Here is a 142,795-nt window from a genome sequence, read left to right as displayed (position 1 = left end):
TCAGGTAGCATCTCCTCCTTACAAGATTTTTAGAAACATGAGGAACAAATATGCTTGTACAGTGTTTTGTTGTCTCTGAATGCAGAAGATACCAACACGGCTCAATGAGTTTTTACTTTATATGATAAGGTTGAATAAACATGCATCTATGAACTAGCATGAAGTTCTCACTGACTGCATACTTCCCATAGGGTTCAGCCTTAAACAGTAGGGACCTGAACAGCCATCTGGAGTGCTGGAGGGCAGGACAAGGCAGTGCAGTTTTCACACCATATCACCAAAACATATTTGGATGACATTCACCCTCTCTCAGCTTAACTCTCCTTCACATCTTGTTGCAGTGCTCTGTCTGTCCATCACTTAAACATTAAAGTGGAAGCATTTCAAGGCAAAGACACAGTTAGTTTAATTTTGCAGCCAACTGATTCATTTTCTCCCATAAAATCAACAACCAAATTCTGCCCTTTTCAAGACATTTACAGAATCATGTGTCTGTGCTATAATGCACCGAATATACTGTAAGCGAAACGCGCATCGCATGGGTTGGTTGATGTGCTAATGCTGCTGACGTGATAATTTGTCTGATCTATTTTCAGTGGCCCATCCTCTCCACGCAGCCACCCACACATGCTGCAGGGCAAAAGGCACTCATAAAGGATTTTGGCGTTATTATTTTACGGCGCAGGTCCGAGGATGTGAATATTCACTGCTAAAGAGATACAGATACATGAAAGTATATCCACATTTTGGAGCAACTGATAGTGTAAAGAGGAGCTGTTTATTGGAATAATGAAAAACCTACTGAATTATGACTAAATAAGATCTGTGTTTTTTTTGTTGTTGTTTGTTTTTTAATGGCTTACCATTGCATATAAGTATGCAAAAAAAAGAAAAAAGATCCTTAAATTAAAATGCCATTTCAAAGGACAAAAAGTGGGTAAATTATCGTGCCCATAAGGCATCAGCAGCTTATGCCCGCATCTCTGTCATTGATTTCACCATTGTACATGCATCACAGGTGTCGACACTCGTGCTTCTCCTGTTATGCTCATGACTTTTGTGTTTGTTCCTTTATCTTGGGAAGAGGAGTGAAACCTTGGCAGAATGCAAATGAGCCTGTTGTCACTTGAACAACAGGAATGGGTGATTAAAGGGATATAAGAAAAGGGCAGGGGAGGAATACAAATGACTTACCCTTCCTCTAACATTAGAGTGAACTTATAATTTAAGTTTTATTGAACGAATGTGAAAAATACTACCTTTTCACTGCTAGTATAGGCTTCAGCTAAATGTTGTTGTTGGAGTTACACCTGACTCAGCGTGGCCACTGTTGCCCTGCAACCATGTTCTTTATTTTCACGGAGAGAAAAGAATCAAATAGTCAGGGAACTGGTTAATTTCCCTCCCTCCTAATTTGTCCACCTTTTCCCAACGACTGCACTCTCACACTCAGGGAGGAGTAGGCAAGGTGTCAACACATTGACGGAGATAGGACTGCACCACTGAAGATGGCAAAAGGGGGAGCTGAGAGACGAAGTTGAGTCATGTGAGCTGACGAGGCTCAGCAGCACAGAAACACCCCCAAGACACGGATAAGACATTGCCCATCGGTTTTCGTCAGCATGTCTAATTTGTGACCTGGCAACCTGGCTTTCCTGAGAATTGAGGTTAGGGCTGGTGCGCCACAGATGGTGAGTGTAAGCTCTCACAGTATTATCTAATGTACACACATAACCTCCATTCAACATTTTCTCACAAGCTGAAGAATAGCATTACATTGCACCGACCACTGTGGATGGGGAAACTGGTTGTATCTCACCTGTGAAATCCAAGTTTTTATATAAAACAAAGATCTGATAGGAGAGTTTTACTTCGAAACACATATGGTATGTGACTGCCCTCAGTCTCATGTTTCAGATAAGTCTCTATTCACAGAGTATTTAGCAACCATGCAACTAAGCCTGTATAAATGGTCTTAAAATGCTCAGTAAATCACAGCCTCGTGGTGGCTCATTACCCTTTCACTCTGTGCTCCACTTTAACAGCCTGTGAAATATTATGACTGCATCCAAAGGGCCTCACCACAGCTTCTCCCTTAACTATCCTCTCTTCCATGCAGAAATACAAAAATAATTCCCTTGGCTTAAGGTCAGCACATTTAAATGAGCGCTGTGATAATGGAAAGCCTCGGTGCACTATGAGAAAAAGTTTATACTGTGGCACTATTTATCAGAAATGAAATGCAAGGGTCTGGCTCAGTGATTCAGTGCCATCACTCTGAGAAGACTTGTGGTTATCCGTGAAGCTTTAAGGTGAGTTATAACAGGCCAGAATTCTGGCTAAAGCGGGAGGCAGGGGACATTGTGTCTTCTGTTGCATAATTTAAAGGTGTGATAACCAGCGTGTTTTTGAGTCACACGAGGCAGCCAGGGTAACCAACAGTGTGATAAGCTTTGTAAGGTGGAGGGTTATTGTGCTATTCTTCAGTGTCTCATTCACAACTGTACAGGAGAAAGCTAGTATAGGTGCTGGAGAGAGGGAGGAGCAGGAAGGGGGGGTGCGAAAAAATAAAAAGACAGAAAAGTGCTCACAGGGTGAGTAACCATCATATGATCAACGGTTGCCATGGAAACTGATCCCAGCAGCCAGCCCTTGGAAAGTGAGTCACATGAGTGAATTGAAGGAGACAGGAAGCATACTGTGCATACATGTTTGCAGTGCTGCGTGTGTTTTGGAGGTGTCTTGTGATGTATTCAGAGATAAAGCCTGGGTTAGTAACTAATGACACATTAGTATGTTTTGCAGTTGAGAATCAGCACTTTGATGGTGGAAATCTGAAAATCTGACACTCATATGACACAATGGGCTTGTGATAGCCAAGAAGATAAGTGGGTGGGGAAGCAAACTGTCACTCCTGCAGGTATCCTTCAGCAGCTGCCACATTAGTGGCACATTTTCTCTCTGAATTCTACCACCCCTCAAACAGCATCTGTGTCCCTATTAAACAAATTTCACCCTCCATGATCCACGTCCTTGTCATCATCTGGACAAACACGCCCGATGAAATACAACAAAGCAGGTCATTGCTGTCATGTCAGTCAATTTTAAGGGGAAAAAAACCCACTGAGGCAGATGAAAAATGTGCAGTATGTGCAGAAGGGCACAATAAATAGTCGACTATGGTAGGCCTACAAATCATCTACGCTGGAAAGACGACCATTAAATAGTACCATCGTTTCACATTTGTTTTTACCATAAGAAAGCTTAGTTAGATATTAATAATGATAATAATAATAGCAATAAGGCTAATAATAATTCGATAATTATGATGCATCTGGTTGATTATGTTAATATCCTGTGAACATTGCAGATGCTTGCTTTTTTTTGTGGGGGGGGGGGTTAAACTGTTGACGTACTCACGACCTGATGACTCAAACTTGCGTCAGACTTCGTCGTGACTTACCATAGTAATAATATCTTTATCCCACAACGCAGCAATAACCACGTGGAAACCAGATGTGCGAGCAAGTCTTTTAACGAGCACCGTTCAAGCGCAAAATTGAGATAAACGGTGGCGATAAACTGTGCACGTGCACAACTTCGTGTCACTTTACCAACCAGACTTGAGGCAGGCGCGGAGCTCCTGCGTCAGACTTCACGCACCATGCGCCCTATGTGACTGGAAGCTCTCCGTGATTTCGCATCTCTTTGCGCGTAGAGATGCTGCATGCGGACACTGTGCCTGAATGAAGATATTGTACATTCACGTAGGATTGATGCTGTCTTTCTGAGGCGTTGTAACCCGCTCCGCGCACTGCATAAAAGGTAAGGATACGTCAACATTTATGCAACCATTTTCAGCATTTGATCAGTTCAGATTGATGTTTCTTAAAAACAAAAACAAATAGTTCCGCATTGTCGAGAGGCGCTCCTGTGAGTGAAAGCGACTTGAAATCACCAGATGAGGAGCGATAGCTTTCAGATCATCACCTGACAAATGGTTATTTCACCGCAGCGTTGACGGTGAGCGTCGCTCATTAATCCTCCGAGTTTGACGCTATCGCGGCATGTGTGGCCAATTTTGTCTGAAATAGAACAGATCAGAGGCGGGCTGATCATCTGCTGACTTGTATTGATACAGTTTGCATCTATGCTTTGCTGTTAGGTGGTTGCTTTGACCTTGACAATGCATCAGAGGTTGTACTCACATAGGGAGTTAGTACTCTAGCACTGGCCTAACTGATGGCTGAATGGTCAGGCAGGTAGGTGCTGGTTCTCAACATTCAGGATCAGATCAAGTCAAAGGGAGGGAACATATTAATTTCCACTGGGTAGATCTGTCAGCATTTACGATGACTTGATTTTCTGACTGGAGATATATCTCAGTCAAAGATGTATGGAAGTGACAGTGTGTGATGGTTTGCTGACTGACAGTGTAATTGATACCACAACAGACCATCACCTGCAGCTTTGCCACACTCTGTTTTCCCCTTCAGCTCTGTCACAGCAGCTCCCTGTTATTTGCAGCCATCCTTCAGGGGATATCAAATCTGCCCATGTAAAATGGTGAGAGGCGAGATAGGCAACCACCGATGCTGCGAGGATGGGATTTCAATTTTGCAGGAAGAGCCTATTGCTTAGCAACCACACTAGATGAAAGTGGAACGCAGCTTTGTGGACAACCTGTGCTGCTTACGTCACAACATGTCTGTGGAGAGTTGAGGTTATGGTTCCACGATGACTTCTGCCTCCGATGAGGCTGCACTACACATCCTTTGAGTCTCCACATTATTTACAAGGGTCAAAAAATAAACAACCGCCTCACTCTCTACAGTTCAATTTTGTTTGCATGAATGTTGTGTCTTCACCAATTCTGTTTCAATTTATTTTATTTTTTTTAACATACACTTGCTCACAGTATCCTTAAAAATGAAGAGCTCATTCTCACCATTACCTTCAGATGGTAATTGACTACTGAGCCATGACCAGTAGCAGTTCTTAGACTGAATCTGAGGTCCTGCTGTCTCTGTCATGCCCCATCTGTGTCAGCACATACCATGAAACTCTTTGAGGGTTGCTGGCCTATTGCTACAGCTCTGAAAACTTTCACAGCACAGGATTAGGAGGCATCAGCGAGAAACATATCTGTCTTTTTTACCCTCACAGGCCACCATCAGTCACACCCATAAGTAGTGAGAGGGTCAGTTTGTTTGCAGGTATACCAACAATTTCATTAATTTTGAAAAAAGTAGGGATAAAAGATTGTGATCATTATTCCAAAGTTTTACCCTAAAGCTCTGAATCCCCCAAACTGCACCTCAGCCAAAAAAAAACAAACCAAAAACACATAAAAAGCATATTTATTGGCTAACATACACATCATTGTTTTACACCTCATGTACAGGATGTTTTGGCGATGACTCAGAACTGTGTAGTTGTAGACTGTTGTTGGAAATGTCATTGCAGTTCTAGGATCTGTGTCGATGTACCCAGCTTCCTGCTGCCATGTGTCGTGACTGCTGAGGAATTTGATGTGCGTGCTATTTCTCCCGCCTTTTGATGGGTTTTAGGGAGCAGTTCTTAAGAAGTCACTGAACACAAATCCCAGCTCTGATCCCAGTCAGGCTGCTTCTGTTTTCAATTTGCTGGCCTTGTCTTCAGATCAAACACCTGACTTCTGTTCTCTGCCCTTGAGCTGCCATAGTTAAAAGTCAGGTCTCACACATCCCACATAGCTGAACAAGGAGTTTCCCCTCAAAGTCTGGTTTCAGTCATTTTTCTACTCTTGTGGCATTTAAGCAGGATTGTCTGTGTCAGCCTTTGTTCAGCTGACCTTTAGTAATTAGTTCATGCACAGGAAATGCTTACTTTCTCACAGTATTTCCATGTCATGTTCAAACACCAGTCTTTGAGGGTCTCCATGCTTGAAGCTACAAATTTTCATTTTGCTTGAGCTAAATTAGGACCCAGCTGTCCACTGGGCTTCCCACTGTGTTTTATAGCAGAAAAATATTTCAGCTGTGCCATAGTAGATCAGTGGAGTACCTGTGTTATCAGTTAATGAATCTTAAATCCTCACGCATGCAGAAGAATATCATTTTTTTAACACAGTAGCTCTTAAGCTTGTTGTGGGATCTACATTGCTTTCGACATAATGCGCTGCACTTCTGCCAAGAAGTAAAATGTTAACACATCAGCGGAAAAAACGAGGTTCACACGCAGGTTCTCTTTTTATGAAAAAGCCAGTAAACTGAAGACCACAGCGGCATCATGCGAGTCTCATCACTGCAATCAATCAAAATGTAAGAACAACCCGGAGACAAGATATTGAAGCTCATGTTGAAGTCTGTGCTTAGAGGCTTGAGTTTAATTTTTGCGTTATCCCGACTCGAGACCGGCAGTCACACAAACAGAGTGCTCCCTGCTGTTCATGCTACTCACATGACTCAACTTTAGTATTATAGACTCTGCTCTATAATGGATTGTAACTCAATCTGTGAGGCTTATTTACTTTAATGAAGTGGTTGAGAGAAATACCATTCTGCTCTTAAGCGCTGCTTTTTTTGTCTAATGTTTAGAAATTCTCCAGCTGAAGCAAACTAAATAATACTAAATGGTTAAAGTCACTTGTAACAAGTCTGCCTCCTGATCTCCTTATTGTGTAGTGCCAAAACTGGCATTTATTACAAATTGATAGATTTTCTTCTTAATGGATTAACTAATTTGAGTGAAATACAAATATAATAACTTTAATTTCTCAATTTGAAATCCTACAGATATTCACACTTCACTTGCTGCTACAAGATCATTTTGGGTGTTTTCATATGATATTTGATTAAATGATATATCGACCCAGGGCTGCACGGTGGTGTGATGGCTAAAACCGTCGCCTCACAGCATGAGGGTTCCAGGTTGAACTCCTGGGTGGGGCCTTTCTGTGTGGAGTTTGCATGTTCTCCCCGTGTATGCGTCATTGTCATTGATTTCACCAAATGTGTCTGGATCGTTGTCGTCTGTCTGACTGAAAGTTTTGTCATTTCTGCCGATTTTGCGGAAGATATGTTGCAGTTTTTTTTTCTGAAAACAAGAAAAACATGCAATGTGAAGTGTGAAGAGTCCATTAACAGATATCTAATGTTTTTAAATGCATGTAGTTTCTTCCTTCTTTATTTTCTGCCAGCCGCGCTGATATTTAATGCCAAGCCATGTACTTCTTTCTAACCCTGACTGGGCATTTCTAACATTTCTAACATTTGACCAGATATCTTCTCTTCTATACCTAACCATGTGGCTTTGGATTATATGCGAACCAAAGAAAACATATTTTTGAAAGGGAAAAATGGCTGTGATAGGATCAAAGGTATAACAAGAGGAGGACATGTCTGTCACATGTCTGTTTTTAAGTGTATGTGTTAGACCCTCTTCCACCTCAGCCTCCCTGTCAAAGCAAAATGTGAAATAGTCATGCAAATGAATCTATTGATTAGTGTCAACAGACACAGTTTTTGCTATTTTTTGAAGAAAAACTCCAAAGACGCAGCATCAAAGCATGAAAGAAGTCAATGCTCAGTCAAACTGATTTTAATGCACCTAGATTTTTTTTTCTCGCCACCAATAGGTCTTGTTCATTTCTCTTCACAGATTGAAGAAAAGCACAAACATTTCTCACCGGCACCATCTCAGCTTCCACCTGATTGCCCTCCCGTCATTGGTTCTCCTCTTCTTGCCCCCATCAGCCTCCTCTCTGAAGGAGCCCCTGTGTCTCAGCAGCCATGCCAAAGAACACCAAGGTGACTCAGAGGGAGCACAGCAATGAGCCGGTCACCGAGTCAGTGGCTGACCTGCTGTCCCTGGAGCACCCCATGGACTATAAGAGCAGTCAGATGAGTATGGGTCTCAGTCCCGGATCTACTGCCCCGGTAAAGGCCCTGCTACCTTCCCCCGATCCAGATGCTGAAGACGGTCGGCCAGCGTGGAACAACAAGATGGAGTACATCCTGGCCCAGGTGGGCTTTTCTGTTGGTCTCGGTAACGTCTGGAGGTTTCCCTACCTATGTCAGAAGAACGGTGGAGGTAGGAGGATGAGTGTTAACACGCCTGGTTTATTTTAGTAGCTCAATGTCTGTCTGAACAAGTGTAGACCAGTGTGTTAGGTGTAGATATGCTTCCTCTGTTCAGCTGTCACTTCCTAATTGGGCCACCCACTGTGAACGATGTTTTCCCCCGGGGTGCTGAGTAATGTTAACTAGAAATGTTGTGTTGAGTCAAAGCTATAAATGTGATTTTGTTTATGTATGTATTTATGATTTTAATATCATCCCATTGTTTAATCATGCCTGAAAGATATTTGCTCGGGTTTTATTTGAAATATCTGAGCATATCTCAATATGCTCACTTTTTGAATTGCATCATAGTATCAAGATTTTCGGCTAATTAAGGTCTCGTTTCTCGAATTGCTTGGTCACTCTTTGTCATCTCTTACAAAAGACATAAGTGTGGGGAAGATATTACAAGATGCATAATAAATTAAATTCCTTTATCCAAAACAACCCACAACATGCATTGTCACTCAATTTGAGAAGGGTTCAAATATATTGTTTTGAAAAATGATGAAAGATTCTAAAAACTAAAAAAAATTCTCAAAGGACCACAAGCTTGTTGCATCAGAGGGCAAATATTAGTGGAAAGCAGTATTTCCAGTAGTTTGTATGGAGATCTTTCAAAGCCAGAGTCTTTTATGATCTGATGTTGTGGTTATTTGCTCTGAGCTTACTGAAATGTCTCACAACCTTAGACTGCAGGGTGGCCCCGGCCAGTGGCAGCAGCATCTCCATAATTCAATTTGGACTTTATTGGTTGTCTGTGTGTTTTTAAAAGTTAAATAGACAATATATATTGAAACTCCATACAGTAGTGTGAAACAATTTGCTGTGTAAATATAAACAAGTTTGGGAACATCCGTGGCACATACGCCTGCCAAATGCACACATTTCATCATTTTGTAGTTTAGAATGAACTCTTTTAAAGAGGAAGGTTCACAAGTCATCAAAGCCTGGTTGCTAGTCAGAATTGTATAATCAGGATAAAAGTAGGGCATTAAAGTGATAACACATTATGCACAGATAAGATCATTTTGATATACTGGTGTGTCTATAGGTTTTTTTTTTTTTTTTTTTTTTCAGATAAAGCCAGTAGGTACAACTTGAGACAGAAAACACTGTCTCAAGTTGTACGTAACAAACGACACCAGCCCAGTTACTCTTACCAAGTCAGAGCTGCATTCTCTTCAGCATTTCTCAGATTTAGTCTTCTTGTGCTGTAGCTACAGTGAGTGAGAGTGAATAAACATTCCCCTGGGCTTTCAGACATTGTTGGTTACCTTGTGTGGGTGGTGTGCATGAAAAAGATATTTAAAATGTGTAATAACAAAACTGAACACGTGTGCATTTGCACATTTTAATCCTGGTGTGAATATACTTTTGCCCAATAATGAGTGATTACACACTCATTATTGACCCACTGAATCTTGACCCAGTTGGAGCTGATGCATTGTCTTGTTTGTTCTTGTCTCAGAGATGTGGACAAACTATTTCTGTCACTTGTCAGTGCTTCTGTCTCCGTGTCTCTAGGCAAGTTAATGTTTACTTTACAGTCTTTTATTACAAAGACAAATACCGGGCTTACATACAGTACTTCAGCCACATAATCACCCTGCCTAAAAAATGACTATTTTACTTATTTAATTTGTTCATTTTTATTATATTTTTGTGTCTCCTGGTGAAACCTAACTGTTGTATGCAAACATTTGTCTTCACACATCAGTCTAGACAAGGTACGAATACATTTGAACTCTTCTAGATTGTACAGATTGTGATCAGTTTAGGCTTATGGACACAGTGGAGATAATAAATAAAGACAAAGTGAAGACTATCTTTTTATTGCTAGAAACAAACTACTTAAGTAAGAGAATGAATGAGCAATGGGAAAATACAACAACATCGAAGGACAAAAATGATTAAACAAGTCAGATGAGCACACAAACAAGCATGGCAGGGATTGGCTTGTATAACATTTTAAAACCTTGAGTCTGGCATTTGGCCATTGCTATCTTTTTTATTTGTTGCCAGAGGGGACCATTAGCCAGCCAGGAAGGTCAGTCAATTCACATTTAATGTGACCGTGACTGGGATACTAAGTGCTAACTTTTCTGGTCAAGACAAACTGGTTTTGAATGTATGGTGAAAACTTTTAAATGAACAATTTTGAGGGACACAGATGAGTTTTTAGGGGATTATTAGTTGCTGGAGTGGTACTTGTTGCAGACTTAGAACTTGGAGCTTATCCTCCTGGCAGTACAATACACTAAATAGTTAACTAGCTTCCGTTTTTATGCTACCATACAAACTGACATGGAGCATTTTGAATGCTGTATAAATTCGTTGCAGAGCCATGAATTGTTTTCCCTTCCTCTAACTGCACTCAGAAATGATAGATCACAACTTCATTATGGAATAATTTCATAGGACCCAGCACACTGATCAGAGGGAGTTAATCAATTGACACCATTTGTGGAAAAAAAAAATCTTAATGTTGTAGTACTTTACAAGAGAAGTTGGCACTTTTTCAGTCAAAGATTTTACCGGAAATCTTTTTTAGTTTGCCCTTTGCAACCCTCAAAAGTGAAATTTAATTATCTAGAATATACAGTCAGATGACTGCTTGAAAGTAGTTTTTATTTAATGATGCTCAATTTAACTGTAGCACTGTAGCATTGCTTTGTTTCGTGCGTATTGAAAACCAATGTGAGAACAACTTTGGTCACATATTTTCTTTGAAATGGGTAAATCAGCGCTACCAATCACACCCATACCACTGATTGTGAGGTTTATGATTGTATCGGTCCTTATGTGGTGTCTTCACAATCATATCATGAATACTGTGTGTTCCAGTGAGCTTCATGCTATTCACTGATTTCAACTTTTTTACTTTTCAAGCAGTTGTGTTTCATTCCAATTATGCAGGCATTTAATGGCTGTACATAATCTCAGTGTATTTCTCTGAGGTTTCAAAAAAGAATAGAAAACAAGAAAAACAAGAAAATAGAAAAATAATGGCGTCATCATTAATTCACCCTCTTTTAGTAGGTCAGAAGTACAACATTTGTCGTGTAAAACATTAGAGAAGCAGGTACCTTAACATTTTATCTCCTATCTAACAGATGTTATTTGCCTTCATTATTTGCATCTACTATTCAGAATTGACTGAAATTTAGCCTCAACACAATGTAACGTGATCCTGCCATTGTTTTCTTTTGTGTGCTGCTACCTTTATTAGTCACTGGTGATTTTATCAGAACTCTTATCGGGTCAATTGTGAATCATTCGTTTTAAGTCTGGAAACAGGCCCCTCTCTCTGTACTGTCACTGTTTCTCAGTATAAACACTTGGCTTTGAATGGTTCTGTCACCATGGTAGCCCCTCTTATTTTGACGTAAGCCGGTCTGGATGTGACTTGTTGCCTTCTGTTCTCCCGTTGTCCCTTCTGTGACCAAAAAAAGAGATGGTCATTTCAGATAAAACGAGAGTGGAAGTTCAAACTAAGGAAAGATCGGGAAAAAGAAAAGTGTGAAAAGTAAGATTGAGGAAAAGAGCGTGGAAACAGTGAAATCAGAGTGAAAACAACCTGATTGACTGAATGTTCCTTCTGCTGCTTCACAATGAGATTTTGTACTTCCCCACAGATGAATTTCAAACAAAGGCCGTTAAAGAACAAAAGTACCTGAAAATGTTGCAGTCATTTTTCTTGTTTCTGTCCCTTTGCGATTACAGGTGCCTACCTGGTGCCCTACTCTATTCTCCTCCTCCTCATTGGGATCCCCTTGTTTTTTCTGGAGCTGGCGGTGGGTCAAAGGATCCGGCGTGGCAGCATCGGGGTGTGGAACTACGTCTACCCACAGCTGGGGGGCATTGGGGTTTCCAGCCTGATGGTAAGTGAGTCACAACATTAACATTGCTGTAAGTTAGTCAATCACACTTTAAAATATTACTTAATCACATTGGGTTTATATGTTATTACCAATGTCTTAATTAATGGCCCCTGCTTCCAGGCTACAGCTGTCAGTGGTTCTGTAGTGTGTGCTTTAAGAACTAAAAGCTATCATCACTTTGCAAACATGCTCCCTTTGAGAACAGTAATATATTTCAGTGGAACTATTTTTGCTCATTTGTACTAAGAACAAGTGAAGCTGATGAGAATACTAGTGGTAGCGAGTTTTAGGTTCTGAACCACAATGTAATGGGAAATGATAAAAGATGGCACAAGAAAAGCAAAGCAATGAGAAATGTTATTCAAATTCATCCGCTCAGGAACATGAATACAGATACCAGCTTTTATGGCAATCCATGCAGTTTTGAAACATTTCAATTAAAGCCACAAATGTCCCCTTCATGGTGGCATCAGGAGGAAAAACAGAGCATCTTTCAAGTTCATATGCAGACATTCAGAATCGTCTTAAGATTCTGAATATATTGTGAAATATCATTACTATCCACAGATTAACACTTTTTATTTGTAGATAAAAATACTGATGACTTATATACTGTTACTACTAACCATCACATCATCTCTCATAACACCTCTAAGCTGAAGTAGTACATCTCTATTTTTTTTTATACACAGCGTGAACAAATGTGCAGATAACATGACTTGAGGATGACAGCTCTTATCATTTGAAAATAAATGATCTGTTTACTGTAATTTCTTGTTAAATTAACTTGAACCACCATAACCACAAACATTTCATTACTTAGCTGAAGGAGAAAAGCTGCTTCATCTGACACCTACTAACATGTAGTAGTTCTCTTTCTTTTCTGGTCAGAAGTGCAAGATTCAAAATGATCAATGTTTTCTAGGTTTTACTCCACTGAACTCTCTGCCTGCTCTTATTACCTCCCTTTGTTGCTTCAAAGCTGGCAACATGCAAAGACTAACGTTGATCTGTCTGTCCCCATCATCAACTGGAGTAGTGACCCATCATGTCGACATCCCATCAACATCACCAGCTTAAAACACAGTCAGTCAGCAGCTGAGTTGCTCAGACAGTGATCTATTGTGTCAGTCTTTATGTGCCAGTCATCCCCACACTGATTTAATCAATTTAATGTAAAGCTGGGGATGGAGAGTCCTGACCGCGGGCATTGAGGCGTGTGGCAGCTTGGATGTGGCAGAGGGAGATTCAGCAGCTATAAATACTTCCTCTTTGAGGACCACAGCCATGGCTGCTGAGAGCAAACAGCTCAATAATTCATCCTCACTCAGTCTTAAGCTGTGTGCCCCGACTCAAGAGGAGGCGTTCACCTCTCCAAGCTGCATGCTCTTCGCCCCCCGTGTTGCATTTGTGTAATTACTAAGCATTGCTGTTCTCTCTCATTTCTCCTCAGGTTTGTGGCTTTGTGGGGCTCTATTATAATGTGATTATTGGCTGGAGCATCTTCTATTTCGTCCAGTCTTTTCAGTATCCACTCCCTTGGGCTGAATGCCCCATCCGTATAAATGGAACCCAAGCCAGTGAGTCATCAACTCATTACACCGAACAACAGCAGACGATGCACAGCCGAATGTTAATGTATGGCAAATTATGAGTCTCCCTATAAATGCTGCTCACTTAGTCTAAGAAGATTGAAAAATACTGCAGATTTTGGTGCTTGAGGCTTTGTGGTCAAACAGCAGTGTCTCTGCAGGCTAACAGAGAAGTGTTTGTGCTTTTTCTATGGCTGGACCGGCCTTGCACCTCATCATACAGGACAGCTCTGTTGGAGAGCTTGTCGGATGGTATGACCCGGCCGACTGTCAGTACCTCGAATGGCTGGCAGCTGGTAGCTTGTGGCATGAGCACTTGCAGATTCTGGCCCAGTAAAAGGCATCAGCTTTCATTAACATAACAAGGCAGAACTGTCGAGTGTGTTTCTCATTTGAATTCATGCTGCGGAAAATCCAGTGGAATTTGACTTGGCTTTTTGTAAGGTTGAAAAGTGAAAGCTCATTTCAGTCTACTTTAAGTTACTGTCCTTTTGTACTTTGCGATGTATGTGTATGATTAGGTTTTTGATTAACACACACTTTAACAATCTCCGCCAAAGAACAGAAATGAATTAATATCAGTTCAACTTCCTGTTATCTTCAAAATGGGTAATTTTGTAACAAAATATCTTTTTTTTTTCTATTTTTACTCATTTTCCAAATCATTTGACAGCATTTTATGCTTTTGTTTCATATCTGCAGTTGAACAGTAGTTAAGAAATTTTAAATAAAGATGTTTAGGAATTCAGAATTCAGATTTTTTTTCATAGAATATAGAAGAACATGTGACTGCATTTTCTGATGTTTCACAAAGGTTTAAAAATAATACGTTTGGTGTAACTCATGCATGTTCCTTTGAACCTCTGTAGACTTAGGTAATGTAAACATATACTGAAACATTCACAAATGTGCTGTATTCTCAACATAACACTTACTTGTACTATATAAATGCATTACCAGTTAACAGTGGTAATCATTTGTATATTTCGGTAATTTCATTATTGGCATTTATGCTGACATCCCATCTTTTGCTGTTTGCGAGCACAATTCTCTGACAGAAGGTCAGAATTTTGGTTTTCGGTAATCAAATTTAACGTATGTTTTTGTGCTGACTTCAGCGTCAGACCGCCATCCACAGTTTTCTTCCTTTGCCTTGTTGCTGTTGTAGTTGTGGAGCCAGAGTGTGAGAAGAGCTCAGCCACCACCTACTTCTGGTACCGCCAGACTCTTAACATCACCAGCTCCATCGACGACACCGGCGGCCTGAACTGGAAGATGACCCTGTCACTGCTGGTGGCTTGGATCTTGGTCTGCCTGGCAGTCATCAAGGGCATCCAGTCCTCTGGGAAGGTACTGGGTGCTTGATGCTTCGCTGTGGGAGCTAAGCCTTTAATCTATAGATGTGAATTCTCAGAATTTTGGTCTACACAACAAAGAGTCAATATAAAGACAATTTATCCTTTCGATGAAAATGTTCCATTTCTGTTTTTTTAACCACTGATTCACTCCTATCAGTGCTGAGTCTATTGACCTTCCTTTTATACAAAGATGACATGCAAAACCTGCCATCAGCGTCAGTCTATTTTTGGATCCCAGCTGTGTTATGGAAGAGAGGGACATGCAGCGTTAATAAGCTTAAACTGAACCAAGACATAACTGGTTCAGGATGTAAATGGAAAAAATTCTCACTTTGGCAACAACTGCAACAACATCCTGTAATCTCGATCCAGAGAGTGAGTCATACAGCACACCACAGCACAACATCCAGCCCACTATCTTAACAGGACAATTCATAACACACAGCTGATTGCCAAGGTCTGACACGGTTATTTAAACACTAAAGTTAGTGATCTGGATATCATAGTCAGCAATGCAAAAATTCCCTGATCTGCTGTAGAAAAGGTTTTTGCCTTCAAGACTCATCTCTGCATTTGGTAAGACTTCACAGATTAGTTGTCGAGCAAACACAAAGCAGTGTGTTGGGACTGATCCAGCATGTACAAGTGTGGATGTGTGTTGGATTGCACTTCTCCCTCCATGTGTGAGGTCTTAGAAAGCGTAGCCATGGCAACACTGTGAAACGTACTCCACTTTGTCTCCCTCTCATAGGTGATGTACTTCAGCTCTCTCTTCCCATATGTGGTGCTTTTCTGTTTCCTGGTGAGAGGTTTGCTGCTGAAGGGAGCGGTGGACGGCATCGCTCACATGTTCACCCCAAAGGTGAGAGGTGATTTTCACAAGTGTGAAAGGAGAAAGGAAGGAGATGCACTAAAATGCAACGTCTCGGCTGGGTCATTGGGATTTGGCCACATTTTCAGAATAGATAGTTACAATAAGCACACTCCTCAGACAGTATAACTGACAAGTGACACAGGGACATTTTTGCCCATTCCCAAATGCTTTCCTTGGCCCTGATATTCAGCCCCACCCCTCCATTTGAAAGATGACTATTTTGTTTTTGGTAACAAGAAGTACTGGTCACCCAACCGTTCAATTGTAATGTTTGTGGCCATCTAGATGGCTACGTGACCACAACTCCTTTATCTCCAAAAGAAAAAAAGGTATCTTGCATTGGCAAAAAAGAATGGTCGGACCAAGATAAGAAAAACGGTATCGAGCCATAATCTGTGATGACCAATTCCAGCCTAACTCATTCAAATCCACTCACAGGAATAACGTCATTGATATCCACATTGCGGATTATGTCTCCCTCTTGTGGTGAATATATGTCCTCACAAATGTAGACAGAATAACGGCACAACAAACACAAAAAGAATACATTATTATGACACGCGTGATTATGCTGTAGGCATTATTTTGTCATTGGGTCAATCACACAAAACTTAGTGTAAGTGGCCATGTACATAAGGAAAAGAAAATTGTCTCCAAGAACAAGAATCAGTAGATTATGAGTTTTGACATTTTCACAGCAGTTTGTGAAAATAATTGTGCTGCATAAAAAAATTGATATAATCAGCTTCAATATTTCTCTCGTGGTGATGTACAGTCTGTTTTTATTATTTTTATTGTCTTGAAGAGAACATATAAGAAATAGTATTGTTGAGGTTTATCAGAAGATAAATTACTAATAAGTGAATGACTTTTTTCACTAATCTCATATTCTCCAGCTGGAAAAGATGTTGGAGCCGCAGGTGTGGAGAGAAGCAGCCACGCAGGTCTTTTTCGCACTCGGTCTGGGCTTTGGAGGTGTCATTGCTTTCTCCAGCTACAACAAGCGAGACAACAACTGCCACTTCGATGCAGCTCTGGTTTCCATAATCAACTTTGTCACCTCCATCTTGGCCACTTTAGTGGTGTTTGCTGTGCTGGGGTTCAAAGCCAATATCATGAACGAGAAGTGTGTTGTAGAGTGAGTATGTCTTACTATATCTAATGCAACCTGATCAGCCTCTTTTTATCATGTTATTCTCACTAACATGTCTCTTCTTCACATCTCTGATTGTTCAGGAATGCAGAGAAGATTCTGGGTTACCTCAACACAGACGTGCTGAGCAAAGAGCTCATCCCACCTCACATCAACTTCTCCCACCTGTCTACTCTGGACTACGCAGAAATGTACGGAGTCATAAAGACAGTGAAGGAGGATAGCTTTGACGAGCTGGGTCTGGACGCTTGTGTCCTGGAGGACGAACTCAACAAGGTCAGTGGAATAGACCTCAAAGACTGAGACAAGAATATAATAATGGATCTGTAGATATTGAAAAATGTGTTCAAATATCAGGAAGTTATTCATATGCATTTTGTAACTTTAATAACTTTAGCCCATTACTTTGGGGACTTTTTTTGTAGTGTAATCTACTGTCTGACCCAAAGTATATCTTTATGAGTTCAGAACCTCCATGGCTGCTCTATAATTTATGAAGCTCCAGATAGATGATTAGTGGGTGACTTTCCACACAAGATCATTCATTTCCAGGCGGCGCATTAGTTAGCATGGGCCATCAGTGACTTGTCTCCACCTCCTTCTTTTCATCTTTCAGGCAGTGCAAGGCACCGGTCTCGCGTTTATCGCCTTCACAGAGGCCATGACCCATTTCCCTGCCAGTCCCTGCTGGTCCGTCATGTTCTTCTTCATGTTGATCAACTTGGGCCTGGGAAGCATGATCGGCACCATGACTGGTATCACCACGCCCATTCTGGATGCTTTCAAGATCCGTAAGGAGATCCTGTGTGGTAAGTCCTGGTTCTAGTTATCGGGTCATGCACCTGTCAAAAACAGACTCTCTCAGATTTTAACTGGATGCTTCTTCTTCTCTCCATTAGTGGCTTGCTGTATCATAGCCTTCCTGTTAGGGTTGCTGTTTGTGCAGCGTTCAGGGAATTATTTTGTCACCATGTTTGATGACTACTCTGCTGGTTTGCCTCTCACTGTGGTGGTGATCCTGGAGAACATTTCTGTGGCCTGGATCTATGGCACTAAGAGGTAAATTAATTAGGAAAGGGGGCATCTTTGATAAAGTATGGTACATTGACTGATGGTGGCAGCTAAGTACTGCTATATCTGCTATGAATGTAGCATGTGGTAGATCTGGAGCAGAGTTCTGAATTTTAAGAACAGGCTCGATAACTTTTTTTGTAAAGAAGCTTTTATTCACTCATACTTAGATTTCCAAAGCTCATATTGCTTGATAGTGGGGAGATTCGCAAAGTTTGTGAAAACATTTGCCAAAACATCTCTAATCCAAAACTCTGGAGTCGAATGTTGCTCACTTTGGTCACATAGTGGAGCTGTTCCCTTCATTCGATAGTTAAGAAACCTGTGTTTTGAGACTTTGATAGATAAGCTCCTACCTTTACATATGTGTCAGAAGACTTTATGTTTCCATTCAAACCTATCAGCCTCCTGTAACTACCCCAGTATCTATATCTGTAAATCACTGTTATTCCAGATTGTGAAGCCAAGTCATCATAAATCTGCAGTGCATGCAGAATGTTTGCTGCAGCAGGTTTTGCACAAATCCTTTAAACTAGAGAATACTATTAAGAATAATTCAGCATTGCGGTCGTTCTGATAACATATTTTTTTGGCATTACAAATAAACCTTTCATGAATGGAGAATATTTTTCTAATATTTTCCTTCCTGCCTATTTTGTGCTAAACCTGTGTGTCCTGGAGGCTCTATTACCACTGCCCCTCTTCTGTAAATATCGACAGTAACAAATGAGGTCCAAAAGGGGCTTTGCAGCAGGTGCAGATTTGGGCTTTTATTCCTTGTCCTGTTATATATCAAACTGACTAACACAACCTTCTTTGTTCTAAACAGTAACCAACAACTACATTCTACTTTTTCTTTTTTTTTTCTCTTTGTTTTTTTTTTTGTACAGGTTCATGCAGGACCTGGAGGACATGCTTGGTTTCAGACCGTATTCCTTCTATTACTACATGTGGAGATATGTGTCACCCGCTGTTTTGGTGGTGCTCATTGTTGCCACAGTCATTGAGATGGCTGTCAGTCCCGCGGGATACAATGCCTGGGTGGAGGCGGAGGTCAGTTTCTCTTTGTAATGTTTCTTTGTGTGATACAGACCAGAGGAAAGAGTTAGGAAGAGGTTTTAAAAAAGGGTGAAACCATTACTAGACTTTCTTAATTGTTCCCTTATCTCTTCTTTTAATGTCTTCTCGTAACTAGTTGTTTATGAAAATGCTTGTTCAAACCTGCTTTAACTCCATGTCTTTGCTTACCTCTTCTCACTTTTTCCTACTTCTGTTTTTTGCCATTCTGTTGCTTCTGTCCTTTTAAAGGGCTCAGAGCGTTTCCACAGCTACCCTCCCTGGGCTTTAGCAATGGCCTACTCCCTCATTGTGGTTGCCATGCTGCCTTTACCCATCGTTTTCATCGTCCGCCACTTCAACTTGATTTCAGACGGCTCCAACAAGCTGTCCGTCTCCTACCGTAAAGGTATGATGAAGGACATATCCAACCTGGAGGAGCAGGATGAGCAGCGCTTCATCCTCAGCAAGAACCCCAGTGAGGCTCCCTCCCCCATGCCTGCCCACCGCGCCTATCTGGGGCCCGGCGGCACCCAAGAGATGACCAACACCAACTACGGCACCAGCACCAAGACGGGCTACCAGAACATCGGTTCCCCCGAGTCTGAGCTATGATGAGTTAAGCTCATTGATGCTCCCGTCCATATAACCTCCACCCAGCTTGAAGGTGGGGCGGGGTGACAGTGGGAAGTCAAGAGGGAGAGAAAATTCACTTACAGCATTCAGCACACTTTAACCCCAGAGCTAAATCCCTCTACCCCCCGCTTCTGCTCCAAAGCTCCTTTACCTGTGGTTCCTTCCTTCTTGCCTGTCATAGAGTCTGTGCTGGTGATGGCCAGTAAATTCTGGCTGTGAGGAAGGGATCATGGGAATGTAACAACCTTTTCAACATGGGCAGATACAGAGGGACAGAGATGAGAACAAAGAGAGAAATGGAGCATAGAAAGGTCCACTGTGGGCTTAGAATATCAGCTCTGGCTGAGGTTAAGGAGTGCGTAATGCTAATTTAATTTTTTTTGCATTGTACTGAACAATAATTCCATATGTTAACCAGTTTGTGCTTCTTCTGGTTTAATTTGAGAGGATTGTTAATTGAGGGAAAAGAATTGAAGGAGACTCGGAAAAAAAAACACTCACTCATCTGTATTTCTCAAAAGAAAATCAAAATGGTTACAAATGCATCCATAACAGTATGTAGTAAGTGATTATGATAGTGTTACCAGCACATTCTGTCTTTAAGTTTATTGTGCCTATTATGCATCAGCAATAACATTCAGTCACAATAGGGTTCTTCTAAAACTGTGGATCTCCTTCTATATCTATTTCCCCACTAATGTAGAATAATGTACATATATATTGTGCAATAGTTTGAGACATCAACGTAAGTCGAGCAGTAGTGGAAAACAGTTGGCAGCTTTGTTCCTCGTCATTCCACAAACACAGAAGCACAGTCGCCTGCCATCGTTAGAGCATCTCTGAGCCTTAACGCAGAGCAGCGCTTTTCTTTTAAACATTTCTCATCAACAAGAAAGGCTCTGGAGTAATTGCCACAGTGTGGTCTGCGCTGTTCCAGTTGCAGCGGACCAAGGCGAAGCTTTTCCATTTTAATCAATCGCTTTAATCAGGTGTTTTCATGAATGCCTTAGAAGGGAAGCGGCTGTGACACACAAGTAGAAATTAGCAGAGTGGCTCGTGTGTGATCAGTGGGCAGCTTCACACTTGTCTGTATCAGTGAAAGAGAGGCAGACAGAGAAGGAAACATGAGTTTGTCTTGTACATGCAGATGTGCATGTCATTTGGTTGTCTGTTGCTGAATAAGAGCTCCCGGTGACCCTGCCTGTTTAAAAATAGAGCTGTGTTACCCAGGGGAAGCCGTGGCAACGCACCATAGAAACAGATTCTCTTCTGATGTGGAGGAGGAGCAGGAGAGCGGACACCTTGCTTTGTCTGCTCCACCTGCACGGCTGTTGATGCCCTACAAAAAAACACTCACTGATGTTGCTACAGTGCACTGAATAAGTGGTTCACCGCCATTCAGCACTGTGGATCAATCATGCTTCATCCCAAACGGGATGATGTCCAGGTTTAATAGTAATACATTCCTCCAATTGTGACCACTTTGTAGAAGACATACCTTCATATGCACTACAAAATATACTTTAATGTCTTTTTGTGACCCAGAGTGTGAAAAAAACAACTTTTTTTCCATTTTCATCTATAATCTTGTATGACAGTGTGTGTTTGGGGGTATAATGTGGAAATATACCGTGAAATTGACGTTCGGAAAAAGTGGCGATACATGGTTTTGACCACTGAGTGTCTCTGCTGGCCAGCGGAGGAACCAGTGGCACACTCCTGATCCTGTGGCCCCTCCCTGAGACAGCACCAGTGCTGGAGACTGAACAAATTTAGCGTTAAGCACAGTCAGTCACAGTGTTCGGTGCCTGAACTGCATCTGTGTTGTCTGTTTGCCTTTGCGCTTATATCATTTCATTTCTATTTTTGTGTGAGACTATTACATAGATTGTTTGGACCAATGTTTTTGTTTCATTCACTTGAGCACTTTAATTAGATAAAGACCCTGGAGTTGTTTGTGAAGCACAAATTAAAACAAAAAACAAAAGAATTGTGGAGAATACGTATATTTACGGAACAAGGAATGAATGTCCTTGAATGGCACAAGACATAAGCATATCACAGCACAAATACTTGAGTTTATTTTATTCATTTTCGTTGTTTGATGTCTGTCGATGCAAATGTTAAAGCGATCACCATCTGGTATCGATATTTGGAATTTTTGCGCAGCTCTCTCACCTCTGATGATTTACGCCCCTCAGCTACATCTTAGTCCATTAAGTTTTATTTTACATACTGTGGGTGCAGGGCAATCCCTGGTGAATGTTGAGGCAGAATGTGGTCATTTAATTTCTTATATGGCTCCTGTTTCAGGTTACTTATCACATAACAGCTCCTACAATGGCTGAAACCTAAATAGTTCTACAAGAAACCCTCCAAATCATTTATTTCCCCAGTCATTTATGTACTGTTGATGTTATTTAACAAGTTCTCATGGACATTTGTGATATTGATAATATTACGGTTTTACAGGAAGCTGATGAATACGTCACTATAACCACAAAAGCACACAAAAAAAGGAAGTGATCTTCTTGGTTTCCATTTCAAATAGGTGTAGACATTACAAATCAGCCTGGAAATGTTCTTTTGAGTCTTCATTCTGTAGATTAGAATCATCAATGGGTAAAATTTAGCATGCAAAAGCTTGCAGATCATCGTGAAAACACGCATGCGTTACTGAATACAAATAACACATAACTTAAAATAAAGGCACCCTCCTGCATAAAAACTGAAGCTTTGGTTCAGAGTTACAGCACATTACCGTAAAGCACAGAACCTTAACCAAGACAGAGTTTTTATCTTTTAGTAAACGACGAATTTCCCAAGTCAGTGTGGGCAAACTAGGTGATGACACTTAAAGTTCATGGTAGTTAAGCTTTAAAGTCTGCATCCTACAAGAGGTGACTTGAAGGTAAACCTGACACTGAACTGTACTGCCAATAAAAATAATACATTTTAGCCACAGACCTCCCTTGACAAACTTAAGCAAATACTGATGAGAGCACAATCACACATTTTCCCTTGGATATGATAACTGAAGCATGTTAATCATGCCTTCCAACACTTCTGAGCCCTGTTTAAACTCTGCACAAGAAAATCTCTTCCCAGGTAGTGAAAAACAGTTTGTATTTGGTATTGATGAAAATGATAGAAAACAAAGAATTCAACTCCAGGGTCTCTTTGTCCTGTCCACGTGTTAGCTGTGTTGCAAGCAACTACTAGAGGTGATCTCAGTTTAATCACTGAGATAAACTTGACAAAAGTAGAGTAAAAGTGATTTTATTTAACTGTGCAAATAGTCTTTATGTGACCAGCCATAGTTATATTTATAGTATTTACGACAATGTACTTAATCTGTACATATTAATGTACATTCTGATAAATTCACACTGAGTATCTATAGTGAAAGTGACAGGGTGTATACTTGAGCTGTAAATAATAATTGTATATTTTCAGATATTTTTTGATTTTTGTACCGTCAGTACTGTCATTTTGGTGTCTGTTGGTTTCTGGTGTTTGTGTGTGGTTATTCTCAATAAAATAGGTGAGCGCCTGTGTGTGTGTGTGTGTGTGTGTATTTGTGTGTATGTGTGTGTCTATAAAGTATAGTACTTGTAGGTTGTTGTTGTTTCGTTGTGTGTTTTTCTCCTCTCTCAGTGTTGTGTGCTGCTGATCTAAACCAGTACATGAAATCCAATGTTGTTGCAGTAGACTGGGACCACTAATGTATAAGCAATCTCTTCTCTGTGTTTCTCACTGGAACTGTGATGGCTTCCAGCACAAAACTGGCAACACAATCAGGAAGAAAAGTTTGATCATAACAATAAGACAGATACTTTCCTTTTTGGATGAATCGAGTGAGGCATTGTACAAACACAATAGAGAGAAAAAGATTAAAATAACCACTTTTATTAAACTGACCAAGTCGTTTGTCTCATTTATTCTGATTTATTTGGCAGTTCCAAGTGTTTTGTCCATTTTCATTCTGGCGTTACACTACACATAAGTCTGAAATATATTTTAGTCAGACTTCAGTCCCAAATATAATTTAATTTGGCCTCTACAGATTTAAATTGAGCTATTGTATTTGTGAAGATCAAGAAAAACAAGATTACAGCCTTGTGTAGGTTAGCGATGTTATGACTGTGGGTTAGGGGTTAGAGTTTTTATATCACAAAATTAATTTAAAATGAAATTAAATGAAAAAATATTTTTTTATTTATCCCAAAGGGAAATTATAATGTTACAGAAATTATTTTAACAATCAATAATTCAATCTAAATATTATAAGATGCAGTGAAAATGATCATTAAAATAATCTAATCATTCAAATTTAATCTAATAAAGGGTCCTTATTTCTAAACAGGACATATAATCAGGGCTGAGCCTCATTACCTTGACATGTACAGTAGGTACTGAATATAATAGTTTAACGGATGGAGAGTTTCACTGGTGCACCTCTCCTTTCCCTATTACCTGGTGAAGTCATTTACAATCACTGCACACATACGCTTCCAGGTGGACAAAAAGGTTTTAACATGTCAGCTATAATTATACGTTTATTTAACTAACAAAACCCTTGTGGAGGGGCTGTATAACGGTCATGATCCGTGCTGACATGCTCCTATAACATTCACTGCTGCAGTGTCGTACCTGAACAAAGCTCCTAAACCCATGGCTACTCCCCAAGTGCTTTACCTGTGGCTGCCCACCACTATGGTGGTTATGGTTATCATTGACCCCTATGTCTATGTGTTTGTGTGTATTTGCTTATTGCTTCTGTTAGTGTTTGTTCATGGCTAACAGCTGCTTGAACTCATAGTTAAGTGTTTAAGTTAAATCGTTGGGGGCAAAAAATAAAACTTGAAGCTTTAAACAAATTCAAAGAAATTGTCAAAAATTCGGACGTAGAAATATCTGGCTGCAAATGTTTTGGCTCACCATAATTGTCCTGATTTGGCTGAAGAAGGCTGATGACCTTTTTTGTTGTTATTGTTATGTCCTTTAACTTTGATGTATATGTTTGTTGTTGTATCTGTGGTTTATCCATGCTGTTAAAATGTTTTACATGCATGTTGTAGGTAAATTATGGGTTCACTGTTGTGTAATAAGAGCTCATGGAGCTGGTGCCTTTCTTGCAGGACACTATCATGAAAGAGATTTTCAATCTCAAGAGTTCGATTTTCCTGGTTTAATAAAGGTTAAATAAACAATTGAATTTTCTTCTTGGTTGACGTACACTTTGATTGAATCCTGAAAAACTGACATTTGGTCGGCATCATATCTGCTAATCAGTCTACCTTTGATAATAGAATGATTGCTCTTTTAGCATTCGGGAACCAAGGATTAAATTTGTTCTTCATCATCCCAGACCAACTCTACAGCTCCAACACATTTTACTCATCTTCCTTTCTTTTTAACCTCTGCCCACAACTAAATCGATTGAATTGCTTGGCTCATTTCCAGTCTGGTAGGAAATGGATAGCCACAGTGGTTTCAAACATGTGCAGCTTGGTTGGCCAAGCCAACCATGAAGTGAAATATCCCAACACTGACACAAATTGGGCCTGCTGCCAAAGTAATGGCAGACTTACACCCGTAAATCCATCAGAAACTTGTTGTGTGTTGTAGAAGAAGACGGATCTTCAACCTTTTTTAGCTGAAATATCTATCAGCTGCCTATTCATAGAGACTCGCATTGTAAGTCACGTTCACAGAGACACATTTTGTGGTCTTTGTTTCCTTTTCCTTTTCTTAAACACATTCCTCCTGCTGAGTTTTACTTGCTTCTATGAGTCAACATATAGATTGTCTGCTGAATAGTGGTTCTGATAAAATACCACTTCATTCCTGCTGTCCATGCTGGAGCATGCACTTTGGATCCACATAAAGCTGGAGATGCTTTCGACGCTGTTGGTGATGCTATGCGGGTTTTGGACAAAGATTTCACGCGTAAATATCAAGCTGTTTCCCACCGACGCTGCGTCACACTTCCCGTATAGATTAACCGCAGCAGCCGAGAAGAAGGCCGTTTTTCAGCTCCATATCCTGTAAACAAACCATTTCCCACCACACTGTAACACACGAGATGCAGAAATAGGCAGCAGTGACTTGATATTGCAAATATAGAGAATGTATTATGGGAATACAGTCTGCAAGTTATTTGACAGATGTTTATCTCATAACAGCACATGCAGCCAAGAAGCTACTTCCTATTTTCCCACTACCCTGCCACCTAATCCAAGAAAAGATTTTGTTGCTGGACATTTTTCACACTTGGAGCGGCATTTTCCCAGCGTGCTGCTTTTGAGTGGGCAGAGATGCATCAGTCATATTCTCACATGGCTTTTTCAGCTGCTGTCTGCTTCCAAAGTGGAAGCTATTCACTTTTGCAGAACTTTAAAGGGGCTCTTTTTGGGGATACGTTGGGGACAGATTGCCTTTTAAGAGCCACTGCTAATGTCTAGTAGCTGGTGCTGCCAAAAGAGCAAAAAACTTAACAGAGCACAGAGACCAGTAGAAGTTGAGGAAAAGCACAGTAATTACTGCAAGACTCCTGGAACATGACCTTGACCACTACTTTCTCCCATAAAGAGACCACCTTCAAGAGCTAAGATACAAAATTACATAAAAAGAGCTAAAACGAGAGCAAATATTAGCATTGCATTCTTAACACTGGAGACAGCTCTTGGGCAGTAAAGAATCGAAATTTGATGCAGAACCTGCAACTCTTCCTCTGTTACGTAAAAGCCTTGTATCGTTAACTGTGTAGATGCAGGTTTTGTTGTGGGTATTACTTTTCTCAGCTAACTGTATCATGTCAGTGCTGCTGAGTCTCCTCTGAATTCCTGAAGAGGAACAGCAGTTAACGAGGACTTATTTTCTATACTGATAAGACAAAATCCAGAAGTTATGGTTACAGTAGCTGTGTTACTGTGACTTGCACGAGACAGGGATTCCATACAAGAAAATAATATTTTTCATTTGATGTGGTCCATGTTAAAGATTACTAAAGACTTGTGCATTTCTCCCAGCAAAACGTTTTTTTTTTAACATCACAAGATGACAAAACAGCAGGTTGAAGCGATGTACACAAGAGATATTAAACAGTGCAAATCTTTGAACGGTGAGATACGAATAAAAACTGCAACTAGCTCCGAAGCTGTTTTTAATGATTTTGTGCTCTGATGTGCACAGCTTGTGTGTTTTAAATGTATTTGCTTTGCTTTTATCTATAATGCTTTCGCTTTCTGCTTTTTATACTTTCACCTTGGAATTGACTTGTTTTTGCTGTAACTTCTTTCTGTAGGCTGGAGATCTTTAAACTTGTCCAATTCCCGTCCAATTCTATCTCATTTAGCCGACAGATACTGTCTGTTTTAGTCAAAGAAAATGACTGACCCATTTGAAATTTGTAAAACAAAAAAAAACAAAAAAAAACGATCAGAATTCATACAGCAGAGGCAGAGGATACCATATTCTTTTACTCCTTCTACACATCAAGGAATGGCACCAGCCCATTATGCAAAATGACCATCTTCAAGTCTCTCGTAAGATGTGTGAATGCTTGTAGTAAAAGTGACTTCAATTAGAGATGATAAGCTAAATCCTTCCAGCCCCTACACCTTTAGATTTCTGCCCTTCACATGTAAGTTCTGTCCTTAATGGTGACTGACTACACAGTAGATTTTGTGCCGCACTTTAAGCTAAACATCCCCAATTCCACTGGAATATCAATGGAATTCTCCTTTTATATAAAACCAAAGTGTTCAAAGTCAATAAATAAATTTCAGTTCAAGGACTGATGTATTTGGCTTAAAAGAACAATTAGAATACTAAATCTATGATGTATTCTTATCGCGCTTTACAGCATCACAGACAGCTGTTCACATTGAAGCCTGCTATTCTATTTCATTTCTGTATGCAGGAATGATTACGTGAGGTGGTGGGAGATATTAAGAGTAATCATTATCAGCTGGGGGACTATTTGGAAACAATGCAACACGTAAAGCCAGTGTCAAAGTCACTGTTAGCCGTTTCCGTGCCATTTGTTTTTTTCCTGTTGGATGAGCAACAAGTAGCGTACCAGGGTTCACACACTGCTGAGAGAGCTGCAGGTCGATTATCTGACGCAAAGAGAAGGGAAGCAGGAAGTAAGGTGACGACTTAAAGATACACCCGCATTTACAGTAACATATTGTCTCTTAAACAAAGTTAAACATGTAGGAAAGGACAATACCAAAAAAGAAACACTGATCTTCACGTTAAACTATAAAGTGATGTGGATCTACAGACACACGCGTCTGGTTTTACACATCAGGACATAATTAGAAAATGAGTTCTTAGTTCTTCCTTTTCTATAAAATTCTGTAAATGCAACCACAGATGAAAAATAACACTTAATACGTTGCACTGTGTCATCATTTATTTTACAAAAACTAAACTAAAATGCAAAAGCAGTAAGCTCATCTCATCTCTGCATTTTAGCCTCCTTGTCTCATGGTTCTCTGTCCTCCTGCTTGTGTTTTTAAAGAGAGTTACTCTGAAAGCAAGGACACCTCATTTTGACAAATGCCTCTCACCTTTCCTCATGTCTGTTCTTAACTCCTCTGCTTGTATCTCTAGCTGGAGGGACTTAAGGCACAAAAAAAGAAGAGCCAACTGGAGGAATCAAGTGTATGCAAAAAGGAAATGAGATAAAGGGAGTGTGTGAGAAAAACACTGTAACTGCTTCCATGGGAATTAAGAGGGTAAGTGGCAGCCAGGTGCTGCTAATCAAATGCACTTGATTAATTGATTATTAGCAAGTGTGAGAACCTCTATAAAAGAGAAAGAGAAGTTTTGTCAGTTTGCTGCTTTGAGCATTCAATTGTTTGTTAACACAATAACAAGCCTGAAAGACATCTGCAGTAATTTGTGAAGGATTATAAAGCCATTTCCAAACGATCTGAAGTCCATCATTCTCTAGTAGGAACGACAGCTTAGGTTGGAAAAGTTGCATCTAAACAAACCACAAGACTTCTGAAACAATGTCCTTTGAACAGACAAGAGCAGAGTGGAGATCTTTGGTCATAATGCACAGCAGTACATTTGGAGAAAACCAAACATAGCATATCAGCACAAACGCCTCATACAAACACCTTATAACAGTCAAGAACAACTTTCAGAATGCTGAAAGAGAAAAAAAATCAATGTGTTGCAATGCCATAGTCAAAGTCTAGACCACAAACGGATTGAAGTTCTGTGGTGGGAAAATAACAGAGTTGTGCCTGCAAACTTCGATTATCCGAAGAAACGAGTGTGAGCAAAAATTGCTCCACAATAAAGGGAGATGACTGATTCCTTTGAAAAACTAATAACGTCACACAGAAAAGGATTGCTCCAAGTTATTGCTACAAAAGGTGGTTCTCCAAACTATTCCTGGGATGTACTTTATATCTTCACACACTGTTTGTGCATTTTGAAGTTTTATTGAATAATAAAAAGGCACGGTGTAATATGTCTTCCATTATTCATTGGAGGTTGTATTTACCTTTTACAACCTTGTACAGACCAGAAGTTTTTACTTTTTTTTTTTATCTTTATATCCTTATACATAAAACCTTACAATGTGACTGTTGTCTTGGTGAATATAACGATCCCTCAAAGATCTCAAATAAAAAACTCAGGGCAAAGAACCACGGACATGAACAAATTTCTTCACACTGAGTCCATCGTGGACTTGGTGTACCTTGTCTTCCAGGATCCCAATTAGATGTTTGAGTCCTGGACCCCTACTGACAGCCAGCAACCTTTGATAACAGCAGCGTCATTATTATCTTTGAAAAGGAGGACCTTTCATGTTGCACTTGTTTCCAACTGGACCTCGAGCTGTACTAAAGGCAGACCAAAGGTCTCTGTACTGACAGTAAAGAACGAGGATTGTACTTTTAACATTGTCATTTTTTTACCAAAGCAGGGACAGAAACAGAAAACCTTCTCACCCCAAAGTATGTGCAAACAGAAGATATTTAAAGAAAACAACTACAGCGGAAACACCAGGTTACAGTTTTTTTTTTCTTATGTTCACATTAAATCTGTCTTCTGCTAAACCGAAGCGTCTCTGGTAAACAGGAAGATTTAAAAAAAAAAAACACACAACAGGAGGTGACGTGGGGAGAGCAAGAGTCACAGGATCCATCAGGGGTAAGACAAACAACCCTGCATCAATCATTTCTTATTGTGGAGGTTGGTTAGATTTGGAAAACAGTATTTTTGAAGCTGAAGAAGCTGGATTCAAGCAGTGATTGCAATTCAAAATTAAGATTGTTATTTTTACAACTCATTCACATAAAACAAATCTCCTAAAACTAAAGCGCATGTGATAAATTAAAACAAAAATGTAACAATACTCCTTGAATGCAGCGTCTTCCAGTCCAAGTCACTGGAATTAATATCTCATACAGAGAAAAACATTGAAGTTAACTGACCCCCCCTCAACCAAATAATAAATCAGAAATGTGAAAATGGAGAAAATGGATACTGCTGTCTATCAAGCATCTTAAAGGGAACATATTAGGGTTTTCCTTTTTCCCCCTGTCACATACTTAATATATACATATATGTTTTGTTAACCAACATCTCAGACTTCAGACTGCTCTGAATTGGTCTCCAGCATTCATTATCTCCTGACAAGATGAGATATGCCCTCCTGCTACCATTGTAACCTGTTTAATGATTGGTTTTGTTTAGCTAAACAGTTGGCATAATGGCCAGATCTGATGAGGAATTGCTGTGCCAAAACATGTTACATGGACATATTGAGCAAGATAAAGAATATAACCAGAGTGGATTATTCTAACAATATTGAGCAGGAATGGATTGAGACACCATTAATAACACTGTTGCTTTAGTTTGTATGCAGTGTCCCTACATGATAGCCTCAGTGGTGCAATGAACGCACACACGACTACAATTACTCAAAATGCAACACGGCCTGATGACAGCTTCATATTTCTTGTACTGTTGTTTGGCAGATATTTCCTGACAGTTTTCCACTCCAGCATTTTAGCAGCTTTACAAATCTATCGACGGAGGCCTCTACAAATAAAAACACATGAATAGTAAAGTCTAAAGTGGTTACTTTACAACAAATAACGAGCCCAATATCTACCAAACACAGATGACCCGCTGTATTATTCCAGATAGGATTTAGTTTTAATTTTCATATGGAGTTGAGCATTTACCAATATCAATAAAAGTATGCAACAGTGTAGGTAAGAGCCCAGAAGTGACATTGACCACTTTAGCAATGTCATTTTGGTGGCTACATAACAGCTATTGTAAGATAAACTGATTTTTAGTTTCCCTCTGTTTCGTTCATTCATTCTGGTTCACGGCAAGCACAGAATGAAGATATAAAGCTGATTAATGCGTCCACTTTGACAAAAACTACAACATTCTGTTCTATATCATCACCATAATGATGTTACTCACTAGTTTCAGAGGCAGAAATATTTGAAGCTTCATTTGAGCTAAAATTGCTTAAGTGGAGCTTCATTCAAACGTGTGAAATTGCATTTTATGGGAAAAAAAATGTGGTTTTATACACAAAAGTTAAAATGTATATGGTGAAAATTGAACATCTGTATGTAATATGTCTATGATTTTTGTAACTGGTCAACTGAGTCACTGGATAGTGAATATCCCACTGTATAATAAGGCAAGGTTGGGGATATTGTGTTTTCTTTTTTGTGGGTCTGCCGATGGTTGATGAGGCTGACGTATTGCATTGATCTTTGAAATTGATCGAAGCTTAAGCTGTAAAAGATCTTTATTGTTTGCTGTTTTTTCATGTCTACAGTAAATCTTATTGCTTATGCGGCCTCATAGAAGCTTTTTGTCTCATCAGACTGGCTGGAGTGAAAGGAAGGACAGGAACTCACCACATGTTAGGAAAAAAAAACAGATACGCTCTACACTGCCTGGAAAACCTTTCCGACATTTAACTCCCAAATGTTTGGGGGTTTGGAAATCTTTGGTCCATGCTGCACTCATATCTCAGTCCAACTGCACCAGAACTACTGTGGAAGCAGATCGAGACTCATCTGATCAAAGTATCTGAGGCTAACTCCACACTGCAGGCAACAGTGGCCTGAATCTGACTTTTTTTGCCCATTTGTGACCCGTATCTGATTTTTTTTAAGACAGTCTGAACGGAACAAATCACTTTTTTTTTTTTTTTAAATCAGACCCAGTCCACTTTCATATGTGGTCCTAAATCAGTCACATATCTGATATTTTTCAGAACAACCTCAGTCTGAATGCTCATTTTATGTCATTGAAGTGAGACGTCACAATTTTGCGTCGGAGGAGGTGGGATGCCACAAGATCATATGTAAACAATGGACAAAACAAGCACGGCAGACACCCTTGATGGAGCTAGTCAGTGGAAAGAAAGCAAGGTCTGATTACACAACAACTTCAGAATAGATACACACACGCTGACATGTGTAGCATCCATATTTACTTCTGTTAACACAAGACCGTAGAGTGTTCACACTGGGGTCTGATTGCAAATCAATCAATTTCAAATTATGATGTGAACACGCACAAAGATAGCAGACTGCTGCAAAAATATCTGAGATGAGCATTGAGACCTGCAGTGTGAGTGTTGCCTTGGACTGCTTGTTTAGTGCACTCCAAAATTCTGATGATAGCGTTTATACTTGTTCAAATGAAACACACAAACAAATAAATGGCATCAGACTCATTTTTAATTCAACTAGAGCTGTCAGGGGTGAACATACCCTCGGATATGCTCATGGTGTTTTTTGGGGTTTGATGCACCGGCCATGACAATATTCAATGGCAACAGCAAACAAAGTAGACAACATTCTAATGTGCTTCATCAGCAATAAGTGACAAGCTCCTCATAATTTGGCTGGAGTGGAAAGGAAAAGGTATAAGACTGAAATATCCAGTGTTGCCAACTTTTTCCATATTATAATGAAGCTCAGTTATACTAAAAAAGTTCCTAAATGTGACTAAATGTCATCATAAGTTACTTAGCATATTAGTATTGTCACACAGAACAGTATTTGCACTCTGCATTGTGTTGGTATTTTACATTGGTTTGTCCCTATTTCATAGTTTAATTTCTATCACATGTACTTTTTTCCCAACACATAAGCAACACTTAAAGGGTTATTATGGCCTCATTACTACAAGAAATTTTATATGAAACTTTGCAAGAATTCCAGTTTTTGCATACTTTGGTGTAAAGAAGATATCTGAATCCTCCACAGTTTCTGCAATGTGTTCGGCGTGATACTTCGAAGAGACAAGATGGTGAACATGATCAGCTCGGAACACGATAATGCACCCATAAAATGTCAGCGTGTTGCCTTCCTGTATGTTCTCCTTTTCTTCCTAAATCCCTTAGGTCTCCTGAAACCTAGCTTGAGGTTATATAATCCACCCACAGACAATCAAAGTAGTTTTCCTGACTGCCTGCAATTAGTAAATAGATAAGAATATCAATATTTAAAAACATCACTTTGAATACTGAGAAGCTGAAGGTAGCACTATAACTCCTTGATGACTATTGTCTGAGCCTTAATGGTTCTGTTTCTACCTGGTAGTGGGTGGGGGAGGTGTCGTCACTAATGCATTTGGCATTTAATGTGCACCGACCACGTCAAAGGGGGAAATTGGAGCCATTCAGACTTTCTGCTGGAGTGCAGCTCTGAAACAGACCCTCTGCAGAGACAGCTGAAGAGCAGTAGGCGCTGATTAGACCACTGCTGAGGAAGAGTGTATGTTCACGTTCTCTAACTCCTCATTGACTTCAGATGGACGTAAAGACTTCAATGTGCACAAGAAATTACATACTGTGAGAGTGATAGTCTGTAATGCACTGCAGTGGACTGAAATAAATAGTTTTGTGTTTAAAAAAAAAAAGTGATTTTAACAGAAGTGATGGGAGTGATGAATATTCAGATGCTCCAGTTGTTCACTTCTGCCATCCATTTTCAAATGATTTCTGCAGAATGTGACTGAGTGGGGATGCATCTAAATGTACCCGGGATTTCAGAGACTTCACAGAGCGCGGTACGGAAGCAAGTGCACATACTAATGGCTGTTTTATTTCCTGCCTGTCTTGAGACATAATGGCCAAGCTTTTACAGAGGACATTCCTTTCTGACAGGAATCTAATCAACAGTAACATGAATTAAATGGCAGGAAAAAGCTTTAGGCTGTCCAGCAGCCACTCAGGTCAGAGTTTCATTAACTTTTTTTCTGTTTAGCTGATTTCAGATTCAAAACAAAGCACCCCAAATAATCACTCACCAGCTACTTATGAGTTTGATGATAATGTTTTCATTTGATCAAGATGTGTGTGTGTTTCTGGGAAATGCACACCGTCACTGTGAAAGTGTTTGCATGTTCAGTCCTGCTGGAAATATCTGAGGGGGGGACTTCTCACAAAGGGATTAAGTATTAGACTTTTTTAATCAGGTAGCCGAAATTCATGTTTGTCATTTAGACACGATTCACTTCCAGAGCAGGAACACGACCAGAATGCTCACAATTCAGGAAAGTCGAGGGGAGAAAGTTGGAGTTCACGTGTTGTTCCTGATTATGTATTGTTAATCTTCTCTTGTGTTATTCTTAATTCACATGTTGATTGTTCTGTCACAAATAAACAAAATAATAAATGCAAAGTTACTAATGATCTGTGGTTTTCATGAAAACCTTTCATATTTTTACCGTGAATGTGAAGATGAGAACTTATATATGTGCCACAAATATGAAGCCAGCCACAGGATCTTGTTGCTTGGTTGCCAAAAGATGTGAAATTATGATGTCATAACATATTACAAATCCAGACATGATTTTTTCCTATTTTTCTCCCTTATTTAAGAACCAACAAGCTTATAATGAAGCAGCTCTGCTGCCTGACCTTCCAACTGGCTCATAAGCTGTACACTAATCAGTCATTAAGATGTTGACACACTGGACAGCTAAGGGAAACAGAAAATGGCCAATCATTCCCAACCACAGGCATACATATTCAGTCCTTAAAATAAACAATTCACGTGAAAAAATTGACTGTGTGAAAATGTGTTTTTTTTTTTCAGGATCTCTGCTTTAAATGGGAACTGTGTCCCTTTTCACACACATCATATAAACACAAAAATGCATCCTCCTTAAGCTGCCACTGCTGCAAACAGAAGACACCCAGCACCCCACCAGAGTCAAGCTGTTGTTACCTTATCAAATGGTGAAAATGGCTGAATATTTGATTAATTTTCAACGATATATAAATATATATTGTTGCAGTACAAATCATTGGGAAAAAAAATGTCCAATTGAAATTTGAAGTAAAACATAATAAAAATCAGTTGATAAACTCTTGGTTTGTTGGAAGTCTAGCAGAGAGACAGACATGGTTGAATTCTGAAGAGATTTGTACGAATGTGTTGAGGTAGTGCTTGTCGTTGGGCAACATCAGGGCTGATGACGTCACATACCACGGTGACAGGTGAACGCAGGTGAACTCTTTTGGACAGGACAACATGGACAGAAATTCTAAGTAACATGTCCAGAAATATGCCATCTTTCACTAACATGGACTGCCATTCATTTCTCTATACTCTTACCAGTCTGTTTACAGACTCTGTTTACCTGTTTAGCCTGAAAGCTCTTCAGAAGAGACCAGAAAATGTTCCAGAAATTGTAGCTATTTCTCAATAGAGATCACAGCACTGCCTTCCTAATATTTTTGCTATTACCTCATCAACTCGCTTGTCCATTTTTTCCTCCAGTGATCTCATAACTGCCATGACAATTGAGGGAAGAAATGATTTGAACTTCCTTGTCCTTGCCCACTGTTTTGTTCTTGCCCCTGCAACCTTCACATCTCCTCTTAAACTTGTCTGAATTGGGATCATATTCAGAACATAAACTGAGACATAAATTGGGCTTTTGAAAGCTCTGTCAGCTGCTCTCACCTGTAAACAGCTTTCCGGTTGGCATTATTGCTCATCAAAATGGAATCTTTAACACAAGCAGAAAAGCAGAAAACCATACATACCAGTGCAGAAATAAGTTTTAAAAAACATTATTTTAATGTAAAAAAGCTTACTAGAATGTTTAGAATTTACAGAAAGAAGACACATTATGACTGGAGCTACAACAACAGGCTGACACTAGAGTGACACCACCCCAAGAGCAGGCTTGTTTGCTGTGCCAGCATGCCCATACATGTTGATTCAGAGGCATATCTTTGTTGGAATATACAGAAAATACCTTCAGAAGCTTCAATACATTCAGAACGGTGCAGCCAGGGTTCTATTGCGAGCTCGTAAATCTGACCATATTACACCTATTCTCCATGATCTGCACTGGCTTCCTGTCACTTACAGAATTCAGTACAAAATTGCTCTCATCACCCATCAATGCTTAAACGGAACCTCACCAGATTATCTGAAGGACCTTCTCATTCCACTTTCATCCACCAGATCTCTACGATCACAAGACTGCAACCTCCTCCACCTTCCTCGATCCAGATTAAGGACCATGGGAGATCGGGCATTCTCTGTGGCTGCCCCCCGTCTCTGGAACACTATCTGAGAGCTCCGCAACCACTGGGCGACTTCAAAAGAGGCTTAAAGACTTTTCTTTTTAAGCAAGCCTGTTCTGCCGCCACATGATTTTTATGATGTTGATTTTATCCCTGATTTTAGTTGTCCTTTGTAGCACTTTGAGATTTTTGCTAATGAAAAGTGCATTACAAATTTGATTTATTATTATTATTATTATTATTATATCAGTGGCGCATCAACTCTGACACACAATTTCACCTCTGACCCTGAACAGAGGACACTGAAAGACAATGAAAGGGCAGCACTTTAAATAGACCGTGCAGAAAAGGCTACTGGATATTTTGCTGCAGCGATGAAATGTCACGGATCAAACTGTTCCTGTATTGTTTCAGTCACAATAGGTTAGTGACTGACTAAAAAGCTCCCATGTCATTGTGTGTCATACGCTTCCCTTGAAGCTGAAGTAAACGTCATCGGAACTATTGCCTGTCATCGGTCATTATTTTCATTTTCGCTGACTGTAAGCTGAACCTTAACAAGACTTGAAAGCCTGTCAGCTGGGATTCAAGTGGCAGTTTGAATAAAATTCAATATAGATTCTTATTACAGAGGTGTTGAGTGTTCTGATTATCATCATGTGGGGACTGCAGAGGCAGAGATGTAGTGGTGGTGGCAGAAGCGGGGCTGCTGGTATGATGTATAGTCTATCAGGTTAAAAACTGATGGAGCTTTAGATTCACAGGAAAAAGTCAAAGTTATATCACTCCAGGACATTTTCTTTGCTATTTTTCACACACGCACGCACGCAACCACTCTCAGAGAGAGAGGGAGAGAAGGGCACAGGATAACAGGGAGTGCTGTCCATTAGTGGCCAAGAAGAGACTGGCCTTTTGCTTCACACATAATGTTATGTGGTGGGGGGAACTCCCTTTAGGGTAGTTGAATGAGAAATAATTCCCCTGCTCTTCACAGAACATTACTTCCTCACCCCTCCCCAAAGGGTGGATTTTGTTTCACTTATTGTTTGGGACTTTGTTCTTATGCTTTGTGGGTATTTATGTAATCATTATTCTATGTTTTATTTTCGAGCCGAAATGAACATGAAGCACAGAACCAGAAAAGTTCTGAAAAGCTGTAAAAAATAGTTGATATTTGCTGTAACCGTGGCATTGTAGTGATGTACTAAGTCTTTCTTTGTTTCAATGAGTTTCTTTGTTTATTGCACCTTTACTCTTTCCATGGAGCTCAATTTAATTAAATTGAATTCTATTTATATAGCGCCAAATCACAACAAAAAGCACGTCAAAGATACAATTCAATTCACTGTAATACAATCATGATCCATCCATCCATCCATCCATTATCTATACCGCTGAATCCGTCGATCGGGTCGCGGGCGGGCTGGAGCCTATCCCAGCTGTCAATGGGCGAGAGGCGGGGTACACCCTGGACAGGCCGCCAGTCCATCGCAGGGCCACATAGAGACAAACGAGACAAACAACCATAATCATGATCCAATCAATTCCAATTAATTAGATTCCAAATTAGTCCAATTCATACGATAAATAAAAAATAATGCCTTGCAAAGAAACCAACAGATTGCACCGAAACTTCCCTTCGATCCAATCTCCCATCCTGAGCATGCACGAGGTGACGGTATTGGTGATGTGGTTGGATAAGGAATTGCATTTATCAAAAAGCTTTTAGGTACAGTTGGTCACATTCATCACCTGACTTATCAGAAAATTATAACTCTCAGTTCCTAATTCTAAGACTCAGTCTTGAAGCAGAGATGACACTCACAGAGCAGACAGTGATGGTTTGAATCCAAGCACTGACCTTCGCAGTCAGTAAACCAATGACTTTCAGGGCAAGTTAAACTCACAAATATGACAATGCTCTCACTAAAACCTTCAAATGATAACAGTTCAGCCAGATTATTAAAGCTTTTTTATTTAATTATGGTAAAACTAAAAGTGAGAACATTAGCGCTGTTAGTTATTATCGATGTATATCATACTGTAAACTCTGTTTATACTGCCATATATATATATATATATATATATATACAGATTTGCCACTGCTGTTTTTATATATATTTTAGCTTGTATATTTTTTTTTTTTCATTTTTTCTTTTTTTTACCTCCTACTTTATATATATATTATATTTTACCTTACGTTTATTGCTGTTTTGCACCAGGGATAAGAGGGAACACTATTCCAATTCTGTGTATGTCCTGCACATATGGCAGCATTGACAATAAAGTTGACTTGACTTGAAATATAATACTATATATGATGGATAGTGTTTGGTAATGTTTTTTATCTTCAGGCTGAATAATCGTAATATGATAATTTCCCTTCTCATGTTTCTGACGCTATCACACTTAGTCATATTGACCGTTTTGTATTTCCAGCACCAGTTAGATTCGTGATTGTAGGACTGTCATTGCTGATAGGAATGACCGGTCAATAATTATTAGCTTCAGGCTAATAACTTGAAATTTAATTTTTTTTTTTTTTAAACCTAAAACAGATAGTGAACAAGACACTTTAATAAAATTCCACCATCTAATTGGACTAAATACAATCAGTGGGGATGGAAAGGAGTTATAGATTAATTGATTACATCTGTTGTCCTTAAGCATTTAGTTCGACTTGGAGGTTTGCACACACTCATCATGGACATATATTTCTAGGCCATGTTTTAATGGTTTCTTTGAACCGTTCTTTATTTCTGTGGCAGACTAATTGTGAAGCATACATCTTTGTAATAAAAAAGTACAAGAAAATTATACATGTACTCAGTTATTGGTTCAATGGTGCTAAAAGTTGTAAACTGATTTGTATCTTGGCAATGCCTCTGAAAGCTGCTGGAACAGCAGAGCCACTGTCTACAGTCAAACAAATTCTACATCGCCATGCACCGTGAGACTGAACTTTAAGAAAAAAGCATCTGCAGAATTTACAAAGAAAAGGAATATACCTGGAGAAAGTGTTTATGGTCAAATGAGACAACGATGAGGTTGTTTGTCCACACTGACCTGAACATTTAAAGAAAGGTGGGGAATCACGGTGTTGGTAGCGTCATGCTCAGTCATTGTTTTGCTGCAAGTGGAATTGGCAGATTGCATAAATGGAATAATTCAAGAGTAGAACTAACTCTAATTTCATCATAATCTCAGCTTGACAGTTCAAGGTGTATACAGTTTGCTGATTTTACAACAACATTGACTGTACACATCGAGGCTGGCTGTGTAACGGGTAAAGCTGTTTGGATTGCATAAAAAGGACAGCACAAAAAGGATTGCATGTCCTCAGGAGAGGCCATTAAATGTATGTGTTTTCTGTATTTTTATTTCTGAGTTTATTTTAGTTTCTCGGCCCAAAAAAGTTTATAAAACTCAGTTCAAACTACAGTTTTTTTTGGTTTGTTTTGTTTTTTGTGATGTGCTGAGTTTGTTGCTGTAACATTGGAAACAATTTCTTCACTATCTTGAAAATGTGTCAAAGGGTAAACTGTAAAATCCCACAACGGACTGAGTTGTCTGTCAAGCAGCTATGAGTTACCACTGTCAAACATAAGGAGCTCAAAAAGGCAGTGTGAAAACTGCCCGAGAAAATCACTCTGAAGGCTTCCAAGATCCAAGAAGAGAGTGCGAAAATATGTGATTGAATGGAAAACACACCAATCTGGCCTTTCGTTGGGATCATTTATGTTTTACATTTTATACTGACAGTTAGTAGAGAGACTTCCTGTCAGTGTGGACTACCTGATGTGTGGGATATGCAGGAATTATCATCCCTAAAGAGGAGTTTAGAGCTCAGTGCAGAAGCAACAGAATCCTCTGCTCCGTGTAATGATAGCACCAAAGAGCTCCCGTGGATCCACAGCCACCCAAGCTGTGATGGCTACCAGGGATTCTCTTTAAATGTTCCTTGAAGTTTGAAACTGGAGAGAGACGAAGGAGAAAAGGGGAGCTGAGCCCCAGCGCTCCATCTGCATAGCAACTACACTCCATTTCTATTTTCTCCCTCCTCTAATCTGTCCATGCAGAAGCTGGATACTGAGACAGAGTCTGAACTATATGGGATTCTGACATGTTTTAATGTAGCATCATTGAAAGCATTTGATTCTGTTGAATGCTGCTTTAAAAGATTATTTGATTATTTTAAACAAACAAAGAGCAACCACGTGTTTTTTTTTCTAAAAAGAATAAATTGCACAAGATGAGATTCATAAATTGATCCAGCTCTTACATTCCATGTGCAGTATCGCCTTTTAATGCTGTAGAAGACCACAACAGTTCAAATGAATTATTAATTATACCTTATATCCACTACATCCTAATGCAGCCATGGATTAATGAAAATGTGTTTTTCTACTTAACAAGATGAGTCAAGATACATGGTTCATTTTCTACTAGGCTTCACCAGTGAATCAAACAGTGAAATGGCCCTGGCTGAGCCCTTCTCCATGGAAACTGTATTCACTATTGTCATGACAACCTTCAACAGTGGGGGAAAAAAATAAAACGAGGAATGAGGGGAAACAATAAAAGGGACTAATCAGGGATGAAAGGACAAGCCATGACAGATTCCCTCTCTCATCCTTCAGCTCTAACTCTTTCTCCTCTGCCTTTTTATGCCTTTCTCTCATCTTGTTTTTATGAATCACATCCCCGTGGACCTTTCTGTCATCATTCCTCTGGGCTCCGCTCAGCAGGTGACACTGCTTCACTAATGGAAGCATTCACATGTGGAAGACTATGAGCTACTACCATGATGCCTGCTCTGTGGTTAAAGAATTATCAAACAATTGCGTTCAGCTAAATCAGAAGATCCAGCTGGACGATTTGATAACTGAGCAGTGCCTTGCTGTGTAGTTTTTAAAGTCCCCTACGGATTATTACGATCATTTGCGTTGCATGTGAAAAGGCAGTAATAGTCCTATTGTGTTCATCAATCAGCAAAGTGAAAAACTTAACTGCAGCATTATTCCTGCAATGAGTTAAAGGTTGGTCTGTCACTGAAAATGTTGAAAAGTCAACCCTTTAAGAAATGCACACAAAAGAAAATAATTCATGCGTCTGGAATGATAGGATCTCCTTAGCATTCACAAATGGTTACAATAAACAGCAATGCATTAGTGCTTTAATGTTTTACTTTTACAAAATAAGCCTTTATACACATTTCACATCTGACTCAAAGAACTTACTTCAACCCAAAATTTACATTTTTAAAAAATCACTTCCATACATATATAAGAAAACCGGAAGCTGCATTCACTAAAACTGAGAGTCCTCCCTCAGAGCTCTTGAAGAACATAAGAAAGTGTATCAAATATGTGGAGCTCCATTATCTTTAAACTACATGCCCCACTTACTTCCTTTCATTGAAGAGTAAAAGAACTGGAAACACTAAACTGTTGTACCACCATGGGCCAAGTAGAGACCGTGTGATAGTCTGAACTCATTTTATCAGCTGTAATAATGTACAGATTCTCATCTGGGCTCACGTTTCCCGGTTGAATCTTTTTCGGCTGGTAGATGCCTCATTACTTTGTAAAAACTTCACAGTCCATCAGTCAGAATGAACAAAGAATAATCTCCAATGCTGGATGGAATTCCTCCTGAACAGCATTTTAGATTTTGGCAGCAGTTACTGAAAGTCTGTTATTTCTTGATAAGCTGAAGTCCTTACTGAACATTCTTTCCTAAATCCATCACTGCTATTACACACTGCCTGGGCTGCCTTTAGTTTTGATTACGACATGCACTGGCTTTTAAGGTTATACAACGTCACAACATTCATTTCCATCCAGAGTTTCATAAATTTTTCGCCAAGATCTTACATTTATGATGGAGGAGTCTGATAAATGTGAAATCTTCTCCACATACCGATGACTCTCAACAGGTCTAAGGTCTGGACTTTGTAATGGCCAATCCATGTGTGAAAATGATGTCTCATTCTTCCTGAACCACCATTTCACAATTTGAGCACAAAGATTCCTTGCAATGTCACCCTGAAATATGTCTGTGCCATCAGGCAAGAAATACAATCTATTGATGGAGAAACCTGCTCATTCAATATATTCTGTCAGACAGCAGTGCAAATTGTTTTGGACACAGAAAGTTGTTGAAATAAACATGACCAACTGCAGTGCCATGCAGTGTATTTCTGCTTCATGAAAAAGATCAACTTCTAAATGAATCTCAAAAAGAAAGCTGTTTAGGATTATTGAATTGCAGCATGAAGCACTTTGACTGTTTTTACCTTCTCACGTACTAAAACTGACTTTACGCTGTTCTTTATTCACAATGATCAAATGGGTTTTTATCAAATCCAGACACGAATACCACTGAATCCTCATGATATAGGCCTTTTAAGTCTCTGGCTCGCCTTTCTAATTACTTTTGAAAGGCCTGTTATTATTTCTTCATCAGTTGAGAAGTTCAAAGGTCTGGAGTTGAAATCTGATGATTTGAGCATACAGGAAGAAGGCGTAATAATATTAAAGTCTAACATAAAAAAGAAGAGTAAGGCTAAATTTCACTTTGCCTAAAACATATTTAGAAGCTATAGGGCTTCTGGAGAGGCATTATTTGGACATATTAAACAAAGAAAAAGCACACACTGTAAAACTTGAGGGATCAGTTTCAACTTTCATCTGGACTAAAGTTTCTAAAGCTACAAAAACCTTTACATGCATTTATGTTGTTGTAGCTGTGACTTCAACAGTGGTTACAATTATCTTAAGCAAAAATGAAGTGTGCTGTCCAATATCAATATAACACACCAGATTATCAAGAAAACTCTTTTGATCCAATGTTCATCTTACTTAAACTGTACATTGAGTTTCCTGATTTCCTGCGTTTTGTCCATCTCATCCCCTAAGATTTCTCAGGAAATGATTTTTATTTCTTTCCTCTCAGATGGATCATTGCTTCCCCTTTCCCCTTCTTTGCATTAATTATTTTGGATCATATAAGACATGCAATAGACTGACCCTTAAACAGGTCTGTCGAGAGCTAGAAAATAAAAGGTTTGTCAGCTTTTTACGTGTATTTCATGTTTATTTTTTTTCTCCTTCAGCCAGTTTGACTTACCATTCAAAGGTACAGGTTATTAATATGAATAAATAGTAACCATAATACAGCAAGGTGCAACGGCAAATGCCACAAAATCAGCTTGATGCCAAACCATTACTGACTCTTGTATAAAGAGCAGCAGGAAGCAGCAAAACACTGCTGCAAAATGAGCTGTACTTATACAGCATGAAAATGACTGAACCACACTAATTCAATTCAATTCATTTTTATTTATATAGCGCCAAATACAACAAATGTCATCTCAAGGCACTTAGATAGTAAGTCCAATTCAAGCCAATTGGAATTCAATTAATTAATAATAATCATAATTCATAAAATAATCCAATTCGTTCATATAGAGCCAATTCAAAAACAATTTCCTAGCTAAGAAAACCAACAGATTGCACTGAAAACACCATTCAAAGGATATCTGTTGGAACAGGGAAACACGAGTTAATGACCACAATAATATCACATATACATAAAGAGAGTAAAGTGAGGAAAGGTGTGACAGATGAGGCCCCCCAGCAGTCTAGGCCTATAGCAGCTTAACTATGGGATGTTTCAGGATTACCTGAGCCATCCCTATTCAAGGTAAACACAAGAAACTTGTGCTAACGAAAAAATAAATAATAAAGGCTGAGTTTTACTTCTTTTAACTGCCCTTGCGCTTTCTTCTTGCGCGTATGTTAATGGCTCGAGACGTTTATACTTCATTTAGCTTTGCCGGCGCTTGCGTGTGTTGCATGGCGATTCACTGCCAGGAGAGTAGGTGGAGTAGCGGGTTTTTTCAATGACAAGCCTACTATGATGAAAGGAAATTCACCGCCAGGACCTCTTCGAGTGATTCATGCTTCTTCTTCTTGTAAATAGCCGGTATTTTGTCAGATTTTCAACACCTTGGGGGTCTAAACGACTACTTTCTCGCCTGAAAATGTTTCAAATGTTGCTAAAGTTATATATTTACAGAGTTTATAGCTTAAGGGAAATCAGCTTTTCAGGCTGCCTGATTTGGGCTCGGACAGGAGTGAAGTGCACTGTGTGTAAACGCTCTGCATGCTGTCTGATCGATGAGTATAGCCTGGTTTATAGTCGGTAACGCAAGACGCAAAGCAAGACGCAAGAAGAAACGCAAGCCCTTGCGCGGTTGCAAGCCTCGTTTTCAAGTAGTAGGCTTGCGTCTTTTCTTGCGTGAAGTTTAGAAAATTGAGGTGACACACGCAAGCTCGCAATGGGGGGCTTGCAACCGCGCAAGGGCTTGCGTTTCTTCTTGCGTCTTGCTTTGCGTCTTGCGTTACCGACTATAAACCAGGCTTTAACCAGGCTTAAAATAAACTAAGCAGCTCTTATTCAGTGAGCAGCACCCATGAAATATTTTCACATTATCCCTCATTTGCACAATAATGTTAAGAACACAAACGTATTGATAATGACAATCAGGGAAAGATTGAGGGAAAGATTTCCAAGAAATTAACACAAAATGATCTGCACGATAAGGAGAGTTAACTCACTTGTAAATTATCCTTACTCATTGATAATTCCAGATAACTATGCATCTTACTAGGAAACATATGTATCATACTTGACAAATAAATCATCAATGTATTAAAACTGATACAAGCATGTCAACATTTCTAGTCTCATGAAACTTTCTCATTTCTGAGACTAGAAAGGTGTGCATTTCTCTTCTTCCTCACATGAACACTTCGCTGCAGCCAAATAAAACATTTGAGACAGAATATCTGCGTCACCCTTCTCCTCTCTGACTGAACACCCTCCCAGTTCACAGGAAACTCTGGTAAAAGACAGACTGTGCTTGAGCACATGGTGTTTTTCTCATTCATATGGCTTTTGATGGTTCAGACCCCCCCCTGACATCTTGGTACCCCCTCTCTCTTCTCGCTGCCACAGCGCGCTGCACAATGCATCCCTAAACGTTGAAATGTCTGTCATGGGGATCAACCTAAATGATAATCTTGCTGTGCTGACGTTAAAGCTTCTGCGTCTTTGAGAATATGCGCGTGCGAGAGACCGAGCGTGGCTTCTCTTTGCATGTGACAAATTGAGGGAGAGGAAGATGGAGGCAGCCAAGCATTAATTAGTGTTGCCTGTCATCCCAAATCTCCATGGAGATGTGTTCTGTATACCATCTACACCTCTGATGCATAATCACGGAGGCACAAGAGAGCAGGAGGCACAGCTGTGACTGCCGTTACACCACTCCGAGCAGGCACAACGTGTAGTCTGGTGGTTGATCTATAAATAGCCGTACAGTAGATAACAAGAGTATCTGCACTGTACAGCTTCAAACTCTTCAGTTGAAAAATAAAACCAACAAAAAAAACAAACAGAATGGCATCAACTTATCTTCAACATCAGGGAAAAATGGGTTTTATTTTTAAGTTCTGCATAGAAACACATGCCTACATGGTATATTGTCACATACTCTCTCACACATACACATCTGGCAGTTTGACAGGGTTTGAATACATCACAGTCAGCTACACATTTCATAATGAGCAAATATTAAACAGATGTGCTATATAATTGTCCGATTACCTTGATTATATAGAAGAAGGAAAACAGAAAACGAAGTTAGGAAGGTGGAGTATCAAAATAATATTTCATTGTTGTTAACAGCGAACAGTTATAACATATGCATCACACACATGGAGGAAAAGGGTTTAACGGTCTACAACATTGTACTGTGCTACATACATACAGCTGTGCTTATACCTAGTTACAGACATCAGGGTCAGTATAGAAATAGTCTAATGACGATAAGATGAACTTCTCCTTTGTTTATTCAACATAAGGCCACTATGGTAGACCGTGAGGAATATGTCATAAGTCACAAGTGAAAGAAACAACACTCCCTCTGCTTCAGGATTTTTTCTCAAATCCAACACTATAAGAAGTGCTACGGAACAAAAGGAATTACATTACCGCAGACATTTAAACTCCATTACTCACCATGAGGCACAAGTGGAACTGATGGCATTGTACTGTATGTAGTTTTTACTAACATGTTCTTAAAATCGACCGTCTAATCTAATAGATCCTGCATCATTGATGCATCAACTGCATATAGCTAATGTAACAGACAGACAATACTGCTCCATTGATTTATTTTTTTTTTTTTCACTTTTGTTAAACTTTGTACAAGCATTTACAAACAACATGGTGCCTGGAGAAACCTTCATTCCACTGTGTGTTTTGACTAAATATCTGCACCCTGTGGTCAGCGTTAAGAGGCAGTAGCACGATAGATGGCAGAGATAAGATTGTCCTCAGAAAAGGCTGGGTCTGCTTTGTTGAGGTTAAAGCAATATTTTCTTCTGGTTTCATTTCAGTAACAGTTTTACTGCACAAACTGTCCTTAAACAGCAACATTCATGGACTTCCCAATGACAATGGAGAGTCTTATTCCAAAAAACTTCACGTTTCAGTACGTATTGCTGAAACATGTAAAAAAGAAAAGAAAAATCACATTGTAAATGCTGTCATTATGAACAGAAGTTATGCTTAAAACACACTAAAAGTGGACTATTAAATTCTTTATTGAGAGTTTGGGACGTATATTATGTGCGTTCTCAAGGCATTACATCTCATCTGGATGTGTTTTTAATGAACATGATTATCTCTTACCAGCTGTCATCTGACTTTGATTGACACAATTTGAATTTTGATTAATGCACCTAAGTTTATGATACAGTGTTCAGTCCAAGCTTTGCCTCCTTTCAAAACTTGACAACAAATAGTTTGTATAACTTTGAATCTGTCTTTTCTGCCTATTTCTAATCTTTATTTATCATATAAACTGTTAGTTTCTAGTTGACTGTGCGATTATTATCTGGTTGTGTTGGTTTTGCTTCCTTGGCATAATAAAGACGTCCTTGATTTATAGCAGAAAGAGGTGCAACGAGAATAAAGAAGAAAATTGTTTCTTTTTTCAGAGACAGTTTTTCAGAGTCTGTTACCTGTCCATTAAATGACAAGCAAATAAATGGAAGCCTTTTTTTAATCATATAGCATACGATGCTAGATCATGCAATACGCGCTAAATGTTATGCAACACACATAAGTGTACATATTTTCTAAATAACTGATATGATACAGGGTTTTGTAAATATAAAGATACAAATGCATAATAATCCTGAAATACAAGAATGGGTCTACAGTTTATTCATGGAGGGATGAACAAAAAAAAAAAAAAAAAAGTTGAATGCATTGCCCTTTCTCCTTTTCATGGTGAATCATCATCAGGTCAAAGTGGTGACCTCCGGCTGAGCATAGTTACCAGTGGTACTGAGGATGTCTTTACAGCTCTCTGTTAGGAGACACAAAAAAGACACAGAAAGAAACAAACAGATTCATTATCTGAGCACGAAAAAGTCCTGGGCCCTCAAACTTCAACTGTGCTTGTGCACCGATGTCGGCGAAGAATTTGGTGAAAGCGTTCTCCTACTTGGTGTGTGTAAATATAAGCACAGCTCTGACCATGCTTGGGCTTAGAATTTAGTGCAAATGCAGCCTAGAGGACATTGCTGGTGTCACAACATGTAATCCCAACACAACACATTTTTCAAATAAAGAATTATTCAGTTAGTAATTAGGGATGTGCATTTCAAGTGTAAATACTACCAAGTGACCATTTATCACACTTGTTTAATTTGCTATCACATTCTTAAACAACGCAATGGGCTTTGTTCATTCAATACTGCGCAAAACATCGCTAAGAGGTTTTTTTCTCTTAAAAATGTGCTAACGTCTGCCAGGGAAAGAAAAAAAGTGTGCTTGGTGATGACTGCGCGCTAGTTTGACTGCTGCAGCCTTTAGCTTTGCGTGTTTGTCTTGTTGAAGCACCAATAACACCAAAGCACAGAGCTAAAAGAGCTAAAAGAGTCAGAGCCCGGCAGGAGTGCAGCGCTCTTCTGGTCTTGTTTTAATGGAAGTTGGAAAACAGCTCTGTGCATTACTACCACTTTGTGGTGGTAGCAACAGATCGATACCATCTATAATAGCATAATATCAACACGATATTAGCATAAAGTATTTGCTTTCATATAATTTATGCAACCGTGTGAGCCGCAGTGAGCACGTCTTTACGGTTACCTGTTACGCCATGAGTTGAACCCTTTGTTGTCGAGAGACACTAAGTGCATGAAAGCTACTCCAGTACATATCCTAGTTTTTCCTAGTCCACCCTGTGGTTTTTAGCCACTGGCACCTTCAAGCATGTGATAGAAGACAGATCAGGAATTTCCCAAACATCACTGCAGCTGAATCATCTCATCCGCGTTGGATGCTGTCATTTTCCTGAACTTGAAGTACATTCAGTTCCTTTGGCCAAAAATGAATAACAAGCCAAAACAAACTGGAAAGAGGTTCATCTTCAATGATACTGGCAACACGTGTGTCCAAAGGTGTCAGTTCTGTTGTGCTCTGCCTTCCTCCAATTGCAGTCATAATTTGTCAAACTTCCAGATAAAAATCCTTCCTCTGATCATATGGCATTAAGTGCACTTATTACTTTATCCGATGCAGGTTTTTTTGTACTGCTGAAGAATATTCATCTTCAGAACTTTTTATGAATGATCCAGATGTTTTTTTTTTTGTTTCTTGTGGAAAGCACATCGTGTTGCCTTGTGCATGAAATACTCTATGATAGATAAACTTGATTGAGCTGACCTGATGTTTGTTTCAGTAAAGTTTATTTTCTTCGCGCTCGTGGCTCTTATTGCAGGGAGGATGTTTTGTTACCATATACAGTTACTTGAAGGCGTGCTTGTGGCCAGTGAGCTCATATTTGATAAAACAGATTTTTTTGGTACTTCCACATATTTAAAATTGTATATGGTCAACAGAATTTAGAACATTTTTCTATGCATAGTTAACAAATAAGGGACCCTGGTGTGTATTACTTGCTGCTCATGAGATGGAGCTGGCTGTCTATTAAAAGGGAAGTTTGATTGCAGGTGGACACCTTGCATAGCAGCTAAGTGTGTGTGATGGAGTAAAGAGGAAATACAGCAGTAATGCAGTAAGAATTATCATTTGAACTCTTAATGCAAACCTATGTCCGGGTGCCTCTTAGGGAACATGGAGGCTCATCTGAGCACCTAAAACATTTCCTCTACCCATCAGTGCATCCATCTGCTGCTTCTCTTTGCCACGCCATTATACACATTATAAACAATGCACTTATGATTTGGACACTGTTTGTTTTCTCATGTATAAACTTTAACTCTAAGTGTCAAACAGGCTCCTTGTGACGACCTTAATCATGTCAACATTTTCCTTCTACCGCTGTGAGCGACCATTTCCTGTCATTGATAACCATCTGAGAGCATCTTCAGACCTTCATCCATCTGTTCTTTTCTCTGTTTCCTGCCACACTGCCTAGGTGAAATATTATCCATACCATTTACCCTACAACTCTGGGATTAACCAGCAACCACATCCCCTATGGGCACAGCTGTAAAGAGCAGAGCCACTGAGTCCTAATCTATTTACATCGAACATCCCCAAAATCACAGAGGCAGCCCTCTTCAAGCTGCACAAAAACACAAAGATTTGCATTATGAGTTTGCTTCACGAGCTTTTAACAGAAACACTGAAGGTACACTTGAACCTTTTTTTGTGTTGGTTATGTATGATACTCGCTCCAGTATGAGATGTTGTTATGCACATGCTCAGCAGATACGAGGCTCAGAATTGAATTATCTTCTTCTCTCTCCCTCACAGATTAGTTTTGAGGTGTTCTGGCTTTGCTCATCTTTCGATCATTTTTGTCTCTCTTATCCTAATAAAGCTCATACAGTAATCTGATGAGTTGACAAGATCATTATTAAAAGGAAGAAAGGAAAAAAAAACAAAAAACTTGAATTTGTTAATTTCATTCTGGCAGATTATTCCCTCCCATGACTACATAACTACATGTACATCCCTTCCTCTTATTTACCAGCCAGATATGTCTGAGAGTGGGCTTCTTTTTTTTTTCTTTAACGCCGCAACACGCTGTTATTCAACGTCAAACTATGTCAATCAACACACTGAGGGATTGACGAGGCTTCAAGTTTACATGTAATTTCTGTGTAACGGACTGTAGAAAAAACATGGTGGGGGGGGTCATGCTCTCACAGGACCTGAGCAGCAGTAAGTGCCCCACTTATTAGATGTTTTTTCTCTCTCTTACACTGAAGTGCTAATGAGCACTGGTTGTGAAATGGGTCTTGGCAAGTGCAGTTTTTCAGGAAAACATCTCCAGCACTGAAGGGCTTTTTGCCAACGAGAGTCAGGGAACATCCTGCCTCTTCCACAAAAAGGGTGGGATCTGTGCTCAGGATGTTGGGGATTAATCTCTGTCTACCAAACACAAAGCCTCACTTCAAAAGCTTATGCATATGTCTTTGTTGTGCTCATGTGCAGACAGTTGTTTATATGATAGTCATGGTTACAGAATATCGGTGTTAAAATATGCAGCTGAAATGAGTGGCCCTCTCTATATACTGAAGCAACTCATCATCTTCCACCTTTCACTTGAACCTAAACCTCAGTACTTTATTTTATGGAGCTTTTTCTTATCAAGACACAAGAGATAGTCTGGTACCTTCGGTTACAACTGACTGAAACCTCGCTGCGGTCCCCAAGAAAATATTTTTCACTGTGTGTGCACAAACGCTAAGACACGTACACAAAGACAGATGAAGCAATTAGTGCTGCAAAGCTCTTCCATTGATTTTCTATTGATCAGAATGGTAAAAAATGACAAAGAGGTGCCTGCTGTGCACTGTGCACGGTTGGTGATAGAGGTTTCCCAATAAACATTGGTCAAACAGTTGCCAGTTTCTAGCTGCAAGTAGTTTCACCCGCTTTGAGTCTGGGTAAGTCTTTTTCACACATCGCATGTGGCTTATTTGCATAACAAAAAATTGTCCTTGTTAACCTGCCACTGTTTTCCTTTGTTAGTTCCCACATGCCAAACGGAGGTAGCTCAGCGCCACATAAATGTGTGCTTACACACAGAAATCCGCCATCATAAAATCAGCCGAGTGACAACAGCATTGTTGGTTAGTGCGGTGTGTTCTGGTGGATGTGCTCTCAGTTTGGGAAATCAGGGAGGAATTCTGACAGGGAAGCTAAGCTAAGAGCTTCTCAGAAGTGGGCCTCAGAGCAGCACATTTTCACCATTTAAAACATCAAAAAAATGTCAAACCAGTTATAGTGAGCATAATAAAAGCTGGAGGGGAGAAAGTCCACGTACTTGCCACGGCCGAGGTGCCCTTGAGCAAGGAACCGTACCCCCATGCTCCATCTGTCTGCATGAGTGTGTGACCCTGTGCATGTGTATGTTCGACAAGTGCCAACCTGGATGGGCTAAATGCGGAGGAGTAATTTCGTGTATCTACATGACAATAAAGTCTTAATCTTAATCTTAATGTACAGGGACTTTTACATATCATCACTTCTGCGTCAGCTTGTGACTATTTCTTCAACTGAACAATGTCGTGTTGCTGCAGACGCTGCACAAAGAATCATCCTGCTGCGATGTGATCTACTGTGACTCAACATGCTGCTTATTTAATCCCCAAAAACCATCTACAAGAAAGGAAAGATGAATGAAATTCCTGGAAGAACACACACCCTTAGCATATTTAAAATCTGCTGAGCAAAAGTAGCAGTCTCAGTAGAAGACTCCTGACGGACTCAGCAGATAAGCAGCAGGAGACTGCGAACAGCCACTGAGCATGCAGTAACGCTGAGCAATACAGGCATAGTTTGGTTGAGAAAATAGTGACAAATGTGACAAAATTTAATAAAATATAACGATATGTACTGTGATATCGTGAAAATGAAATTCTAAGGTTCAGGACTGTTATTTTCCTGTGTGAGCCGGTTTTAGCTCAGTTCCTCCATGAGAATTTCTCCCTGCTTCTCGAAACTAACCGTGCTCAGTCTACTGAACGTAAGATGTAAACTACTCACAAGGACTTCTCAAAACCCCACTTAAATATCCTGTAAGACTCCACTGTACAACTGGTGTTCAGTTTGTCTTTTCTGGGCTGCCGTAGAGTTGTGCCGATTCAACATGGCGTACTCTTCGGAAGTGAAACCGAAGAGTTTCATCAGCTCCTTAAAAGCTGATGAAAACCAACAATCATTGCTATTCTTTTAAAATGAAAAAATAAGGTTCAATATCAGAACAGCATATTGAATTTATTTATTTATTTTTTTAAATGGTTGGTTTATGTTTTTTTCGCAGAGAGACTAAAATGCAAAACATACATTCCTGTATGTACTGAGGAGTATGCAACTCACCAACACGGATCCTGGGATCTCCAGATGTGAGGAGAAGGCAGGTGCCCTCTTTCTTATTCTTCACTCGCCCTCTTGAGCACCGCAGGGACCACTTTTCATTGGGCGACAGCGGCTGGGTCAGGCTGCAGCCTTCCTCATCTGAAAGGGCCACATTTGCATCCCCATTCTGTTTGGAGTCTGATGGGGAGACAAAAACACACCACCACATAAATGCCAAAGCTTTTACCGAGGCTCCCCCAGGACCCAGTCAAAGGCAGAGATATAATGCATAAAATCAGAATTTTTCTGTCATATAAACTAATTTGACCTGGACTTTATGGGGAGTAACTTGATTGTGGTGTGTTGCCGTCTTTGTGACTAAGAGCAGTTCATCTGTCAGACAAACTCTGAGCCTAAGAATCTAAAAGACAAGAAACACAGAGGCTCCAGACCACTTTAGTATCTATCATGTGGATTCTATGATATGGAAAATCCCATCAAAACATCATGAAGATGAGGTTCCTCAATCAAAAGCCAAATGAATAAAACAATTATAAGTAACATTAACTGAAAGCGTCTATTTCCTTTTAATGTTTCCCCCAAAGACAATACAGGTGAATTAATATTTTGTTGGTGCAGGTAACAAAAAATCATCTTATTTTAATTTTATGAAACTATATTTCTAAAATTAAAATATCTCTCTCCAGAAACAATGCTCAAAAGACTCGCTATAATCCACCGGGAACACTTTTTTTAATTATCATTACAACACATTTCTACCTGCACAGCAAGACATAAAAGGTAAGTGAGAGAAAGTGTTTCCTTTACTTTTGCTGAACTGATTCTTTAACACGTCATTGTGGACATACCTGAGCGGTTTCTGCTGACACTCTCCTCAGCAGCCAGCGGACACGTATCACTCTGAGTGCTGTCTATGTGTGAGTTTGTTTCCGACTTTCCGAACGAGGCTGAGTCAGTCGGGATGTCTGGATTCGGGGTATGCTTCTTCTTCTTTTTTGGCAGCTTCTGCTTGGCCATGGCCAGCGAGTAGTACATGCCAAAGTTGTTGACGATGACAGGAACCGGCATGGCGATGGTCAGAACACCAGCCAGCGCACACAGTGCCCCCACCATCATGCCCAGCCACGTTTTAGGATACATGTCGCCATAGCCCAGCGTTGTCATGGTGACTACTGCCCACCAGAAGCTGATGGGGATGTTCTTAAAGTGTGTGTGCAACGAGGACGTGGGGTCATCTGAACTGGCTCCAATGCGTTCAGCATAGTAAATCATGGTGGCGAAGATGAGCACTCCCAGCGCCAAGAAGATAATGAGCAGAAGGAATTCGTTGACACTGGCCCTCAGTGTGTGACCCAGAACACGCAGGCCTACAAAGTGGCGCGTCAGCTTGAAGATCCGGAGGATCCTCACAAACCGCACTACACGGAGGAAGCCGAGCACATTGTTTGCAGCTTTGGACGACAAACCCCTCAGGCCCATCTCCAGGTAGAAGGGCAGAATAGCCACAAAGTCAATGATATTCAGCGTGTTCCTGATGAAGACCAGTTTGTTTGGGCAGCAGATGATGCGCACCAGGAACTCAAACGTGAACCACACCACACAGATGCCCTCCACCATGATGAGGATAGGGTTGGTCACAATCTCAAACCGCTTCTCTTTAACTGTGGAGTTGCCTATTGTAACTTCCTCTGTGAAGTTGTGAATTTCATTAAAGGCTTCATGGGTCTCCAGGCAGAAGGTGGTGATGGACACCAGAATGAAGAAGAGAGACACGAATGCCACACCCTGAAAGAGACAACAAAAACCAATAAACAAGTGAAATGTACATATAATTAGATTAATGATTTGGCTAAATTTATAAGCAGTCAACACGGGCATTATCATACCTCAAGTGTGGTGCAAAAGCTCCAATTAAAAACTTTTTCTGCATGATGTGTCCCTCCTTCGGGCCACTTTGTAGTCCACATAACATATAATTATGATCATTTTTATACTCAAACTAGCTAGGAGAAGACATGAATACCGCATGCCAATCAACTCTTTTAGCGGCACGCTTTCAGGGATTATTTGCTGGTAGTGACTGTGGAGAATGACAACAGGCACAGACTAAAATTATGAACACGCTGATATGTGATAACTTAATGGAGGCAGACAGACACATGAAACAAACTTTCAAAACAAAGTAAGGATTTAATTTGATGTTGACTGATGTTGCCTTTAAAGCTGGTGTGCATGCAGGAGATTGAAATGTTGACTAGAAAGGGAAGAAAATGGGCCTGGATCTCTGAAACTATATGCTTCATCTTCGCAAACACCAGCAGAGCTAAAGAAAATGGACACTCTGACCCAGAAAATCAAGTGTTTTTTTTTTTTAACTGGAGCAAAAGGTAGCCCAATTTGGAAAGAGAGATTTCCTCCAAACATAAGATGAATATAGCAGCAAATAAAGTAGAAAACTACATTTTTCTATAATATTGTAGCTCTTCAACACTTACATTTTGTGGCCCATTCCACCATAGATTACTCTGGTAATTATTTCTCCATAAAATGTCAGAAAATACAAATAATCATAAGCTCGTACAGACAAAATTCAAATCATTATGCCACATAATTATGTCTACATTTTAAGCAAATATAAAAGTGGAGGAAAACTGTTAAGTTGATCACTCACTGAAAACAATAAAATATTATGTAATGGCCACAATGCAGCTGAACTCACAAAATGAAAACAATTTACACCAAGGCTGTTAAGTATGGAGCCACAGGGAAACTCACCCAAAAATCAAACACAATTGACTTACTCTATGACCACAGTGGCTCTATGGGACGTGCTTTTTCTGCCTGGCAGGAGACTGTAAACAACAACTTTTTTTTAATTCAAAAATGCGCTTTTTCTTCAGAAAAGTGAGGAAATTGTTTTCAGAGGAAACAGACCAATTTCACACCATTTACTCAGATTCACGCAGTGGCTTAACCATGCTGGTTGAAAGGGGTTCATCGTGAGTTCTGCCGCTCTCAGACAGGAGGGGGCGCTCACACTGTGGCAACACTAGACTTACTATGCTGCTGCGTGGACAATCTTTCACATAAAGCATACAGTGAAGAAATAAAAAAAAAAAAGAAGGGAACTAATGGTCCGGACAATGAGCCGTTTCATAAAAGATAAAAAAAATAATAAAAACACCTGCTGTGTTTTCAGGTTTATCTGACATGTCTCAAAGAGGCACTAATTATTCTCATTAATACAATGTAATATATAGCAGTGAGTCAAATAGCCTTCATGATGCCTGAAAGCCAAACTGAACAATGTGCCCGCAACGTATTCTACTGAACAATTACAACAGCAAAGCCTGTTGGTGTTTGTGTTAATGCTCTGTGCTTACTCATAAATGACCTCTCTTAATTGTTTACTGAAGCCTGAGTTCATTTTAAAGAGCTTCTCCAACCTTTCTAATCTTCCAGCTGGATAAATATGTACCTGTAACTTGTGTGGACTTAGTCATTCTATCCCACAGGGACTCTCATTCTGGTTTATGCTGTTTGGGTCTGTGATTAGAAAAACAAATAAAGCATGTAAAGCTCGGTAGGGACACTTGTTCACAGGGTGTAAACAAAATAAAGAACTGCACAGTGTGTGGAGATTATGGGCTGGAATAATGATAATAGGAGCTGGTTGTTTGCCGGTGATGTTCAAAAAAAGCATCAGCATCGTCATATCTTTGTGGCGCGGATAATATGCAGCTGTCAACCGCCGCGGCCCTTTGGCAAGATGAACACAAAACAGAGGAACAAGGGGGAAAATCTCAGCTAAACTCTGCCCCAGGTGGAGCTCAGAGTACCCCCTGTTGCATAGACACAGTTTCCATGAACATTACAAAGATTAACTCAGCACAGGAGTCAGAGTGAATATCCCAACAAGGCAAAGATAAACAGACACAGAACTAAAACTAATGGGTGGATCTGCATTTGACAAATTTTGGTGACAGAGAAGTTAAATCATGAAGAAGTGTTGAATAACTTACATGTACATCAACAAAATCAAAAGTGTGCATCTTCTAGTATCTACCATCTTTTTTTTAGACATGTCCGTATTCTAAATGACCTCTGATCGAGGCTTGTAGTTGGAATAAATCAAGTACTAATTGATTAGCATCCATAGTGTCCGCTACACAGAGATTCAACGTTTTTACTGTGTCTTTTTTTTTGTGAATTCCAACTGCAAAGCTCACCAAAGGGTCAGATACACAGTCAACACTGAAAAACTAAGTTGGTGTCCACTATGCCCAGCCACTCTTGCAGTGCCTCATTTCTCAAAGTTCATTCAGAAAAAAAAAAAAAAACATAGACCCAGGAATTTATTAACTCACTCTATACTTCTAAGTCGCATGGTAGGTACTTTAATTGTACCTTCAGGAGAGCTGTTAAGGAAATAACATATTCATGCAATTGCACGGACAAAAATGTGAGAAATTGCTGACACACGACCCACTTTTTACACATTTAAATCAGTACTGCAGAGTGTCTGGGTCTCCATACGGTTGAGGGATGTAACTGCACTGTCATGAAAATAAATCTCCCCGGTCCCCTGCCCTGACTTTATTCTCGTGCTGCAGAAGCTGACAAAGCCACCAAAAATGTCAAAGCAGGACTGTCTTTTTGCATGATGGGTGTAGCTCTATTTAATTTTTTTCACACTAAAGAAGGTTTGGAAAACAGAAACATGCACATAGCAGAAAGGTATGAGACTGACACAGTACAACTGATACTCAGAGAGTCAGACTACAAATCATCAAGTGCAAAACTTCACTTCAGCACAATGAGAGTCAAACCTCAGAAATAACAAACAAGAGCCTAAATGCATTTTTTAAGGGCGTGGGGGTGTCTTTAAGTTTGTCTGGTGAGAATAATAAATAAATATTCATTTGGCAAGTTTACACAAACATCTTCTCATTGTTTCTTGCCTTTTGTAAAAGCGCAGAAAGGCCTCCTGCACTGACTTCTGGTTTAACAACAAAACCGCAATCGCCAAAAGAAAAAGAAAAAAAGCTCTGCCACAGTTCAGAGGTTTGTGATGAGCCTAACAGGTCCAGACTGCCGTGGGTTTACTGAAATGTCAAACGGTTTATTGCAGAAGTAAACAGAGCTGGATATCTGCTGCCAGGGGCACCTCTGCAGGGCAGATGCTGGAGGTCCCGGCGGATACGAGGATAATTCCTTCTGCTCATAAAAGACTCGTCCTGGAAGTCTGACATATAGCAACAGCCTGACCGCACACCTGTGAGTATGTGTTCAGGTAGCCAGACACTTCTTCTGTAGGTGGTACAGAAATCTGTGTGTTTGTAATATTTGTTAGTCTCCATGTGAGTCATTGCCAATTAATCTTGCAGCATTTAAATCTGTCTGTGTGGTTTGCTTAAGTCTGAAAACAGAGGGTGACCACAACATCATATTTACAGCTTCGTGAGGGAAACTCTAAACGCTGTCAGAGTGTCAGGGAAATGGAAAAGAGTATTTCCATGTTGGTCTGCTGAGCCCATAAACAACTGGCTAAGTGCATGACAACACAGAGCTGCATTTGCAACTTCTGCAATCCATCCGAGGTTCAAACGGATACAAACAAGATACATACAAAATTCATGATTTCAAAAACACACTTTGTTTGTTTACTGCGTATCTTTTCTAGTTGTCTTAGTCCTCTTCCACGCTCCCTCTAAAGGCAATATCTGTCATATGACAACAGGTGACTCATCTCTCTCTGCTGATGAAGTACTTGAGATCTGTTTAAAAACTCCAGGAGAAGCCTACAGTGTGTGCAAAATGTAGAGAAATGCAAAGTTGTGCAATTCATCGGTCAACATGGTAACAGTTTGTCACCAACTTATCAGTTTGCTACGGCGGTTCACAAACCAGTGGTGGACATCACACTGGCAAGACCCATCTTTTACATACATTGCTTTTAAGTACAGCACCTGTACTCTGCATGTATCGGTAAAATACAGTGATGTCTTTCATGAAATGTAATATGTCTGGTGCCAAAAAGATGTGAATCAAATGTCAAAAGGTGTCAGTGTGCAGAGGAGCAGAGGTCCCCAGAGGGAACAGTAGGCTGGTCCCATCTGGGAGAATCAAGAGAACGAGGGAGCGAAGCAGGAGGCCCAACAGGCAGCAGGCTATGCAGCAGCTGGGAAGTCCCATCACAGTCATCACCTCAAGCTGCTGCGCATCATGCTGTGTTACCAATACGGACAAGAACCCCAACAACAAGCCTGCTGAGGCAATAAGAGCAGTCACTGCCCATCTTCTCGGACTTCGTGTGACACTGATTCATTTGTGAGAATCAGTGCACCTGAGGACGGAGAATTAATCTCCACTGCTCTGTCTGCCATATTTCTCCTGGGTATTTGTGGAGAACTACTTCATTATCAGACATTTATATTTCATAGATTCAGAGAGCCAAAAATATCTGGAAGAATGGTGGTGATTATCTATATATGATGTATGACAAGACAAATTACCAGTGGAGGTACAAGACTGCAGTTCTTTGAGGGGCAATATGCCATTTTCAGCTTTAATAAACCTCCATGTATGATCCCCTGCACAGCAGCAGGAACAGGACTCAACAAAAAGATCAGTGGAGAAGCATCCCAGTGGAACTCACTTTTATGTCTGCATCTTTGGAACATTTAGCTACAGTGAACAGATGTTCACTTCATGTTAAAAAGACGCATCACCTTTAGATATCTCTTGTCACACTGTGAAGGCAAGACCCTCAGGAAGGAATACTGTCCACCACTCGACATAACCTAAAAAACTGATACTAGTTAGAAACTTTGTTCTTAAAACCAGGCTTTCTTCCTCAGGCTCTATGGGTGTTCGCATGTAAGTTTCAATTGACACGTTTTTCTGCACAAAACACACCTGCCTGCTACTCGTTATCGTTGAGACGAACACGTTGTTCAAATTGAGAGGTGTAAAGAATGCACATGATGATTGCACCAAAAAAGCAACACTGCTGCAGGAAAAAACTAACTAAAGACAACATTGAGTCTGAAAATGCTGGGAGATGGGACACAAACATCTGCGGTCCTGAGACTTTGTGAGGTTTTCTGTCAGCAGAAAGTAAATCAATTGACAATGATGTGACACGAGGGCAGACAAATCGACAAAAAAAAAATATATATTTTACAACCTTCATTGTTAAACTAACACATTCGATTCCGCTATCATTGTTGCTATAGACTATGGTGACAACTGTAAATTTGATTAAAAGATTATAAAAAATAAATAAAAACAGATGGAAAGTTAACCTTTAGCAACTGTAGGTTCTTTTCGCACAACTTTATTTTGCGCATGTCGGGTGGTGAATAGTTGTTTTCCTTTAAATTCCAACAAGAGCGGAGTTTTTCTCTCAAAAAACAAAGAGGAAGCCTGAAAATCCTGCCAGGAATTTCAGCCCGAAGAAGAAAAAAAAATGATTGACTGTTCCCTGATCATCACTTTAATCCATTTCAAATATAACGAAATAGTTGCCAGTAAAAATAGAGACTTTACTGAACAAACAGTACATTCCTCTAACTACACGGCCAATCTTCCACACTAAAGAATATGCTGTTTTGGTGTCGGTGTTTTGTTTAAATGCTTCTGCCTCAGATGAATTATTCTATAAACTCCAAATGATTGTTTTTTTTATCAAAATGGCCAACACAAAGAGAAAAATAAACATAGCACCAAAAAATGGCTCTCTTTGCAGAGTGGAAGAAGGATTAAACTTTCACTGACGGGTGTGTATTGATTTTCATTACTTTTCTGCAAGACAAAGCCTGCAACTGTGTGCAGACGTCATGATGCCGAACCGTTTGCAGTGAACAGCTTGGAACCGAGCAGAATAAACAACCGGCATAATCACGTAGGATTACACATCTATCCCTGAGAACTCCGTGTCAGAAAAGTCTCCTTAACAAGGCTTTAACGCTTTGACAATGTGTGAAAGATCAAATCTGGTTTTCCATTAACAGAGCGACGGGGTGTCAGCGCTGTGAAAGGTGCACTCGAAAGAAAAACAATCGTTTATTCATCTGCTGGATGCCACATGAAGAAACTGTTTCGTAATCAGTGATGAGCAAAGCGTTACATCAGCGATTACCTTTTTAAGTTGGTATAAGTGAAGTTGTTCAGCACGGACTTAGCTGAGGAAGCAGCCATAAAGGTTTAATAAAGTCACGATGACTGTGTCAACACTTCAAAAGTGAAGAGTGAAAAATTAACATTTGGTTTTCATGAGCCTTATTTTTTCCTTCTAATATTAATATATTACAGAAATGTAGGTATCAGTAAAGACCCAGCTCATAAAATATGGTTCAAGACCTAATAAATAACGTTTAAATAACGTTTAAATAGTCATTTCTGAAATGAGAAAATTCACACCAAGGCCCAGTCGATACAATTTGTATGAAAAGTAATTCGAACGTCCGTAGAAAACTAAATTACATTCTGTGAAATTGATTTGTTGTTGGAAATTTAAAGTTGCCTCAGACATCAAGAATCCTACATCCATCCTTTGGTCTTTCAAAAGAAGAGACATTGATTTTCTTCCTCTACAAAAGGCAAATTGTGCAGGTCCTTTCAGTGGGAAAGGCAGTTTTAATTGCTCACCGCTGATAAAAAGTTATAGTCCATTATCGCAGCAGAGATTAATTACAAGCAGCAGGGTCGGGGGAACTAATGAAATACTACATCGGGGAAAAATGGAGCAAAGGTATCTGGTTTGAACGTAACGTTAACGTGAGGCCTAATTATCGTAAAAAGAGGCCGATTACAAAGCCTCGTGTTGTATCACTGTCTCCACTGTCATTTATACTGGAATTCTGACAGATATTCATTTTAATAAATACCTTTTTCCATCAATGCTACTTATTTTCATAATATCATTAGAAAAACTAATTGCTTTGACTGTACTGAAGCAAAACGGATTGAAAGTTAGGCTTTTACAATACATTTTAACGTTAGTGTTCACATCCATATTAAGTGACCGGTGAAGAGATGTTACCCTGATTTAGAACAATGCACCAGGTCACCTATCCTCAGTGCAGAAACAGAAACTAATGAACTGAGGTGAATTTGAATTAAAGTTATTTAACAAGCAGGACCTTTTTTTCCCCCTTAAAGCTGCAGTCTGCAGGATTTGTTGTTGTCATACATAAAGTCCTAATTTTTGACATTTTAAGAGTTTACATGATCTATCAGAACGCTTGAAGTTGAAAACGGTGACCTCCGTAGTCGCAAAATGCAAGAAATGCTTATTTTTTAACGAAAAAAATAAAAAGTTATTCAACTTCCTGTCCCGCCCCATCAAAACACATGAGAACTCGTGCACGTCTACGTGCACGCCAGATGCGCGTACACGACTCCTCATTCATCAACTCACCTGTCATTTGCGATCATGGAAGACACAGTAAGTAGACAAGCCCGTAATGAAGTTCAATAGTCTAGATAAATAAGCGTGGGGACGAGCCTACCTTGTATCGCGCGTGCACAATCGGTGATTGACAGGCAGCAGAGCCCAGCTCGTAACCTGATTGGTTACCTTTTACCGGTCCGGTCTGCAATTTTGTAAACAAACCTGCTGGCTTTGGAGGGACCTAGCGGGACATATAGGGGACCTAGAGAACTCATTTTTTTTTGTATTGGGGTATTTAATGTACTACTTTCAGAATCCCCGGACAGTTCCAGGCATTGTGCTTGAAAAAGAGTTGCAGACTGCAGCTTTAAGACAGAATGTGTTCAACAAGCGAAGCTACACCTTTTCTTATTCCCAACCTTCTTCTCTTCTCCTGACATTAGTCTGTGGAAAGATTCTAACCGTGTGGTAGAGAGCCTCTAAATGTGGCGCAGTGATTCAGGACAGTTCCCTGATTCTTTTCACCAAGGTTCATGTCTGTGACTCCAGTATTGGGTTGGAGTTGAAGAAGTGTTCATTCGTGAGGCTTTTAATCAACATGGCCATTTTTCACCACTGGACTCCTTGGATCAAGTCAAATCAAAGAATCACCCTCAACAACATCAACTTTTATGAGAAAAAGAAAATTCAAACTGCACAGCTTTTTTCATCTTTACCAAAACAATCTTTAAATCAAGCTTCACAACAGCAGTTAATCGTATTACTTTAGAAACCGTCGCAACTGACGGCAAAGCAGTCAAGCATATCTCAGCATACGTTTCATGTACCGACGCCAAACCTGGTGTGCAGGGTACGGTCGCGTAGCCAAAAAAAGAATCACTTCCTATTATATTTTCCTTTTATTTCTTTGAGCTGTTCTATAAAAGGTGAATAGAGTCATAACAAATAAGCAAACTGGCTACAATCAGCTCAGATTACAGCGTTCAGGCTATTAAGCACGGCCTTAATAGCGACAAGTCTACTTAATGCTTGTCTTGAGACATGATCAGGTCAAGTTGTCATGGCAACTGTGCACAGCTTAACTGCTCGGAGCTAAAATTTTATACAAAGTTCAAAATTTGTGAATGCAGTGTTTGATTTCAAATCAAATCTGATGGAGTAAAGTGAATTCAATATTCCAGTACTTTGTGTTGTGGCTGCAGTGTTGATATGACTGCATGAGACTGCGTCAGACCACCGGCTTCATGTGCTGACTTTAGCACAGTTGCACCCTCACCTCGTTCTTGAAGAGGATGCAGCTTTAAAAATGGACAGATTAACTTCCCGACCACTTTAAGGAATCAAATTACCTGAATTGAGCTCGGATGCTCTCTGAAATAAAAAGGCCATAAAGGTAACGTGAGTCCCTCAAAAAGCAGAGAGCACTCTCTCATAATGCACATGTATGCGAACATACATGAACCGTCTGGAAAGGAGATGGACAAAGAGGATTATGGCCGCTTCAGTGGACCTTCCAGTGACTAAATATCCACATCTACACTGCTGTTTTTTAACTGCATGAATCAAAAATGACTCATTTACTAATGCCCAATGGTGAAAGACAGAGTGATTAACTGGCAGCACAGAGCGGGTCATCTTGAGGCGACACTGACGCCATGGCAGCTGTGGCCCAGAGATGTCTGCTGCTCTACAGTAGCAGCCTGCCATCGCAACCTGGACAAAAAGCTAAAATAGACACTGTTTGCAGTGTGACTGGCATGCAGTGAGAACATAATATCTTCGCAACGCTGTGAGTCAGTCTGAATGGACCATTCAACTCCACACATAGATAATCAGATATTACAGAGACAATGAGGCAATCTCTTTCGCCACTAAATGTATTTTCCCTTCTGGCCCTTTGCCCGACATCTCCTGAAGGGGTGACACTCGATATTTGCTTTCACGTTTACTTCAATAAGCCCTCTTCTGCTTTTGTTGTCAAGCCATTAGACACATAACGTATATTAAAAATAAAGCTTAAACCTGGCTTGTGGCCCTTGTGAAAGGATTGAAAGCAATTTCAAGTTGAATTTGCAACACGGCAACATCTGCTTTATCTCTAAACAAGAGTTTAGCGTCTTGTTCATCACGACAAAATGACTGAGATCTCAATTTTGTGCGGGGTTTGTACACTGAATCGTGTCCTGAAAAGATCAATTATTTTTGCAGCATAAAGAATCTATCTTTCTGTCATTTTATTCTGTGTCTATTCAGACGCTTTTTTGTCTCCAGATTCATTGTTTAGATTGTGCTCAACACTCTCTGCAGCACATATGGCAGAGTAGCTTCACTGCTATGTGGATCAGTAATTATACACATGGGTGTTTGGACCCTTGGGAGAACGCCTCTCGGGTTTGCTGGATGGTTGTAGAAATGTTGAAGATCAGTGATATCATTTTAAAATAGATTTTATCAAGTATTTTTTGAGTGTCACATTCTTCTCGTATAAGTATCTGATTTTTTTTTTTTGGGGGGGGGGGGGGGGGGGGGGATCAGCAAAAGGTTGACAGACGATAAGTCTGTAAGATAGGAATAATAAGATGAGAAGGTTTCTGTCTCTAATGTGTATCCTGTTTATAGTATAGCTCAGCAAGTGAAATGAATAATCAGAATTGATCAGAAAACCAGTGCTTCAAAATACGTATTTTAAAAGCAATGCTTGAAAATGACGATTAAGTCCACGGTACATCTGTTCATGGAAACAGATGTGAAGATATGAGCTGTGGCCAGAAATCTGATGTGCTGATGTGTCCCTCTCTCCGGATATAGAAGCACAAGTTCAGTTTCAGATTTGGGAAAACTCATCTCAGTCTCCTAAACATCTCATTTTCATTTCAAAGTAAAAAGTCCCAGCCGCATGTACGTCAGCACTGTCAGGAAAAAAGGGTCGTGTGAAATTAAAAGAGGCATTACACTGCACTTATTTTTCAACACTCACCAAGGGGACAATATGGAATTAAATTCTTACTTTTTGGTTAGCTGTTATGAGAGTACAGTCTATGGTGAGCAAACTGAAACGTGGACATCATAAACCCTGAAACTCACTGCAGCTGTTGCTGATTGGCTGAACCTCGTGAGGACACTTGTTGATTTTGGAGCACTTGTGCGTCTTTTCTTTTTTTTTTCCTGGATAGAAATGAACTTGCAGGGTTTTTATGGCCTGACTCTGACATCAAAGGACCCAGAGGAAAAAAACCTCAGGTTGAACTCACCCTGGCGGCCCTGGATGAGTAAGGGTCATCAAACAAGGCCCAGACCTTCGGCTGCCAAACTTCGCAGCAGCTCTTAGACCTGTCGGCACAGTCTTCGATGCCGAACCGTCTGTCGTCGTCTGTGTCATCCGGGTCTGGCGGCTCAAATATCTCCAGGGCCTCCTCCGCATCCCGGTGCTGCCGGTAGTTCATCCAGCAGCATGGCTCCACGTCGGTCTCGTCTATCCCCCAAAACGCCAGCTCTTCCTCGAAAAGAGGCCCGCAGACGTCAGCCGGGCAGTGCAGCTTGCCTGTCCGGTAGTAGTTGAGCTCGTAGGCAAAGATGCCCGGGTGTCTGTCAAAGAAGAACTCGGTGCCACTAGCTGGTCCAGCATCCGAGTCCGGGCTGACCTGCGAGTCCGGCTCCGCCAGCCACGCCAGACGCGTCCCCGGTAGGGTCCTGAGAGTGCTCTTGTAGGTTTCATGTCGAATTCCGCCCACGTTAATGATAATTTTGTCCGAGTCTTCGCCTCTGGCCATCTCCTCCTTCAGACATGATTTAGATGGAGGTTTGTTGCCTGATTTGCGCCCTCGGTAAGTCGAAACGCACACCGAGCTTATCATTTAGAAGCAGACCCTGTTCGCTCCTCTGTTATAGAACTGGTGCCCACTCCCAGAAGACAAAAATCGAAAAAATGGCTCAAGGTGTGCTCTCATGTCAGTCCCCAGTCCGTGTACGATGAACCATATCGCTTATTTAGGCTGCAAAAAAAGACAAACAAAAAAAAGAAGAAAAAACGGTCCAGACAGCGCCAAAGTGAGGCGATCAGTGAAAACCACCTGTGACTAAACTCAGTCCAGTGCCGCAGCAAAACCAGGTGGCTTGTCTCGCTGTATGTCTTCAAATGTTTTCATGAAACAGTTTGGGTGAGTTCACTTGATTTCTCAAGATCATGCTCTTAATTTTGTCCGCGAACACGGGGGTTGTTGACATTTTGAATGTCCGTGAAGGTAAGGTCGTTGCCAATGAAATGGATATTCTCGCTTGTTACGCACGGCAGTAACGCGCCTGTTGGTCAGAAACAATGTGGCACAACTCTGCCCTCTCTGAAAAATCTCACCCCAATTCGGCAGCGCTCAAATTCACAACTATTTCTGCCAACTTTTCTCCTCTTAAGTCATAAATAGAAAGCCGGGAAACGCTCCGGCTCCATTCAATCGCGCAGTAAAGATTTCACCTCCTCTTGTTGCTGAAAACGCTCTTCTCGCGCGCCAGATGTGCATGTGAGGTAGTTTTCCGGCTGGGGAGTGATTGCTTCTCCACCAGCAGCCTATCTTGCCCTAGCGACACAGCCCGAATGGATGGTGCGTTCAACAACAGGCTCGGCAGGTTAACTCTTTGGGTGCTGAGGGTTGGCGTGTTATTGAACCACTCCCTCTAATTAGAGCGCCAGGAAAGGCTGCTGAAGCGCTGAAGTGTGACAGATGAGAGCAATGACACAGTTTAATTAAGCCTGTTTACTTTAGTTGTTGGCCGGTTTGGATTACACACAGTGAGACATCATGGTGACACTGACGCGCTCTTTGGCACCAGCAATGTTTTTTCTTTGCTTCAAATTGAAGAGCTCATACAGAAGCAGCAGCAAAATTAGTCAATTACATCAGATGAGCTGCTGTGCACCATAATGTGACATTTATTCCTCGGTGACTGCATGGGGTTCATAATGTCAACTCAGGCACAGACACAACTACACACTAAATAAGCAGCTACAACCAGTCAACTAAGAAACTTATAACAAGGAAAGTATTATTATTGTTGCTGTTGTTGTTGTCAAAAGGAGTCCATATAGTGTCATCCAACAGGTCGCTGTTGGACCACCAGTGCGTTTTTTCTCAAATTTACAACCTGAGGTTTCCACCTAGTGGATTAAAAGGGGAACAACAGACGAAAACAGAACCGAATACATAAATAAAAAACAGAAGGAATAATAAAAAAAATCAAGCCCTAGAAATCAGTGGTTCTCCTCAGTATTTGAAAACAAGTTTGGTAAACTGGTGGTGCAGGTGGAAGTGCAAGACATCGACAATATGGATGTGTTCGATAGCTTGATTTGGCCTCAGCCTTATTCTCCCGTTTTGAACAACACAAAAACTCTACCTGAGCACAATTTTACTCAAGTATTTCTGTTTTATGCTACTGAATACTTCCGCTCCGCTACATCTTAATCTTACAAATATCAGTGCACAGTCAAGGTCATTTTTCAGATGTTTTTTAATGATTACAACCTCAAAACATTATTTTGACATACAACTACAATGCTCCTCAAGGTCTTTTAGGATTTTTAATGCGGGTGTATTTTCACTTTGCTATATCGGTAGATTTATTTCACGAAAGGATCCGAATACTTTTTCCACGGCTTGATTTAATCATGCTGTAGCTTTGGGGATTGTCAACCTTCCCTCGCATTCTTATTGTTTGGTGACATCAGATAACCAGTTTAAAGTAAAGCTCCAGCCAACATGCACATGCTTATATATTCAACAAGGAACTGTCAAATGAAAATCTGTTGCATTTATTGACAGTGGTGTGGCTTGAGAGAGGCTTTTTTGCTACTGCTTATCTTTAGTGGCTTATCTTCTACTGTTATCTGCCAGATGATTTAGCAGAGCTTTCAGCATCCCCCCCCCCCCCCCCCCCCCCTCCCCAAACTATTATTTAAAGTGAGATTTTTATGTATTACATATTTGTAATGTAATTCATACGAAACAATGAAAAGACCTTTACAAAGATGACATGCTAGAGTCGGTGGTTTTAATCCACTTCCTCAATGGTGGGGCCCTGAGAGCTGCCTCCTGCCTGGCTACCGCAGCTTCCTGCCTGGCTACCGCAGCTTCCTGCAGGCGGCGCTCCCTGATACAGCTTCGTCACAATTGGCTTGCACACCCTCTCTAGTTCCCTCTGCTGGTGCTCGTACTCGTCCTTCTCCGCCAGCTGGTTGCTCTCCAGCCAGGAGATTGTCTGGTTGCACTTTTCAATGACCATCTTTTTATCCTCTTCGCTAATCTTTCCTTTCAAATTCTCGTCCTCAACGCTGCTCTTCATGTGGTAGGCGTAGGACTCCAGTGCATTCTTTGCTGCAATCTTCTCTCTCTGTTGTCCGTCCTCTACTTTGTACTTTTCTGCATCCTGCACCATCCTCTCTATCTCCTCTTTGCTGAGGCGGCCCTTGTCATTGGTGATGGTGATTTTGTTTTCTTTGCCAGTGCTTTTGTCGATGGCAGACACATTTAGAATGCCATTGGCATCAATGTCGAAGGTTACCTCTACCTGTGGTACACCTCTGGGAGCAGGAGGGATACCTGTGAGCTCAAATTTCCCTAATAGATTGTTGTCTTTTGTCATGGCCCTCTCGCCTTCGTATACCTGAATTAGCACTCCTGGCTGGTTATCTGAGTATGTGGAGAAGATCTGAGTCTGTTTTGTGGGTATTGTGGTGTTTCGTTTGATAAGAGGTGTCATAACACCACCTGCGGTTTCAATACCCAGAGACAGGGGTGCCACGTCCAGCAGCAGGAGATCTTGGACGTTCTCTGAAGTGTCACCCATCAGAATAGCAGCTTGGACTGCTGCCCCATAAGCCACTGCTTCATCTGGGTTTATGCTCTTGTTCAGATCTCTCCCATTAAAGAAGTCCTGTAAAAGCTTCTGGATTTTTGGAATTCTTGTGGAGCCACCAACCAGGACCATTTCATGGATCTTGGACTTATCCAGCTTGGCATCTTGCAGGGCTTTCTCAACTGGCTCCAGTGTTCCCCTGAAGAGCTCAGAGTTGAGCTCCTCAAAACGTGCCCTTGTGATTGAGGTATAAAAGTCAATTCCCTCAAACAGAGAGTCAATCTCGATGCTAGCCTGAGAGCTGGAGGACAAGGTCCTCTTGGCTCTTTCACAAGCTGTACGCAATCTCCTCAATGCTCTCTTATTCTGGCTTATGTCCTTCTTGTGTTTTCTTTTAAATTCCTCCACAAAATGGTTGACCATTCGGTTGTCGAAGTCTTCCCCGCCAAGGTGTGTGTCTCCCGCAGTGGCTTTCACTTCGAAGATGCCGTCCTCAATAGTCAGGATCGACACGTCAAAGGTGCCTCCACCAAGATCAAAAATGAGTATGTTACGCTCTCCTCTTTTACCTTTGTCCAGGCCATAGGCGATGGCTGCTGCAGTTGGCTCGTTGATGATCCTCAAAACATTTAGTCCAGAGATAACCCCAGCATCCTTAGTGGCTTGTCTCTGCGAGTCATTGAAATAAGCTGGGACTGTGATAACTGCATTTGAAACCCTCTGTCCCAGGTAGGCCTCAGCTATCTCCTTCATTTTAACCAGAACCATGGAAGAAACCTCCTCAGGATAGAATGCCTTTGTCTCACCTTTGTGCTCCACCTGGACTTTGGGCTTTCCGTTGTCACTGATCACCTTAAAAGGCCAGAGTTTCATGTCGGACTGGACCACTGGGTCATTAAACTTTCTTCCAATAAGCCGTTTGGCGTCAAAGATTGTGTTTGTGGGGTTCATGGCCACTTGGTTCTTAGCAGCATCTCCAATGAGCCTCTCTGTGTCAGTAAAGGCCACATAGCTGGGAGTGGTCCTGTTGCCTTGATCATTGGCTATGATTTCCACTTTGCCATGCTGGAAAACCCCAACACAAGAGTAGGTGGTGCCAAGATCAATGCCAATGGATATTCCCTTAGCCGAGGACATCTTGCTTGTTGCTTGGAAGTGTCTAAACAGATCCAGAAAACATAGCATTTTAATAGTGAAGGAATTTGAAGTCAAAACAGTCAAAATCAATTGACTGTAGTAAGTAATGCTCATGAAAACGTGTGTCTACTCCATCCATCTAGTCATCACATTCATTTGTTGTGTGCTTAATAATTAATTAACACTGGCTGAGTGGTACAACTAATTATTGGCTACAAACTATGCTAGTGACTCTACTTCACAATTTCTACAAGTTTTGTATCTCCTGTGTCAAAGAATTTCTCAAACATCAAGCCTGGAATAGTTTTGTACATGCTTCTAATACTCACTACTGAAAAATATTTAATTAAAGCTGAACTGATTAGTTTATGCTGAGGATTAAAACTACTGAATTTGACAGACATCTCAGAAGTTTTCGACCGCATATATCTCAAATCTCCTAGCTGCGGGTACTTACTTTCAGTGATGATCTCTCTGTTAGAAGTGGGAGAAGATTCTCCTGGGAAGTTTCCTACGAGTCAGCTTCAGTCTTTGTGCACTTCTTCTGAAACTCATGCCAGGACTGACTCAGGCCTGCTGCTTATATAGTTACAACCAGGCTTCCAGAACGCTCTCTGCCCCCTCCTCCTCCTCCAAGCTCAGTGACTGAACTGTTAATATTAGAAACTCATGCAGCTGGCTTGGTGTGCGAGTCGGCGAATATTCCAGAGAGGAGCAGCGGTTTGACGTTCAGCCAGCAGGGCTGACGGTCAAGAAAAACAGTGTGGAGAATGTAGAGGTAAGGCACATTCAGGGAGTTATGTAGAAGTGTTAGCAGCCATGAATGCCAGCTTTATCCCCAAAATCATGGAAAGCACTGTATAACCACCAAGGCCTCTCCTCCATTCTCTGAATTAGTTTCTAAAGAAACTCAATTTAAAGTAGCTTTTCTCTTTTAAAAAGACTTAGTTTATTGCTGATTTAATGCATTCATTTTCATATATAGCATACACTTTTGATCACATGAAATGTTACTCAAGGGACCCTGTTGGATCAAATTAGGACAGTGAAAATCATATGCCAGACAAAGTCTAATAATTTCCTCAAAATACAGATCTTACATTACGAGTTACAATTACTAGCAGAAGCAGTGGAAGAAAGACATTAAATGCGACACAAATAAGTGTGGTTTTACAAAAAGGTATGATTAATATAATTAAGGTCAGTGCTGATGTTTAGTTGTTCAACTTTCTAAAGAAGTTGGGAGGTTTCTTTAAAAAGAAAATCTTTGCAGATCATCTAAACTCCTTGTGGAGTGGTACAAAGAGAATGTGTGAAATTATTAAATGTTATTGTTTGTTAAAAATATATATGCCCATTTTAAATTTGATGCATACTAAAACAAATAACAATTGGGATTGTGGCTATATCGTTGTATTAAATCTCGTTTTAACAGCACAATTGTTGTTTTTAAAACTAGAGTTAAAAAATTATAGTTTTTAAAAGTGAACTCGCCTCCTTTGTTGTGTTTTTTTTTTTTTTTTTTTCTCCCCATAGTCCTTAAAGCACCAATCGTCTTCAGTGAGATGTGACAGTAACAGGTCTGAACTGCAGGCAGGCCAGTTTAGCTTCCAGACTCTTTTACTAAGCAGCCATGCTGGTGTAATAATTGCAGGCTGTGGTTTGTCATCGTCTTGCTGAAATAAGAAATACCATCCATTCAGTAAGAGTTTTTAGTCTTGTTTCTCAACAAGTCTCTGAATTCAAACAATGTTCTGTTCTGTTAGACTTTAAATTACCCAAAATCTCTTCTATTTTCCACTAAGGAACATTATTCTCATTGCTAACACACCTGTCAAGACCTGACTCGGCATACATCTTTCCAGCATACACACATTTTCCAACTTTTTGCTGAAAAAATTCCAAGTTTTTGAACATTGTTATTCACATAAAAATTCAAAATGAGCATATGATTTTCAAACTACAATCAAATGTCTCAGTTTCAACATTTGACGTCTTTGTGTTATACCCATTTTTATGGCGTCCCAACTTCTTTGAAGACAGAGCTGTAAATGATCTAAAAAGGCACATTCATACCATGGCCTTAAAAGGCATTCTCCAGTCAAAAGGCTCTTCAGGGACACAGATCGCAGGTGGAATGTGAGTGAGCAAATGGAAACTTAAAACAGATTATAGCAGTTAGGAAATGCAGGACTGGTCCAAGCTTTTCCAGCTTCCTTTTTGGGAACGTGTAAAGCCTGCCATCTTTAACATATCCTGTGCAGAGACATAATATAGCATCTTAATCTGTTACTAGCACAATGACAAAGTGTTTCATGATCATTTTAGTGAGAGAGTTTAAATCCAGCTCCACAGGCCAGGAGGTTAAAAAGTATTTGGACACTCAGAGGCTATCATAAATTCTGAAATGAAATAATAATCAATCGTATTGTTTATATAACTAGTGCTATACTTCAAGCATCACTGGATGTTACCTTTTAAGGCATGTATGCAGACACTATTCAATGAGTTGACTTCACGCACACAAAAGAAGCATTTCTAAAATATTGTGCGTACTAACAGAGTTTGTTTTGGCTCAGCCTAAACTCTTGCTCATGGAATGTACCCATAAAGTCCTAATGCCACTGACAAACAAAACATAAATCCTGTTTTATGGTTCATACATACAGCCCTTATTTGGCACTGTGCATAAATAGAGTAAACAAACAAATCAACAGCTCTGTGATCTAATAACGTAATCAGTAGCAACTAAATATGTACACACACATCAACGCATGCAAATAGGCTTTTCTTTAAACACATGACGAGACGTAATGTTAGTTGATTACACATTATATATTCTCTATATATCTTCATCTGTAATATTAACACTAATTCTGAGGTGCTATTAATAAGTTACATTCAGAATAAGTAAAATAATTCCTCCATTGTGTATCAGTTTAGAAAATAAAATAGTCATCTCTGTTGATCCCAGGGTAAGCAGGCATCCTCCTAATACCTGTGAACAAAAAACAAGTGTCATTACACGTTTAGCTACCACACTGACATACGAGCTGACGGGTAAAGATATACATCTGAGCGACACCAACCTGTAATAATTGGGTTTGAAAGGGCCGTTCTTGTTGAGGCCCATGTACTTGGCCTGCTCGTCAGACAGCTCTGTCAAGTGGGCATCAAAGTTTGGCAGGTGCAGACTGGCCACGTATTCGTCTAGGAGCAGACGCAGATAGTTATTCATACTGCGTGGATACAGTGCACGCAGTTGACTGACTGATGTATTTTTCTGGTAAAGTCAGAAGATGGCAGCATTGAGCAACGTTTAGGTGACGTAGTGCAAGAGACTAACGCGCACGACCTGAAACTGCATTGTTTCAGTGCACACAAATGCACACAAACACTGCAAATCCTCATCCGTGTGCTTCAAAGACAAGTAGTTTTGTTTACAAAAAAGCAGACTCTTACCCATTTTCTTGGGCAGAAGATACACATCTTGTTTGTAACGTCCCTCTGGGGCGTTGAACAACTCGATCAAGGCCAGGGCCTGCAGACAACACAGAGCACAAAAATGGCTACAAGACTTGCAAGCAGTGCCTGTAAACGACATATTTCCTCAGGGACAAACTACTGACTTGAGTTGTTGCAGTGATAGACAGCACAAACGTAGGCACTGTGGAACAGCTCAGGTTCAAGAGGCGACCCTGAAACAAATGACAGACGCAAAGTTCATTGTAGATTCTGCACACAAATGAATCACGAATGGCATGTGTTGTTTTAGTTTAAGCTCTGTGTTTCGTGCTGTTTATGTGTGAGCGAAACAAAGGCACGGTTTCGTGAGCATTTACTGCAGGGCTGTAGAGGACGTTACCTCTGCAAGCAGAACAACCCTCTTCCCATCGGGCCAGATGATGTGGTCAACCTGAGAGCGAACCCTCTCCCAAGTCAGTTCAGGGCTGCGCAGACTTGCCTGGAGACAAAAGAGGTAAATGCCCATTAAAAAAAAAGCAGATTGACACTGATTACCCACAAATTTAAACTGTGTAGCAGGAAAACTGCTCTGACTAGTGAAAAAAAAGGGCCTCTGGAGGAGTCCTGTAGGGCCTGGCACTGGGATGTTGTTAAGTGAATTCTTTAGGTTGTGTGGCGGGACTCTGCAGATGCGATAATCTGATTAACCCGGGCAGTTTTCACAGCATGGTAGGCAGTGTCCTCATTGAGGACGTTGCTGTGATCTGGGAATTGCATTTTAATGATGGGCGTGCGAGTGTGTGACAACGATTAGACGGCTTGTGTGCAAAATAAATATATCCATATGAATTTCAGGATCCAAGGTTTCCCAGCAGGACAACGCATTGTAGCAAGATGATCTTCACCCGTCACTGGGTTTACAGATGTGGCTGATCAGTGTAAATAACAAGGATGTTATTTATGTTTTAACTTGTCCATAAAGGCATTTGACATATACAATACATACCACAGAAACTGATTATATGTTAGGTTAAGGGTGCAATATGTAAAATACTTTGTTTTAATAACTATTGAAAACATCCATCCATCAATTTTCTATACCCGCTAATCCATTAATAATCCATATATTATAATAATAATAATAATAATAATCGATAATCCAATCCCAGTTGTCACGGGTGAGAGGCGGGGTACACCCTGGACAGGCCACCAGTCCATCACAGGGACACACAGAGACAAACGAGACACACAACCACACACACTCATTCCTAGGGACAATTTAGAGTCACCGATAAACCTGACATGCGTGTTTTTCTGGACGGTGGGAGGAAGCCGGAGTACCCGGAGAGAACCCACGCATACACGGGGACAACATGCAAACTCCACACAGAAAAGCCCCAGCTGGGAATCGGACCTAGAACCCTCTTGCTGTGAGGCGACGGTGCTAACCACCCTGCTGAAAACATTCAAACTAAAATTAGAGCTATGACATTATGTTAAAGACATATTTTTACTATTTTGCAGAGACACTAAGTGAGTGTAACATAGCCTGTAGCCTTTAATGATACTACTGTCTGCCTTAAAATGGAATAGTGAGTCAGTGGAATGTCCAGCCTGCCCTCAGTCCATCATGAGTGGAAGGGGAAGTAGTGCTCATCACTGAGTGTATTTTTCCAATATTTAGTATATGATTATTCGGCCTAGTTTCAACCTGATTGGCCTCTTGATGAAAAATTGGTCGTCAATTAATTACAGAGTAATGCAACATTGATTGGAACACTCTACAAAGCAAGCTTTAGTAATCAGTATTAACAAGAGAGCTGGCAAGCTACTTGTTTTTAGCCTAACAACTCTTGACACTTTTCCTCTAATTCTTTCAAGCCTGCTGCCTATGACGTCCCGTCTGCCGCCCACCATCATGAGGTGGCGCTGATTGTGATGTAGTTTAATATAATCTGGTACCCAAAACAATCCAAAATCATGTGGCTAATTCATGAGATCATTGTGCGGATATTTTAAGCTGCATCCGTATAGCAATGGAAGATCCAAACAGTTGTACCGATGATGAAGACATTAAAGAAAGTTGAGCTAAGACATACGGATAAAAAAATTAAAAAGTAACACAGTTTAGTGATCATATTCGAAATAAGGCGCTTTTAATGAGAGGGGAAGATTAAATGTGTCGCTCTTTAGAAACCAGGCAGCCAATCTGGTCAATAAAAGTTTAAATCAGGAATTAGACATGAAGGCATTCTTGTAGAGTTTTACGGGATTATGTGTGATCAGAAAGAACGACAAAGTACATGTGCGTGTGCCTGTTTGTAATGAGCACATTAAACTTTTAACCTTTTTGGGGTTTAAGGCTTTCGACCCTTTTTTCGTCCATTTGCGCTTGAAAAGCCTTTTAATCCACTGTTTTTCGGCATAACCTCAAAGCTAGAATTTTAAGTAGAAATTCCCAGACAGCAGCATTTACCAAGTACCCTTAAAAATAGAAATACAGAGTCACCTTACCACATCTATCTCAGTATTGGAATGTCCCATATTGCAGACGATACAGCCATTCTTCATTCGGTCAAGCTGTTCTCTGGTGACAACATTCTTGTTGCCTGGATTTAAGAAGAATAAAGATGAGCTGATATCAGACTCAATGATCGCAGGGGGTGAAAATTTAAGGAGGATTTAAAAAGTCGTCTGTATTTTTTATTTACAACTACATCGAAAGTCCGAAAGCATTTGAACATTTAGACGAAGTCTGGTTTCAGCCCGATAAATCAACAGGAACACTTAAATGAGACATGTATTTGTATGTTGGAAGCATTGTGAGCAACAAAGCAGACGTAATGGATGTCACAGCATGGAGCACAGTACCAGTGCAAGTTATCACCACGTCCATCTGCCGAATGACCTCGCTCAGCTTGACCACTCGGAATCCATCCATGCTGCGTGGATAAACACACACGTAAGCAAGACAGAATGAAAACAACTTTAAACAAATTAAAACAGCACTTTATTGATTTGGCATCATTGCTAACTCAATGTAGAACACAGGAACAATAGCTAGCTAATTAGTAATGGACTCCTGCTGAATGGTAATGGGTAGTGACTCACCTCGCCTGCAGGGCACAGATGGGGTCGATCTCTGTGATGCACACAATAGCTCCAAGGGCTTTAAGAGCAGTGCAGCAGCCTTTTCCCACCTACAGACCACAAGAGCATGCAATTAAAGGCTTGCTACACCAGTCAAAATCCAATCATTCCATGTTAAGTGAGTTTTTTTTCTTCAATAAAGGAATGAGTCACCTCTCCATAACCACACACAACCACTTGTTTCCCTCCAAACATTATATCTGTAGTTCTCTTCAAGCTGGTAGAGACAAGCAAAATAACAGATCATGATCATTTTCACACAATCACAAAAAAAGAGAGGCGGTAGCAATGTTGGCAAGACATATTTATTTTTCTCCATGACCAAATCTGCTTACCCATCCAGGATAGATTCACGGCAGCAGTAAAGGTTGTCAAACTTCTGCTTGGTTACCGAGTCGTTCACATTCATGGCAGGAACACACAGCTTGCCAGCCTTAGACAACTGGTACAATCTGAGAGGACACATGGGGAAACATGTTCAGGCACATCGTCACATTGAACGAGTGAGATGCAGTCCTGAATAACCTTAAACTTTCCGGAGCATCTGGCTAAGTGAGTCTTTTGAGGGCTGTGTTTAGCTGGCGTTAGGAGCACACGATATCTGTCGTGTTCCACAAAAAGCCTGCAGTCAAACCAGATCAGTGTCCCTTTCAGTCCACAATGTCATTGGGTGACATTACTGACTGCTTTGGATCCTGTTTCTGCTGACACAATATGCAGTCTGTCATTTATCAGCAATAGCTTTTATTGGGAACTTGGATTGTTTTTAACGCTGAAGAAACCTCACACGAATTAATCTGAACAGCTTCATGTAAAACAAAAACTGGGCTGTAGAACTGTGGGTTTTACTATAAAAATGCTTGTTTGAAATTAGAATCTTACCTCTTTATACATTAAAAAATAACATTATTGGCTTACGTTATTTCTGTTTTCGTTTTTTTTTTTTTACTTGTTTCAGTAGCCCCTTTCACACTGAGGAAGAACCCACGTTTAATTCGCGAATTTAGTGTGTCCGCTGTTCCTTTCACACTGACGATCCGGGCTGGGGTGTCAACTCGACTCGCCTTTCGACCCATGTCGGACCCTAGTCTTTTTGCCGAGTTTGATGTGAAAGCAATTGACGTGGGATGGACGTGGGCGTGGCGTGACGTGAGGAGTTTAAAAGACAGGATGGACAACTGATCAGAACAACAGCGACAGGTGAGGACGCGACATCCGAAAATGCTTTCTCCACTCGTCGTCGTCAAAACTGTTCAGAGCATTGGACCAAAACACCAACCCTTGTGGTCTTGCCATCTTCCACACTCTTCTTGCAGACACGTGTGTTCAGAGCCATGACAGCTAAACGTCTTTGTCGATTGCGTCGACGCTGTTCGCGTTCTTCTACTTCAAATTGTTGATGGATTTCCTCAACTTGGACATTATAGTGCTCTTGTATTATCCGCATATGTTCTTCGGTGGCATCCCACGTTGTGACCTTCCACACCCCGTAAAATAATATCTCCATGAACTGCATATACACTTGCGTGACCGAACAAACAGCCAGCAACAAAAACAAGTCCTCAAGGTATCCCGCCATCGTTGGTTTGAAAGATCTGATGCAGACAGATGTATTTAGGCCTACCTCCGACGCATGGGTTGTGCCTACGTCATTGTACACGCCCAGCATTTTATGTGTTTCGTGTGACGCTCTGCCACTAGGAAACGCCCCCGGAACTCAGCTTCAGGCGACACGGGTCACCTAATACGCCAAGCTTTCACATTGCTCGACGCGGGATGAGGTGGCAATTTTGACCCGCGATGGTAGCGGATCTCAGTGTGAAAACAGCTAGTGTTAAAGGGGGCGGTTAGTGAGTTAGCAGTGGTAGGACTTACTGCCGTATCAAACAGCCCAAAAAGGCTTAAAGAACCGTGAAAGTTTCGATGAGTACCAAAAACATAGTTAATGATGCTACTGTCTTTATTATTCATAAAACTTTATGAGCTGCCACAAGCTGTGGACGCACTAATATGTAGATTCTCTTTCTTATCTTTTGCTTAAGAGGTCACAACCTGGGGTATATGCACATAATCACAGCTGTGGCAATCGTCCTTCCTTTTCTTTTTCAAATCGCCGTCTCCCACACTTTTTGCTATTCTTTGAATTTCCTCCGACTTAAGTCCTCCCATCGAAATCCATAAGATCTAATCCTCATCTCACCTGTGAACACCAGTGACACTCTCCTCTACGATGCCACGGACTTTTTTGAAGATGCTGGGATACTTCTTGTACACCCAGTGGGTTAAATCTCCGCCATCGTCCAAGATCTACAGAAAAAACAAAGCCGAGCCAACAGCATGAAAGACTGACTCTAAAATAAGAACAGGCCCAGAGTAAACGTTTAAAGGGACAGTCCAGATGATACCATATTGGCCTGCCAGCCCCCAGTGTTGACACAGCGATCGATACACCACCAAAAGTCATCCTCTGATTCACCCTTCCATGCAAACACAGGTACGCCTGCAGGAAACAAAACACACAGGATGGGAAAAGACGGCGTGAGCGACAGTGTGCATTACACAGCCCAAGCATAGGTGTAAAATGGCTGTTGTTAAGTCTCGAGTTACCTTTGTTCATATAACTTTATTGTTAAACAAAGCAATTATGACCAAATTAAACTCTTAAACTCTTAACTCTTAAACTTCTGCTTGTACTATACACTGTTGACTTAAAGCGATACTTCGGGTTGTTTGATATGGGGTTGTGTGATGTACTTATGGTTAGTTAGTACCTTAACTGTACCAGCAGTGGTCAGTGCACTCTGTTTGGAGAAGCAGGGAGGAATTCTCATGGTGGAGCCAAGTTAACAGTTACTGAGAGCAGGGGCAAAAGGACAACTGTCTAAAACAGCTCAAACCTGAAAAATGTCATAGAGGTTCAACAAACATCATACAAGTGCATCACCATCGCGTCAGACCGTTATTTACTTTACTTGGCACAACCCTCTCAACTGAACAACATCCGCGTTGCTCCACGTCACTGCGCGTACTGCCTAGCGTTTCCTGTCGCTGATCAGCTGTGAGTCACAGTGATCTGATCCAGAAGCAACAACTACGACACAGTAAAAAAAAAATTGGTGATTTCACAATAGAAGACAACAGCGTGCCTTTTTCTGGTTAGATAAGAGGAGATCTGTGTGAGCCAGTAGAAGAACTGTTGATAAGAGATGCAGAGCAGAGAGACAGAGCAGGAACAAATGCCCAGGAGGAAGGTATCCAACAAACAACCGAAACAACTTCTGGCAGAATTAGCTGATCAGCAGCAGGATTCGCAGTGATGCGGAGCAACACAGATTTTGTTTGGTTGAGAAAGTAGTGACGAAGTACATACTGGTCTGATGCTAGAGCACTGTAGGCTTCACTGAGCCACTATATCATTTTTGAGATTTGAGTTGTTTTTGATGGCGATAATTCACTCTTCTTTTGTCCCTGTTCTCAGTTGCCGTTAGCTTGGCTCCACCATGAGAATTCCTTCCTGCTTCTCCAAACTGACGGTGCTCTGACCGCTGCCTGGTGCAGATAAAGTACTACTCATCAGTACTTCACAACGCCCCACTTAAAAACACCTTTAAAAGAAACTATTTTGAATTATATGGAATACAAATACTACATCAAATGTAAACCAATAAGCTATAGTATTTGACAATAGTACCCTTCTGTACAGTGATCTCAAGGTGCAAATCACATGAGACAAAATATAACAACAGAAGCCAAAAAAACTCAAAACATATTTCCCAAACAAAGCAGGATGTGAAAAAAAAACAGTTAAAGGTTAGAAAACAGACCAAAAACACAACAAAAATACATTTCAGAAAGCACAACCACAAGACAAAACATTTTAACATTTCACAAAACATTAAATTAAAACACACACACAGACATCACAACAGAGGTGTTTCTGTAAAATGTTGAAGTCCATCCATCCATTGTCTATACCCACTTGATCCAACTCAGGCCGCCCAGGGTGCATTTTCCTTCTCTTGTTATGATTTGTGAAAGGCTACCATAATTCCATGTTTAAAAAATGCTATTGGTTAACTTTGGGTAAAAGATTTGGTCACAAGAAGTTACAAGAAAATGTCTCACAAGTCACACCGGCTGAAGAGAGGAGAGGATCTCACCTGTCTCAGCAAGAGCCGCAGCCACCTCGTTTTGAGTGGAATAGATGTTACAGGCAGTCCAGCGACACTGGGCCCCGAGGGCTACCAGGGTTTCAATCAGAACCTAAGAGGGAACAATGGAAAATGTAGATACATCAAAAGGAAGCAGGTGTAAGAACAGGAGAGCATCTGAGGGTCCCGCAGTAAACAGGATGAGAATACGTACGGCTGTCTGAGCAGTGATATGGGTACAGCCCACTATCTTTGCCCCAGCCAGTGGCTTCTCCCCCTGGGCTCTCTTCCTCAAGGAGATCAGGGCAGACATGTCTGTGGGGGGAGGAGGGGAATTAAAGCACCAGTTAAAGGTAAATGATGGAGTCTTTCGATAAAAATGAAAGAAAATGGAACAAATTCCAGTTATTTTCGTTTAAAATGGGCCAGGAAAAATCAGCTTTTAGCATCAACATGGACATCTTCGGAATTTTAGAAGAGGCTTGAAGGCTAAGACAAGCCAACTGTAATGCAGAACTTGTGCATAGCAAAACTGATGCATAAACAAGAACCAACCGGCTCTCTGTTGGTCAAAGAGGCCCATGGGAGGATTTCAGAGTCAGGTTTTGATTTGGGAGAGTAAAGAATGGCAGATCCTTTCCAGCTACACAAAAACAATCCCTTTCTACGTGGCGGTTGTGCATTAAATGGCTGTAAAATGGGAGACTGATTTAACAAGAGTGTCGGTAACAGCTGTTGCTACCCAGGTTTTAAGCCTGAAGAACACTTGTCAAGCACTCACACCTACTTATCGCTCACATGGACAATGTAAACAGCCAGAATGACAGAAGAGAGAGGGAAGAGTCCACAAAGACCCCCACCTTTTAGACGAGGGTTCAGAGGAAAAGAACATAACAGATGATGAACAGTACTTGTGGAAAGAGCTGTGATTATGTTTCAGAAAAAGTTCATGAAGCATAAAACTGAGTATCTTCCTGTGTTGAAGACGCAATTCCATAGGAAAAAATAAAGCATTAAAGGGATAATCCGGAGTAAAATGCACTTTAGGTCAATTTACGGGATGTTGGGAGTACATACGTTGAGTTGACATCAAAATCATTTAATTCTGATGTGTTTTGACAATTTTGATTTGACCGTTTTCAGCCAAAAGTCGTTAACCTGGAGGAGAGTGGGGCATATGGTATCGCCGCTACAAAACGCTATTTTTACACCTCTTCTACAGCTCCAAACAACATAACACTTACGTGGTAGTGAGTAGAGGGTCCCTAAATCCAAACAGAAGTGTCCCGAGGTCTTCATGTGGTCGGATAGAGAGTCCAGAATGAATTTAATCAAGCCAGTATCTTTCCGGAAATGTTGCTGCTGCAGCTGGCATCTTCAGCGTAAAGTCCGTATGAGTTGAGAGCCGCGTGTGGAGTAACACGCTCTGGAAATTCACAATTTCGTTGCCGTTTTGTTTTACAAACATAGTCCAGTATTTCTTTCGAAAGTGAAATGAAGTTGTATGCAACAGCAAAGCCTAGCTTACTAACAGGTTGGAATTTTATAAAATGTCACGTGACCTTACGTCTCGCGTGACCTAGCCTCCTGTTTACGGAAGACGTCTTTTGCGTGACTGGAGTGACCATCACAGAAGAAGCAGAGGTGTGTGAGCAGATTGTTGAACAAACAGCGGAGCAAACTTTTGGAGTTATGGTGCGTGTTTTCTTCCTATCCTGGCTTTCGAAAGAAATACTGGACTATGTTTGTAAAAAAAAAACGGCAACGAAATTGTGAATTTCCAGAGCGTGTTACTCCACACTCGGCTCTACTATACGGACTTTACGCTGAAGATGCCAGCTGCAGCAGGAGCATTTCCGGAAAGATACTGGCTTGATTAAATTCATTCTGGACTCTCTATCCGACCACATGAAGACCTCGGGACACTTCTGTTTGGATTTAGGGACCCTCTACTCACTACCACTTAAGTGTTATGTTGTTTGGAGCTGTAGAAAAGGTGTAAAAATAGCGTTTTGTAGCGGCGATCCCATATGCCCCACTCTCCTCCAGGCTAACGACTTTTGGCTGAAAACGGTCAAATCAAAATTCTCAAAACACATCGGAATTAAATGATTTTGATGTCAACTCAACGTATGTACTCCCAACATCCCGTAAATTGACCTAAAGTGCATTTTACTCCGGATTATCCCTTTAAACTCAGACCCACTTCATCAAAAATGCCTCTATTATCAAAGTGTAAACTATTTTACACCCAATTTTAGATACAGAAAAAAACAATAAAAAAAACAAACGTTTTTTTAGCCTAATTTTCAGAAATTATGTCCCAATGAGGTCAAATACCTTGCTCTGCAATTTCAATTTCTCGGCGGCCAAATTCAGCCTGTTTGATATTCTTCACACAGAAGTCGCTGCTGCCGTGGGTGTTGACCTGGGCTTTGTCCCGGGGGGATGTTTCATCATCAGAGCTGTCGGTGTAGGATGCAGCTGGGAAAAGAGGAACACAAAAGGTCACTCTTGTGGTCAAACACATAAAAGAGCCAATTATGAAATCTATACTTCACATCTGTGAAGCGTGCATTTCCTGTATGTACGTGCCTGTGTGTATTGGTGTCCTGCTAAAAATATTTGTTGTATTTATGGATAAACAAGCACAGGTCTTTCAAAGAGATGTGATGTGCACTTTAGAAAAGCATGTACATCTAAAGTTCATCAGTATTTGAAAGTGTGTTGGGATGAAACATTCAGATACGAAGTACCTGAGCTGTAGCTGTCTGTAGAGGACTGCGAGATGGACCGTGAGAGGGAGCGGCGGCCTGCCTTGGTAGGGTACTTGCTGAATTCCTGTTTATCCTCTGTATTTGCAAACTGAATCTGTGGGGAACCAGAACAAAATGGGATGTGACACAAAGAAAAGAAGAAACAAAACAATCCAGACATGTTGAGAGTTACTGCATGGACTCTGTTTCTGTATGAATTAAGTGTCCACAAGGAAATCACGGGCAGGTTTGAACAAAAAGTAGCACAAATGTCCCTTGCTAATTGTGATTATATTCCATAAATATGCTTCACATGTTTTCATACTCTTCATTGTTTATATTTGGACTCACTGTACTGCTTCAGTCACAACACTGTCCTTTCAAAAAAAAAAAGGAAATCAGCTTGTTACAGTGCATCACAGGTGGATCAGGAAGAAGGGAGCTGGTGCCTATTTTTAGATGTTTTCTCCGGCCCTGTGATGTATGCTTTGTTCAAATACACAGGCTTGAGTTGTTGTTGGTGCTGATTCATCATGTCTACCCAACCGTTCAAAGCGCCCAAGATCAAAGACCTTGGAAGCACATAAATTGGATCAGCAAACCGCTAGCTTGAATATTTTCTGTCCTTTCACATCCTATTTTTATGAGGTTGATATGTCCATCAATATGACAGACGATGTCACTAAAGCTACTACTGCAGGCTTAACATTATGTTCCATAAAAGAAACACGGAAACCAAGGATATCTCAACGTTGCTTTAAGCCTGATCAGGGGTGCCGCAGAGACCTATGTAGTCACTGTCTGCTTTTCCAAGAATTCCAGCCCATGTCTTTGTGGCTTAGTGTCAAAATCCCTGATAGTACTTTCACGTCGTGCTGCTTGTATTTCAGACAACACTGTTTAATGTCATAACATTGTATAATGTCACGCAATAACGCTTGTGGTCAAAGCAGGAAGCCTTGCAGCATTTCCCGAAACGTTCCCCCCTTGTGTCCTCTTTCATTTCTGATAACTGGACTTCTCTTTCGTGGCGGTGTCAGAATGCGACTTTACAAAGAGTCAGGGAGGATCCTCACACAGCTCCTCCTCAGACATTCACTTTCTTTCAGATGTCTTTATTCATTGTGATAAAGCTGTGAGATTCCCCTTGGACTTTTATTTTCAATGTCCATACCATGTGTTTGCAGTACAAACTAACAGGCAGGCCGGCAGAGTTGACACAACATACAGCTGAAGAATCTGAGAACACGCGAACACCAGACTGAAAACAATGAGATGGGAAACATTTGAGTATCATGTGCACTGCAGCACATGCACTGACCTAGAATCATGACGTGACAAGTGAATCTTAATGATTAATATTTATGGCATTGGGAAGTAATGACACAACATTAAATCATTACAAAAATACAAAGAAATAATTTTCATGGTTAAACATAAAAGTTGATAAAATATTTAGTAATGTCTGATGTAATGGGTACTTATGGCTCAGTCTCATGGCAGTCACCACACAGATATGAGCAAAAGCTGCAGGTGAATGAACAGGGTTCGTACATAATTCATGATCACAGGGAAAAATACATTCATCTTTTCACTTAATAATCACAAATATATGTGAATGAAATGATCTCTTGCATTTTCAAATGACTTACCTTGGCAGAAATGCCTCCAACAATAGTAACTTTATTCACTCAATGTTTCTGCCTCACATTTCCTCTTTCCATGGGCAGTGACACCTGGGACTTAGCAACCTACTATGCAAGGAAAAAGTAACTCAAGAAGCTTGGGAGACAGAGTGATCTGAGCAGATCTCTGCATGTCTCTGTTTTCACAACTGAGAGCGTGGCCTGTCTCATATGCTTGTAAAATAGTACATTTATGTTGACTTTGAATCAGTTTGTACTGGTGCGGACATTTTAGACCAACTCTCCGCTGTTCTTTCTCGTTTCGTAGCCACGGAAATCAGAGGGTCCTTTTCTCATTGTTAAAGCACTGAGGAAAACATGAGGTTGATTTAATTAAGGATGAATTACTCTGTGTAACTGAAGACTGCATTATGTTTCTGCTTCTCTCTCTCGCAGAAGCCTCAACAAAAGGTGAGCTGTGTGAATAACCTTTTGAGAAGATAATCAAAGAAAAAACCTTTCTGCTAAATGCAAAAAAATCTTTTTTTTTTAAAAAAAAAGCCTCAAATAATCCTGTCTGATCTATGCCGTGGGATATCCAACAGCTTAGAGTAAAAAGTGTTGAAAATAAGTTCCCTAAGATGCAACAGTAGCAACTCACCCTCTCTCTCCCGTGCCCATGTTTGTTTGCCATGGCTGCCCGTCACTGCCTGCTCTCTCCAGTTTTCCAGCCTACCTCCCTGAGCCTCTGTGTCCTCTGTGTGATGGTACCAGGTGTCCCTGATGCTATTATCCCAGAACACTCCCAGAGCATAGCAAGGGGGGAGGTTCTCACCTATTATCGGGATTTCTAATGGCCAACTTGGACAGAGAGGAAGAGAGGAAAAGAGAGGCCTCAACGGGAAGGGGAGGTCGATTCCTACTGAGCCTCTCCCTCTACCTTTCAGTCTCTTTGGCTCTGCCCTTGACAACCGGCTGCAAAAGTCAGCAAGTTTGATTTTATGGTGATTTTGACCAGTGCTTGGAAAGCAATGTACAAACAGGAAATTTGTTAAAATTGCAAAACACTATAACTACAAACACATGTGCTACAGATTATACTTTCAGCTTGTGCTGCTAATTTGGACCACTAAATACATGGGGATTGACGGGAGGAATTAAACCCTGTCTCCGTTAGCCTTCTGCTGCATCAATAGGCATCCCTCTAGTCCCATCCTACAGCTAAAAATAACCTTTCTCTCTTAGATAGCAGGCCAGGTCACAGGCTTAAGCTGTAGAGTGTGACTGTTGGTCAGCGGCGTAAGGGCTCAATGGGGGCCAGACATACGGCAACACTAACAACTTAACCAGACACCAGTAGAGCTCTATAGCACCATCTAACTGTAATTCACAAAGATCTTTGCTACTGAGTGCTCCTCGTAGCAGTGGTCAACAAGTCAAAGAAACCCATGTATTAATGGGTGATTCTTAGAAAATGTGTACTTTTAGTCTCAGGTCATATTTTTAAAAATAATTGGAATTTTGGACAAATACCTCTTTCTGTGTGAAAATGGTGATAAAAAACTCTTATAAAAAATGTACCTACTTTTAAATATAATTTTTTAATACTTTTCATCCGCCTGGAAGTTGCAAAATCACTGTTTTTTCCTTGTCACACCCCCAGAGTTTCAAACTTCAACAATGAAAAAAAGGTTAAAAGTATCACTTATATGACAACTGTTGATGCATTTGAATTAAGGAATACTAAAATAAATAACATATATTATAATATTTGACTTGAGTCCACAGTCAATATTACTTTTTATACAAAATATACCTGTCACACAGCATTGGCGTCATTTCCACCACAATGCCTACTGTCCCTTTAAAAAAGGTTATAGTGAAAGATTGTTCAGGTGGTTTCCATGGAAATGTATAGTGACATCAGAGCACATGTTGGACATGGAGACCAGTTAAATTTCCATCCACAACTGTTGAAGAAAAAACAAGGTAAATATCGCTTGTTCAGCAAATATATTTATTGTATGTCACTTCCAAACATGCTGTAGTTCCATTGTTGTTTTGAAAAAGATTACAAATTTAACATGAAAGGCATTGTTTTGTTTACATGAACTGCTAGCTATCAATTCAGAGCTAATCAATGAAGCCACCATCCATTTTTTTTTATCACAGAACTGTTGAAATATCATTTCCACCACAGTAATTTCCACCACACTTCCCACTGTGGTGGAAATGACAGAACGTGGTGGAAATGACATTTAAGATTATATGAGTGGGATAGATTGTGAAAGTAAATATATTCCTTTAATAGGCTCTAGACTGTTGTACTTTTATACTATATAGGCCTATACTATACATTTTTTACAATGTCTTTTAATAATATTCGCCTATTTTATCTCTTTTATCTTTTAAGATGCCAAAGACAACAAAACAAAGATCCTAAGCCTACAGGGACAAAATAAAGGCTGACCCGATAAAATATGAGGAGAAACTTAAAAGAGACAGAGAAAGATATTTGAGGAAAAAAGAAAAAGGTGTGGTAAAGTCGATCACAGAGCTAACAAAGTGGGAGCAACGCAAAAAGCGGAGAGAATGGAGAACTATTGACTCTCAAAAAGAAATAATCATTTATTTGAAGTATTCTTGCCAACCCGCCAGTTTTTGGTTATTTACAATATGTACAGGTCCTTCTCAAAAAATTTGCATATTGTGATAAAGTTAATTATTTTCCATAATGTAATGATAAAAATGGAACTTTCATATATTTTAGATTCATTGCACACCAACTGAAATATTTCAGGTCTTTTATTGTTTTAATACTGATGATTTTGGCATACAGCTCATGAAAACTCAAAATTCAAAATCTCAAAAAATTAGCATATTTCATCCAACCAATAAAAGAAAAGTGTTTTTAATACAAAAAAAGTCAACCTTCAAATAATTGTGTTCAGTTATGCACTCAATACTTGGTCGTGAATCCTCTTGCAGAAATGACTGCTTCAATGCGGCGTGGCATGGAGGCAATCAGCCTGTGGCACTGCTGAGGTGTTATGGAGGCCCAGGATGCTTCGATAGCGGCCTTAAAGGGATAGTTCGCCTCTTTTGACATGAAGCTGTATGACATCCCATCTTAGCAATATCATTTATGAACATTGACTTACCCCCCGCTGCGTCCTGTGAGCTGAATTCCAGCTGAGTTTTGGGGTCCACGAAGCTAGTCCGGCTAGTTGGCTGGGGTCAAAAAAATAAAGCGTTTTGCTTCTCAAAAAAATATCCGTTCAAAAGAGTAATACATTTGCATCACAAAATGTTGTCCAGGAAAAAGTCAGACCTCACTTCGCTTGGCGCTATTTTTGCCTCCCTTGATATCAATGCGTCCAATGTAAAACTGTGCAGACCGAAGAGCAGACCGAGCAGTCCCTAGCCACCTAGCGATAGCTGCACCTGTTACGGTGTTACTGTTCGGAAGCAGGGGACTGCTCGGTCTGCTCTTGAACGTGCCTTTGAACGGATATTTTTTTGAGAAGCAAAACGCTTTATTGTTGTGCCCCCAGCCAACTAGCCGGACTAGCTTCGTGGACCCCAAAACTCAGCTGGAATTCAGCTCACAGGACGCAGTGGGGGGTAAGTCAATGTTCATAAATGATATTGCTAATATGGGATGTCATACAGCTTCATGTCAAAAGAGGCGAACTATCCCTTTAAGCTCATCCACATTGTTGGGTCTGGTGTCTCTCAACTTCCTCTTCACAATATCCCTCAGATTCTCTATGGGGTTCAGGTCAGGAGAGTTGGCAGGCCAATTGAGCACAGTAATACCATGGTCAGTAAACCTTTTACCAGTGGTTTTGGCACTGTGAGCAGGTGCCAGGTCGTGCTGAAAAATTAAATCTTCATCTCCATAAAGCTTTTCAGCAGATGGAAGCATGAAGTGCTCCAAAATCTCCTGATAGCTAGCTGCTTGACCCTGCCCTTGGTAAAACACAGTGGACAAACACCAGCAGCTGACATGGCACCCCAGACCATCACTGACTGTGGGTACTCGACACTGGACTTCAGGCATTTTGGCATTTCCTTCTCCCCAGTCTTTCTCCAGACTCTGGCACCTTGATTTCCGAATGTCATGCAAAATTTGCTTTCATCCGGAAAAAGTACTTTGGACCACTGAGCAACAGTCCAGTGCTGCTTCTCTGTAGCCCAGGTCAGGCGCTTCTGCCGCTGTTTCTGGTTCAAAAGTGGCTTGACCTGGGGAATGCGGCACCTGTAGCCAATTTCTTGCACACTCCTGTGCACGGTGGCTCTGGATGTTTCTACTCCAGACTCAGTCTACCGCTTCCGCAGGTCCCCCAAGATCTGGAATCGTCCCTTCTCCACAATCCTCCTCAGGGTCCGGTCCCCTCTTCTGGTTGTGCAGCGTTTTCTGCCACACTTTTTCCTTCCCACAGACTTCCCACTGAGGTGCCTTGATACAGCACTCTGGGAACAGCCTATTCGCTCAGAAATTTCTTTCTGTGTCTTACCCTCTTGCTTGAGGGTGTCAATGATGGCCTTCTGGACAGCAGTCAGGTCGGCAGTCTTACCCATGATTGCGGTTTTGAGTAATGAACCAGGCTGGGAGTTTTTAAATGCCTCAGGAATTTTTTGCAGGTGTTTAGAGTTAATTAGTTGATTCAGATGATTAGGTTAATAGCTCGTTTAGAGTACCTTTTCATGATATGCTAATTTTTTGAGATAGGAATTTTGAGTTTTCATGAGCTGTATGCCAAAATCATCAGTATTAAAAACAATAAAAGACCTAAAATATTTCAGTTGGTGAGCAATTAATCTAAAATATATGAAAGTTCAATTTTTATCATTACATTATGGAAAATAATGAACTTTATCACAATATGCAAATTTTTTGAGAAGGACCTGTAATACTGTTACAGTTCTGTGAGAGTTTGAAGATTTTGCCAAAACGCCAGAATTTAGATGTTGGCTTATAGCAACACTGAAGTGAACAGGTGTGGTTGGTTTTCACATGGTGTTGTAAATTAAGTTGAATGATTTATGTTTTTTCTAATAAAAATATCTTTGTGTTTAGTCATTGTCATTTCCACAACACCTTGTCATTGCCATCACAGCACATATTTTTCACAAAATTCCCAAAAATTAGTCAGCTCATATTAAAATCATGTTTACATTTATTGATGACTTGCACTACTTTATGTAACAAACCAGATTATTAATTATTTACAAGGACCTACCCAAAGTAATATTGCATTTCACAGTGTGAAAAATGTACAGTTCAGCATTTGATACTTAGGACAGTTAAAATAAGGTCATTAAAAAAATAATTATTGTTATAAATAGTAGTAACTGGTACAACTAGTTAAGCTAATGGTCCTAGAAAATTCTAGGATGTTAAAATTATTGCACTGTTTATTTATATGTGTTAAATGAAATGTGGTGGAAATGACATTTGTTTATTCCGGGTCAGATAAAATGTGAAAAATAACAATTAGTCTTGTAAATTTAGTTTGAAATCTAATGGATCTCAATACTACACTGGTTATTTAAACATATGAAGCTGTGTGAATTGAATTTGTATAATGTTTTTTTCACTCAACTTCACAAGTCCAAAAGTACACATTTTCTAAGAATCGCCCTAATAGTGCAGTAAAACAACATTCAAGTCAAGCAAGTGAAATTAAAGCACAGCCTTAAAATCAGTGCACTTCTCATGGTCTGCAAAGCCGCCTCTTTAGCTCAACACACGCATGACCGATTAAGCAGTGTTGTGAAAAAAACATGCATGCTAATCCCCTCTTTCTCCAGAGTACTACGTGACCTTTAGCTGAAAATATAACTTCCACAGATTTCCGAGGTAAGGCCACATTTTAGAAACAAGGCCCACGGTGTGCCACTGACTAGCAATTATTTACTGACATTTTCACTAATATTAAAAAGGTCCATTTTAAATAACCCAGACTGCTGATAGCAAATGCTGTGTTTAGCCCATTAACATGCGTAAACGTGCGGAGCCCACTTTAGGTTTTAATGGGTTAAACAGGAGAGAGCCTGTGTAAATATCATGGGCAAAACTGAGAGCACAGTTGTAAAATGATGAAACAAGTCGATATGGATGTGTTGTATTTCTCAGTGTATGGCGACTTTTCCACCAATGTTAATAACTGTTCTACAGACACGAGATATAACATGTGAAACTATGGACTTTCAATAAACACCGGAGAGAGACTGTTGTCCACATTCTTTTAATTCTTTTAATTCTTTGCACCCTGGGCCTGATACAATTACTAGTCTACATGATAACCTCATCATGCTCATTTGGGCTGTTTCATGATAATTCACCATAAATATAAGTCACCTTTATAATTAGAACTGGACTGAACAGAAAACTGGAAACAGACAGATTTAACTGGCTTTCTTTTTGTAATTACAACCCTGCATGTAACTAAAAACAGAACACAATAATTTGCAAATCTCATAAACCAATCTCTTATTCAAAAAAGAACAAAGAAAACATATCTAATGCTGAAAGGGAGAAATTGTGATCTTTCATGATAAACATCAGCTCCTCAAAAGCTCTCATTTGATGGGGGCATCAACATTTAAAAAATTTGGATTTAGGCGACAAAAGGCTGGAAAGGCTCTGAAAAGAAACAGCTGGAGGAACATGTGGCAGCTAATTAGCTTACCAACAGGTCACTGGGAATCAAAAAAGCACCTTAGAGAGGCAGAGTCTCTAAGAGGCAAAGAAGGGCAGAGGTTCAGCAGTGTGCAAAAAAAACAAAAAGCGGCACCAACAAATTGGGAGGCAATTTTAGAATAATGTTTCAGAATAAATACACAACACTATAAAAAAGATTCCGACAGTCTGGAGAAATCTCTGTGCAGAAGGGACTTGGCCAAAAATCAACACCAATATGTGATCTTTGAGCCCTCAGGTGGCACAGCATTAAAAAAAAAACAGGCACGATTCTGTCATGGAAATCACTGTGTGGGCACAAAAACACTTCCAGAAATCATTGTCTGTGAACATGGTTCATCGTGTAATCCACAAATGCAGGTTAAAGCTCTGTCAGGCAGAGAAAAGGCCATATGTGAACATGGTCCAGAACTGAAGCAAAGGGAGAAACTGTTCTTTGGGTCAAATGAATCAAACTTTGAAATTCTTTTTGAAAATCATGGATTACGCGTGTCAGAGACTAAATTGGAGAGGTACGATCCAGGATGTTACCAGGACTCAAGTCAAAAGCCTACATCTCTGATGGTTTGGGGGTTAGGATCCAGCAACTGGTCCCCCCAGATGTTTAAGGCTGCTGTTCAGAGAGAAAGAAATGCTGTGTAGTGTTAAACACGGCCCTCTCCCAACTCTGTAGATATGTCTGCCATTTCAATATGAGCTAATACATTTCATGAAAAAGCAAAATGTCTTACATGACTTTGTCCTTCATCAATCTCTACAGTGTTGGCAGATGAACATAACGAGATGGTGATAATAAATAAGGTATAAACACATTTCAGATTCTATGAACAGCAACCCACGCCCACTGGGATCAGATGAAAATGATGATGCATGAACAGATTCAGAGTGAGAGAGTCCTACACCCGGGGGGGGGGGGGGGGTGTATTGCATAACTGCTGAATTGATCCAGCAGAGAGGAGGTATAGAAGTTGTATTCTTTGACTCACCCACCATCACACTCACACATCTCTAATTTGCAGCATCGATTATGTTTACTCGCAGCTCTTTTTGATGATGTCACATCGGCCCCCTGCTCTCAACGAACATCCACCTCTTCTTTTTTATTCGCGCGAGTGATCTTTTCTGCGATATCAATTCTGTCAGTTTTGTCATGCGAACAGGTGGCTCGGTTCGAAGCTGGGCTCTCGCATCTATTCACAACACATTGCTGTGTTTTCATAAGCGCAGTGCACATTCCTACCATCCAATATGTTTTGAAGCAGGACCCCTGAGGCGACTTACAGTCCACACATTATTGCCTGTCAGACAGGGGGTCTGAGCTAATATTCTGACATCTATGAGCCCTGCTGCTGGGAAAAGCAGATATTTTTGTTATCTTAACATTTTTTTGCCCCCCCCCCTCCTCCGACGTAGACGTATTTATGAAAAAAAGAAATAAACAAACAGTCTTCCTTTGGGAATCATATCACCAATATGCCAACAAAGGAAGACAAGAATAACTATTTATGCCAATTACTGCTTATGTACTGAACGTTCAGAGAGAACTATCGACAGAGATGCAATTAATATTCATAACTATATCTTAAATAATGCATAACTCTCCGTGAGAATAGAAATTGTGTGTTTTTAATAACATTTCAACATGCCTATAATATCAGCAGACAGGATTCCCCCTCCATGAAGTTATGTCTCTCCTTCTATGCTGCCAATTGTTTTCCTTCCATGCATGATGTCATTAAACTTTTTTGCAAATTTTATTTTTTCTTTAACTCTGTTAAAGCTTATAATTCATACATAGTTTTGGTTCGGATTGTTAAAGGTGCCGATTCAAATATATAGCTACTTTAAATCTGTGGGGGTCAAGTGACTGTTTGCTATAATAAGTCACCAGAGGTGCTGGTCTGTGTGTTGTTTGCTGCTGCTAATGTTTCTGTGTGTTGTTGTTTTTTTTTTTTTAAGTTGCCACATTACATAATTTTGCAACCTTTGGGGCTGATTCACGAGTGAGTTTGTGGTAAAACTGGTGTTTTGTCACAATCTTATAGGGCTGAAAAACTCTCATGGTCAGCGTGTTTTAAAGGCCACATCCGCAAGTACAAACATCCCCATTATGTGGCAGGGAAATGAAGCAAAATCAGGATCAGTATAATATGTTAATGAGCCAGACTGCAAAAAAGGTGCGTCATGTAGAGTCGACCTCTTTGGCAGAAAATCCTTACAGATATTTCTACACCAGAAACACAATATATTGCTGGTTGAAAAATCCGTCCTGAAATACATCTATGCCAGCATCTATTCCATTATTCAGGGCTGTAAAGCTACTGTCAGGTCTTATTACTGCTTCACACCGCAGTATGGCACAAACCCTGGCTCCTAAAATCAGGACAGTATGTGTCAAAGACAACGTGTGCCATTAAGAAACTGTGGCCAACACAAAGGCAAACCTTTCAGAAAAGAACAGGAACTCTCTGCACAGTCGTCAAGCTTGACAAATTCCAAGATTTAAGGTTTGTTCCACCACACCGGTGACACATTCTCTGCTAAGGTTTTCTGACAGAATAAGCCGTTTAGAGAAACACCAGAAAAACTGCATATATCTGACAAAGAACAGATTGAATATTTCCTTTACGACCTCTGAGCAGGCCGTTTCTGAGAAAACAGAGAAGAAACCCTCAACCAGCACTGGATGTTTATCTGCTCCCTGCTGCCAGCTGTGGTGGATCTTTACTGATATGAGAAGCCAACTGAGGAGGGTCTTTTTGTCTTGTGCCAATGTAAGACAGCCGAAAAATCCCAGGGCTTCTCTCACAGGTGCACCGCGGGCTGCTGAAACACTTTCATCATGCTGTTCATATCAGTAGCAGTCACGATGGCCACACACACAGGCACAACTGAACTCCGATCAGGGATGAGTTGAATAAACAATAGATGTGGTTGTTTTTTTTTTTACACATATCATCTCTGCATTCCTACACCTGTGGGGGTGGGCTAGATTTTTCAACTCATTAACCCCTTCACACCTAGCAGGCAGACCACACACCCCCTCTCCAAGCTTGTGTATCTCTCCACTTTGCTGTAGGCCTGAAATCAGAGGTTTAAGAGCTCAACTCGGTTTGTAGCCGTTTCCTGACTCCAGGATGTTGCTAAGATGCCTACATTGCCATATATACAAACAGAGAGACTACATAAAGGCCCATTTTAGCAATAATCCTTCATAATGATATGTTGTCACCTCAGTAATAATGTAGTAAAAAACTATGATTAGACTAATACCACATGGGAGAAGATATAGCGCTTTTTTTCTCCAATTCTTTTGAATCTGGGTACTTAAAGTGGTAGAAATCGTCACTTTGTAACTTAACACTAAAGCACCATGCGCACAAGTTAGGGTGGAAATTCTGATTGGAACCAACAAACAGGTTTGGACCACATCTACCCCGTGGATTGCCCAGCCGTAGCACCTCACTGCAGCACATTTCTGCGTACCAACGTGGAGTTATCCTCCTTACATGTGAGTGCCTGGTCTCTGCCCAATGGCAGGGAGTGATGGCCAGCCTCACGTTTCTTACCTTCTTGACGGATTTCATTGTGGGGACTGCGGTGAACGCTGCGGAAGGCAGCTCCCCTACGTTCATGTTCACATCGCTGCTGTTCTTGCTGACCGTCAACGCGGAATATTTTTCCGCAACGTTTTCAGTCTCTTTGACATATTTCGTGGCTTGTTTGACCTCAGCTTTGCTGTCCGCGACCGATTCAGTCATTGCATCCGATTGATACCGATACCAGAAGGGGGGGAAAAAGCCAGCTCTCTATTGACTTCAGACTGATGTTAAGCTTTATCCGTCGCCTTCTTGCTCTCTTGTTAAGCTTCGTGGCTTAAAATGAGCGAAGCGACGATGAAGCAATAAAGCACTAGACCTACGAACGAAGCACTGGGTAGCTCACTTTGAGGCTGATAAAGCCGTTTTCTGGCTCCTATCCTTGTACTTTCTGAGAGAGCGGCACAGGCACTTGTTTCGCTTCTGCAGTTCAGCTGTCAGGCGCAGACAGCAACATCTTCGACGGGAGGGGGCGGTTTGTTGAGGCTGTCACCCGAGCAAGTGAGCAGCGTGTAGGCGGTATCATCCAGTTCTCCAGCCCATTGGAGGGGAAACCTGAGTAGTAACGGCTGAGGTTAACCGTAACAAGAGTAATTACAATATTGGGTTGTCGCAGGCATTAGTTATTTATTTGTTGGCGCACGCGTAGATGTTCAGTTTCCGTTGCCCTAAGTGCTCCAGTTAAGCTGCCAAGGAGACTGAGCACAAGTCCCGCCCCCTCTACCATGATTGGCCGACTGTGTGCCAGCGTTCACAATTCATAGCTTCTGATTGGTAGAGCCTGCTAATCAGAACATTTATACCTGGGAGGTCCTGTTCAGGGAGGCTATCTCTTTTCCACTGTCTGTCTGTTAGTATATCTATCAGTGTTTTAATTCTTACAAATTAACTCTGTTCCATTGTGTTGAAATAGGGAGGGGTTACATTTGCTGAACAAGTTGACAAGTACCCAAAAGAGTTAAAAAGCGTTGGTCCTGACCCTTTGAGGCTGCTTATACCTGGTTTTAAAATGTGTTCTGAATACAGGAGGACATGCTGTTTCACACCTGGCATCTTCACATGCATCTTGAGTGACGATTTATGATCAGATGTCACTGACCTCGTCTATATTCACATCAATTTATCATCTATTAAGTCCTGACTACATAGAGTGATCTGAACAATATTATTATGCACACATTAATACATCTTAGATTCACCCGAGTTGCTTTTTTGTGGAATTTTTACAAACATCCAAACAAGCTTTTATGTGACACATGAAATATAAGAGAATCAAAAGTTGAGAAGAATGATTTCTTTGTGCATTCTTAGGCTGCGTATAGCTTGAAATGTGCATGAACGCTCTCACTCCTGGTCACATTTGCATTCACACTGTTATAAGAATGTGTCCTTGATATGTCCTCAAGCCACCAGAATTTAGCACTGTCCACCTGCAACCTGATCACCCGGGGCAACAGTCAGCATCAGGTCTGAACAGGCCTCTGATTTAAGTGACTGTTAACATTTCACCTTGTTTAATCCAACCACCGCAGGGAGATACAATGACAAAGACATGACAATTACTTCAAATAACTGGAGACTAATCAAATGGATTCAAAGATGCCCAATAACTACAGACAGGGAAACCAATAAATAATTTAAAAAAATCATTGAAAAAATTAACAATGGAAAGTGAACATTAATAGAAGGATCAACTGAAATATACCAAACAGTCGCAATAGCAGAAAGAGACTCGAAACGCTTTTATGACGTTAAATGTAACTTCTCGTTTGAGTTCATATAAACTTATTATCTTGGTACTTTTGCATCATTATATTAATTAGCATTCATTGTTATTTTGTTGAGTGTAACTACATACACAGTATAGCCTGGTTAATTACAGTCAATCAAACACTGTGAGAGATCAGTTACATAGTGGGAATTTAAAATACCAATAATAAAATGTTTTTTCTTTAAAAAAGAGGAATCCAGGACTGTTCCTTTAAATGCTATTATTAGATTGTACAAGTACATCTCTCCCTGCAGAGGATGACAACTCATTGCACTATCAATGTTACAAAGAAATATATAATAAATAAACCCCACAACCCATCTGCAAATAATCTTTAATGGAAGTTTGATGCAGCCTTAAAGAGGCTTGGTAGCACCACACTCTGCTCAAACCTTTCCACAATCTTAATGAAAAGATAGCGATTTCCGATACTTCACCCAGAATGAATTGCACTTGCGTCCCAAACAAGCCATTACTGTTGGCGTGGTTAATGCAAACAGTACCGATGAGTTTGTTATGCCAACAGATAAGACTCCTGGGATATAACAAAATTAACCACAAATGACCTCGAGTCACTTTATAAAATTTTAATTGACAAGGTTTATGAATGTAATGTCCAACCTTTTTTATTACTAAAAAAAAAAAAAACATTGCATGACTGTGTCTGAAGGTTAAAAAAAATTATATCTACAATGACAACAACAAAAAAAAAAAAAAAAAGTAACACTTTAGGTGGAACAACTACACAGCTAGAGGATGTAATGTGATGCAACACAACTATTTTTTTTTTCTTGCAAAAAAAACAAAGTCCAACTACAAACTGTATAAAACGCATCTACAGGACTGGTATTTATATCCACACAGCGGGGAAGAAAAGACTCTCTGTACAATATCTTCATCAAAATCACATCTCAGTTTTTGCTCAGTGGATGGAGGCCTGGATGTCTGATGAGCCCACCCTCACAGTACATGGCTTCAAATAATTACATAACAATATAAGAGGCGTCACATATATGATACAGAACAGCAGTGTAACATTAACACTTAAATGTTTATGAAAAAAAGGTACCATTTACAAAAAGCTCTAAAGCAAAGTTTCAACTGGAGAGAAATCCGCATATATTTAACAGACCACAGTCTGACAGAGTATGGCTTCATGGCTGTCATTCCCTCTGCGCGACTGCTTACAAACAAATCCATCTTTCGTTATTGTTCAAAGAAAGTATGAAAATAAAAAGCTGGGCTTAGGTGCTCCGCCAGATGAGCTGAGCATGAGAGTATCCTCCATTTGAATGAAGAAGAACTAAGAAGTCCACTGGCTCAGCAGCCACACAGCCAGCTCCCTGGAAGACCAGTAAAGGTGTTGATAGACAACAGAGAACCCCCACTGAAAGTTTGGTTTAATGGGGCTGGAAGGAGTACATGTGAAATGAGAGGGTGTTTTAAATGGTTAGCTGGGATGAAGATTCTTGGGCAGGGTAGAGTTCAGACTGCAGTGTGATGACGTTGCTATGAGACCCGGATCATCTGAGCCACCGTCTCATCTGCTGTCGTCTGGCCCATTTCCTGCTGCTGCTGCATGAACAGAAAGACGATTTGGTTTTTTATTCATTCAAAAAATGATATGTGTATTTTACAGCCCAGTGCTTAATTGGTGGTACATCAACTACTCACAGGTTTAATTTTCTTCACTGTTTCTTACCTGTGCCAAGGCCAAAGCTGCTTCCTCTTTTTCCTTAGGGGAAAAGAAGCGTCCTCCGTCTCCACGCTTACGCTGCATTGCGTGACGGTGGCGAGACTCATGCAGGTATTTCTGCCGGAGAGAAATCTGGGGCATTGATTTATTGCACATTTATCAGGAATTCATTCAGTCACGTTTGTTTAATTGTTTACATCACCCACAAAAGGTTTTTTTGTCCAGCTAATTTTTTTCCCTTAAGGATCCCATATATACCCAACACATTTCATAAATCTATTCTGTAGGTCTATTTCAACAGGTTTACATGCTGTAATGTGCGTTTTCCTCATGCGAGACAGTTGCTCATTATTCGTTTGAGGCGTGCCAAACTTACTGCTTGGAAAGACACCATACTTGTGTGCTAATTGTAATGTCATGAAGTAAAGAGAATAACATTTGGTATCATGGATTTTGAGCTTTGTGACACACACACACACACACAGCTCAAAATCCATGATACCAAATTTTATTCTCTTTACTTAAACGTGGGGTAGGGGATCTTTTTCTGGAACATTTGTTTACATATTGCTTGAAATACTCTTCACACCCCCATTGCAACCAATTAATTAAAAGTTTTGACACAAATATGAAAAGTTTTAGTGGCCTCTAGAACGTACAATCTAGGAAAAACACTATCCAATCATTGTGAACGGACCGTTCACAATGATTGGATTCTGATGCCGTCTATCAAACTACAATTTTTTAAGACTGCACAATATGAAAACGGATAGTTACTACCGAGCATTTCACGTTTTGTAGCTCACAGCTCATTGTTTTGGTTTTTACCAAAGAGCCCATATTAAAGCACGCTCAGCCACGACCCTCCACACCAGCCAACACGTAGAGCAGACAACCGAAGTGATCACAAGCCCTGATTGCTTGTCTCCATAACAGCAGTATTTGGTTACATTTGCAGTTCAATTGTCAAAGTTAGAACATACCCTCCTTTCTTTGGGGATCTTGCCCTCGGCCTCCAGCTTGGCCCGGGCCTGTCGTCGTTTCAGGATGCGGTGGTATTGTTTGGCGTTGACATAGAGAGGCTCTTCCTCAAGCATTTCTGCCCCCGGCAGGGGGATACGCTGCATTGTTTGAACTCCGCCACCTCCTGGCACCATCTGATAGACAGGGAAACACAAACAGGCCCACAGTGCTTAGAGCCCCAGGCACATGAAATTACTTTTTCCTTTTTAAATGACACAAACAAGAAGTTACATCAATTCAGTACAGTATGCCACTGGACAGCTTTCACACGTAAAGTCGCATTTTACATCCACACACACGATATCATTCTTTTAATTTAGACTTTGATTTGGGCTGATCCCGAGTGGTCTGCAGCTCAGAAATTGAATTTCATGAACCCAAACAATATAATCACAGAATGTATTCATAAGATTTGGGTTTCCTTTCAGGGGTGTCATCGGTAGACACGAGGCATCATGTTTACGTGCTTTTTAAGAATGCTTGAACACAACTCTTCAGAGCATTTAAGTTATTGGAAAAAGATGACTCGTGTGAATGACATTTACATGTGAACAGTTGTTCGTCGTGGCAAAAATTAAAACAGAAAACACGTCTTATCCAACAAGACAATAGAAAAGCAGCTCTGTGGATGGCTCATTTTAAAAGCACGTTAATATTTAATCAAGGGTGAAAATTAATCTAAACTAGTTCTGCTACAGGTGATTAGTACAAGAAAGGTTGACACAAAAAAGTGCGCTTCAAAGTTCATCCCCCCTTCCAAGAGTCTGGGTAAAAGAAAAAAACACAAAGATAATGAGATGCTGGGTACCTCTGAACAGGGTCTTACCATGACCATTCCACCTGCATTGACCATGTTGCCGGAGACGGGCAGGGTGACGGTCACAGTGCCTTGGCCGCTGTTGGTGGTGTTAGTGTTGGCGCCTCCTGCTTGTACAATCTGGGCACCTGCCAAGCTGGCAGCTGGAATCGTGATCATTCCTGCACACAGACAATCATCTTAACCAAAGTGGCAACTCGGCGATACTCCAGTTTGTAAAGTTGGAGACGCAAAAGTTCGAAGAAGCCCGGACGCACCCTGCTGGAGGACAGAACCGTCTGCGTTGACAGGCTGGTAGACGATGGTCTGTCCGTCAGCCGTCTGTGCCACCTGCTGGCCCTGCACGCTGATCTGCTGCCCCTGTTTTTAACGGGAGGATCAAAAGTTAACACAAAACTCGAGCTTTGACTCTGAATAGATAAACAACATTAGACTGTTGATAGATCAGCCCACGCTTTCTAGACTTATATTTAGTTTATTTTTATAGTGCTGTATACGAGGCAGGCGTCTGGATTCATTTTAGATTTGGTTACTTAAAAATGTTCTTTTCAAGTTGAAGTATCTTGTGAATATCTAAAAAAAATAAATAAAAAAAAATGAACAAAATGTCCCCGATTCAAGAATTATTCACGACTGAAAATCTATTCGAATAAAATGGTACTGTGGCACAACAGATAAAGAAGCAAAACATCACATGTTGGAAATGTATTCATTTGATTCCACTGATGAAATGTAACACCTGGTTTTGTCCAGCGGTGATGGCGGTCTGTGGCTGCTGGATGATGATTTGCTGAGGTTGACCTTGCTGGCCCTGGAGCTGAAGAGTCTGGCCCCCTTGCAGCTGTATCTGACCTGGTTGCACCAGCTGGATCTACACATAGACACAATTACACCTTCAGTGGATTTTTACCTTATCGGTCAATAAGACAGTGGATTAACCACAAATGTTCCAGTGACAGAAAAAAGCCTAAGTTAAAAAAATAACATATATAAATGGCCATTCAAATTTAGATACAAGAAGAAGAAGAAAAATAAAAGGAAACTTACAACATTATCATCATTTTATCAATACAATAATAAGCAAAAAAAATGGGTGGAATGGAAACTCATTGAAGAAGTAAAACCTGGTCTTCAAGCAAGAATCCAACATTTCCATATACCTGCTGTAGTCCTTGAGCTCCAGACACAGGGACCTGCATTATGGTCTGACCCTGGCCTCCTGACATGGCCTGCACCATGATAGGTTGCCCAGAAGAAGTGATGAGCTGTCCACCGCTCACCTGAACCATCAGTGGCTGACCTTGAACCTACAGAGAGGTACACAAAGCCGTTAGAGCAGCATTGCTTCCGTTTATCTCGTCATCTCTGTGACCAACAGGGATGCATGCAAGTCAAATCCCAAACATCCAGGACAAAACATTGCAGATAAAAGTAATAGCTGATACCTTATTGTCTTTTTCTTCAGTTTCTCAGTGTACAACCACTAAATCATCTCCTTACGTAGGGGAGAATGCAGCCTGAATGTAGTTCCTACTTAAATTCATTACGAGTTTAGGCTACAATAGGAAATTACTAAATCGCTACACAAACTTAATCTAAAAAAATAAAAATCAAGCCTTTTGGTGGGAAACTGACGAAGCTATTGGTCAAAGCTGCGTCCGTAAATCGACCACAAAGTAAAATTGACAGCCTGTGGAAGCAGATGTATCCCACGGAGACGGGTCAGGATAAAGAGACTCACTGCCATTTTGCAAAAAGATAATAAGAAAGATATTGGCAGAGGATGAATCTAACTACCAGCAATGGCAGCGGATACATGCTGTTCAATATTTGAACCCCAGAAGGGTCCTCAACTAATAGCGAGACGCATCACCAGCAGAAGCTCACAAAACAAGAACATCAGGCCTCTGAAACTCGGTTTCAAAAGCCAGTGACGGACACATCTCAGACAAACAGTGGTCTTTCTGCAGCCGTGAGAGCACAAGCAAAAACCAGAGCCTGGTACACAACACACTGTGCTGAGCAACATGCAGTTCAGACAGATGCAGGACATGCTGACGGGGGGGATGATGATGAACCAAACAGCACAGGTGGGTCGTGAAAAACAGCCCTGGGTGTAACATGCAAACGGGTAGGCTGTCAAACTGTTATGGAGGTGACACAGGGCGGCGGTGACACCACTACCTGGAGTGTCTGCACCTGCTGGCCTGAGGCCGTCACCACCGGCGCCTCCGTTTGCAGCTGCACAGCCGTCACTGTGCCCTGTGCCTGCAGGCAAGGCGGGACATCGCAGTCTCAGAAAGGTACAGTGAAGCCCAAAACTGTTCATATCCTTGCAAATTTCTAATTTATAGTGATTTTTTTTTTTTTTTTGGGGGGGGGTTCTTTCTGAATGGAAATAAAACACGGGAAAACTTTGTGTTGCTGATGTAGATAAAGTGGAAGAAACACAAGCTTTTTGTGGGTCTGGGGTCCACGATCTTCTGCAAAGGTCAAAGGTTGGAAGTCTTTCTCGACTCCCCTTTTATTTCCCTCCTCAAATTATTGATGGGAATCAAGTCCGGACTCTGACTTTGGAAAAGTTGTCAGCCTGCCCAAAGGAAAGCTTTTCTGCAGGCTCCCTAATGTTTTCCTCCAGAACATCTATTACCTTCTTACAGATGATCTATGGTGCCTGCACCACCATCAAGACCGCCCTGACATATCTGAGCAGTCCTGGTATCAACACGTCGAAACAGACACATCTGCGGTTACTGCTCAAGGCTGGTTTTCCAAGACAAGCGTGTAAAAGGTCATCCAGATTTGGCAAAAGCTCGCCAACTCCAAACCGAGCGCTCGATCGTGGATTCTCACAATTATTTTGTACAGTTAGGCTTGGGCTTCAAAGTAAACAACATCGTGAACACAGGGAGAAGTTGAGATTCTGGAGGAATACATCGAGCGATCTGCAGAAAACATCGGCCATTGGGCAGCTTTCCAGCAAAACAGTGATCCAAAACTGTGTGGAGCCAGAACACCATCAAGAACGTGTGGAGGAAAACTAAAGAACAGGATGATGGCAAGGAAACCCCTTAAATGACAGAGGCCTGGAGATCGTCACAGAAAGCTTGTTAGAAAATCAAAAGACCCGTTTGGTTGCCGTGTTGACAAATGAAACCTTTACAGCTGATTACTGAGCAAGTGTACAACCATTTGATTTTTTCACTAAAATGTAGATTAGAAAGGATCGAACCATAAAGTTGTAAAAAAAACAAAAAAAAAACAAATAGCAACCATTTTTTCATAAATATTCCAGCAGAACGTCTTGACTGTCTTTTGTCAAATTGCCATCAGTCACACATCGAGTTCAGTATAAATTCAAATTTGGCACGAGGATGAATCATTTTGGGCTTGGGTATGGGATCCCTTAAACGCTTTTGCAGTCTGTAAAAGCTTCTGTTAAGTCACCGCATTATTGGTTAATAGTGGCGTCCAGACCAAACATCTAATGTGTGTGATCAGCTCACCTGCTGTTGGATCTGTCCATTGGTAGTCTGCACAACAATCTGCTCCCCTGTGGTAGTGGTGGCAGTGGTGTACTGCTCCATAGCTTGTCACTGTCACAGTCCTCTGGAGACAAAAGACACAGATGGTGTTTTTAGCAGACAATCACTATTCCTCTTGAAAATGTTATTAATAGTTCTATTACACATCGGGCAAACAAGGTTCTCTTTTAACTTATATCAACGAGTAAAATTCCTGCCAACGGTATTATTATTTGAAATTGCGCCCTTAAGAGTGGGTGCTTTAATTCAACTCGTATCGAAACCAGTCAACGTTACATCTGATATTTAACTGTAATATTAGGATCCACACGAGAGCTTCCACTGGACTATATTAGCAGGACATTTTCTTGTGAGGGTAAACGAAGTGGGCTAATGCGGTTGGCGCCGCATCTAGATGCAAAGCATGGTAAATTCTGGAAAGCGCAAAATGGATGCTCGTTATCTGGTACATGGCGAAACTCGGTCAAATTAATGGCATCTTTATTACAAATTCTAGTCGTTTGCAGGGCACCGTTTGCTGACGCGTGGACGGTGTCAGTCTCCACCGTCTCTTTGTTTGAGAGTCAATATCTTAGCACGCAGGCTAACGTTAGCGCAGGCTTGTAGACCTGCAGAGATCATGTTTCCTCATAGCAGCCAACAACGAGAAGACGAAGCCATTTGCAGCCAAACTAGTCTCGGTCACAGCGGCCGAAATCAAACTGCAATTTGATTTTTTTGCATTTAGCTGGGTTAGTAATTTGGTTGGTCCATGACAAACCAATCCGTGCTGACAACTACCAATGCCTTCAATCGTGGCTCCCTTACCGTATCTTCGCTGTCCGGTTTCCCTCTGATTGGCTCTAGTACAGCTCGCTAAAGCCCAATCAACAAAGTGAGCGGACAAAATGGCGCAAATGAAACAACGGCGACTGGGAGGAGGTGCGCAGCTGCGTGACACATGACTGGGAGGGAGGGAGGGAGGGGAGGGGAGGGGTGAGGGTGCAAGGTGCAGCGCCTCGGTCCCCCAGCAGATGGAGCAACGTAGCTTCGTTGTTCCCCTCTTCGGATGTTAATATTCCTTCACTTGTTTATTCATGATATTCCTCGCAATTAAATTGACGTCAGTGTCATCTGAAACGAGCCATAAGTGCACGGAATGTACAGTTGTAGATCAGACAGAGCCTGTTTATTTTAGTCCGGACAAACACCACATGCAACCAGACTAATAACTTCACCCCCAGCCCACTAGGTGGCAGCACTCCGATATCTATGTACTGTGGCGCTAATGTTTGCGGAAGTTATTTAACGGGTAATTTCAGAATTTGCATGTAAGTGTGTCACTTCTGTTGTTAAAGAAATGAGACATTTTAACTGAAGAGAATATAATTCGCTTAATACAGAATTTATGGGTGGGCCGGGGGGGTTGTGTTGTTTCCTTTCACTGACAAGATGAATCTTCTTAGCATAACAAGCTAACAATACAAACTACATAAAGGGGGATACGTTGTCCTTTAGCATGGCCCGACCTCTTCAGGTTTTCTCCCTCATCTTTAGGCTTCGTGCCCCACCAGTTATCCCCTCAGTTTCTGTTAGTAGCTGCCGATTCGCAAGCAGAGGTACCAACAAAGCATGGATGGGAAAGAGCCATGTGCACGGAGACAGAGGATCAAACAGCCCCAGAAACAGAGATGAGATGTCTGATGATGAGCTGGACCTAGATGATGTGGACGACAAGCTCCAGGCTTTGCTCGAGTAAGATTCAACGGGCCTCACCATACAGGAGTTCAGATATGACGCTTTATCGGATGAAAACATTATGTCTATGCCGTCTCTATGGTAGTTTTAACCTCTTTCCACATGTTATACAGTGAAGGAAGAAAAAGGCAGAAGACAGTGAAGTATCACATACTGAGGAGGCAGATGACTCCATCAGGAGCCCCGCAGAGGAGGTTAACCTGGGATGCTATTGAACAAATCAGGTGAAGGAGTTCATTCTTGACAGTCTAGTCGCCAAACAATCAAGTGCTGCCATCCATTTAAAGCTCTAAATCAATCCTCTCGTAATTTTTAGATATCTCAAGAAAGAGCAGCCAGAAGAGTGGACGGTAGAGCGACTGGCTGAGGGTTTCTCCGTCGCTCCTGATGTTATCCTGAGAGTCCTAAAAGGCAATTTCACCCCCTCTCCAGACAGGAAAGTGAGGCAGGATGCTACAGTAATGACTAGACTGGGTCAGAAGGTGCTGCCTTTGGGTGCTGGGTTGTCAAATGACAAGTTGAAACTGCCTGGGAACCGCACACCAGCCACACTCCCGTTTGGGAGATCAGAAGGTGCTTTGGTCCCCGTTTCTGGTCAGACTCAGATGATCCGAGGTAAAGGCTCAGAATCCCAAGTTAAAAGTCCAGCACCTGTCCTGCCCTCCAATTTTACAGCTGGTATTAGCAAAGATGTCACAGAGCAGATATCAACAGTAAAGGGCACTCCAAGAGAGGGGGATGAGGATGATGAAGAGGTCTGGGACGGGCAGGTGTTGACAGAAGGAGAGCTTGAAGAGTATCTCGAAATGGTAAAACCTTCTCCTGCGGTGCAGGTTGGGAATGATTTCTTTGATGCCGAGGGAAACTTTTTGTACAGAATCTGAGGACATCTTGAGTTAAGATGTTGGATGAGCATGTATGTTTAGGTTGGCATTGTACTAAGTTATCAGCTCAATCATCTTTTTTTTTTAAAGTGCCCAATAAACATAATTTTGTAGTATCCTAATGGCTATTTATTGAACTTTTAAGTAAATATTTAGGTTTATTTTACATGTCTTTTTACTTAATTTATTTGTGCTCTGGAATGATCGTCCAGTCTCCATTTGACATGAGGAATAAGCAATGGGAAACAAAAACAAGAGGAACATATGAATTTATTGTCAAACCCAAATAAAACAGCCTCAAATATACAGAAAAGAGAAACATTGCAGTTATAAATATAACCATGTATATTTACAGAGCCGTCATGTCTTTGTTAATTTATACAAGTTTTAAAGAAAAATGTGGAACCCTCATGAAATCCAATAAACCGTCGTTAAATAATCAACCTACCAAATGTTTTCCAGTGTAAAACAGCTACATTGTGACCTGGTTTCCACTTAGTCTTCTTATTTGAGTCTAGTCTCGTCAGACTGCTGTTAAAAAAAAAAAAAAGGGACTAACCAGGCTATTGCAGACCAATTCTCCTAAAAAGTTCTGTTTTTTAAAGTATTGAGAGCTAACATGCAGTTTAATGGGACTTAATATAAAACAAGACATTTACTGCTCAAGAGGTTATTTTAGGCAACAAGTGCAACTTGAGGGGCGTCACTGACAAACTGGATTAAACTGGTTACATGTATCTGATATAAATAAAAGGACCTCACACCAGGCACTTGTATTACCACATCCAACATACTTCGCTCTGAACCAGCTTGTCATGAATAAGTTAAACTTGTATGAAAGTGAAGTACCTAAAGACAACTGTGCAACAAAAAGAGAAAAGTAAGACTTCACATGATAAGACGGATTATTTGAACAGATTCATTTAAAATACAGCAGTTCATAGTAAAATACACAAGAAACCTTCAATAACCCTGTTATTTTTAGATCATTTGCTTCGCTTCAAACGCAAGTAGAAAAAGAAAAAGTCGTGATTTTGGTACAGCTTATCCAAACATGTTTGTCAACTCTCCTAACAGGCTACAGCTGTAATTATGCTATACAACATTTACATAACTTCATTGATTTATTCACATTGCTTCCATATTTCAATCACCTAATTCCATCAATGCATTTGGTTATCAGAGTATGTTGCACGAAAAAAAAAAGAAAAAGCAGCTGTCGTATTCACCATCAAACTATAATCGTTCGTGACATCTCTTAAACAACAATTTGTCAGATGTTGCATGATTTGGAAGAGTTGATTAGTACAAAAACTGCTCAGATGATTCCAAACACAACTTATTCGTGATTACAGTGATATCCTAACACAATAGGTCACATTTAAACTGTCAAACTACAAACTCTTAGCATATGAAGGACTTTGTGCTCTCAGCCGTTAGAACTACAGCCCAGGTTTGAAACTCATTCGGTCTTTAAAAACAGACACACTTCACGGCCCCGGACATTGACCCATTGGGATTTGTGAAATGACATCTTCACTCAAACAAAAGAGCAATGAGGGATATTGTGTCAAAAAGGATTACTTACCGTGCAAGTGTAACATATTAAATGCACAAAAAATATAATCATTATTGCTATCAAATTTCATAGAAATGGACATTTCCGTTTGTGCCTTATTACTCCATCAACAGACCCCAATGCCAAGATGTTCCAAAAGTCAGCGGGACAGTATTCCAAGTGCAGACCAAAACAGAAGATTTCTAAAATCAGTAAAGGCTAAAAGCCTCAAATTTATGCTCCTAGTCATCTGGGGTACATTTTGACAATACTTTATTAAAATTAAGGGTTAAGATTCCAGTGGTCTGGGAGAATTATCAACCAAAAATCAACTGCAACCTTTTGAACACCTACCAAACTGATATTGGATCAAAAATTGCAAAAGAAATACAGGTTTATGTACAAGTAAATAAGAAAAAAAAAAAATCTTCAATAGAAATGAGAAGCACTTTTGGGAGCGCTCAGCAGTTACTGCATCACTTCTTCATTCAGTAAAATAAATATCTGTGAGATTCAAACTCGCTCATTAAACCCGAAAACTGAAGGTACAACACCACAAGACCTCCTTCATTGTTCTCAACTGTGGCGTTAGTTTCAGGAGCCTCCGTACATTCATTAAACTTCACTGATGACAGCAGAGTGACACAGACTCTTCGTCTGTTGCCAAAGCTTATACTAAAGGGTAAGAGGAAGAAGTAACTGGAGACAAAAGAGTGGCACGAACTGCAGCCGGCCACGGAGTGGACAGGAGACCCGTTGCTCAGTTGCATAACAGGTGGCGCTCGTTATTCAAGCAGATCCTGTGCAAAGAGGGAAAAAGCATACCACTGAAGCCAGTAACAACACAGGTGAGCAAACAGACCATTATGGTTGTGTTTACAGATACACACCCAACTCTGTTACCCAAGTGACCTACATCTGCATCAAGTTGTTTCAATCTTAAAAGACCTTTTTCATGTGAGAACCTTTGGTGTCAGCTAATAATGCTCCGCGGTTGATTGTGAGAATTCGTAAAAAAAAATAATAATAATGATGCGCTAAAAAAAAAAAAATAAATCACGTGGTTGAATAATTTACACCTTGTGAATCAGTCAGTAACTGGATCACTGTCCTTGTCCCAGCATACATGCACGGGAGGGGAATCGAATTATTGACCAAAGACTGTCCGACGCTGCGACTCTGTGGACCAGGTGAGAAAATGTTCAAGACATTCGGTTGCTTCCAACTTTCTCTGTGGGAGAACACGGTACGTGTAAGTAGAGCTGAATTCACTGCACAGACGTCGTCTTTAACGTATCTGAATGGGGATTTTGTCCGATGAAGCTGCGTAAAAGCTTTAACCGACCACGAGTTAACAAATAGTCTCGACGAGCACATTTTCTTACACTTTTAGCCGCCTGACATAAGAAACAGAAAAATATGTGAAAGGGAGCAGCTTTATTGGGAATTTGGCTGCAGTAACAGATACTTCCACTTTGGAGCATGTAGAGATCGGAACATTTAATTCTAACCGAGCACATACACGCAGGAGTGATTCAACCCCAAATCCCATTATCTGAGTGTGTTGCCCAGTTTTGAGAAGCTTGATTTTGTACAAATTCAGTCAGACTAACATGTTTACTTGTGTTGCAAAATTCCAATTTTGGTTTGACAAACACAATAATTCTCTTTTCTTTTCAAGTGTCTTGTAAACATGATGTGTGTGTGTCGTCATGGCAAAATGTGGTTCTACAGACGTATCCTGTAACAGAGACTGCCACAGTGACGGTTTGGAGCAATCAGGCAATATGTATCAGGCAATATGTCTGTCTGTCACCACAAGTTTGTCACAACAATACAAGATACAGTGAGGAAAGCTTACAGGTGTGGAGTTGAAAGCAAAATGTTGGTACGGTTAAAAGATGGTTGTGGGTGCAACCCATAAGCACTGAGCTCTACTGTAATAATGTAGTGTACAATAATGAGTATTCATTGGTCAGGACATTATCAAACTGACTAGTGACCTTTGTCACCTCCTCTTAAGATGATCTCAAGTTTAAAAATACATCTCCATTTTGATCATTTGAATTCTTAAGATGGAAATGTTAAAAAAAATCCTTCTCTCTGTTGTGCGTTTTTTTCCGTGTTTGTAAAAGAAAGAATATTAGTTCATTATAACTACAGGAAATAAAACCTCCCAATTGTGCATCTCAATGACCATAAAAAAAAAAAAAAATAAAAAATAAAAAATAAAAAAAAACCAAGCACAGGTGGTCAACAAGTTCCGTTTCTTTCTACACATCATTTTAGATAAAACAACATCATTGTATTTAATGCTGAATTATTCATTCTTAACTATCGTTCCTACTGTATGTCCACTGTACCTCATCAGAGTCATCGTGAAACTCTATTTTGCCATTTGGGGCGTGGTTGGATTCCAGCGGGTCATCCATCCCATCGGTGGCATTGTCCTCAACATGCTGCTGCAGCACAGAGTACCTGTGGACCAAAAACCTACAGGACACATTCAAAACACTGTCAGGTCACCCCAAGCAATATCAAACCAAGACTCAACACATGACGTTCCAGGATCCACATAAAGAAACATTTGGTTATTCAAGATGCATTATCCTGTAGGCAGGCTAGGTTTATGAGCAGGAGAAAACACTAAATTTGAGCTGAGAGAAACTTACCTGCCACCGCAGACATATTTCTTGACAAAGACCACTCCGGCTGCAGTGCTGAGCAGCATAACAATTATCACTGTAATTACAATGGGAACGGACTTGGAGGTCTGACTGTCTGTCTGTAGAATATAAGAACAGAGGAAAAAAAATAAAATGGTACCACAGGAACACACAAGGTTTCATAAACACACATTTTGAGTGAATTTCAGTATTAAAAAAAAATACTGACCTGAGGCTCTGGACCCACCAGGTCGCTGACGCACCTCTTGCTGAGGTCGATCTCTTTTCGCTCAGGCATCCGTCCTCCCTCACATTTATCTCCAGGGATTTTTCTATACCTGGGAACCAAGAGTAGACGGGCGATTTTTTTAATAGTTAGCCTGTGGTTTGCACACAGACATTAAGAGGAAAACTGCAAAATGCTTCATTTTTGGCTGGCTTTGAAGTCAAAAACCTCAAATAAATAAAAATGTGTAATTTAAGATTTTAAATCAATCATCTAGCTCTTCAAAATCCAGATGGGTCTAAGGCAGGTCCTACTTAATCATTTTCAATTTGCGTCAATGCAGCACCCCGCTGTTTCTGCAACACATAATAGATGACTAATGATTATTAGCTTTCAGTGAAGTCAGAAACTAAAGAAAAATCTTTCTTTTGGACAGCAGACACTCTTACAACAAGACTCCCTCTCACCCTCATCTTACTTCCTCTGACTGCTCACTGCATGAGAATTACTTCCTCATTTTCAATACTGTCTCTGCTCTGTGACTCACCATCATCTCAACAAGATTATCACTTCTACAGTCAATAGACTCAGACGCGACTGTAATCAAGTCATTCCGCATTAAATGGAGACAGTTATAAACCAGACCACACAATTATAAACAAGTTAAATCAGATTATGTGGCAACAGTGACCGAAAGAGAAGGCCAGCATATTCACTGCAGTGAAGCAAATGTTGGCACACGGGCGCCGCCTTTTTGGGACAATCTGTCTGTAATCTAAAAAGAAAGAAAAAACATTTAGATATTTCTTGCATTCAAAGGCTGAGGTGGGACCTTACCCACTGGTCAGCAGTTGCTCCTCTTTGCCATGTAGACAGAACTCCAACACTTTGCCTTTCAGGTCTGGCTGCTCCACACACTCTGAGCTGTTCTCTTTACGATAGTATCCAAAGTCACTGCGAATAGTCACACAAAGCATGGATAATAAGCATGGGTGGAAAATAGAACCATGAGTTTAACATCATCGGATCAACAATCAGTTTTACCACAAGAAGTCATCCAGGGTGCATGGACACGGGGTCGGCTGTGTGTTGACAACATATTGACGCCCGTTCCAGCAAACAGAGTCCTTTCTGAGCCGCAGGAACTTCTCTTTGTATCCCAGCATGCAGCCATCGTTCGGGTCGCTAATGTCATCAGAGTGGGCCAACCACTGCACATAGTCCTCGTCTTCACCTAAAAACATCAATCACAAATTTATCAAAGTGGGGAGAAAATGATGCCTACATTCACAATGGAAATAATCTTTTCATCATTTTACTCACAGTCTCTGGTGAGAAGATCCCTGAAGTCGATGGTGACGGAGATCCAGTACTGGCTAAAGAGGGAGTCTCTGTAGCCCCAGACGCTGACATTCATGGAGCGAGCTCCTGGCTCTGATGCCAGCCCAGTGAAGTAGATTGGCTCTTTGGTAAATTTGTACACACCCCAGCACTGTCCTTCATCTGTGGAAAATCTGCCAGGACATCAAAGAATGTTCAAAGACTCAAACGTTTTACTAAAAAGTTTTTGTCAGGAGGTATCAATGTGGATAAGGAGGAGTGTATATGTGGATAATAATCAGGAGGATTTTTGGATAAGTTGCCTCCATTCGGCGAGTTTTGTTTTGATTGTCTGATGTTGTCACATGCAAAACGCTTTTTAATCAATCAAATTGCCAGAATATAGTTGTTGTTTGTTTGCTTTTTAAAGTATGTTGCACATTTACACAGCGTTTGTGTATAAAGCAAAATTACTGTTGAGAACAGGGTATTAATTCCAATGTTTTTTTTAAAAACAGCTGCAGCTGAAAAAGAATGTAACTCACTTAATCTTGTCGATGGGTTGAGTTGTGCTGTGCTCCACAGCCACCAGCAGCCCTCCTGAGTCCAGCATAGCATAGTGATGGGGCCCATCAAGCGCCTTTATCCAAGTATAGCCCCCATCATCAGACACATACACATCGGGTCGCATCACTGAGATTGCATCCCCAACACTGCCTGATGAAACATTTAAATAGGTTCAGAGGACAAAAAGAAACCCTCTTGGTTATCTAAAACTGCATAGAAACCCTGCTTTTAAGATTACCATGAGCCAAGATGAGTCCCAAAGCATTTGGTTCAGTCAGAGGCAGCATGGGGACGTTCAGCTTCATTGCGGTGCTATAAGCAGCATGGATGTGGAGACTGCACTGTAAACAAAGCGCAAGCAGGACTGGTTTACAGTAACACTGTAATTTACTGAATATGAACACTGCAAAACTCAGTATGACACTGAACTTGGAAATCAGCACAATTTTCATTCAGACCAATTCACTGTCTTACCCCCTCCACTGTCAGTTTTTACCTTGTCTGGGTCCTTAGCTGTGGCATCACACTTCGTGTTGGAAGGTTTCCGCAGGGGAACCCACTCGCCTCCCTGATCAAAGGACACCACAGACTGCACAGAGTTATCTGGAACCACAACACAAGAGCACACCGTTTACAGGACGTTATAGGCGGCAACAGAAACAGTGTTTTAAAAAGCTGGATTCACATTCTACAAGTAAGCAAGAGTAACAAATGCAATGGTTAGATCAGTGCAGAAGCAATGATGAGCGCCATGTCTGCTTCAATAAGCCACTTCAAACAGATAACACATCTAACACTGAACAACTAATTAAATATTTACCTCACACCCTTCTACTGGTATGCAATGGAAAAGTGCTGTGTGGGTGTGTTGCTGGGGAGAATTTGAGTGCAGGTATGTGTTGTTATTTATTTATTTAAGCACAGAGCCATGAAGAGGTACCTTCAGCCAGGACACTGGTGATGAAAACTCCTCGTAAGGAGGTGACATTAGTGAAGTCAGTATCGCCGCCGGTGGTGGTGTAAAGGTGGCGCTCCAGTGACTTGGAGTACACAGTGCCCCGGTCATCTGATACATAAATTGTACCAAATCCTGTATCTGAGGGTAAAAAAAATAAAATAAAATAAAACAGGAGGTTTTCAGAGCTTTAAGATAACGGAATAATAATAAATACATTTCTACCTGGTTTAAAGTCAGTTCCCATACGCCTAAAGAGCATTAATAAGGTAGGACAAAAAGGCAATTTGTGGACATAATTATAATTCAGATCAAAATTTGTAGATGCAGTTTGGAAGTAGCAAATAACTGTCATTTGGAAATTGTAAGGTACTTGCAAATTGTAAATTTGCAATTTCTCCAGTGCTCCCCCACACGTGCGTGTGGTTTACAAGTACGGTGTTTGACTGAGCTAAAAGTGGCAAAACAATAACACGGGAGATGATCTTCTGCACCAAGTTACAGCCGGCACAGCGCAGATTTTAGATTTATTTTCATCAAAGTGTCTGAGCTACTCTCAATCATCAATTCAACAGGCCAAGTTTTGCATGTGTAAAACCTGCAAGTCAGGTCCCACAATTTTTAATTGATTTCCTTTCCGTATAAATCGTAATACCGTTTTTATTTCTTGTAACAATTACGGTGAAAAATACATTGTTAGAAATTGATTCATGGAGGTCATCCACAGATCCTCAGCGTGTGTCTGCTCCTGCTTAATGTCAGTACTGCGTTATCATGCGATTTGATAAGTATACATGTCAGGTTGCTGCGTGGACTGACCGCCAGGCTCATCAACGTGCATGAAAACCATGTCGTCATTTGCAGCCAGGATGGAGTAGAACTGTTCGTGACCAACAGGCGGCAGCTGGGCCATGTTCCAAGTGTCACCCTGGTCCACCGACACGTGGATCATTCTCAGTGTGCCCTGCAAGGGACAGAGGCAGGAAAAGAAGAAACACAAAGAAAGAGAAGATGCAGAAGGGGTTACAATGCGAAAGGTTTGTGGTTATGCAACCTCATGAAAAGGAACTATACCAAAAAAATAAATAAATAAATAAAAAAGCACAGTGTGTCGTGAGAACTTGGTGTTTTTAAATGTAATGACAAAACATGCGTTAAACCTGGAGCTAAAATCCAGCAAGCCCTTCATAGATATAGACTAGTCCAAAAAATGTGGTCAGTGCTGGGAAAGAAACATAAATATGCATACCATCATGTGGTTTACTGACCATTTCCCCATTAGTTGTGGTTAAGTGCTACTACACTTCCCCATATTTAACTCTGTTAAAAAACAAAAAACTCTGGCATGTAACTCAGTGACTTCTCTCTTTCTTCTATGTCAAGAACAATAATATTTTAAAGCTGTAATTTCTTAGAAATGCAGAGGTCTACAAAATATATATACATTTCACCTAATGTCCTCATAGTGCCCTGAACTAACTTCTCTGTATACTGACCTTGCCTGTCATTACAGAGGCAAAAAGAAAGCGTCCGCCCAGGCCAAAGGAGTAGATCTTACTGGCGACTGTCTTGATGGTTTTACCGTAGTCTGCAGTTCTCCTCAGTTCTAACATTCCCCGATCACCTGAAACACACAGATGGCTCAGAACCAAAAGTAAAACAAGCATTTCCATGTTATCATGTTGCGCCCATTAGTTGTATATATAAATCATGACAAAACATCTTACTTGGACTGCCATCATGTTAATACTATTTGCCATTTCAGTCTTTTTGCCTCCATGTTTTTATTGTCATGTCTCATACCGTCTTAAGTAAATCTGAGAGACGTCATATTTCAAATGATAGTGCTCAAAAATCAGTGAAATTCTAAATCATATGATTTGATGTTGCACGTGTTTCAGGGAGAAATCACTTACTGCAGGATCCATTTAGGCTGGCTGTAAAGAAAATGCCATTTTTTCTTCCCCTGAAAGCAAATTGGAAATCATGAAAAATTTGCCAAGGACATGAAAACAAAATAAATGGAGGTTGCTTTGTTGATAAGGACAGTGTCTCAGTGAACAACAATGCCAGGGTGCTAATTCTGAGGAGTCAAAAGTAGATTCATCTGGCATTAGTTACTTATTCCCATGCTATTGCAGGTCTTGCCTCATTGACGCATGACATGGCTTATCAATTACAACAATTCCTTCTTAGATAAATTGTTTCTGACTGCAGAACGTTCCGGCCCCGGTTGAAATTGACGGCACGCTGTTCAGATCAACACCTTGGGCGATAGTGATAAAAGGCTCTGTAAATACGGTTCTCTTGGTCTCTGTAACCTTCACTACACAGCCTTAACACTGAAACTACAAAGATACTCAGTGCTACCAGGGTTAATAAGTGACACATACCAAGAAGCGTCTCTGAAGCAACAGTTTGTCGTGCACGGCCACAACGCAGCTTGTCAAACAGTCACCCAGTGCAATGCAGTTGTACTGCTTCATTTGCAAAACGCCACTAACGACTATGTTCTTGGCAGAAAGCTTTGAAAGTGTTTGTGTGGAAATGTTCCATTTCTTTCTTTGACCTAAAGCCTGGTTTATAGTCGGTAACGCAAGACGCAACGCAAGACGCAACGCAAGACGCAACGCAAGCCCTTGCGCGGTTGCAAGCCCCCCCTTGCATGCTTGCGTATGTCACCTCAATTTTCTAAACTTCACGCAAGACGCGAGCAGAGCTATAGAGTAGCCACTCTGGACGCGAGCACAAGCCACTATCTACATCACATCCGGCAGCGTGTTGATCTTCCGGTTTCATCCCCTAATAAAAGACCGCTGTTTTCAAACGCCAAGGTAGAAAGCGAAGAAGAAGAAGAAGAAGCAGCATGAATCCCATAGACATAATATATTATGTCTATGATGAATCCACTCGAAGAGAGACTTGCCGAAGAGGTCCTGGCGGTGAATTTCCTTAAAGTTTAGAAAATTGAGGTGACACACGCAAGTACGCAAGGGGGGGCTTGCAACCGCGCAAGGGCTTGCGTTGCGTCTTGCATTACCGACTATAAACCAGGCTTTAGTGTGAGCAAAGGAGAATGTGTGAAAATGACCGTAGCGAGTCAACCAAGCCACACGGTCATGGTTTAAACATGTTTTGCTTTAAAACACCAGCAGAGCAAAGGAGGGTGAACTAAAGAACGAGAAATAAAGAAGAGGATTGGTGCCAAACAGAGCAGTTCTTGAAATGCTCCGTGTTCCACCCCCCTCCCACACCACACTTGGGGATATTGAATGAGATCATTGTTTGTTCGCTGCGCACCTGATAAAAGGTGCGTATCATTTTGTCTCATCTCTCACCATTTTACCAGACACACCATGTCGTGGATTTTTTTCCAGTCGCTACCAAAATCCTCAGTAAGCCACAGTTCGTTCTGTAGATGGAAAAAACAAAATAAAAACAAAACACACACACTGAGTTTATCTAAAGTAAAGCCACGGTTTACAAGGCTCATGCAGAACTTGACACACCTCCACAGTAACACCACAGCCATGTTAATAAAAGCACAACAAAAACACCCTCTTAGGTTTACAAAACTATTACACATCACTTTAAACCCCTCAGGTAAAACTAACCCTAACTGATAGGATTCCCAAATATCTGAAATAAAATGAAAATGTACAATTTAACCTAATTCATGGAACTCTTTTAAATAATTTTGTCTTATTCATTTTGCTTTTTGGAACAAATGTGTACTTTAGATTTATTTCAGATTTGGAAAAAAAAGAGAAAAAAAAAAAGAGACAAAGATCAAGTTAATATTTGAACTATAAAAACTCTTATTTCATAACAAACTTTAGTGGGTTTTGTCACAGTTTTTTTTTTTTTATCTGGCAGAAACCCTTTTAAAAACACAAAGGTCACCGTCTTTGGATAGATTGAATACTTCAATACTTGATGAAAGAGAGACAGCACAAGTTGATGGGGTCAAATTTTAACAAACTATATCAGCATAAAGCCGCAAATATGGAATTGAGGTACTTAGTGATAACCACCAAATTGTCTTTCCTTTTAATTGTCTGAGAGAGTACCTCTTATAAAAAATAAAAATGTGTTTTCCCCCCATCGTATATATGTTTTTTTTTAACCTGATGATGGTAGAACTCTAATATTTACTTTTAAGTTGAAAGGTGAATGTTGTAATGTATGTAGGTGTAGTCCAGCTGTTAATAAATGTATTTTAGCCAAGAAAATAACATTTTACTGGACATTTTATTACTTTACAAGACTGAAAATAAATACTTCTTCATTTAGTTTGTTCCCTTGTTTTCTATTAACCGTTGCTCAATCCATTTACATTTGAAGTTTTATTGTGGAGCCATCTTCTCGAATGCAAAATATATCAAATCTATTAAAATTTTGTGCTCTATTAAACTAAACTTTACTTTATGACTGGTATCCAAATGGCTCTAATATTTAGGATTTGTCTATTATATAATTAGGCCTTTTTAGCCCCCCCCAAATATTACCAAATTTTAGATTGGATGCTCTGGGTGACTTGAGATGGAATGTCCCAATTGCATAAAGTATAGATGTTGTCTGAGATATGCATATGCATAACTTGGGCTTTCTAGCTTATCAATACTAACCGCTTTCTCTCCACATTTAAAAAAAAAAGAAAGGAGCTTCTTCAGGATTTACGACTTACATCGTTGCTGAGGACTGTCAGCACATTTGAGTTCTCAGGATTGTATGTGATCTGCCTCAGGGGGTTGAAAGGCAAGTCCCGGTGGGTAAATGTCTTTCCAAAGTCATCAGAGACAAAAATCCGAGATTCCTGACCTCCAGATACTTCACCTGTCAGGATCACCTGAAAGCCAGAGTCCAAAAGTGTCTTTACAGGAGACGTTGCAGTGCTGCTATGTTCGCATAACCACAAGATGAACACATGAAGTGAATATGATGACTTTAGGGGGACATGGCTTACCTTTCCCGAGTTCTCTGGGCCAATTGCAATGCCAAACTCTGATCTGATGAAGGTGTTGTTGATTAAGTTGGTCACATCCTGAAATGACTTGCCGTAGTTCTCGCTGGCAGACAGGCGGTTGCAGCAAAATTAGATGTAAATCTTATTCAAACTATGCACTTTGCCAAAAAAAGCTGAGCACATGAGACTTACCTGCGATAAAGTTTGGACTGTCCAAGTCTTATCATGAAAAAGGGCACCTGAAAAGTTGTCAGGGCCAGAATGACCTGTGTAGAAGGAAGGTTAAGCTTGAGGAGAATCAGCCATGTATCTTTTAAGATTGCGCATGAGACTGAGGGAACTCATTACTCATTACCCAACGCCAAATTAGCCAGCTATGTTTGACCTACTCATGTCAGATTGGGTACAACACTCACCCCTGTGCCATCTCCCACCCAGGCCAGCGACACTGACCCACTCAGATCATTGAAGGTGTACTGAGGAAAAGAGGACAATCATGGTCATACATGTAAAACACAATCAAACATTCAAAGCCCCAAACAATTATAAACTGCAGCTAACATCTATTTATGCTTTTTGCCTCTAGACAGCCTATTTTTGGTTGGACTGGCAATGCATTTCCTTTTTACAGCTCTCAGCAGACTTCTAAACCCCAACAGATGAAGGATTTTACTATAATTCAAACTATAATTGTGTGCAAATGGAATACATTTGGCAAGGATAATTGAGGAAGACTCTTGTGCTTTCATTGGCACCTGCTGCCTGATGTACAAATTCTAATTCTATAAAAACCATTCAGAGGCCCAGTTTTCCTCTCACGCACTGTTCGAAGCAGCTCGTCCTATGAGCAGCTCCAGTGCCGGTGGGACCTAAAGCAGTAACCTAGGCTCAGCCTCCAGGAATTCTCTCAACCTCAGATTACTGGGGCCAACTGTGCAAAGACTGCAATGCAAAGTCGAGCACAAGGCAGCAAGGAGATAGGCAAATAAACCGCACAGGGTTCTGATGAAAGGCATGAAGTCTCTTTGTTTATTTTGTGGAGAGTATAGTAGATATTTCATAAGCTCTGCTAATGAGGGTGTTTTCTCTTCCTGGTTAGTTTCTGTGCTGGAGAGAAAGAACAAACAAACATATTCGTCAGTATATCCCAACAAGACTTCCTGTTTGCTAACCGTTTCCACAGCCGCACAAGCAGAGCTTTTAATTACAAAATAAGAACCACACAGCCAGTCACATGGTTTCCCCTGGGCCAATTTTCTTGTCAACATTCAGGCAGATTTCGCTCTCAGTGAAGCGGAGGAGAGTGGGAAGGTTAAATACAGAATACAGCTGCGTGCTCGAGAAGACAAAGATATGGGTCATAACCACCAGAGCAACCTTTGTAGAGGGAAACTGGTCTGCTTGTCCTTCAGTTGACCCAAATGCTGGACTAAAATGCGTAGCTCCAGGTTCGAAATCATGACAACACAGGTGGCAAAACTGATGAAATGACTAAACTTGGAGAAAGGTGTGGCGTGAAAAGCACTGCACATATCTTTTGTGTCAATGAGGTATTTAGGTACCGTATGCTGTTAACCCAGGCTTGAAGGCTTACAGGTGAGTGGAAAACAGCCCATTAGTAGCGGTGTGTCTCACCACACTGAATAGCTGATTAGGCCTGTCCGTGCACCTGGTAAACACCTGCGCATCTTCCTCACTGGGCTCATTTAATTGTCAGACAGACATGCAACATGAAACAGGACCTCAGTTGGTAACTTACACTGTGGGTGTTGTCTGGCAACTTGGTGTCGTATCCTTGAAGCGCTTTACACGAGTCGCCCTGCTCGGTGCTTCTTCGTTTTATCTGGTGATTTGGTGATGCGGCCAGCCACGCAGGCAGGGACCTCTTCACGATGTTCGCGGCTCTCTCTTTAATGTTCGAGTGCCTCAGGAAAACCGACTGTCCGAAAGGTTTGGAGCCCTGCTCAAAATCTAAGCCGGCAGCGAAAGTGCACACAGAAAGCAGCAGGATACCGTGGAGCAAAAGTCCCATCCTCGCTGCTGCTAAAAGTGACAAACACAGCGCAACAAAGGAGCAAAGCACAACCCCAAAACCAGTCTTTGTTTATCCTTGTCTTGTACGGCAACTGACTGTCGCTACAGCTTTGCCGCGGATGACATCAACAAAACAGTAGTCGTCCAGTGACAGCGACTATTTCGGTCTTTAAAAACACGAAGCGTCCTCAAAGCGTCTCCTGTTTCGCCGCCTACCCGAAAAAATATCAATGCTGGGGGGGAAAAAAACACAATTTATCGTACATTAATCTGTGTGTTTAACAGCAATTGTTCGCACTGCTACTCCATCTCCGACAGGATACACTGTAACGAGCATAGAAATTGTGCTTGCAGGTCGTACTGCTCTATTAAGAGAGCGCACTGTGATTGGCTGGTCATCCATTCTGAACCGCCTCTCCACTTCACTGACTGGTTAGTTTGTGAAAAGGCGGGTCACCAGAGAAACTGCATAATTAGCTGTCAAAAGGACAATCATGATAGGTTGAATGATACTAGCATGCAGCTCCATCCTGTGAGAACTTATTTGAAAGCATAAAATAATATTTTTTAACCACTGTTAAATACAAGGGGTCAAATGTGGTACTATTCATTCCTACAGTAACAGATGAACTGAAACTTAATGGGTTAGCAGACCCTTTAAATTATTTAGCTTTCTACCACATTTAACAGGTGGTTAGATATATATGAAGATGTTTCTGCGAGTGTGTCTTTGTATGTGGCAGAGAGAGGGAGAGAGACGTTTGAAGTTTGCATTTTATTTTTCCCAAAGTCCCCCGTAAAGATAAAAGGCGTTTTTCCTCCTCAAATGCACTCAAAGCCATTCAGAAGCTATATAATAATGAAGGACAAAAACTTCAATAATTTCTGCAGGACATTGTTTTGTCAAAGGTTATAAAAGAGAAGCATCATATCAAAAAATGATGAAAACCAACAAAGAAAGAAATATACAGTTGTATGTGGGGGGAAAAGAATAAATGATAATGATAATGATATGGTCCTTTACGTTTCACTTGACTGTATGTCAGCATTGCATGATGATATTGTTTCCACTTATATTTGACGTTTTAGTTAAATACAGAATTAGCAGGTGAAAATGTGTGCTTTGAATTCAGAGCCATTGTTCATTAACTTTTGTTTATACACAGCATGACTGAAATTTGGCAAGCATAACATTGGATTTTTTGATGATTTAGCTGACCTAGTTACAGCGAACATCAAATCTCCTGCAGAGATCCTGCAGCAGAATTACCATATGACATAAAAGTACAACAACTTGTGTGTAAAAAAAACGCAAAGAAATAATTGACATTTCTAATTGCTTCCTTCTTTGAGGTTTGAACAATCTGACCTTGACTGGTCTTTATGAGTTGCTACAGATGACATGTCATACGTGGTTGTGCATCCCTTAGCACTAATCATTACTCTAAGAGCCATTTTTTGTTGATATTAAAAATGTGCTAAATTAATCTTAACAAGTAAAGCATGTGTTGTGAAAAACTGACATTTCCTTAGATGCAGCCCCACCGTGGATTAAATCTCTGGCTCGGTTGGAAAGCTCAAACAAGAGATTAAATCATGCTGAAATGGAGTAATCCCCCTCCACCAGAGGAGCATGAAAATCCTGTGAAAACAGAATATTTGAAATAACTGCAGAGTATCAGACAAATATCAATCAAACTAAAATTGTTGTAAAAAAAATGTTTTTAATACGGAAAATAATCCTTGTTACATCAGATTTAACAATGTTTATTTAATCCATCAGTGGTAAAACAGAGTTTTAAGAGAGCTGATAATCTTCTAATCTAGTTGGAGGGGACCTTTTTCCTGCCTTACTCACAGCATAAATTTTAAATTTTGACAACTGCTCTGAGTCATATTGCACTGATTCAATTTGGACAAGTAATGGTATAGTGTGCCATACCAAACCCGTGATTAGTGGTCATGTGTTGCAAAAAAAAAAGAAAAAAAAAGACCATCACCCATCGTTGTCATGGCTGAATCTATTCCAACTTCAGACACCGCAGACACTGAGACTCTTATGTACCAGTGTGGAGTTTAAGTTGTCCTTCCCTCTGCAAACCTTCTGCTGCACAACAAGAAACATTACTGCCTTATCATACAAACTGAAACTGCTGATAAAAGATGGAATGACTGGATCGGCACATCATGCTAAGTATTTGTTTTCCTCATGGCACAACCAGTCCAACGGGTCTGTGAACCTGAAACAGAAACACAACGAAAACGGTGTCATGTTAATCAGTCTAAAATAAAAAGCTGTCATACAAGTTTCAATCACTGAAACACTGAATTCAAATCTACCACTTACAAACACTCAAATGAGCCTTCCTGGACAACTGAGTATATTCCATGCTTATCTTGCTTCTGTATTACTGGATTGCCCGAATTAAAGCAGAAAATCAAACAATCTGTAGAGCTGCATTCCTCTACAAAGGGAGTGTACAAGTGGGCTGCAGCCCCTCCCCCCCGGGCAGCCTACTCAACAGCTAAAAGGTGGAGAACAAAGCCACTTTTATTCCTTCGAGATGTGCTCTGTTAGGACGAGAACTGCAAAGAACCACATCCAGCCTATTTTTTCCTGCTTACGAAGGTCAGGATGAGACCCAAGCTGAGGGAATCACAAGGAGAGCCTGCATGTGAATGAGTCCACTCTGATGGGAGTAATGGGTGGCACATGGCACCCTTTGCCTTCACAGAGTCCGCTTAATAGTTAACATCACATAACGACTCTGGAACTGGTGACCTCTGGTGATACTTCTTCTGTAACTGTCGATTCATTGCATGCCACTGGAGCATTGCTCCACTTTGCTCATTTAAATGTTAGTTTATCATGTGAGTTCATGACAAAGTCAGTTTTCATATTGTGGCACCTACTTAAAAGATTGAGAGACCACTTTTTTTAAGAACCCGAATCATTAAAAAATATGTAAACTGGCAGTTGTAGTGTGAATCAAATAGTTGCCAGCTTCCAACCATTTTTTGGAAGCAGCATGAAAGTAATAAAACCAGTCGAACCTGTTCAGCACCCTGAGGGTTTGTTTGTTTTTTAAAAAGGTGTGATCATGAGGAAGGTATTGGGAAATGTTTTCTCTAGTTCCTGTATCCTTCCCCTCTGTCCTAGATAATCTCCCAATACCTATCACAGAAAAAGCATCTTCCCAGAACACAGAGCGATATTTCATAAGATCAGAGGATTTTGGTGCTCGTGGTCTGTGAGTCATTTGGGTGTGTTTTTTTTGGGGGGGGGGGGCAAATTCATAGAAGGCTGTCATGTGCCTTTCTATGAGAAATGGCATCTTGAGTGCTGCACAGATAATTGTTATGCTGTAAGGTTCTTCTTTCTCCACAAAGCAACGTTGATCTTATTTATGTGCATTGGCTTGTTGGTTATCTATCTTCCCAAGGCCCGTGATTAATTAGTAGGACTGGGTCTGTTGGTGACTTGTTCCACTGAAGAACGATCGAGGCTCCTCTTCTATCAGGCGCTCTCTGTGCCGCAGAAATGTTTTTGTTTCTCCACTTGGCCAGGTGTAAGTTCAGCAACATTATGCGCCCAAAAAATTATGTAAACTGATGGCCTGAATATAATGAAGGACCAGATCTTTCCATCAACAGATTTATTCCTCTAATGGCATGGGCACGACGTTTTCCTGGATTCATCAGGCTTTTTTTGGCCAGTCCGTTTACACCTGGCTGTACTCGTATCTATGAGTGTGTGTGTATAACAGCATATGTTTAATCATGATTTATGAATAACTACATGCTGCAATATAGAATATACACTTAGGCAGGGGCGATTTTAGGATCTGGTCTTTAGTGGTGCCCAGCCCCCAGTGCTCACAGAGGCACATTATTTCTCACTAATTGAGGCGAACTAGTACATTTATAAATTTTGGAGCCGTATTAGTTTTGCTTTGAGTAGTGTTTTCCCCTCCAACATTCAATTTTGACCTCTTCATTTCAAAAGACTGTGGCTTGACAGGGATAACAGAGAGCCTGAGACAAATATTGAAGATAACTCAACATTTATTTTGGGAGAAAAGAGTTAAAACAAAAACAAATGCTAGAAAATAAATGTGCTGAGCCAAGGGGTGCCAAGCTATCTCATGGTGGTGCCTTGGCACCACTAAAAATACCCTGGCCTCGCCCCTGCACTTAGGTATTCAGGCTTTTTGCCCTTTTGGTGCTTCTACAACCACACACTGTCTACAAGGTCCCACAGTTGGTTATTGTGGCTGATCACAGTTAAGATCAACCAGTTGACAATGTTTGTCATAGGGTAAACCACATCCATCAGTTTAAAACGTATAGTTATCATATACTAAATACTAAATACTAAATACGGCAACGATCGATGCTTGCTGTCAGAACAGCGCTCGTGCACCTTCGTGCTCGTGCGCGTTCATGTACTCTAGAGGCGTGCCATCGGGGGGAAAGTGAAGAAAAGGGTTGGGACTTTTTACCTGTGTATTTTCAAAATGCAGCTTCGCTGGACTCAAAATCCAGGATCTCCTACCCTACCTTTAAGAGAAATACATCCTAAGAGAAAAAATTGTATGGAGGTAGTAATCAAGGTATTGGTTTTTTAAAATAAATATAGACGTTCAATCATTCATGTATTTACTTTTGACTAGGCAGTGTATATTGTATATACAGAGCATACTGTACACACATGCATGCATAAAATTAATAAAGATATCAAGCTAAAGAAATAAATTAAAACTGTTCAATAAAAAGCGGGGGATATATGGTCTTTATATGGCTTAGATTATTATTATTATTGTATGCAGGGCCCTTGTAGTGTCAGGAATGTTGGAATAAACTTTGTGCTACTTTTAGCTCTTTCAGAAGCGAGTTCGTACCTGATATATCCCGTTGAGAATATGGTCAAATGCGACTTAGGTGAAGTTAGTTTTAAGTTGGATATTCGACAGACATTCGACAGACATTCGCAAGCAAGCCACTCCAACATTTCAAGTGCACCCGTATTGCACACTTTACAGTAAACACACGGAGAGGACGACTGCAGCGTGCTCCAACTTCCTGTTTTCAAAATAAAATAAAAATGAAATAAATGTGATATTTAAAGCAGAGATGAGCGACTGTGTATAAAGTTATTGAAAATTTTGGACAGAACTGAATTGTAAAAATAAAAGGTGTATCTCATGTAGCAAGTGTAGTTACATGATCCTACAATGATTTGGAGTCAATTGATCACAAGACCTGGAAGCTATTGAGCAAAAATGCTAATATTTACATATAAAAATTAATAAAAAATATGAACAGATCTAAAATGTAAAAATAAAAGGCTTATCTCATGCAGCCAGTGTAGTTACATGATCCCACAATGATTTGGAGTCAATTGATCACAAGACCTGGAAGCTATTGAGCAAAAATGCTAATATTTACATATAAAAATTAATAAAAAATATGAACAGATCTAAAATGTAAAAATAATAGCCGTATCTCATAAAGCCAGTGTAGTTACATGACCCCACACTGATTTGGAGTCAATTGATCACATGACCTGGAAGCTATTGAGCAAAAATGCTAATATTTACATATAAAAATTGATAAAAAATATGAACAGATCTAAAATGTAAAAATAAAAGGCTTATCTCATGCAGCCAGTGTAGTTACATGATCCTACAATGATTTGGAGTCAATTGATCACAAGACCTGGAAGCTATTGAGCAAAAATACTAATATTTACATATAAAAATTAATAAAAAATATGAACAGATCTAAAATGTAAAAATAAAAGGCTTATCTCATGCAGCCAGTGTAGTTACATGATCCCACAATGATTTGGAGTCAATTGATCACAAGACCTGGAAGCTATTGAGCAAAAATGCTAATATTTACATAAAAAAAATTAATAAAAAATATGAACAGATCTAAAATATAAAAATAAAAGGTGTATCTCATAAAGCCAGTGTAGTTACATGATCCCTTCAGTCAGCAGGTGGCGGATGCCAGTATGCACAGCTTCTACGTGGATGATTGTCTTGCCTCAGTACCCTTGGAGTCTGAGGCTATTGTTCTTTATCACAACCTTCGAGCCATTTGCGCCAGAGGTGGCTTTCAGCTAAAGAAGTGGATAAGTAACATTAGAAATGTGTTGGCTGCAATTCCTGAAGAGGAGAGGGCAGTGGATGTAAAGGAGATGGATCTGGACCATGACACCCTCCCTGTTGAGAGAGTCCTGGGTGTACAATGGTGTGTACAATCAGATGCATTCAGGTTCAAGATTTCAATCCAAGATCGACCTTTGACCCGTAGAGGGATCTTGTCTGTGGTCAGTTCCATTTACAACCCGCTTGGAGTGCTTGTGCCAGTGATGCTAAAAGCCAAGCTAATTTTGCAGGAGCTGTGTAGGAAAGGCCTTGGATGGGATGAGGTCGTACCCCCGCCCATGGCGCTGGAGTGGACAAATTGGATACAGGAACTCCACCTACTTGAGGATTTTAAGATCAGCAGATGTTTTAAGCCTGTGGACTTTGGCACTGTAGCTTCTGCCCAGCTACATCATTTCGCAGACGCAAGTGAGGTTGGTTATGGGACAGCTACTTACCTACTGTTGCGCAACAGTGATGGAAAGCTGTGCAACATCCTCGTCATGGGAAAAGCCAGGGTGGCTCCCTTAAAACCAATTACCATTCCCAGACTGGAGCTAACAGCAGCAGTAGTGGCAGCACGTACAGACAGGTTGTGGAGAAAGGAGCTGCAGATGACATTGCTTGACTCCGTCTTTTGGACTGACAGCACCGCAGTGCTAAAGTACGTCAAAAATGAAACCTCCAGATACAAAACATTTGTGGCCAATAGGGTCTTAGCCACAAAAATAAATGCCACTATTTATGAGATACACCTTTTATTTTTACATTTTAGATCTGTTCATATTTTTTATTAATATGTAAATATTAGTCTTTTTGCTCAATAGCTTCCAGGTCTTGTGATCAATTGACTCCAAATCAGTGTGGGGTCATGTAACTACACTGGCTGCATGAGATACGCCTTTTATTTTTACATTTTAGATCTGTTCATATTTTTTAATAATTTGTATATGTAAATATTAGTCTTTTTGCTCAATAGCTTCCAGGTCTTGTGATCAATTGACTCCAAATCAGTGTAGGATCATGTAACTACACTGGCTGTATGAGATACGCCTTTTATTTTTACATTTTAGATCTGTTCATATTTTTTATCAATTTTTATATGTAAATATTAGCATTTTTGCTCAATAGCTTCCAGGTCATGTGATCAATTGACTCCAAATCAGTGTGGGGTCATGTAACTACACTTGCTACATGAGATACACCTTTTATTTTTACAATTCAGTTCTGTCCAAAATTTTCAATAACTTTATACACAGTCGCTCATCTCTGCTTTAAATATCACATTTTTTTCATTTTTATTTTATTTTGAAAACAGGAAGTTGGAGCACGCTGCAGTTGTCCTCTCCGTGTGTTTACTGTAAAGTGTGCAATACGGGTGCACTTGAAATGTTGGAGTGGCTTGCTTGCGAATGTCGGTCGAATGTTTGTCGAATATCCAACTTAAAACTAACTTCACCTAAGTTCAAATGCGAGGGTTCCAGCTGATAATTAACCATATTTTGGTGTCAGTACTTAATGTCACGTCTTTGTATGGTTAGGCTAACCTGCGTTTATAAATGGTTATGAATAAGCCTTCAACTGTTGCATTCTTTCATAAATATCCGTTTCATGTGATCATCAGTTTAGATAATGAGCCAAACTTTCTGCTTGCGCTACTCAGGCGTTGAACTTAACATCCTGTACAACATCCTGAACATGACTTTCTACACTTCCCAGCAGCGCCCCCCTCCGTGTCTCAGTGGCTGTGGTCACGTGTCACCAGCCCCGATTCGCTGAAGTTGTAGAAAAGTTTGACAAGACCTCGGAGCCTCGATAGAGAGAGCTGACAAAAGCCAAAAGACGAGAGATTTGGGTTTTTATTGTGTCTTCTGCGGAGAAACGATGGAATCCGTCGCCCAGGTAACGGCGCGTAGAGAAAGAGTCTCAACGATTAATGGCGTATATGAATGGAGACTGTTGAGGAAACACACCTATCTGTAGCCCACCTTCTAAGCAGTTCAACTGCTTTCTCCTAATCTTATTTCTTTATTTTTCATCAGAAAGTCCTGAGCTCAGGATTCAGTCTTGACTTTGGACCCTTGAAGGAGCCTTTGGCATTCATCCGTTTGTTGGAATGGGTAAGTTTTACAGGATTCTTTTTTACCATATGGCCCATGTCGGGGTGTTAGTGTGGGCGGGGGTGTGTGTGTGTGCGCGCGCGCGCGCGCGCGCGTGTGTTTCACATGGATTGTCCATGCCAGGCCAAAGAAATACCTCTCAAACTGATTACATTTTGTTGCCTTGTGACCCTCTTCACGCCCAAAGAATCTAAGAAACTCGTCGTCTCTTTTTTTAGCCGCAAAACCGTCGCATTATATATGGAACACAGCAGCTCAGTTGATCTTATCAGAGTAAATAGCCTAATGCGCAATTGTGACTCAGCTGGAAGTTAATGTTTTAGCATGCCATGCCCAGTGTGACTCCGTGTTAAAGTTTGCGCTTCGCTAAACGATGCGTCTATGTTGCTCCTTCTTTCCAACCTCTACCCCTGAGGATGAAACGCTGCTCCCACTATTACTCAGTTTAAACTCGGTGACTTTCCCCGCATTGCATGTTCCATTGCTAGTTGGTCCTTTACACGTGGAACAATATAATCCCTTAGAAATAAACGGAATTAAAAACAAACGAACACTATTATCCCAGATGTAGATCCTGCAGATGTAAATGAGCAGTTTTGTAGTTATCTGACATGTTAACATCATGCGTCTTTGTACTAATGTTCATCATCTTGGGCTTTCCTAACTGAAGAGCGTAATAAACCGATCCAGGGGTGGCAAAGATTTTCCATCATGATGTTCAACAGCTTTGTTTTGCTGTGCACTCTAGTCTGCACAGCCTTCGCAGTGATGGCATCCGGTCATTAAGGCTTCCTGTAAACGGTGTGCTGCATAAAATCTCAAAGGAAGTGTGACTGCATGTGTTTGATCAGTTTGATCAGCACCATTGGACATTCTCATTTGCCAGCGGTGTCTCCTCTTATCCTTTCCCTGCGGTTTCAGCTGTTCTCCATATTCGCCTTTGCTACGACCGGCGGTTACATGGGCTCAACCAGCATCAACGTCCAGTGCCAAGGAAGAGCCAGCCAAGAAATACACGCAAAGTTCAACTATCCTTTCAGGTGCGTGCAAGCAAACATAAATACTGTCTCACTTCCTAAAAATGTAGCGGCCAGGCTTTTTAGAGGATGTTCTCTCCGTTTCACTCAGGCTGGTGCAGCATCCCTATGAAGTCCCAGACTGTGTAGTCAATCAGACTACCACCACTACTGTCTACCTGACTGGAGACCATTCATCCTCTGCACAGTTTTACGTCTGTATTGGCGTTTTGGCATTCCTCTACAGCATTGCAACACTAGTCCTCTATTTGGGATACCAGCACCTGTACAGAGAATCGAGTCGTGTCCCCATTGTGGTATGTTGCTCCAGATTCACAGTTGTTTTTTGTCAAATACTTGTGGTATTGTGGTCAGCTAGGGCCTCCTACAAATGGCTCCGAGATTAAAGAGATGTGCAGTTCAAAGCGAATTTCAAGCAAGAATGCATTGCAAATGTTATTTCTTATCTAGGATTTACACAGGTGGTATATATCAGATTCTTTTCTTTTGTGTAAAAGCTGCTATCTGATGACAGCAACTGGCTCTCTGGAAGCTCCCTCCGTATTGGAATCTGACTTGGGGTCAGAGAAAAAGCATGTAACAGAGCCCTGTCAGTGAGAGGGTGTAGTTTGCAAACGGCCAAGGGAGGTATTGCTTTTATGCAATCTCTGATTATCAAAAGCTCTGCAAAGGTTTAGCTGGAGTCTCTTTGCTATTGAGTACCCCTCACACCGGGGCACATATCACACATGAATATATGTGTAAATATGTTTCAAATTAATTAGATTTTCATCGCAGGATCAGTTCTGATATCCTGCCATTTCTCGCAGTTGAACATAGTTTCACTATTGGTTAAAGACTGCGCATTCGGCTTTCTTAAAATACAGTTGAAACATGAATGAAATTCAAACATTGGGCCTGTTGTCAACTTAATCAAGCAGAGGCTTGGACCTGGGGAAATACGTGGCTACATCCATGTTTTATAGGAAGACTACAGTGGTGTTCCATGTAGTCTGCATATTGTCTGTTTCAACCTAAACCAGAAGAATGCTTATAGGTGTGTTAAAGTATGAATATCATCATTAATAGCAACGAAAAAAAAGGACGGCCTGTTCACAGTTTCCTAATGTTGTTAGATCTCGTATTAAGAGTCGTAGCCACGCTGTGATAAAGTTGTTCCCATGACTTCTTTTCTTAAAAAGTCGTGGTTGGGATTTATTGATCTTGAGGCCACTTGTCACTCTTAGCCATAGGTTCAAATTGTTCTCCCTATTGTCAGTAACAGGGCTGCAAAGCGTGTTGGTTTTACACTGATAACGTATCTTTGCCGCTCTCTAAGGACCTGTTGGTGACTGCAGCCATGGCCTTCCTCTGGTTATCATCATCCTCAGCTTGGGCCAAAGGCTTGACCGACGTGAAATGGGCCACCAGTCCTTTGACAATTGTTACTTTACTTGACGTCTGCAAGAACAACAACAAGTGCAGCCCAGGAGCCGTGCCGCATATGGGCCGATTAAATGCCTCTGTGGTAAGTTTCATGCAAATTACTCTTTGAAAAACAGACCTCTGTGTACAACCGTAGCGCCAGATATGTGACTTGTCTTATGTTTTGGCAGATATTTGGTTTTCTTAATCTCATTTTGTGGGGAGGCAACTGCTGGTTTATTTACAAGGAAACACCTCTTCACAAATCAGCCAACCAACCTGCGAATGTGGAGGGGGGAGTTACGCCATCATAACTAAACAGCTTCCTCATCTTCCTCATTGTCTAACGTGTCATTGCTTTAGTCCTTTCAGTCGTAACTGTAAAACCAAAAACATTTAAGGAACAGTATACATTTCTAAATCGGACTGCACTTTATTGCAGGATTGGTTTTTATTATTATTTTTTTTATCTGGACTGTGTCATCTCCGATTCATTTGAAAAGGTACCAAACATAAAGTAATTCAGGAAATTGAGGCGGCCAAGTTTCCCATTGTTATATGTAATCCGTTTATGTTTTATTAAATTTATTGAAAGGATAGCCCCGTGAGATGTGGCATCAAAATTTCATGGGGTTCCTGAAGATAAAAAACGCATCTTAACTGCTCTATATGCAGGAATCATAAAGAAATGCTGTGGTTTTTTTTCTAGATTCTACTGCCGAGGCACAGTGCATCATTTCAGCCAGTCTTTGTTTAAAACTCAGGTCTACTAGGTGTACGAATTCCAAAATACCTAATTTGTGTAAAGGACTCAAACACATTTGTTGACTTCAGCCCCATCCTAAAGCATACCAAATTTAACCGCCACTGTGAGATTATTTATAATAGTTGAAAGCAATTTTATTTAATCTTCAATGTGTTACGTTATGCCTCAACTCATTATTGTTTAGAGTAACAGCTGAATGTTATGTTTAATGCAGTGTTTCACTTCTATCTGTGTAGAGCATGTTGGCTCTTTATGAATTCAACATTTGAGGTTGTTAAAAAAAAAAAAAAAAAAGAATTCGCTTTTTTTTTTTTTTTTTACGTTACCATTTTTTATTTGTCCAATATCTATATCAGAAATACCCCATTGAGGCTTTACAGTGTGTTAATACTTTTGTACTGGTTATTGCCTAACCTTTGCTAGTTGTTAGGTGCTGTTAATGTTTTTTTGTTTGTTTCAAACAGTTGATACATTGCCGTGTTTTGCTCCTAAATCACTTGCATTAATTTCATCTCGCTTTTGCCTGGCTTCTACCTCCTCTTTGTTACAAGGGAAATCATTCAACCTGGACAAGTGTCATTGAGATTTGATTTGTGTTTAACAAGAGCATACTGCAACAAAAGTCATCTTCTCTATTTCTGCCCATATTCTGATTTCCCTCTTTATCTAGTCTTGCTTAACACAAACGCTTCTCTCCTGATTCACCACTGAAGTGGTGAAAACCTCTAAGATGAGACTGGAGCTTCTGATACAATTCAAACGTGTGTGTGTGTGTATGTGTGACATAATATGATGTGCATCATTAAAATAAGAGAGCTGTATTTGTTGTTATGTCTGATTTCATGACTTATTCTTATTCCCAGTGGTAGCACACATACATTACATTAAGTGTTTGTCACACGCACAGATAAATGATACTCCACAACTCTCACAAGCTGTGCATACAGTGAGATTTACAAAGTGGACTTTGTAAACCCCACCGTTTGACTCTTTAAAAACATCACACTCTGCAACCTTGTGATTTTAGTCAAATTTAATTACTTTAGGGTACTTCATAGGGCTGATGTGAGTTCTTCCACTTCTCCCAAACCATATAGTCTTAATATAATCTACAAAATGTGTTGGATTGTTTTATTATTATTATTTATAATATTTTACTGAGTATCCATGTAATCTGGCCAAAAAAAAGACAAGCGTGAAGTCGTATTCCTTTTTACGCATCTCTATTGATTTTGACCTAATGTTTATGTATTCCTGTATTTCTATTCCCATAGCTGTTCACGTGATACGTCCATAAGACGTTATAGTTCTCGAACAAAGCGTTTAGGACCTATCACCATGGGTCTGGGGTGTAGCGCGGCTGCGTGCCTCGAGGCGCGATTTAAGATGCGCGCGAACCGAATGTGCACCGTGAGCGCGCAACTGCAGCAATGGCCGCTTTGGATCGGCGAAATCTTAATCTCGACGATTTTGTCGGATTAAATTGGAGTTGCTTGGTAGACAGGGTGAAAATTTTACCGTCTGACGGTGAGTCGCTCCCTGTTGCCCCAGACCTGATATCCATCATGTCGTAGCATCAGCATCGTGTAATTTAATATTATTTGTTACATGTACACAGCGCATCCCAAACAAAGGACCCGCTGGGTCCTAATGCGGGAGGTCTATAGCAATGGTAACAAATACAAACATATAAGACTTTTTATTTTTTTAATTATTTGCCTGAAAGTAGTAAATGAGCGGAAAAAAGTCTCAAAGGTGAATTCACACTGGTCGGTCAGTTATACAGAAAGACAACGATTGAGTTACTTGAATTTCGTTCAGTCTGCTATTAGAGCTGATATACCACCTCAGATCAACTTGCTACGATTGGACTAGATAACAAGAAAGCGGAGAGTAGCAAATATTTTGATACAGGCGAAATTTCACGAGGCGAGTTTTACATGAATAACTTTGAAATATGTAAGTAAACTCTCCCCACACCCCCTTGGAGCTGATGTGATACATTCTGGAAAAGATATCCAGATAACCACCCACTTTACTTGGAGGAAGGCTACATAAATGTCCCAGCACATTTTTTAACAGTTTTTGCCTTGCCTGCCTGCAGCTGAATCCTGTGTTGAAGATGGCAAGTACAGTATGCACCGCTCCGAAACCATGCCCCTGGAGAAAGAAGGTGAGAATTTGGGGACATGGAACTAAGGAACTCTTGAGTACACCCAGGAACACCTCATGCTGATTTCACCCTCTTGCATTCTTCGTTGCAGATATGCATATATTTGGCCATTGCCCAGCACGTGATGATTTTTATTTGGTGGTGTGCAGCCACTGTGGACGAGTGGTGAAACCTCAAGCCTTTGAGAGGCACTGTGAAAGGTGGCATAGTGCTATCACAAGCTTATTCAGTCGGTCATCCACGCTGGTTGCTGAGCAGCAGCGACTTTCTCCTGATCAGCCTCCTTCAAATGTTCCCTCTTGTGTGGAGAAGCTGGAGGATAGATGTGTTGAAGGCAGTGCCCGTTCCTCAGCAGTGTTACCTCGCCACCAGTACTGGACAAATAATGACCTAGAGGATACAGTAAGGTACTATTTACAGTTGTGAGATGCTCGACATGGCCTGGTTTGCCTGGAATATAGGCAGCTGAAGGTGGGAAAACATCACTGGTATTAGTAACGACGGAAAACAAAGTATCAAACTCATTGAAATGAACACTAAATGCTGTAGCTTTATGGACAAAACGATCACATCTAAAATGCAGAATATGCCACCATCTAGTCTAATTCAGAAAAAGATCTTTGAATATTTATTTAATTTAGAAAACTGCATAAACACCAGTTTTGAAGCATACATGTAGCTTGACTCGCACAAAGTTAATGGATTAGGTGTGTAGTTAACATCTTTTGAGTACATCTGCAGTTTGCCCTCAGAGATATTACCTGAGGAAAACCCTCTCCTCCCACACCACCCATCTTCTACTCTGCTCTCCAGGGTTTCTCCATGGCACTCAGGAGTCCAGCTCCCTGGTGAGCCTTCCCTCTCCACTTCTCTGTCAGAGAGTCCCTCTTTGTTAAAGTTGACAGCTGTGGAATCCACCGAGTGGACCTGTCCTCGGCGAGGGATGAGAACCTACAACCGGAACAAGAAAAACATCAACAGTAAGCCTGCTGTTCATGCAACCTCCGTTTCTTCCTCTTCTGCTTTTCTGTCACCCTGTTCCCTTTCAGTTGATTTTATCAGGCATTTATTCACAACAAAGAGTAACTCCAGGACATAGTTTTATGAATCCGATCATTCACCGTAACCGAGCTCCACAACAGTTGGGTGGAAAAACTCCACACGTCTCCAAACTGGACAAAGCTACCCAATTAGTGTGTTAGCATGGCTTACAGTAGGTGGTATACCGTGGTTTGATGTAACATTCGTCCTGCTGAGCACGGATCATGTTGACTGTCTGTGTCCCACTGCTGCTGACTGAAAACCGTTTCTTTCCCACACAGAAAAACAATGTGGGCTCAGCAAACACTGCAGAGTTCTGGATCCAGAAAGCAAGAAGCTGTGCAGCCGGGAGCCAACTTGCAGCGTAAAGTCCATTGACATGGTGATTTACTCAGCATTGTTACCAATATCTTTATTTTTGCTCATTATCGATAATGACGTTCATGAAAAAATGAGTACAACAATAGAATTTCTCTCTGGGTTTCTTTTCATTTCCTTTTCTCTCTTAGTGGTTGGATCTTTTAGATTTTATTATTTCACACGGAAACATGGTAGGCTTTTTTGATTTTCCTCTGATTCAATGTAAACTGCCTTTTTTTTTTTTTTTTTCTCACACAGAACTATATCGTCCACCAGCAGCAGAAAGCACAGAGTAAAACTAAGACCGTTGCTCAGTCGGCTGCGGAGCCGAGAACAGTCTCTGCGGGTCCAGATATGGAGCAACATCTGGACGATGTTGATGCAGATGTGACGACTCTGGGTGGTAAATGCAACTTCAGAAGCGACTGTCTCATTCTGAGGTATGACATGTTCTTTTCATGTAAACTGAGTTGATTTTATTCACTCAGATGCTTCTGCAGATCATTGCTGGAGATTTAGCAGTTCTTTAAGCTGAGAGTTGAAATGAAGTCGCAATGACAATGAAACAAAATAGCAAACTTCTACCACAGTGTTTTAAAGTGATGCAGAGTTCTTAATGTAATACAGTCTTCTTCTAGGCTCGAGACATTCTGCCTTCACTGAATACAGTCTCATCTGGGGCCTGTTTTACACAGCAGATAGTGAAAATAAGAAAAAACAATGTCATCTGGGGTACAGATTGTGTCATCCTGACGTGTTCCTCTCAAATAATCTGTTTGTACGCTTGACCTGCTGTTGTTGACGTCTGCTCTTGTGTAACCCATTATTTTCTTTCTGTCATTTCTGTTGTCCTTTTGCCTTCACACACCCCTAGGAATCAATCAGAAACTTTATCAGAGGAGCATAGTAATGGCGCTGTGGAAGTGGAGGTGCAGCCTCCGCACCCTTTCAACCAAAGCTCGCTCTTGAGTGAAGACGGTGAAGTGGATGAGGAGGAAGACGGAGCCAGAGATCTTCCTGCTACACCCTGGCACCCCAGACCTCTTGGGGTGAGTGCAAACACATATGTGCAGCAGCAGGTGGGCTGAGATGTGTAAACATGTTCAGAAGAAGTGTTTTTTGGGAGGAAATGCTAATATCAAGAAGTTGTACGAAAGTAGAGAGTGAAATACACAAAACGTATTCATGTTGACTCTGGATTTTGTTCAAATTCCTTTAGTCAGATGTGGACATTTACACCACTGTCAGGACATTTAATTGTGTCTGTGCTTATAACTTTGTTTCTGTTTTGTAGCTATGCACTTTTGGATCCCACACTTTGGGTTGCAGCATCTTCACCTTTGACCGGCGTTTACACCACCTGAGGTTTGCCCTCTGCGCCATGATAGAGCGTCATGTTAGTGCACACTTGTGGAGGTGAGTGTGGTCGTTCTGCATCTGGCAGTTAGGTCACCTACCTGAGTCCATAAAACTGCAGGGTACAGTTCCTCAGCGTAGTCTGGTTTCTTCTCTGTATTAATTGACATGTCCTTACATATCAGTGGTTCTGTAGAAAATTGATTGAATTGTGGTGTTAGATGCTCACTGGTGTCAGTTTGGTTGGCACAAAACTCAGCTATATTCTACCAGTTGCTGTCTTTTCTTTGGGATTGAAGTAGTGGCTTTGATTTTATGGGGTGGCCATGTCTCAGGTCATACAGTGGTCGTTTACCACTTCCCCCACCGCCCCCCAGGAGCCAAAGTGTTCTTGGTAAAACACTGAACCCCACATTGCTCCCTAAACGCTCATCTGTGTGTGAGTGTAGTGGGGGGTTTATAAATGACAAACATATCGTAAAGCACCTCGTAGAATCGAAATTGGGTTAAAAGGGGCTTTGCACTAGTAAGAAAAATCCCTTACAGTGTATTTTTCTACTCCCTAAAGGGGAAAACTTAGACCATAGTGCAGTGTCATTTGTGGGATGCGAGGATTTACTGGATCAGCAGTACTGATAAACGCGAGGCTGCACCTGATCCACTGGGAAGATCAGAGGAAGTGAACAAACAGCATGTTGAAGTTTTTGTTCTCATATAATTTTGTGTGAAGTGCAAGAACTTCATCAGCTGAATATTTTTTCCTTAACTTCCAGGAAAATGCCTAAGGTATCATCAGGTCTGGGGTCTCATCACGTCTCACCTCCATACATAGGAACATCTGCCAGAGCTGTGGTCAAACCCTCTAAGTCCACCGCCCTCCTTAGCATTGAGTCTACCTCACTGGGACAGCTGGAGACCAAAAGTCCTCAGCAGAACTCTCCCAGTAGCACATCGCCTTACTCCACCCCCTCAGCAAGTCGTGCGTCTGGAAGACGCCACAAGCCTGTCAGGCAACCCAGAAACGCTAAGCTGATAGAGGTGGAGCTGTTGCCAGATGCCAATCCATCACTGAAAGCTGACGAGCTGTTATACAGTGTTGAGAACAAATCATCTGGAGACACTGGGGGTTGCCCCCTTCCGCAGAAGGGCCCGCCACACATCCCTTCCTGTCAAAGACCAGACAAAAGTAACTTCTCACAGGAAAAGAAGCCAGACCTCCCTCCACCCCTGAGGCCCACTGAGATGTTTGATTTGGAGAAGTGTGGCGCACCAACCCACCACGCCAGCAGAGAGCGCCCCGCAGGGGTTCAGCAGGATATGGTTGGCAGTGATCACAGGGGTGTTGCTCCGAAGCGTAAGACCCCTGTGCCCCGCAGCTCCTCTCTAAATAAAACATCAAAGTATAAATGTTTTTCCTCTGTTTCCCGCCCCAGCCTCGTCTTTTGGAAGGGAGAGAATTTTAAAGATGTGCTGTCTTGAGGTTTGGAAAAAACATCACTCTTAAAGACAAGAACACGGTTTGGAGTTAGTTTTTATAAAATAATTGAATGGGCTGCTCTCTATCCATTTATGGTGTGAGACCCCGTATACAAAAGCCATTCATGGCACCGTCCATCTTCTTCATGTTTTTGCAGTAAATAATTTGTAGGTTGTTTACGTCTCATCTTTGCAGCTATTAGAGACCAGCCTTAAAAAGACCATTCACACAAAAGGTTTCCTGGATTCCACAGCAGCTGCTGTGTATTATGATTGTGTGCATGCATGTTTTTTAATATTTATTTTCACTTTTTTATGAACATACTGTATGTCAGGAATTTGTATGCACTTTGATGTATTTGTAGAGTACCGTACTGCTTTTTTTATGTGACTTATTGTAAATGTCTAAAAACAAACGCATACCTCAGTTTGCTCATTTTGCTGCTAAAAGAAAGCCCGTTCAGTGCTGGAATGATTCCTCAACACTCATTTCCCCCAGTTTACTGTCATTTCACCTTGGTTCTCGAGTAATAAAGCATTCAAGACTAAAATCGTAATTCTGATTGAGTTTGATGGTTTTCTACTTTCCCCGGTTTTATCATTTTCATTTTGCTGACACCAGATGGTGCTAGATTAAAAGGCAGAAATCTTTTTCCCCTCCTGTCTATGCAGGTACACAGTATAAAACCTTTGTTTTTAATTTTATTTATTAAATCTGTTTTTATAAAAAATGAGATGGTTATTTTGTTTATTATATTCTAATGTAGGGACAAGCAGTCAACATTTTCATGGTTGCTGTTTTAGTTATCCAAACAGATCATAAGCCTCGTTTCCACTGTCAGTACGGTTCGGGTCGGGTCACTTTGGGGTCAGCTTTGTGTTCCCACTGTACAAAGGGGACCCTCAGGGGTGGGCGGAGTGCGTACCGAATGTCACTACGTCGATCGCTCCGAAGCTTCTTTAGCTCAATCCGCCACTGGCTCGTGGTCCGGTTGAAACCCCTCTCTGCCATTTTTGCGGCAATCGGCTGGAAAACCTTTTCGTTTCGAACAGCGCCATCGAGCTCCCGCTGCACAGCCTCCTCACCAACAACGGAGAGCAGAGCCTGGAACCGGTCCTGTGTGCTGGGTACCCCAAGCAGAAGGGTTACAAAAAATGGTAACGGGTACCATGGGACCGGTACGCTTTCGTGGTAGTGGAAACACTGATATAAGCGAACCTTTCTGAACCGACCCGTACCGGACTGCATAGTGGAAATGGGGCTAGAGACCATTTTATTTGTAATAATGAATCTTATTAGTGATGATCATCATTATTATTGTATTTATGGTCTTTTGAATGGAAAAAACTATGGTGCTCCTTTGAAAAAGCAGCATGATGGACTTTTAGCCACTTCTAGGTTCTATAAACAAACATGGTTTGATAGAACCTAGAAAAATGGTTCTGCTCAAGGGACAAGTAGTAAAAAATAAACTGGGACCATTTCAATCTGATAAACTGTAATGTGTTATCAGAAGCTCATACCTGACTCTCTATGTGGCTCTATTGTTTGTTCTTTAACAGATAATTTTAAATTCAGTTCAAATTCAATTATGTTTAAACTATACCAAAATATTACTTTTTATGTACAGTTACGATTAATGATTCTGGCATAATCCACAATATTCCATTATATACCAGTTAGCTACGCAAAAATGGCTCCTTTCTAAATGCTTTTTCTGGTTAACAGTTGGGGACAGAAATAAAAACGGAAACAGCACAAAGTGGAAATCTTTATCTTTTATTAAGTAAAATGATAGTATATCTTTTTCCTGTAATGCCTACGGGTTTTCACCTATCCTGCTATCAGAGTAGCTTTAAAGCATACCATGCAAAGCCATTATATACTTTAGCTGCAAGGACTGTTATGGCAGTGACCAACCATCTCGTCTTTGAAAATGTGGTTAATAAACGTGCTTACGGTGCTGTTTAAAGCCCACTTCTTGTCCTCTGGACACAGTTGTGAGTAGCACTATGTTGAAGCCGCCGGCTTTTAACCTCACCATCTCATGCTTGTTCCCTTAATTGCTACTAGATGAATGGAGATGTGTGCCAGGGCGGCGGGAGAGCGCTCTCTTCTGTTATCTGTGTGAACCGAGTGAAATCACCACCACTGTGGAGAGAAAAGGGCCAAAAAGAAGTGTGCAGATCTCTAAGCCTAAGATTTTGTCTTGCAAATGCGACACTTTTAGCATTGCAGACATTGAGTATCACATTACATAATATTAGAACTGACATGGCCCTGAGAAACCAACTGCCTATAAAGCCATTAAAACAAGTTTATTGGAGAGATCGCTCGATTTTCCACTTCTGTAGCTCTTTGTCCCTACATCATCTGACATAACATCTGTCAAGTAAAGCACTGTGTTTTTAATTGCTTATGGCTTTATGAAAAAAGTCAAATACTGACGATAATAACTGGTGGCTACATAAAGTACTCACTGCTCATTAGGATGCGTCATCCTAATGTATTTAAAAACTGGCACCCTTCCTATGCAGTTTTGGATACATGTTCAAATCTATTCTCTGTTAAATCAAATTCTTCACCAGTCAAAGATAAAATGCGCCCTCTTTCAATAGAAAACTAAGTTCCACCCTGCTTAAAAAATAAACATTTATAATAAGACTTGGGTGTTGAAACAACTAACAGTAGCACAGCAGCAGACAAAATGCAAAATGAACAACATCAGAATACACAAGAATACAGTCAGTACACTGGCAGAACATAGTACACAACTAAGAAATACTGAACACAGAAAGTGACTCTCAATACATGTATAAATAAATATATATATATGTAATATATATATGTATTATATATATAGATATACAGGGATGCTGATTTGTTTTGGAAAGAACAAAGCCACTCTTCTCCTTCCAGTTAGGATCTCTGCAAAACACTTAGTTCTTCTCTATACAGGACTGAGACATGTATTTTAAGGAGGCAATACACAGGGGTAGACCACCACTCAGCCACAGTGGATTTAATAGGACTGACACTGTGTTCCAGAAAACGCACTCATCTCCACAATGGATGGGTAATCTACTGTGCTACTCAACAGACACTGTATCCGTGCATGATATCAGCCATTAGCCTCTAATCCAGGGTGGCCACTCCTTGCAATCTGAGAAGGGAACAAATATATATGAGCAAATATGTTTCTGTTTCTAAATGGTAAATCTTGGAAACCCTTAAAATTATGACAGATCCTTGGCAAAACGCAATCAGTCTGCATTTGTCCTAAATGTGTCTTTTTTTAAGTACGTCTTGATATTTTTGCTGCTGTCTATTCCTCCACCTTGTATTCCAATGTGTGACAGAGTGAAATGATTCACACACCACCTCTCTGACAAGTGTGACTTCCTTCCTCACCCACACAGGAGATGCTGCGGTGCACACAGCAACTGTGAATATTCCATCAATTTTGCGTAAAAAAACATTGCACCCAGAAATGTGTAAATTGATTTTTTTTTCTTTTACATGCCAGATGTGATTTTATGTAATTAGCTTTTCTAATGTAGGTCATGGAACTTTCTGAGC

General features: G+C 40.7%; 10 protein-coding genes and 1 long non-coding RNA gene across 24 annotated transcripts in view; 4 read left to right on the top strand and 7 right to left on the bottom strand.

The window, feature by feature from the left end:
* The first annotated feature begins 3,477 nt into the window (after positions 1–3,477).
* slc6a17 (solute carrier family 6 member 17) lies at positions 3,478–23,646 on the top strand. The gene is made up of 12 exons (XM_075476623.1): positions 3,478–3,825; positions 7,642–8,073; positions 11,829–11,986; positions 13,440–13,566; positions 14,747–14,928; positions 15,688–15,798; positions 16,707–16,948; positions 17,047–17,239; positions 17,580–17,772; positions 17,863–18,022; positions 18,925–19,087; positions 19,343–23,646. Exons 2-12 carry the CDS (start codon positions 7,773–7,775, stop codon positions 19,703–19,705), a joined length of 2,193 nt encoding a protein of 730 aa, XP_075332738.1. The 5' UTR covers positions 3,478–3,825; positions 7,642–7,772; the 3' UTR covers positions 19,706–23,646.
* Positions 23,647–45,769: 22,123 nt separating this feature from the next.
* kcnc4 (potassium voltage-gated channel, Shaw-related subfamily, member 4) lies at positions 45,770–66,782 on the bottom strand. Its single transcript, XM_075476622.1, has 4 exons — positions 65,376–66,782; positions 53,576–54,512; positions 52,728–52,904; positions 45,770–47,736 (listed from the first exon to the last, which is right to left on the bottom strand). Exons 1-4 carry the CDS (start codon positions 65,976–65,978, stop codon positions 47,669–47,671), a joined length of 1,785 nt encoding a protein of 594 aa, XP_075332737.1. The 5' UTR covers positions 65,979–66,782; the 3' UTR covers positions 45,770–47,668.
* A 1,259-nt stretch (positions 66,783–68,041) lies between these two features.
* Positions 68,042–70,677, bottom strand: hspa1b (heat shock protein family A (Hsp70) member 1B). The gene is made up of 2 exons (XM_075476621.1): positions 70,565–70,677; positions 68,042–70,129 (listed from the first exon to the last, which is right to left on the bottom strand). Exon 2 carries the CDS (start codon positions 70,105–70,107, stop codon positions 68,167–68,169), a length of 1,941 nt encoding a protein of 646 aa, XP_075332736.1. The 5' UTR covers positions 70,108–70,129; positions 70,565–70,677; the 3' UTR covers positions 68,042–68,166.
* Positions 70,678–71,032: 355 nt separating this feature from the next.
* On the bottom strand, positions 71,033–96,217 carry ahcyl1 (adenosylhomocysteinase-like 1). 2 transcript variants are annotated; one of them, XM_075476619.1, is made up of 17 exons: positions 95,533–96,217; positions 83,630–83,744; positions 83,214–83,357; positions 81,088–81,188; positions 80,883–80,985; positions 79,128–79,222; positions 78,923–79,029; positions 77,058–77,174; positions 76,876–76,939; positions 76,684–76,772; positions 76,444–76,514; positions 76,087–76,181; positions 73,973–74,071; positions 73,737–73,805; positions 73,570–73,648; positions 73,197–73,317; positions 71,033–73,105 (listed from the first exon to the last, which is right to left on the bottom strand). In XM_075476619.1, the coding sequence occupies exons 1-17, from the start codon at positions 95,722–95,724 to the stop codon at positions 73,099–73,101; spliced, it is 1,668 nt and encodes a 555-aa protein (XP_075332734.1). In that variant the 5' UTR covers positions 95,725–96,217; the 3' UTR covers positions 71,033–73,098. The 2 variants fall into 2 exon arrangements, with proteins under 2 accessions (XP_075332734.1, XP_075332735.1); XM_075476620.1 differs by lacking the exon at positions 95,533–96,217 and adding an exon at positions 85,916–86,082.
* A 1,688-nt stretch (positions 96,218–97,905) lies between these two features.
* Positions 97,906–105,317, bottom strand: nfyal (nuclear transcription factor Y, alpha, like). Of its 12 annotated transcripts, none has more exons than XM_075476605.1 (10): positions 105,222–105,317; positions 104,376–104,478; positions 103,051–103,137; positions 102,030–102,176; positions 101,609–101,740; positions 101,127–101,229; positions 100,861–101,030; positions 100,013–100,186; positions 99,036–99,161; positions 97,906–98,908 (listed from the first exon to the last, which is right to left on the bottom strand). In XM_075476605.1, the coding sequence occupies exons 2-10, from the start codon at positions 104,454–104,456 to the stop codon at positions 98,843–98,845; spliced, it is 1,086 nt and encodes a 361-aa protein (XP_075332720.1). In that variant the 5' UTR covers positions 104,457–104,478; positions 105,222–105,317; the 3' UTR covers positions 97,906–98,842. The 12 variants fall into 12 exon arrangements, with proteins under 12 accessions (XP_075332720.1, XP_075332726.1, XP_075332728.1 ...); XM_075476611.1 differs by having other exon boundaries at positions 99,036–99,146; XM_075476613.1 differs by having other exon boundaries at positions 100,879–101,030.
* Positions 105,318–105,690: 373 nt separating this feature from the next.
* On the top strand, positions 105,691–107,151 carry ngrn (neugrin, neurite outgrowth associated). Its single transcript, XM_075476604.1, has 3 exons — positions 105,691–106,148; positions 106,265–106,375; positions 106,468–107,151. The coding sequence occupies exons 1-3, from the start codon at positions 105,913–105,915 to the stop codon at positions 107,033–107,035; spliced, it is 915 nt and encodes a 304-aa protein (XP_075332719.1). The 5' UTR covers positions 105,691–105,912; the 3' UTR covers positions 107,036–107,151.
* Positions 107,152–107,287: 136 nt separating this feature from the next.
* On the bottom strand, positions 107,288–121,669 carry sort1b (sortilin 1b). The gene is made up of 20 exons (XM_075476603.1): positions 121,053–121,669; positions 119,710–119,769; positions 119,486–119,559; positions 119,294–119,396; positions 119,015–119,176; positions 117,666–117,739; positions 116,244–116,293; positions 115,824–115,951; positions 115,147–115,291; positions 114,313–114,468; positions 113,869–113,975; positions 113,611–113,713; positions 113,351–113,522; positions 112,809–112,999; positions 112,530–112,719; positions 112,323–112,439; positions 111,489–111,597; positions 111,266–111,378; positions 110,957–111,086; positions 107,288–109,393 (listed from the first exon to the last, which is right to left on the bottom strand). Exons 1-20 carry the CDS (start codon positions 121,323–121,325, stop codon positions 109,379–109,381), a joined length of 2,472 nt encoding a protein of 823 aa, XP_075332718.1. The 5' UTR covers positions 121,326–121,669; the 3' UTR covers positions 107,288–109,378.
* A 446-nt stretch (positions 121,670–122,115) lies between these two features.
* LOC142390825 (uncharacterized) lies at positions 122,116–123,781 on the bottom strand. Its single transcript, XR_012770497.1, has 3 exons — positions 123,675–123,781; positions 123,270–123,567; positions 122,116–122,969 (listed from the first exon to the last, which is right to left on the bottom strand). It is a non-coding gene; the product is annotated as an uncharacterized LOC142390825 (long non-coding RNA).
* A 5,432-nt stretch (positions 123,782–129,213) lies between these two features.
* On the top strand, positions 129,214–133,640 carry sypl2b (synaptophysin-like 2b). Its single transcript, XM_075476601.1, has 6 exons — positions 129,214–129,384; positions 129,525–129,602; positions 130,524–130,642; positions 130,731–130,935; positions 131,958–132,146; positions 132,235–133,640. The coding sequence occupies exons 1-6, from the start codon at positions 129,367–129,369 to the stop codon at positions 132,355–132,357; spliced, it is 732 nt and encodes a 243-aa protein (XP_075332716.1). The 5' UTR covers positions 129,214–129,366; the 3' UTR covers positions 132,358–133,640.
* Positions 133,641–133,747: 107 nt separating this feature from the next.
* atxn7l2b (ataxin 7-like 2b) lies at positions 133,748–139,853 on the top strand. The gene is made up of 9 exons (XM_075476600.1): positions 133,748–134,336; positions 134,914–134,982; positions 135,074–135,389; positions 135,796–135,962; positions 136,305–136,405; positions 136,642–136,823; positions 137,258–137,432; positions 137,678–137,799; positions 138,513–139,853. The coding sequence occupies exons 1-9, from the start codon at positions 134,240–134,242 to the stop codon at positions 139,216–139,218; spliced, it is 1,935 nt and encodes a 644-aa protein (XP_075332715.1). The 5' UTR covers positions 133,748–134,239; the 3' UTR covers positions 139,219–139,853.
* Positions 139,854–140,974: 1,121 nt separating this feature from the next.
* amigo1 (adhesion molecule with Ig-like domain 1) overlaps positions 140,975–142,795 on the bottom strand; it is a 6,894-nt gene continuing 5,073 nt past the window's right edge. For both annotated transcript variants that reach the window (XM_075476598.1, XM_075476599.1), the window contains exon 2: positions 140,975–142,795. This exon is cut by the window's right edge and continues 3,697 nt beyond it. The gene's annotated coding sequence lies outside the window, so the exon portion shown is untranslated.

The sequence above is a fragment of the Odontesthes bonariensis genome, chromosome 10 (assembly GCF_027942865.1).
Source record: "Odontesthes bonariensis isolate fOdoBon6 chromosome 10, fOdoBon6.hap1, whole genome shotgun sequence".
Classification (NCBI taxonomy): domain Eukaryota; kingdom Metazoa; phylum Chordata; class Actinopteri; order Atheriniformes; family Atherinopsidae; genus Odontesthes; species Odontesthes bonariensis.
Note: the sequence above shows the minus strand (reverse complement) of the source record. Positions and strands in the feature narration are given on the sequence as shown.

Coding starts and splice junctions, on each gene's coding strand:
- atxn7l2b (XM_075476600.1), top strand. CDS start 134,240: ATGGCCGCTTTGGATCGGCGAAATCTTAATCTCGACGATTTTGTCGGA. Junction 135,390..135,795: donor GACCTAGAGGATACAGTAAG/GTACTATTTACA, acceptor TCTGCTCTCCAG/GGTTTCTCCATGGCACTCAG. Junction 137,800..138,512: donor GTTAGTGCACACTTGTGGAG/GTGAGTGTGGTC, acceptor CTTAACTTCCAG/GAAAATGCCTAAGGTATCAT.
- ahcyl1 (XM_075476619.1), bottom strand. CDS start 95,724: ATGACTGAATCGGTCGCGGACAGCAAAGCTGAGGTCAAACAAGCCACG. Junction 79,223..80,882: donor TGCGGCTCTTGCTGAGACAG/GTGAGATCCTCT, acceptor TGTTTCCTGCAG/GCGTACCTGTGTTTGCATGG. Junction 79,030..79,127: donor GGGGCTGGCAGGCCAATATG/GTATCATCTGGA, acceptor TTTTTTCTGTAG/ATCTTGGACGATGGCGGAGA.
- ngrn (XM_075476604.1), top strand. CDS start 105,913: ATGGCCCGACCTCTTCAGGTTTTCTCCCTCATCTTTAGGCTTCGTGCC. Junction 106,149..106,264: donor AAGCTCCAGGCTTTGCTCGA/GTAAGATTCAAC, acceptor CATGTTATACAG/TGAAGGAAGAAAAAGGCAGA. Junction 106,376..106,467: donor GATGCTATTGAACAAATCAG/GTGAAGGAGTTC, acceptor CGTAATTTTTAG/ATATCTCAAGAAAGAGCAGC.
- sypl2b (XM_075476601.1), top strand. Junction 129,603..130,523: donor TCATCCGTTTGTTGGAATGG/GTAAGTTTTACA, acceptor CTGCGGTTTCAG/CTGTTCTCCATATTCGCCTT. Junction 132,147..132,234: donor GCCGATTAAATGCCTCTGTG/GTAAGTTTCATG, acceptor ATGTTTTGGCAG/ATATTTGGTTTTCTTAATCT.
- slc6a17 (XM_075476623.1), top strand. CDS start 7,773: ATGCCAAAGAACACCAAGGTGACTCAGAGGGAGCACAGCAATGAGCCG. Junction 11,987..13,439: donor TTGGGGTTTCCAGCCTGATG/GTAAGTGAGTCA, acceptor ATTTCTCCTCAG/GTTTGTGGCTTTGTGGGGCT. Junction 15,799..16,706: donor CTCACATGTTCACCCCAAAG/GTGAGAGGTGAT, acceptor CATATTCTCCAG/CTGGAAAAGATGTTGGAGCC.
- sort1b (XM_075476603.1), bottom strand. CDS start 121,325: ATGGGACTTTTGCTCCACGGTATCCTGCTGCTTTCTGTGTGCACTTTC. Junction 119,397..119,485: donor CAGTCCAAACTTTATCGCAG/GTAAGTCTCATG, acceptor CCTGTCTGCCAG/CGAGAACTACGGCAAGTCAT. Junction 113,523..113,610: donor GGGACTCATCTTGGCTCATG/GTAATCTTAAAA, acceptor ATGTTTCATCAG/GCAGTGTTGGGGATGCAATC.
- kcnc4 (XM_075476622.1), bottom strand. CDS start 65,978: ATGATAAGCTCGGTGTGCGTTTCGACTTACCGAGGGCGCAAATCAGGC. Junction 52,905..53,575: donor TGTCAGCAGAAACCGCTCAG/GTATGTCCACAA, acceptor TCTCCCCATCAG/ACTCCAAACAGAATGGGGAT. Junction 47,737..52,727: donor AGATCCCAGGATCCGTGTTG/GTGAGTTGCATA, acceptor GTCTCCTAACAG/AGAGCTGTAAAGACATCCTC.
- hspa1b (XM_075476621.1), bottom strand. CDS start 70,107: ATGTCCTCGGCTAAGGGAATATCCATTGGCATTGATCTTGGCACCACC.
- nfyal (XM_075476605.1), bottom strand. CDS start 104,456: ATGGAGCAGTACACCACTGCCACCACTACCACAGGGGAGCAGATTGTT. Junction 101,230..101,608: donor TCACCGCTGGACAAAACCAG/GTGTTACATTTC, acceptor CGTTAAAAACAG/GGGCAGCAGATCAGCGTGCA. Junction 98,909..99,035: donor CAGCTTTGGCCTTGGCACAG/GTAAGAAACAGT, acceptor CTGTTCATGCAG/CAGCAGCAGGAAATGGGCCA.